General features: G+C 45.8%; 19 protein-coding genes across 19 annotated transcripts; 9 read left to right on the top strand and 10 right to left on the bottom strand.

Annotated features, from left to right (window-relative positions):
• Positions 1-26,568: 26,568 nt before the first annotated feature.
• LOC128714799 (tRNA-specific adenosine deaminase 1) lies at positions 26,569-29,076 on the bottom strand. Its single transcript, XM_053809678.1, has 2 exons — positions 28,079-29,076; positions 26,569-26,995 (listed from the first exon to the last, which is right to left on the bottom strand). The coding sequence occupies exons 1-2, from the start codon at positions 29,074-29,076 to the stop codon at positions 26,569-26,571; spliced, it is 1,425 nt and encodes a 474-aa protein (XP_053665653.1).
• Positions 29,077-29,301: 225 nt separating this feature from the next.
• LOC128713844 (glyoxal reductase-like) lies at positions 29,302-30,847 on the bottom strand. Its single transcript, XM_053808715.1, has 6 exons — positions 30,715-30,847; positions 30,352-30,432; positions 30,156-30,263; positions 29,977-30,090; positions 29,734-29,906; positions 29,302-29,652 (listed from the first exon to the last, which is right to left on the bottom strand). The coding sequence occupies exons 1-6, from the start codon at positions 30,845-30,847 to the stop codon at positions 29,302-29,304; spliced, it is 960 nt and encodes a 319-aa protein (XP_053664690.1).
• An 849-nt stretch (positions 30,848-31,696) lies between these two features.
• On the top strand, positions 31,697-32,722 carry LOC128713401 (zinc transporter ZIP9). Its single transcript, XM_053808260.1, has 2 exons — positions 31,697-31,792; positions 31,856-32,722. The coding sequence occupies exons 1-2, from the start codon at positions 31,697-31,699 to the stop codon at positions 32,720-32,722; spliced, it is 963 nt and encodes a 320-aa protein (XP_053664235.1).
• A 1,099-nt stretch (positions 32,723-33,821) lies between these two features.
• LOC128710939 (epidermal growth factor receptor substrate 15-like 1) lies at positions 33,822-45,669 on the top strand. Its single transcript, XM_053805803.1, has 12 exons — positions 33,822-33,839; positions 34,416-34,460; positions 35,029-35,265; positions 35,349-36,224; positions 36,291-36,443; positions 36,509-36,598; positions 37,945-38,007; positions 39,361-40,005; positions 40,078-40,266; positions 40,505-40,603; positions 44,413-44,755; positions 44,828-45,669. The coding sequence occupies exons 1-12, from the start codon at positions 33,822-33,824 to the stop codon at positions 45,667-45,669; spliced, it is 3,600 nt and encodes a 1,199-aa protein (XP_053661778.1).
• A 1,295-nt stretch (positions 45,670-46,964) lies between these two features.
• On the bottom strand, positions 46,965-51,538 carry LOC128716251 (uncharacterized). Its single transcript, XM_053811171.1, has 5 exons — positions 51,191-51,538; positions 50,803-51,125; positions 47,619-47,790; positions 47,347-47,550; positions 46,965-47,273 (listed from the first exon to the last, which is right to left on the bottom strand). The coding sequence occupies exons 1-5, from the start codon at positions 51,536-51,538 to the stop codon at positions 46,965-46,967; spliced, it is 1,356 nt and encodes a 451-aa protein (XP_053667146.1).
• On the top strand, positions 48,659-49,415 carry LOC128716200 (glutathione S-transferase 1-like). Its single transcript, XM_053811120.1, has 2 exons — positions 48,659-48,756; positions 48,845-49,415. Exons 1-2 carry the CDS (start codon positions 48,659-48,661, stop codon positions 49,413-49,415), a joined length of 669 nt encoding a protein of 222 aa, XP_053667095.1.
• Positions 51,539-52,135: 597 nt separating the features above from the next.
• LOC128716201 (glutathione S-transferase 1-like) lies at positions 52,136-52,954 on the bottom strand. Its single transcript, XM_053811121.1, has 3 exons — positions 52,811-52,954; positions 52,529-52,729; positions 52,136-52,456 (listed from the first exon to the last, which is right to left on the bottom strand). Exons 1-3 carry the CDS (start codon positions 52,952-52,954, stop codon positions 52,136-52,138), a joined length of 666 nt encoding a protein of 221 aa, XP_053667096.1.
• A 327-nt stretch (positions 52,955-53,281) lies between these two features.
• On the bottom strand, positions 53,282-54,089 carry LOC128716202 (glutathione S-transferase 1-like). Its single transcript, XM_053811122.1, has 3 exons — positions 53,946-54,089; positions 53,684-53,884; positions 53,282-53,602 (listed from the first exon to the last, which is right to left on the bottom strand). The coding sequence occupies exons 1-3, from the start codon at positions 54,087-54,089 to the stop codon at positions 53,282-53,284; spliced, it is 666 nt and encodes a 221-aa protein (XP_053667097.1).
• An 800-nt stretch (positions 54,090-54,889) lies between these two features.
• Positions 54,890-55,691, top strand: LOC128716199 (glutathione S-transferase 1-like). The gene is made up of 3 exons (XM_053811119.1): positions 54,890-55,033; positions 55,100-55,300; positions 55,365-55,691. Exons 1-3 carry the CDS (start codon positions 54,890-54,892, stop codon positions 55,689-55,691), a joined length of 672 nt encoding a protein of 223 aa, XP_053667094.1.
• Positions 55,692-55,820: 129 nt separating this feature from the next.
• On the bottom strand, positions 55,821-56,562 carry LOC128715583 (glutathione S-transferase 1-like). The gene is made up of 2 exons (XM_053810489.1): positions 56,419-56,562; positions 55,821-56,348 (listed from the first exon to the last, which is right to left on the bottom strand). The coding sequence occupies exons 1-2, from the start codon at positions 56,560-56,562 to the stop codon at positions 55,821-55,823; spliced, it is 672 nt and encodes a 223-aa protein (XP_053666464.1).
• Positions 56,563-61,011: 4,449 nt separating this feature from the next.
• Positions 61,012-63,502, top strand: LOC128714715 (uncharacterized). The gene is made up of 2 exons (XM_053809595.1): positions 61,012-62,490; positions 62,984-63,502. The coding sequence occupies exons 1-2, from the start codon at positions 61,012-61,014 to the stop codon at positions 63,500-63,502; spliced, it is 1,998 nt and encodes a 665-aa protein (XP_053665570.1).
• A 327-nt stretch (positions 63,503-63,829) lies between these two features.
• Positions 63,830-64,696, bottom strand: LOC128711545 (probable palmitoyltransferase ZDHHC24). Its single transcript, XM_053806426.1, has one exon. The coding sequence runs from the start codon at positions 64,694-64,696 to the stop codon at positions 63,830-63,832; it is 867 nt and encodes a 288-aa protein (XP_053662401.1).
• A 745-nt stretch (positions 64,697-65,441) lies between these two features.
• On the top strand, positions 65,442-67,441 carry LOC128716248 (ATP-dependent RNA helicase WM6-like). The gene is made up of 6 exons (XM_053811169.1): positions 65,442-65,640; positions 65,735-66,139; positions 66,241-66,359; positions 66,749-66,880; positions 66,944-67,346; positions 67,428-67,441. Exons 1-6 carry the CDS (start codon positions 65,442-65,444, stop codon positions 67,439-67,441), a joined length of 1,272 nt encoding a protein of 423 aa, XP_053667144.1.
• Positions 67,442-69,449: 2,008 nt separating this feature from the next.
• LOC128715354 (collagen alpha-1(IV) chain) lies at positions 69,450-76,913 on the bottom strand. The gene is made up of 6 exons (XM_053810237.1): positions 76,786-76,913; positions 75,025-75,073; positions 74,028-74,951; positions 73,433-73,929; positions 69,798-73,371; positions 69,450-69,704 (listed from the first exon to the last, which is right to left on the bottom strand). The coding sequence occupies exons 1-6, from the start codon at positions 76,803-76,805 to the stop codon at positions 69,450-69,452; spliced, it is 5,319 nt and encodes a 1,772-aa protein (XP_053666212.1). The 5' UTR covers positions 76,806-76,913.
• Positions 76,914-78,761: 1,848 nt separating this feature from the next.
• LOC128710955 (collagen alpha-1(IV) chain) lies at positions 78,762-105,439 on the top strand. The gene is made up of 7 exons (XM_053805818.1): positions 78,762-78,914; positions 99,774-99,956; positions 100,030-101,485; positions 101,562-101,913; positions 101,988-104,871; positions 104,939-105,162; positions 105,238-105,439. The coding sequence occupies exons 1-7, from the start codon at positions 78,762-78,764 to the stop codon at positions 105,437-105,439; spliced, it is 5,454 nt and encodes a 1,817-aa protein (XP_053661793.1).
• A 7,687-nt stretch (positions 105,440-113,126) lies between these two features.
• Positions 113,127-114,435, top strand: LOC128714748 (stress-activated protein kinase JNK-like). Its single transcript, XM_053809629.1, has 3 exons — positions 113,127-113,287; positions 113,366-113,495; positions 113,563-114,435. The coding sequence occupies exons 1-3, from the start codon at positions 113,127-113,129 to the stop codon at positions 114,433-114,435; spliced, it is 1,164 nt and encodes a 387-aa protein (XP_053665604.1).
• Positions 114,436-115,143: 708 nt separating this feature from the next.
• LOC128715859 (cyclin-dependent kinase 1) lies at positions 115,144-116,109 on the bottom strand. The gene is made up of 2 exons (XM_053810776.1): positions 115,961-116,109; positions 115,144-115,891 (listed from the first exon to the last, which is right to left on the bottom strand). Exons 1-2 carry the CDS (start codon positions 116,107-116,109, stop codon positions 115,144-115,146), a joined length of 897 nt encoding a protein of 298 aa, XP_053666751.1.
• Positions 116,110-116,655: 546 nt separating this feature from the next.
• LOC128714920 (uncharacterized) lies at positions 116,656-117,318 on the top strand. Its single transcript, XM_053809802.1, has one exon. It carries the CDS (start codon positions 116,656-116,658, stop codon positions 117,316-117,318), a length of 663 nt encoding a protein of 220 aa, XP_053665777.1.
• A 4,024-nt stretch (positions 117,319-121,342) lies between these two features.
• LOC128716166 (guanine nucleotide-binding protein subunit alpha homolog) lies at positions 121,343-135,532 on the bottom strand. Its single transcript, XM_053811087.1, has 6 exons — positions 135,331-135,532; positions 128,887-129,025; positions 128,595-128,803; positions 121,983-122,114; positions 121,772-121,911; positions 121,343-121,700 (listed from the first exon to the last, which is right to left on the bottom strand). Exons 1-6 carry the CDS (start codon positions 135,514-135,516, stop codon positions 121,343-121,345), a joined length of 1,164 nt encoding a protein of 387 aa, XP_053667062.1. The 5' UTR covers positions 135,517-135,532.
• Positions 135,533-140,199: the final 4,667 nt, after the last annotated feature.

The following is a 140,199-nucleotide window of genomic DNA, read 5'->3' as shown; positions in this document are numbered from 1 at the left end:
TTAATGCGAAAAGTTACCGATCGGTAGTTTCTTGTCATATGCTAATTTACTAATATTGTCATTTTTTTGTTTGCAAGATATCATAGATGCGACATTGAAATAGATGCGAAAACTGAACTCTAGTCAACTGGCAATATCTCCTTCATTTTGCCATTTCCTCCTGTCAACTTTTAATTTGTGTGTCTCTGTCTATTGTAGTCTTTGTTTGTTTATTTATGTCTCTTTTTGTTTGTTTTGTTACTGTTTAATAATAAATAGGTTTTGTTTCAACAATTACAGCGACCCATCACCGCACCAGATTCTTTTGGCTTCACTAGCTACACATAATACATACCAACACCTTCTAACTATGACATCCCCATAGTAATATCGTCCAAAATGACAAATGAACAACTGAACCCCTCTATAAGCAAAGTGAGGAAATTTAGTTTAACTTGTAAAACATTCTCCACTTTTGTACCGAGACCAAAATATTTTATGAGTTAAAATCGTTTCCTTATTCCTTTTAGGATTCGTTAGTACAGCACTTGACTACCAAATACGCATATATACGCTCCCAGCTATAGAGAACGAGAGAGTTTATACCGGGCTGCAATGTAGCTAACCAAAAGGTATGACAAAAAATAGTAGCTGTCAGTTGCAAAATGCCGTTAACTACCACATGAAGATGAAACTCCCCAGAACTCCATTTTTCGCAGCACGCTGGACTAAAATCTGTTGAACGGCTAGTTATTCTACGCATTCGAGCCATGACGTGCGTGGATATGACGTATCATTTCATGCTGTAGCCTGAAGATATGCTCAAATTTATAATTAGTTTCATTTCACAGAACGATTTCACGGGTAGGGGCATGATGTCTGCTTCATATAGATTTTCATGCCACTATCTCCAGCGTACGGTGTGATTTGAAAGACATTCACTCAACTGGATTACGTAAACTGCAAATAATTGTCTCATTTTCAATCCTAAACTCTAATAATACCGTTAAGATGAAGCGGCCGTGTAAAGAGCATCATTACACCATCCATTCGAAAATTCAGAATAGTTTACAATAAAACCACTGCATTACCCCAATCCAGCGTCTCAACGCAACTTCATTCGAAGAAAATTCCTGGCCAGATTTTGTAAGAATAAAATGAAGATAGTAATTAAATTTTTACACCCTACGTTTGAGCTACTCCTGAAATTGCTTTTCAGCGTCTCTCCTTGGGTAAGGTCAAAACCAGTTGCACCAAGTGCCAAAAATCTGGTTTTGCATCTTACATCGCACGTCGCATTCGCATCCCGTAGCTATGCATTGCTAAATAGCATCGTAAACTGCATTCTCAACCTCAAACCAAACGTGACCGATAGCTCGTTTGCCGCCTGATTACGGTTCGTACCCCGTGAACGTACAAAGCTAATGAAACGTTCCAACATTACACAGCGACGTTCAACGACTTACTGGTACGACCATTAGCCCTGGCATCATGTGCACACTGTCACACAGGCATCGCTGTGTATCACCGAATGACACAGTGTTGCCGTTGCCAGCAAATAAGTCATCGCTGCAAGACGTCAAAAGCGCTTTAAAGTGGCTTAAGACAGAACGAACGAGCTTGATATTGCTGCAAGGTCATAATTGTGATGAAACTGGCGTGTTTTTCCAGTGCAGTTGACAATAAACAGCGGCACTCAGACACCAGCGTGCCACACCACATAGGGTAAAAGTTTACGATAGAAATCTGGTGCTGGGTTTAGCATCAGATTTCTACAGCCATTACAACCATCCAAGTAGCTTAACGTGTCTGACGTGTTGTGACGTTTGAGAGGTTATGTCATCCGCCACACTAAAAACGACTCTTCAATACAGAAGACGACCATGAAAACGCGTCAGATGCAGATGATAAATACACACACATACACACTACCCGTCAAGCTGTGCGTGTGGTGGAAACTGTTGTCACCTTTCAGTCTGAGTGTTTCTGCTAGTCCGCTTCCATTTGCATGCTGGTTGCGAAATATCGTTAACCCATTGATTGCCATAATGGTTTAAAACGTTTCAACCATTTATCATGCGCTGCCGGCGCTGCATCGATGGTTTGAATGGTTAATGAACCGTCCAAGAGCTCAAAAGCCACCGAGTTCAATAAATTTCTCCGTTGTCTGATTAAGTTCCAATAAAACAACAACCTCATTACCATCGGAACAAATGACTCTTTCGACCCGTGCAATGAATCAGGTAGAATAATGGTAAACGAACCAACTGGACGCCGATGGAAAATGCTTCTGTAAAATTCACCTCAAACGAAAAAAGGGACCCCCCTCCAATAGGAGGAAATTAAATTGTCCACAATAACCCCATGGCAACAACAGGTACGAAATAAAAATAAAACAACAACAAAAAAGAACACCGAGTGACATTCACATCCTTCCTCGCCAGTTGTGGCCAGGCGCTTGCCGTTGCCGGAAATTAATTCAACCCAGTGGGCCCGCCCCGAAACGTACCGGTAGCCATACCAACGGTACGGAATCAAACCGAACCAACCACTGAACCGTAATTAAAACATAACCAGTTCAAGCAACTCAGGAAACCGGACTCCGGAACACGGAGGTCCCCATGGGTTGCCCTGTTACTGTTTGTGCAGGCAACAATCTGGACCGGCATTGCAGGCTGCAACGTAAAACCGGTAATCTTCACGGAACGCTCGGCAGTACATTTGGTCGAGTGCTTTTGTTTTTATTTCCGGCAGCAGGTAATTCGAAAGGATGGCCCAGCTTCGTAGGCCCTGCTGCGCTTCCGTTAGGCACTTGGAGACTAAACAGAAATGTAATTTGGCATTGCCACACTCCGTCGTTTGTGTGTGGGAATAAAGAAGAGACTGATCAAACGAAAACGAAATAAGAAGAACAGAACACAAACAAAAGCTTTCACGCTGGTCCGAACGGAAGTTCTTAGCAAGTTGGATGAGTTTATAAAATTTTGCCTTTCCGTTTCTGTTGACGATGACCATGCACAATGCTGATGATTAGCTCTGGCAGTTAGTATACCTCGACCATCGTACGGTTGGCTACGAGATGATGATAATAATGTCTTCTTTATTTACTACTTTTCTTACTTACTTTCTTTTACTTTTTTACTATTTTTACTTTCTTACTTTTCTTGCCAGTACGAAAATTCGGATACTGACGCGATTCAACAGCATCAAGATAGCATCAACAACAGAACAAATGAACTTAAAATACATTTATTTTTCCTGTAATTCTTACACTTTGATATATGTTTTTTCAATCGACTGCCAAGAATAAGTTACCACAACGAACCTTGCATAGAATTAAGGAAAATACTATCAAATTTGTTGTAGATTTGTTACCTACCCCATAAGTCGAATCGATTCTCTTCTTATTTATTAATAATTGATTCCATAAACTATCGCTACGACAACCTTAGCATTTATTTCCAAAATGGAGACGCCTAGTAGTTTACTAATATACCGACACAAGTGGCTACTTTGATGTTCATGATTTAATTCCCTATAAACACATGGAGGCGCCTTGTAGTTATGTAAAATTGCAAACATTTCAAACCGCTTATTTAAACACAAGAAATATGTTCATCAGCTATAATTCTTAATATTCTAAACCATTCAATTGTATCCTGCAACAAATGTTACAATGTTTCAATGCAGTCTATCCCCAGTCAGCACTGTCTGCACATATGACAAATCACTTATGAAATCATAATCTGAATGGCTTCATACAATTGCCTCCGGATATTGGTTTAATGGCTGGAAATTGAAAAGCTACAAACACAGCCCTGTTGCTATCCATTGCCATGAACCATTTGCTCGCGGCAGCACACACCGGACTTGTGTAAGTGCTGTGAATCGTGCGGTTTGTAATGGGCTATAATCATAAGCCCTTCGTTCTACCTCAAAGCCAAACACGAAATGAAATTTTCCTTCGAATGGAGCCACTAGAAAAAAGGATCGCAAAGGCAGATCCAGTTTGTCTTTTTTTTGTTATGGCACAACATTCATTGCGCGGTTTTTACGTTCCTTTTTTTTTGCCTTTTCAGACAATCTCTTTTCTAACTGTATTTCGAATCGGACTGATCCTGTGTACAAAGTGAACAACGAAACGAGAAATGTGCGATGAAAATCGAAAAGCAACGATAATCGCTCGTTATTAGTTTCGCTTTTCATTGCAGCAAAGCATCCGAGCCGTAACGAGTGCAGCGTGGCAGCAGCTTGGTTGACCAGATTTTCAAAGCTGGGGAAACCGCCCATAGAACAAGACCTTGGAAAGCGAAACCGAAACTGCAACATTGGACAAATGCAGCAGAAAATCCCACCGATTCGTCCATTGGTTTCCCGTCGAGTTAGCGAACTAACGCCGAAAGTGCAAAAGTGCATCCCGATGGGAAGGTCGACAAAAAATACGGAACCACATAGATACATATACCTACACGTACACCGTTAGCACACGAAAAAATCCCTAGTGACCACAGTAGCATTCGATGAACTTCATCCCCAGAGATCCAGAGTTTTTCAGAGCATCAACGACGGGATGGTTAGGATCCTGGGATCACACCTTAGCACCTCACTCGTACATGTCCGTTGCACAATTGGAGCCGTACGGTAAGCTTGCCTGTTATTTCAATCGATAGCAGTAGCCGTTTAATTGATTCGTTATGCTGCTAAAGCTTTGCACGCTTTCCAGCGAATGTCTCAATAGCACATGAACAAAGTTGCGAAGGTAATTCCTTTTAAAGGTGAGATTGAATTACATGTAATGATTTTGCATCACATTTCCTGGCTCGAAACCGAAATACAATTCATCCACCGTGATTAATTTTTGTGTTATAATACTGTGAACTATTCTTAAGTAATTATTTTCCACATAAACTGTCAGCACTCTAACAGCATTTCATACAAATCGAACGTCAGCTAGTACAACACTGATCGTAAATTAATTACGCACTGTAAATCTTACCCATTTAATAGAACATCACTAGGAAAAGCCTTCAATTAATCACATCGATTTGCTTTAGATCTCGCATCTGCAATCCTTCACAAAGTGCTCATATTCAAATGAACCGAATTGCGGGAACAAATGTGCCCAAGTTGCATGGAGCTCGTTGACATTTGCGATTGATTGAAGATTGATGAATAATAGAACGGTGTAACATAAATTACTCCCACAAGCCATGGACGATTCATTGAGTCTCGCTCAACAAAGGATTATCGCAAAGCTTCTTATCATTCAGTTGAAGCTGTATTGATGGTTCACTTAGTGATGATTGAACAATCAATCTAAGCATCAAACCATCAGCCGTGTATGAAACAGTAGGGCACAAATGGCATAGTTTTAGAATGCAAATTGCATAACTATAGACGTCTGAAATAAACCTTAGAAATACTTTCAAATAGTTACTTAAATAAATTCACGCAAACAGAATCAGTTTTGCGATTGTGTAACACATTTTTTTAAAAAACAAGACCATTCACAGTATCAATCAATTGAAAAACAAACATTCGCAATCCTTTCTCACCAACCGGCAAGCCACACGGTGGAAACTTGAACATTTTCTTTACCTTTCTTATACCTACCACAAGCAGAAATCAATTTTCGACGATCACTTCAAATCATTAGAACAACGAATGAACTTCTCGTGGTTGGAATTTGTTCCAGTCTGCCTGCTGATGCCTTTCTTTGCTGAGCCAACCCAAAAAATCTATTGACCAGACATTCAAGGTCACATACATGTAGAAAAGTTCATCCATGGCACCAACTAGCCAATAGAAAATAATGTAAAAATCGTGACCGTCTGGTTCCGAACCTCACCTAACTGCCATTCGTAAACAGCAGACTGTACAACGTGACTATTTTATCAATGAACACCCACCGCTTCTGTTGGCACTTCCATTTGGCACAGGAATCTCAAGCATCCAGTGGTTTGTTTGCAAGCTCAACACTTACATCGCTCAGTGTTTGAACTTCAATCGGACTAAATGTATGTTGTTTGAAGTTTTCGAACCTGGATTGTTTGAAACGACGAACACAGTTTGAAGCGATATTTTAAAACCATCGCCATGTGTGTAAGATTTGAACATTGGATTATAATAAACCATTTGTCCAACACACGTTGGGGTAAATATAAACATCAAAGCCGCTTGGATCACGTTCGTTCAGGTCTATCATTCAAGTTATCCCATCACGGAGGATTCAATTGAATTAGCTACAAAGAACCGACCCGATCCTAATCCTCCCAAATTCAAATCGATTTCCACCCATCTCGAATGGTTCTCGCGTTTCATCGCCCTTTGCTCTGCTCCGTTCCATCGTTTCGAAACGTTCACCACTTTATGGATGAATTAATTAGTATAATAATATTTCACTGGACTTATTTCACTGGCCGGGACCAGGTTTCACAAATGGAAGCGTTTCGTAACGCAAGCAAGCGTCTCCATCGCGCCAGTCTTTCCAAAATGGCAATCGGGGGGAAGGATAACAGCCGTTACTAAAGAGCTTGCTGGGTGGTTAATATCAAAACCAGTGAGGAGATAAAATTTATTATGCATCTTGAGTATCTTCAGCATTCCGGACCCGGGGGCGCAACAGGTGGCACATATTCACCCCTATTACGATTAATGTCAGTTCGAATGAAGCAATGTATTCATCCGCTTTCCGTTTGAAGATTTTTCCAGATTCGTATTGCTGAGTTATTTTAAGAGATTGAATTCCATACCAATCACCGAACAGCAATATAATTTAAAAATAAATAAAAAAAAGTTTAACATAAATTAATACAAGAAATTGGTTAATAACAAATGTATGTGAAGTTAAAAAAACACACACACACGATTGATCATTAAAATGTTAGCCAAAATCATCTCGCACTTAATTTATCTATAATAAGCGATTATAATCCTTCGCTCTAGCTAATAAGCCTAACAAGAATCCATATTTGAGCAGTCTATCAAAACGTTATGCTTTTCCGAACCAACACCCACGAAAGGTTGCATAATGCATGCATTGCATCGAAACCCATTTTGGATTAATAATTTAGCGCTCGTACACACGGAAAAACCTGCGGCATTCTTTTCCTAACAAATCCGCACGCACCACAGAAGCCAAATGCGTAATCAAATTTCCAACCTACCCGTACCCGTTGGTCTCTCCATCCATGCCAGCGCATCTATCAGATCATTATTATCAATTCGTTTCATGCCCGTAAGGTATCAGCAATCGGCACAGGGTACACCCGGTGCAAAGGACGGAACGCTTCAAAATCAGCATTCAAACAACATATAAACGGACGCGAGAGCGTGTGTGAGTGTGTGTAAATGTTTAGCATGCGTTGGGATGCATATCGCATCGTTGCATCAATGTTACCTTTTCCTCCTTCCATTCCCATCCCACCCATGCCGGAATGCAAAACGATGGCACTGCTCACAAACTGAATGACCCGCATCATCAACACCAGCGCCGAAGGCTATCTTTACCACCACCACCACCACCGGTAGCACGTTTATTTGATTAGCAATCAAAAGTGCGGTGAAATTTGTTGATTAAAATTCCCACCACGCTTCGTAACCCGTGGCAACATCGGTTGACGGTGGTTGGACGATCCGCCCCACTGTGTGCGCACGTAATGATAGCAATCCGGTCCGGTGCGACCCGGCGATGGTGGAACTGATGGCACGCAGCTCAAAAAGACCACCAATTAGATTTCCTCACCCGGACGCTTTTGGAAAATTATTTTACATAATATTGTGTTGCTAAGGTTACGGTTACGAGAGCGCACCGGTAATAATATTCTCCCTATGTCACCAGTATTAACCGCATCTCGTGCAAAATCATCCCAACTGAGCAGCCATACGCAAAACAACAAAAACCGGCCGCTCCTGTCAATATATGATGGTCAATTTCATTGAGTGTCGCATCCGGGCACAAAGGCTTTATTAATAAGGCCTGCACACATTTGCCGTCATGTTTCAACACGCTTACCAATGAACTGGTCGCCAACGATCGGTTCGATTATGTGGACGGCATCCCGTGCCCTAAAGAGCCATTCTCAAAATAAACCTCACCATGTTTCGAATCCCTTACACTGCAGAGCTGCCAACCGTAGCATAACACCGTCAACGGGGGGAAAAAAACCCTACCCGGTGGATTAACTTCAACAAGCACAACAATAACCGCGCTAGTACCGCATCACAAAGGTGCATAAAATTAACAAACCGGCTGGTGTACCCGTGTGCTGCATCCCGCCGAGTGTTCTAAACGCGCATGTGACCGTCGCTAGACGATGGTGAAAATTCAGAAAATTCACAAATTGAATACAGCGAATCACCTCCATAAGCCGTTTACGATGCGATTAGTATTAATTTAATATTTTAGCGTCAAATCGGCCAGCTTTCGACTTGTTGGTTGCATTGCTGGTGCGTCCGTGTGGCGTTTCTATGTGTGACCTGAGTAACATATATGTTTGTGATCGGTTGTTAGCATAGCATGTAACATAGTTACCATGCAACCACGTTTTCTAAAGGCATGTTGTACACTTGAAGCATAAAAATGAAGACAACTATCTACAATTATAAAATCACCAAACCAAACTCTCCACAGTTTTTCCTCCATCTCCAGATGTCTTTATGCTGCTCACCAATTTAGTACAAAACAATTTCAACTTCATTTAATGTGTTTCATTTAGCTAAGAGTGGCATCGTTTAACCTGGGGTAATTGTATATTAGGGTGTTTATAAAGCAAACCTGGAGTGCAGGTTTAGGTTTCTTAAAAACTCGATTAGAAAACTTATACCAACAGGAATAAATTCCGCTCCTTAGATAAGTTGGTACCCATTTAGATAGCTCTACTAATTTAACTTCATCGTTTCATATAAATAACGAACCACAATGTATATGCTCTCGTATCGCTAACAACACGAACACTCCGTGTTGCTAACTCGCACGGCAAAAGTTTTGGTCCCGTTTTTCATCTTGCATCAGATCTGATCGTACACTGTCGTTACGACAACGCTCGAAAACCTCCGCCGGACGTCCCCCCAGCTGCCTGTTCCCCGTTTTAATAGGAAACAAAAAGCTTTCTCCTCTAATTCGTTCCCTTTTGCCGGCATCACGCATCACTGCTGCATTTTCATGGCGCTACAATGCGTACGGTGCAGTTGCACAGTAGTACCTATTGTCAATATGGGTTGACAATTTGGGGGGGGGGGGGAGGAACTCCGGTGGTTACTGTTCAGTTTGAAGAACCAGGTCAGTCCTTGCCCGGTCACTCCTGTGCCGTGTTCCAGCTACACCGTCGCTTACACACCACGAACGCAACACAACACTTTGATCTCCGACCGCAAATTGTATACTGCTACAAGCGGAGATAGCTTCGGGAAAACTTAGTCCAAGCAACCATAGCCTCCATCCTCCACCCATCCTATTCTTCTTCACTTTCCGAAAGCTTTCTACTAGTGCTGCCGGAGGAAAAAAGGGTTTGGTCCCCCCAAAAACCTTGGACAGTTTCGGAAGCATGGTCCGAAGGCTTCCCAGCCAACCCAAGGTAGGCGATGCAGACACAATTTATATTCCTTTCACATTTTCATATAAAATTATCACAGAATCAAATTACCATACCAAAGGCATCGAAGAAAACGAGGCGACCAAAACTTTCTGGCCAAATCTCGCCTCACTCGCCCCTTCCCAGGCCCAGCACAAGCCCCCAATTTCAGCCATTCCAAAGCATACCTACCCCGGGATGGACTTTTGCTCCATCTTTAGTGCACACAAAAAAAAAACATGAAGTTAGTTTTTTTTTTCCTATCTTCAGCTTGAATGTGTGATAGTAGTTCGTATGGAGTAGTCAGTGTGTGTGTGGGGCGGATGCTCGCAAAGTTCGGCCGACTCGAGCCAACACCGAAAAGTGGAATGGAAGCAACGAAGAGCTACCGCAAACTTTTACTACCAGAGTGTGGTCACAGTTCTCTAACTGAGTTCTCGGTCGCTTGTAGGCTTCTTCTATACGTGCAACCACTAGTCCACTAGTGTTCGCTCCCTAGGTAAACTACGCGTACGGGCAAGAAAATGTTAATTTCTTTTCATCAACATCCCCGCTGCGGCCATTGCTAGGGGGAATAATTTTGCCTTCCTTCCCGCACTCTGCCGGTTGCGATCTGAACACTAAAAAAAAGTTTCCACCCCGACCAAGCGAACCGGCTGAGACAGATATTATTGTTCTAATAATTTAGTATGCTTTTCTTCCACAACCAACAAAAAAAAACCCGTACCCCTACCACCCCTCCGTTTTTTGCTCCTTTCGAACCCGAAAAGAACAATTATACCGGAATTCCGGTGCCAGATAGTGACCGTACCGGGGACGCTAATGGAACCGGAAGTGCTTGATATGATAATTGTTTCGCCTTTTGTCTGTGAACGGGCGTAGTTTTGATAGAGTCTTTCCTGCCGACCAAAACTGTGTAAGTGACACGAAAGCTTAAGACCTTAAGTCGGGTACAAACCGCACCCGGGTACGGGTTGAAGTTTTCTGCTCTGCTTCCCCGCAAACCACGCTAATGTGCGGACTGTCGCGAACCATAATATTGTACAAATGAGTCAAAGCCCTTGTCGCCATGCTGTTTCTGCTGCTGCTGGTACTGGGTGGCGTTTCGTGCCCATTAAAAATGAATCTCATTTGCAATCTGCCGCACAATGCATCCTTCAAGGAAGGTAGGGTGTGTTCTACTAGCTGCGCCCTTTTGGTTGTGCTCGGTTCGGTCGTATTAACATCAGCAGGTGATACAATATACGGTGTGCAGATAAAGCGTGCAAGTACGCTGAATGTGGTTTGTGTACAAGATACTCACAACAAATATCTGTCACGGATGGTGATTCCTTTCGGAGAGAAAGAGAGAGGGAAAGGAAAAAAAAACCATGAAAAACACCCGCCAAAAGTTCTGTTCCACTCTTCGGAGTAGACGAGAAATGTGGCCCCAATGAGGAAGGCAGTGTCGTTTTGCTGATTGCATTCGAAACGTGCCTGCATGTGCGTCGGTTTCCGTTCTACAATGTACAACAATGGCACACCTTGAAATACCTTGCATTGGCAACGAGATACCGGGCACGGAAGCATCTGACAGCTGCAGAGATATGTTAGAATCAAGAATACACCGGATGGTGGTGGAATTTACCTAGAATCGCACCATACCTGATATGCAACAATGCTGATAAAACATCGGAAGCTATCACCCATATCAATGAGATACAAAATAGAGAAGAAAGAAAATAAACAGAAAAACACACACACACACACACATCAAAACAATCAACTCACATCTCGGCTTCCCCGTTGCTTTTGAAGGAACAGGTTGCAAATATTACAAATTTTTACCCGTTTTACCACGATCGGTGCATTCATCGTTACCGTTCAGCTGGAACGTGTGACCCAGATGTCGTTTTGCAACGAAATGCACGCACTGCTGGCAACAGCGGGAAAGGAACTACGGGACAGACGGTGGGAACCCGGAGCGAACAATTTACATTAGCAAACAATGCACGTATCCGATATTGTCTTTTTTCCAGCATGGTGCTTGATTTCATCGTATGATAATGGTAGTATTGACCGCTTTCTATCTTGTTTATGGACGAAGCCATCATTGCAATGTATGCAATTCATAATGCTGCACATACACGGGAGACACTGGAGACATTTTTAGTAGCAACAAATATTCAATCCGTTACAGTGTCAATACCGGTGTTCCAAGTACCCATGCATCAAAGCATGATTGAGTGTCATTTGTAGCAGTGGGTTTTTACTTTCCTGACTAGTTGAATTGCTATTAGACTAGCTTTTGTCTGCATTTTTGCCAAACATGAACGAGGAACAAATGGCAAATGTTTACCCTTGTGAAACTGACAGCGCCTGAAAGTATGTACCCATTCGTCACATCTTTATCTGCAGTCAACGAAGTGTTAAGCGAATGCTTTCGGTTTTTTAGTCCAAGTCAACAGGCGTACATTTAACCGCTCAAAAGCCTTCGCTCGATGACAACTTCAAACAATGTATTGCATAACTTAAGATGTTCTCCCTCAGCACACAACTCACCAGCAATTTCGGAAGGATTGTAATTATTATAAACGCTCAACCAGAGGAGTTAGACTTACAGCTGTACAATAACACGATAAGCCGGTCGGGGTGCATGATCCACCGAACAGATTCATGATGATTTCGTTGTTTATTATCCGTAAGCCCGTTACAATATGTCCCCGGGCGGCAAGTGTGCTCGGAAGGATCGGAACAGCAAGTGAAGCAGGATATATTTACCGTATAAAATAGCGTACATTATCGCTTGCCTGCTTCTCGCTCTTCACACTGAAACCATTTCAGCGCTTTACGCTTGGTCCGGTTTCGATAAACGGTAGATTACGCGATGAATTCATAAACCCCCACGTTTCCTTTACCTTTCCTGCTAGGGTTTTGGGATTCCGGCGCGTATCGGCGAATGGGCCATCGGCGTAAGCCATCTCCACAAGGCACCAGGCTACTAGGCCAACCGTGACGCTTAATGTAATGGTAGCGCGTAATGTGCATAATGTCGCTGCGCTTAATCCACCTTTTTCAAAAGCAATTACTTCCGCCAGCTTTTTGATAGTTTCGCTGCCATGATTGCTTCACCCGGGGTAGTGAAGTGAAAATTTCGCGTGCACAATCTACCGACGTCATCACGGCGACGCGTGAATGAAGCGCAACAATGCGCCGAGAAAACCGTTTGGCAAAACAACAGCGATTGCCTACTATCTGGAGCCAGCGGTGTTGTCGTTCGGGCGAACGGTGTACCACGGGTAAGCTTCTTGACGATGAGCTGAGCTTCTACAATGGCCCATCAGGTATAAACAATTACCAGCTGGTATAGTTATTTAGAAATGTGACGATGGTTGCAGTTATGAATTCTAAGTGAGTACCACCTTAAGTGAGTATGACAGTTACAAAAGCTGTTATACCTATTCACACTTCTATTGAACACTTATTGAAAGAAAAAAAAAATAATAAAAGCAAGCTTTCTAATTTTGCTAATTGTTTACTTTTTAGGCATTATGAGAAACTCTTATTTGAATTTATGTTATTGCAGGACTTGTTGTGCGCCTAAGGGTATGCAAGCCACTATACATAGTCACTATTTTATCGTCACGTTATCTTCTTTTGTAACTCTTACTCGACGTAAACGGAAAGCTTTCTATAAGTAATTCAAAATTAGCTTCAAGTATGCTAAGAACTAGTTAGCGAATCTCGTTTTCATAGAAAGGATAAATTAAACCTATTGTTCACAAAGTCAAATGTCTCACAGAGCGATCTGCATTTATTTTTCCAGCACCACTCTGCTGATTATACTACGTCGACATGCTTCAACCACATAACTGAGTTTAAAATTGTACGTCAACGACAAACTCGGTTCCCACTTGACAAGATCCTTACGTGCAGCAGGTTTGATGGTGCTGGTGGTATGATTCGTATTCTAGATTGTTCTGCAGCTGGAGGATGCGAACACGTACCATTTTTAATGATGCTCGTGAGAATTGAATAAGTGCAATTGCGACATTTCGCTAGACGGAAACCCCGTTATTGGCTGCACAGAGAAATGCAACGAGGCAACGAAGCTTTGAATATTTTCCAATTCCCCATCAGCAAACGTTAGTCAAGAAAGCTGTTTTATGTTGTTCGAACCAAACTCGAAATGCAACACGGATTGTGGTAGTTATTGCGATCACTTACATATTATGACACAAGCAAACGTCAAATATTTGATGTATTGTCCATCCACATCCAATGAAAGATTTAAGTTTGTAACGCTCTTTTGCATTCGTCTTTCACTTGAATAAATAACTTCAATAGAAACGTGCATAAAAACAGATCATCTATTTTCCGACCAATGAGGTATATAAGATCCCTAAAAAAAACACACAATCCACCTTTCCTAGGTGGCGTGCACACCTGTCATTCATCGCAAGCCGGCCTTATACTTATTGCCCTGTAACAGTAAAATCCTCGTTCGGTTTGAGCAATAAATACCAAATCCGAATATTATCGATGCGAATGACAGCTTCGCTAAGCTCGATTATCGGCCAGCTTTAGTGTAACGCGTGTTCGCACTTATCCAATGATGGGCGAGGATATTTTGTAGTGCTGTTTCGCTAAGCGTACGAACGCCAAAACGAACAGCACGAAAATAACCAATCCCATTACGTCCCGATCGGATGGAAAGGTTTTCTATTCGAATTAGGTCGCATATTAATCAAACCCAACTCAAACTTACCTTCCATTTTGTTTTTAGATTTGGGAAGTGAAAGTTTTACGGATGCTTTGCGCATTTTGAAAAGCCAAGTGTAACATAGATAAGAGATAAAGAGTATTGAATGAATTAATTACATACCGTCGTTACATATAAAATGATTAGTGGAATCGATCTGCAATTTGATCATTGCTTTTAAAATAAATGTATAGCTGTTCAATATGATGTCTTTGATGAGTGCGCCTGAATATATGCAATACTCTATTATGGTTCGTGATTCTATAATGCATCAGGAATTATCAACCGACTTAGAATACCTTAGCATACCTAACCTTAGAAAATAAAAAAAACATTGTAAAAAGATTAAATATCGTTTCGCAAATTGCACAACAGAACATTACCACAGTAATATAAATCTTATGATTTTAAATAATACATATCATATACTATGATGATGGAAGGAACATAGTTCCACAAAAACACCAACATGATTTCACTATAATAGTGCTGCTAAAGCACAATTTGCGTACGAATCCATTAGCATATAGTGTAAAGCTTTCTAGATAATTGTTTCACATGAGAAGCAGAATACATACCACGCATTTACGGGCGCACAGAAGTTTGTCTGCACGAGCTGGGTTGTTTTTATCATCGCGTTGATAATAAAATATCCACCAACGCTTACGTTACGTGGACTTGATAGATTGAAAATGATTTTTTTCCATACATGCACCGGTCTTTCTAATGGACGAAGTTGGAGATGGGTTTTTTTATAAAAAAAAAACTAGTAAAACACTGGTAACGTAACCCAGCAAAATAGAAATTTTATTGTTACAAACGAGTATAATAGTTACGATGGTGGTGAAAGTATAAAGCCTGTCCGATCGGCCGGAAACGGTTGCCAGCTTGAAACGGAACTATTCATTTCTCACTCTCGCGCTACAATAGATGATCGAAAGGGAAAGAGAGAGAGAGCGCGCGATGACCCTCACACCCGTTCAGGTTCACTCCCAGCGGCCCCGGGCGCCATGACACGCGAAACTATTAGATGAAAATCTAAACGGCAAACAATCGAGGCAAGATATTGAAGCTAACCGATTATAATGAAAGCACGGCCGTATAATAACCGACGGCATTGTGATGCCACCTCGTGGCATGGCGAGGGATGCGTTTTTTGTTGTTGTTGTTTCATTAAAGCAAAAGCAAAACGAACAAAACAATAAAAGCAAACAACCCTGCAACGGGCGGATCCGTCCTAACAACTCCACTTCATAGCAATTTTAAAACAAAAAATATGAAGAATTCAAAGCTAAAAAAGCGCCACCACGAAAAACGCACTCCGTAAAAGCGATAGAATATCGTGGAAAAACAATTCCAATTTCCCATCCGCTTGCTGATTGTGAAGTGAATTTCCCGCCCCTGGCTTACACCGACACCAGGGCCGATCAGTTGCCCGGTTCTTTCGTGTTGGTCCGGGCCCGAAAAGCACACGAAGCGTATTTGTGCAGCAAACAAAAGCAGGAAGCCACATTGAAACTATTTGAAAACAGATAAAAGAAAATGAAAATAAACTCCTGCCAGAGCAGTTGTTTTAAGTGCGATACTTTTGTTTTTTTTTTTGTTTCAGCTCGGTTCAGTTGGTAAAGAATGCCTGTTAGATTTTATTTTGTTGTTTTGTTTTGTGTACGGGATGTAGTCAATAGTTTATGGATGAATTTATTTTTAATCGCTTTTATCCGATAATTTTCTGCTCGTGCGTGTATCCCAAATTGTCGGCACGGGGGTTTTTTAATGGGTTGGAAAATTGGTTTAGAATTTACTTCCATCGTCATGCCATTTTTTAAGCTTCATTTTACGTGATAGCTAAAACGCAGGCGACAGAATACCGAATAAAAATACGATTTTTTATACAAACAAGATGCTAATTGAGGTCGAAATTCCATCAAGCAAGGACGATTATTTCCCCAACTCGATCCAATGGTGGTTTGAATGAAGGTGAGAAAACGTTAGCAAGAACACTAACAAAGCCTTTTCCACGAAGTGTCGTCTTTGTATAATATTTAAAACAATGAAAACGAAACACCCTTTCCTTAGCGACACTCGCGTGACAATATAAAACAATAAAACACACGAAACAAAAGCGGAAATCGACACTCAATCGTGCACAAATTGTCAGAATGGAAGCATTTTTCCTTCCATCCGGGCATAACTAAAACCAACAACATTCTTATGCGAAACAATAGCCAAATTTTTTATTGGGAGAGCGCATTCTAGGCTCCCCGCTAAGCTGGGGTAAGCGAGAACAAAAAAAAACAAACGAGAATGACACAGATTGAGAAATTATCCAACAATTAAATCCGGCGAAGAACGCATCATATAAGAAGGGGCAAAACAATCGAAGACAATGCACTATGAAATCGCACACATAAACACATCGGAACGAGAAACGAATCGAAAGCAAAGCGACTAATCCGTGAAATGGATGGATCATTCTCCGGTTTCTGCATTCACAGCATGCCGTGCTATCTTATCTGTTTCGTTTCAGCTCTTTTTGCTTCTGGTTTTAGTGCTGCCTCCCTTTTATCGTGTCGCTATATGACGGATGTCTGCAAAATATGGCGAAAAGTAAGAAAAACACTAGCAAAAAGCAAAAATTCAGTTCATCTTTTCATACTTGCTGGTTTTTTTTTTTTTCATCAGTATCGATGCGAAAACAAAAAATCATCCTGCTTCCGAGCTTTTGTTTCTCTTCTCACTACTGCTGTGCTCTGGCGTTGCTTGTCTTCTGCGCCCTTAACGAAATGGGTGAGTTTTTCGTACAGGCCGCTGTTGGTGCGGTTTAATGTTCCGTATGAATGTTCCACTTTTCTAACTATAGCAACTTCACTTGACCGTGCCACCGTATTCGGTCGAAGAATGTGGATTATGCTGTGCTGTGCTTTGCTCGTGGAGCATCCATTCGTTGTTAGGTTTCCACCCTTTTGTTTCGTGTGTATTATTAGAAGGAAGAACCTTTTTCTTTTACGCTACTGTTGACGTATTTTATGTATTTTATAATTAGCTATATTGTGTTAGTTTGGAAACAGTAGTCCATTGTTTTTTTAAAGGAAAAACTTTGTGAGCGTGCGTCATTTTATTGTAAAACGTCATTAAATCTTTTACGAGAATGGGTTATAACCAAAGTAATTAAAAACTTGCAAGCCTGCAAGTACGCAATTGTTCTATTTAAGTGTAAGTAGCAAATAATGTTACGATTTTACGATTGTTGGATAGAATTGGACGTGAACATAAAAGCTTTTTTGATGATTACGCGTAATGAAAAAATGTAGATTGCATACCTTGCGCGCGTGTGTACCTACGACCAAAACCAACCAGGCGCCAAGCAAAGTGCAATAACTTTAAATATTAGAAAAAAAATGCACCATAAAACGGAATGGTACTATTGAAATAAACTTCTAAAGCACACCAAGAGCTCCCCAAGAAAGACAAGTAATGAAGACAGCAAAGGAGAAGGAAAAAGGCACGAGAGGGTACCACCCTTTAGATGACAACCCAATAACTCCCTTCTATTGTCAATATTGGCACTAAGTATGAACGCACACAAGCACAGCATAAACTCTCAAATGGTCTCTTCTCCCTTGCTTTCATCGCTTAATAAAAAAAACGCACACAAATCCACCTACAATACGCACAACTTACGTCGCAGCACTTGGGCGTACAATGCGCGTTGGCAATAAAAGCGCAAAACAAATCAATGCTATTCAAAGCGGAAAAACTATCGTCACAGTTCGCTGATGAAAATGGGTTTCACTAGCAAAACCCCGTGGCTTTGTACCGTTTCGCATGAGTAGGAATCTTCGTCTCACACGGGCTCTGCCTTGGTGTGTATGGTCCTTTCTCCCTTTTTTCTGTGCCAGCTAGCTAATCTAGCCTGAGCAGGGAGGAGAATGGTACTTCAGGAACGGGACGCAACAAAATCGATCGGATCCTGATGCTATAGTTTTGTACCGCTCGGTAGGGAAACGGGACAATCTAGACAGTCAATTTTATTAGTTTCTACATGCCATTCCGCTTGCTTTTAGTCACCCGTGCACCATTAACCATTTTCCAGTGCCACCCTGTTCTCGTCTTTTGCCAGCACTGTGCTACCGCAACCGCACCGTAAAGAGAGAGGAAAACTATAAAATTTAGTTGGCTGTTTGTTGACTACGCAATCGGTTAAGGTTCGCGGTGACACACACTCACATGGACACAGGCACGTAAGTCGTGTGTCATTGTGTTCGATGTGCTGGTTATTGATCGTTTCGAATTTTTTCAACGACCAAACGACAAGCAAACATCACTCCCATTAGTGTGTGAACCGGGCGGAACCGGGTAATGTAGAATGAAGCATTAAAACATGTTCCATGATTCTAAAGCTTGCTTTTGATTTTTTTTTATCCGCCATGTTCGATTGCACTTTTCATTGCCTCGGTCACAGCTCATAGAAGAAGCAATAAAAGCTTCTAGCTAATCAAGGGAGCCTATGACAAATAACTATGAATGAATAGAAGCCCCATTGTATACGTGATATGATTAATACAATGTTTTTATTCCTCCAATGTGACATGTAAGCCTAAAGGTATGCAATTCCTCACATCGATTACTTAGATGGGTGTGTTTTTAGTTCTGTTAAAACGCCAGAAAGTATGCAATCTCTTAGTTTCCCCTGGTCGGCAGCATTTTTAAAGACAGGTTTATCATGTTTTGTATGAGAACACAGCTTCTATTCGTTATGGGAAGAAACACACTTACCTTAAGGATTATCATGCAACGTAAGTAAGATATTCTACTCATAGAAGCTAAAACAACATCTTCCTTAGACCTGCTCAGTAAATGAAGGTTCATATTTCAGCAACTGACAACTTGAATATGTACAAACTTAAATTCAATTCACAAATTCGCCGAGGAAAATATTGAAATGGGACATCAACATAGGTCAGATAGGCCACAGGGCCTCCATCGATTGCCCTTTATGTTTGCTACCCCCGTCTTGCTGTATACTAAAACGCTCCGTCTTTGAAAGTATTTGTTTTCGAAAAAAAAAACATATTCTAGTGGTAGATGATGATGACACACTCCGACCCAACCGTTCGACGTTCGACCTTGTACGGTCAACATTTTATTTATTTAATTCTGTTTATGTTGCTTCTTTTTAGGACGATGCGTCCTTTTTCATGGTACATGGGGTATGTTATGCATATGCCCTGCTCGTACGGTCGCTTGTCGCCAAAAGGATACGGTATTTGGAGGCATACCGTGTGTTGTTGACTTGATCCCAAACGCGATCCTTGTTGGTACGGATTCTAGAAGCAAACCCCGTGATCAAGGAGTGAGATGAAGCGTGTTCGAGGATTCAAACAGTACAACAATGTTATTCCAATGAACTTGGCAGACACTCGTACCCTGTTTACCCTGGAGTAAAATGTGGTAAAGGAATATTTTCATTGCTTATATTAATTGAATTTCGGTATTAATATTTTATCGCATTTATTACATTATTCTTAAACTATACATTGTTATTCATGCTGTTTTACAAATTAACACACTTAGTTTGGGCCTTCATTTAATAGCCCAATGGTTTGAACTTTTCCATCCCCCGAAAACCCATTCCTTGCGACCGCAAGAAGAATTCAATCAAATTAAAAATGGCGATGAATAAAAAATAATAATTTCAACTCCGAAAATGCCAAACGCCGGACTGTGCTCTGGGCTGTCCGTTTCCGATCACATGGAACTAATTCGATTTGAATTTATTTTTCTTCCATTCCGGCTTTCGGACATAGCGCCACATTTCTACCAACCGGATAGCTCGAAGTCAGATGGCCACCAACGGTTCCATCGCAACGGTGAATGAATACGAAATCGTACACCACCTCAAACAGGCACGGCGATAAAACAAGCTGAAACACCGACCGGCATGACGTGAACAGGGAACGAACGATCAAACACACAATCTGCAGCTGCTGATGTTGCTGTTGTTGTGATTCCGTTTCCGGCAAAGAATGCTTTCCGTTTTCGCAACGTGGAAAAGTCGAGGAAACCTTCCAAAAATCTATATCAATAAATACATTTCAATGTCATTATAATCGTATTAGATATAATCCCTTCCTTCTTTTTCCGCTCACACATGCACTCTCACTCTACCATTCACAACGCTCTAGAAGGGCTGACCTTTTCATATGTTTCGCATACGGAAACCCGATTGTGTGAAGGGCTAAAAATAAAAGCTCTTATAAATACGGAAAGACAATCGTCCACGTTTGAAGCGCCTTTAGTTCACTGATATGCTTTCCTTTCCAGGTGCTTTTATGCACTGGACCGTCCGTTCATCGTTCAACTGTTATTCGTCAGCTTTGGCTGAACCTCTTGTGTGTTATATTTAGTTATATGTGATCCATTTTCCTTACGTCCTTTTTACAGAAGACTTTTTAAGTGATCGTTAGGTATGAAAATGTTAATTTTTATACCTTCTCGGACATGAGGGATATGATTTGTCTTATCCCAACGTTCAATTCTTCATTAAAACATAGTTTTGAAGAGTATAGTTCTTTTTCATTCTTATCAGTGCTTTACAAATATTTCTGAATAGTACTTGTTACAGAAAGGGATACAAAAAATCATATTGGAGACATCATATTTCACAATAAACAAATTACACTAGCACATTTCAATGCGCACACGTGGAATCCCTCGTCTGAGAAATGTGCTGATTCAATTTTATTCTAGTAATGTGATTGATCAAATTCATGGTCAAGGCAAAGACAATAAACAATACCCAAGGTTGATCGATTGCTGGGCTTTATCGGATGTCTGTAACGGCACACGTCAACATCTCGTCAGGCCAAACTGGATGCACTGGGATTCGAACAAATAGAGATTAAATTAAGTCAGTCTAGTTGAGCCAAACATGCACGATCCGACAAAAAACAGACCTTCTCAAGCCACAGGCTAGCCTACAAACGCGTTATCATCATCGGAACCAGTCTGACCGAGTATGTGTCCTCTCAAGTAATGGTGTCCATGGTGGTTTGGTGTCCTCGATTATTCCCTTCACGAATCAACTCCCGGAAAAAGAAAAGCATACCCGACCCAAACAAAAGCACACACATAATCGAACATGAACACCACATCCGGTTGCTTTTCATCATCCTCGAACGCTTTGCATGAACTAGCAACATTTGTACCAACCACGCAGCTCCTCCACCTTTCTGTTCTAACTTCCGCACCCGCTAAGTCATCGATAAATGATTTAATCTTAATCTCATACTTCAGAGTGTGCCCAACCGACAGTGAGGCGATGAAGATTTATCGCATTATGGTGAGTATTAAGTGACTGGAGGCAAAACAAAAACATCACCCACCCCACAATCACTGTACTGGGCAACTGGTGTAAGTGGCAACCATTACAATGATCGTGCGAAAAGACACACAAAAAATCACAACCGCCATCATGAGCTTAGGGCGAAATTTCTTTCACAAAGGATAGTGACTGGTGGCTGCGTGTGTAATTAACAGCGCACATTATGATTTTGTACTTGACACCAGTTTACGTATGGATCACGCAAATTCGTTTAATGGGCTGACGAAGAAAACAGAAAAATACGAAATGAAATAACAAAGCAGCACGTTAAAAGTGACATATGTTTATCGCATCTATGTGATACGTTGCGGTAAAGCTAAAAAGCAAAATCTATTTGACAAAAAAATACATAAGCTGTAAATTAGATGTATTTACAGCATTTACAACCATCAGGCCATTGAGATACAGTTCCAGATTAAGTTAACCCATTGCAGAAACCATCTCGTGCAAATAAAACACCAGGCGTCTCCATAAGCCTCAAGTAAGCAAAACACTAGGCGTCTCCATTAGCCATTTGGGCGAAACACCACCAGGCGTCTCCACTAGTTAAAATAAATTGTTTATCGTAGAACGACCACACCGTACATGTGAATAACAAAATATTTTTACTTGCTTCTACCTATTATTTTAGAGCTTTCAATAGGACATTCAATACTTGTTTCGATATGTCATCACAATAATACATACAAATAATTGAGTAAAATGGTCTTTATATTTCTAGAGAGAGTTTTCCGCTGGAATCCCACACAGGGAAACCAAACTTGTAAGACAGAATTAAATACTAATGCCGTAACAAAAGACTCGGATCTTCTGCAAAGGACGTCGAAAGACAAAAGGGAAAAACAGAATGCCCATCTTGAGGGTAAAGCTTGGAACGGCAAGCACACCAGGCAGGAAGGAAGCAGTAAATGTAACGACATCATATGTCGTTAAGTGTACCTTTTTCCGCTACTGCCAACCGAAACAATGTTGGATGTACTTTAGTCTACAAAATAATCTTCCTCTCCTCGTATGTGCACAGTATGCAGCAAAGATGATTTTGTATTCTGTTGGAGTTGCTCCCATGTCTTGATATCGTCATCCTTCTGTTGCGCTTTTTGCTATTATAAGTAAATAATTGCAGAGTTATTTTGGTGCAATTCCATTCTACAGCCCTGGTGAGCTTTACTCCAACCAAGAAACCATGCAGTAATAAATAATTCATCGAAATCAAACAGATCGGAAACACTTGGTTGCGTGCAGCATCCGAGATCCAAGCGTACTGCACACATTTTCCGTACGGACAGCTGGTTCCCACCCGGAATGGATTATCGGTCGAGATTTTGCACTCGATGAGCGTAATTTCATGATAATTTTATGGTAATGTTAAACGAATAAAGCCTTTCACCGTGCAGGCAACCGATTCCGACAGCCTTCTGCCGAATGGTTGGAGGTTTCAACACTGTATTCAGTTCCATGATCACACCTCCCGCCAGTATCCGACTACTGAACCAAAAACTCCTGCAAACTGTTCCCACGTGCCGGGAGGATTCGTACAGCGTGCCGCACTCAACGCTTGCCGTGGAGGATTTTTGATCAAAGGAAGTGGGCTGAAGTGATGCTTATAACGCTGCCATCACCTGCACCAGCACCACCGCCAATAGGCAACTTCGTACCAATACCGTAATACCAACACAGCCAACCCATTTTTGATTATTTCCTTAACCACGCAGGACCTTGCTGCCGGTGTTCGTGTGTTCCTAGAAGGATACACAATAACGAGCGAACGAGCTTCAACGACACGGGAAACGAGTTAAGAAAACTCGGAAACAACCCGACCCAACACCCGCCGGCCGGTCCGGCCTAGGCGGCGGAAAGTGCTTAGCCTAGCCAACCGGATCGTACGTTCCTTTCTGCCCGAGCACGTAATGTGTTGTAATGCGAAAAAAAGGGAGCAATTGCATTTTCCGGTCAAATAAACAACTGCCGGAAACGATGCCGCATCGATGAATGTAAAGCAGCCAGTTGGCCACGTTGGCAATGGGTGGGGCTCGCCATTTACCCGCTTTCGTAATCCTTACAAGTCTTAGCAGCTCGAGAAAAGCAACTGTGGCAAAATGAATAAGCTCGGGCAATAACAGTTGCACGAGATGGCCAGCGAAACGCAACACGCTTCGACACACAGTCGCACGAAACCCGCAGATTGCATTACTACGGATCAAATCCCTCCGCTCAACACGGCATCGGCATCGGAGAAGGGTGCTGCACAACAATCGATTGTTGTTCGATGGAACGCACTAACGAGACTAACAATTTTGCGGGTTTTGCCGACTTCCGTTTGACTTCCTTTAAATTGGTAGCTGTTTTTCTTTTTTTTTTCTTGCACCCCTGGAAGTCCTGGAATGGGTGATTTCTATTCTTAAGCGCGCGGAATCCGATTCGGTAACGATTGCACTATTACGCGCTCAAGTTGCAGACGCGAACATTTACCACCAAGATGCTTCACAAACCGATGGCCCGTTCCCGATCCGGTTACCGATTACAAAGCGAAACTATCGGATTGAGCTTCTTTTTTTTTTGTTGCCGCACAAAACAGACGTACGTTCGAATGGGGAGTGGTTTAAGCGACGAAGAAAATTGCACCATTCCGGGTGTATCCCGGACGATCGTAACGATACGAATGCTGACATTGAGCGTGGATAGCAGTGAGCTACGGCGAACGCGATCCGATCCGGTAGCGGCAGTTGGTGCTTTTATTTCGATGAGCTAAGCGCAATCGAAACTACAATCTAGCGGTCTTGATTGCTAATGTAACACATAAACAGTGGTCTCGTTACGCTTTAGGGTTTAACAATGGTTGAAAAACCAATGGAGAAACAGTTACAGGGATACATTGTAAATCATGCTGCCAAAAGAGCCAAAAACGAAATTCCTCATCTGCTTCATTTTTTGAGATTGATTTTATAACTGCCCATTCAAAGAGTTTACATTAACTCCACAGCGATGAAAATTGGAGAGATTTATGTATTGCCCAATAGTAAGATCTTTTTTCGATACATCATGAACATTTTAATACTTTCCGTAGTTTATAACGCGGTTACTGTATTTAGAATGGCTTATAAGATCTTTTTTACAGAATTCACCTTTCACCTGGGGACATCTTCATCGCGTGTACTTGTATCTCTCGTTCTTATCATTTAGCAAGCTTTGCTTCTTTTAAAGCTTTATTTACGCTCGCAATTCTCTCCAAAAAAACAACTCCCCAACCCGATGACATACTGCGACACCTTCTGCTACGACGGTAAGCGACGGTATGTTTCTTCAGCGAGCGAAAGGTCATGCACATAAAGCAACGGTTATCTGCCCAATTGCAAGCTGTTTACCACTGCAGTAGTGAGCGGATTCACGTACAGAACATGAAATGTGTACACACAAAGCTGAGGCAAAAATGGTCCCGTATGACCTCACACGCCTGGACGCAATTCAAACAACGGTCACAACGCCACAATTTGCCGCGGTGACAGGACGAATGGAAATAAAAACGTAAGCCACAATGTTCCAACCGACTGCACCAGAATGGATTCCATTTTGTATAAAAAAAAAAACGAACTGCCAGTAGACAAAGAACTGTGTCACACTAGGTGGCTGCGAATCAACAGAATGTTAATTCAACTCTGCAAAGAATCGGGATCTGTATGTTTATAAATTAAAAATTAATATCACCAGATTTGAATTGAAATTTAAAAAAAATCATACATACAATTGAAAAACAATTCCAAGTGCCCTTGCAGCAATGAAAAGAAAAGACCAGAAAAACTAAAGTCTTTTATATTATACCACCCTATCACATTTCTTTCAACCCATTTTCATTCTCAGCAAGAGAAGCCAATTAAACACCGAGAGCGTAGAACGTAAAAGGACACCGAGCTCAGCCGAGGTTTTAGTGCCTGTGTTTGAATGTGAGTGTGTGTGTGTGTGTTTTTTCTTCTCATATTATCCGTACGACATTGTCTAACCCATTTGTCTACACTCGCACGAAACACGAGCCAAACAATGAGCGCTACGCAAAAAAAACGATTGCCAGTGAGGAATCATTATTCTCGCCAGGAAAAGTCCCGAACACCGACCGGGTGCTTCTGGATACAGACAGTTCATGCTGGGGATTGTGTAGATTGTGATTGTGTATGGTGCACGGTTCAGTCAATTTACCGGTTGTCTGCTTCTTGTGCTGTGCCAACAAATCGGTGGCCTGGGAACAGCGGGATATACGAGGGATGCTGGTAGCCGGTAAAACTCTGTGCAGGTATTTCTGGGTGTTGATGCAGTAATTTAAAAAACTTTGTTGTTTTACTTTCTATAATACGCAATTTTGCTCACACTCCTCACTGCGAATTTGTGATTTTTTAATTATATTGAAGGCTATACACTGGGTCATCATTGTTGTCCACCGGTGTGAGTGTTTTATTTATGTAACATTTGAAAAACGTGTTTGATTTCATCCGTGTGTTGGTTTACTATAGATGGTATTATAAAGAATTTTAAACATCGATAATTTAAATGGAAAATAGACTGGAAATGTGGATAAGAAGTTATTTATTATGAGCTGCGCACAATCGATGACTATCCCACTTCACTAACAGTGCGTTCAAGTATTCCCTGAGAGAAATTTAATTACATTCCAAAGGGTAAAAAATAAAGGAAATTAATTGGCTCATGCTAACGTTCTTTTATGGTCTGAACATTGCAGGACCAATGTCGCCAATGTGACACAACATTTTCAACCAAGAAGTAAAACAAGACAAATATTATATGTTAATATTCTGCTTCATGCGGAAGTAACGAAATTTTGTCACCTTCAAAGGCTCCTTAATTTAATCAACAAATAACTGCCGTGTGAAATCGCTACGCGTTACCTACACCCTTACGTCAGCATCGATGAAAAACTGCCCAAAACTGTCTGGTTTTACCGTCCACTGCCCAAACATACTGTCCCGAACACAGTCCCAATGTGTCGCATATTCCACCGATGCTGCTTTCGCGTCCCTGTAAGAAAGTTTAGCAATATTCGGCATCCCTTCAAAAGCCGGCCAGCCACTACCTTTCCGTTGAACGATTGCACCGGGATGCGTTACGCTGGGCTGCTCGTTCCGTTCGGCTCTGCTAGCGGGAACTAAATTATGCAAAGCGTCGCGACCATTGCTGGCAGCAACGGTACGGCAGTACGTCCGTGCGAAACGGTTAAATAATTCGATTTTAGAAATCTGCAAACGAGCTGCCGGTGTGGCAAGTTTGCGCTTCGTCACGCCATGCCGACGGCCTGCCACTTCCACCTCGAGAAATCTGCAATGCGAACAGGAAAGGTGAAACGTAAGTAAGAGTAATGATTCCGAATCAAGTTACATAATTGCATAAAGTGAATCATACTATTAAATGAAACGAAATACAATGTTATAACAAAGTTGAAAAATAAAGCATGCAGTATACGCACATAAAACTAATAACAAACGAAAAACGAAACCAACACAGAAAAAACATTCAGAAATAAGTTTTAAAATAATTAATGGGAAAACTTTACGTTAAAAACGTAACAGCAATCTGTGAGGATTCTATGAGGACTTTGAAAAGTCGACTCACTGCAGATTCATATGAATGATTCTTTTCGAAAGATTATTTATACATAACAATAAAACGTAGCATTCAAGCGCTGAAGATCGATATCAATCGTGCCCTCCATGTAGATGCGGGCTATGTGACCATTTCCCAGACCGGTGCAAATTGCACTTGACACACCTTACCTTTACTTCTTTGCCCGTACATACAACCTTCCAAACCTCTTTATCCCTGCCAGCATGGTACAGAACGTTATCGCAATCGTGCAAGAAATAATTATTTATGTGTCGTTCCTTCTCGCTAACTAATCCCCGGTTGCACGAACCAAGGAGAGGGTAATTGGCACGCCACAATCGAGACGCGCTTCGTGCAAAGAGGGTTTTACAAAACATTGAGCAAAAGAAAGCCGATTCGTGCTTCGCCTCCGGAGGAGAGTGGTCTGAGTGTGAAAAGTGTTCGGTGTGATCCTTATTGAAATGGAACAGAGGATGAAATGGAACATGCAATGCAGTGTAATCTGGCAACGCGGGAAAGCAAAATGCCTAGCGGAAACCAAATGGTGACTCGTAATTATGGTGAAAATGTGTAATTAAATTACTGCCTTAGTGCATTGGCGTGCGTCGTTGCCTATCGTTAACGATTCTATACGTGACTGCAAGAAATGCTTCGCTTTTAAGCTGATAAATCTAGCCCCGACAGTACTGGTTAAAACCCCTTCCCGAACCCGCGAGCGAACACGCCATACATCTTATTTGTTTATAGATGGAAATAAATAAAATAAAGAAACAAGGATAAGTCCTCTCTAACACTTACCTATTGGCGACATCGCACCATACGATTCCACACGGTGACGGTTGGTATTTTCCACCATCCGTGGAAAGCTGTCGGTTTTTCCGAAACCGAAACATCCGTCCATTGTTTGCCACAGTAATCAACGGTCTGTGCAGACAAAACGGTGGCTTCAGCAAACTTTCCGTTTTCTCAGCCCATCGATCGAAACGGCCCCAAATTGCACGTTCCATTGCCGCTACCGAGTGATGCGTTCCGTCGCATAACACCACACTGCCCAGATAAATTGGCTGTTCCAGCAGCAACATTAACAAGCTGCCCTGCACACCGAGCACGTTCCAACGGGCCAACTTATCGCTACAGGAAACAGAAAGCGTACGCGCACCCCGGCCCGGTTTCGTACGTACCGGTCCGATCGTTTGCGCCATTAGGTCACCGTGTTCTCCCACCTGCAGGAGCTTACCGCCCGTCATCCCCACCGGACGGTTGTCTTTTGCAACCTGAGAAGATGTGCAACATTCAATCGTTCCATCCGGTTCCGTTCGTTCCATCCGTGCCCTTTTCGGTTCTGGCGACATTTCTTCATGTTCGTCGACGAAGATACTCGCATCACCGCACGGACTGTGGGTGGTAAAGAAATGAAACGAATAACCATTCTTCAAGGTAAACTTCCCGCTTTCCGGACTTTTCCGCTCGAATATGCTTTTTGTTTCGTCTTCCAGGGAATTTTCTATTTGTTCGTACAAGTAACGCAAAAATGCGCGCCGTGCTAACACTTCCGCATGGCTGTCGTTCACCCGATCACCCCGCGAGCTCAGCTCATCACCTGCCAAACATTTCGTACCGGTACCTAACGCGACCACACGAATTTCGTCCGTATCTGTTGACGCTTTTGAGCGTACCAGCACAATCGCCGAAAGAATAGTCCATTCGAACGTTTCGTTGGGTTTGCCAGTTTTCGGAAGGCTTTCAAACTTTGCCAAACATTCATTAGCGATACGGTTGGCTAAATTGTTTTCCATTGTTTTTTTGTGTTTATCGTGCTTTTAGGAAACACTTGGGTCGTTTGAGTGGTGTGATTATTCCTTATTTCCTAACCAACATTACATACATAACAACCACCAAAATTTGAGTTCAATTACCTAACGCTACCGCCATGTGAATCAGAATCAACAGTATAAAAAGCAACTTTTCTTCCTTACTACTAAAGGCACCTGTAAACCACACCACATTCCGCCTCTTAATTTCTACACGACCGTTTCCGGATTCCAGGCAAACTTATGACCAACACTGTCCCGCAACTCGTTCAACTGCTTCATCTCTTTAACCGGTATTTCAAAATCCAGTGCCACATTCTCCTCGATACGTTCCCGTGAGCGAGCTTTCGGGAGAATCCCAATATCCTGCTGAATTGCCCAACGCAATAAAACTTGGGCGCTTGTCTTCTGCAGACCACTAGCCACAGATTTTACGGTCACGTCGTTTCTCAGTTCGCTGGTATTGGACGATCCGAGAGAAGAGTATGCCTGCAGGAAGATCCCCTGTTTGCGGCAAAATTCGAGTAATTCCGGTTGATAGTAATACGGGTGCCACTCAACCTGTTGGTGATGGTGAAGGAAAGGAAACAGTTATTAGTCAGTGCCATTTCACTTCCATTTCAACCTCTTCCCCCCTTGTACCTGATTAACCGCTGGGACGATCCCATTGCAATCCGCCATCATCTCCTTCAAATGTTTCACGGTATAGTTTGATACACCGATCGATCGGAGACATCCTTCACGCTGCATCTTGCACAGTGCATTCCAGGTTGCCTTCCGGTACTTTACGTTATCCGGATGGGTTACTTGCATGCCTAACCAAAACCAGAATAGAGCTTAGTGCAATCGGACATTGGTTAGAAAACACAGTTCGCTCAATCTTACCGCTAACACCGGGCCAGTGGATAAGATACAGGTCCAGATAATCGGTTTGCAAGTTGACTAGCGACTTTCGCACCATTTGTTCCACAAATCCTTCATCCTTTCCCGCTTGCGAAACTGACGTAGGAAAAATAGTCCATCGTTATAAGGGAACGAACCAATACATCTTCTCCTTCACTTACTCAACTTTGAAGTGATAAAGATGTCTTCACGCTTCAAATTGTACTTCGGTAGCAACGTTTTCAGCGCACTGCCAATGTATTCTTCGTTGCGATAAACGATCGCAGTATCTGTACCCGTGTGTAAGACAAAACAAACAAAACAAGGTGCTGCGTTTATGTAAATTCTCCGAGCACACACAACCATTTCCATACGAACCAATGTGTCGGTAGCCGGAGCCCAGAGCATAATCCAGCACTTGGTAAATTAGCTCCTGACCGTGGATTTGGAAGGTGCCAACTAAAATGGAAAGCAACATCATGCGTCTCGTATTAAGAAATCGTAACAATTTCGAAACGTTTTAAGACTCAAAAAAAAAGTTGGTGAGACCGAAGTATTCGAAACAACTTTCGATACGGTAGGGGAAAGAGGTGAACCCGGAATTCAAATTTGATCTAATGAATAAGTAATGACTCTGGTAGACCAATCACTCCAAAGGGGCAATCATACCTTAACATACGAAGGTATTGACCACCAGACCAGTTGGAGATGGTTTGAAACTCTAGCAAATTGAATACTTACAACCAATCAGTGGAATGCTGTAACCGGTACTCAATTTGAACGTTTTATCCATCGTCACGAAAGAATGTTGCAAGCACCGAGAAACTATTCTAAACCGATTAAAAATTACACCAAAAACGTGCCGCTTCCTCATGCAAGAACCACTGCCGGTCAACCAACCGAGACTCGCTCAAGAACCAAAACAACAACACCACGCAATGAGTGTTCGCTCAAAGCCAAATACAATGACATTTTCATGATTATTTAGTTACAAATAAAACATTATTTTAAACATTTGTTTTTAACAAAATGGAAAATGATACATTAAACGAATATTATGTACAAACGTAATAGAAATAGCTATTTCTAACACTTCTCAATATTCCCCCGGTATTTGTAAAGAAAACTCTACCAAGCGACCTTTATTCAAGCAATGTACGAATGACAGACTCCAAGTAAACAAACCAGGCGATTTCCATTTTCCAACCGGCAGTTGCGTGCTTTCTTTCGAAACATGAACCAATTAATTCAATCAAAACAAAACAATCCTCTTTTTACAAAACATAGCTCGGAAAGCCAAACCTAGAATACTACGAATTGCTCACCGAAACAAATGGAAAACCCAAGTTGTCAAGCTCCCCTTCGAGATTCGGAATCAAACGGGCGATGTGTCAAAATTGGCGAACGTACATAGAAGAAGAAGAGAGGAAAGAAGAGACGGAAAATATTCCCAAACAAGCAAAACATTCCCATCGAAAGCAAGTGGCCGCCACCAGCATAGGACACGTTGCTAAACTGTGCATATAAACAAAACCCCCCAGAAGCAGTCACTTCCGCTCGCCGCCCGTTATTTCGGGTTGTTGGGCCCTTGTGTAATCATGTTTGGTCAGCAGTAATAGAAACCGTGTCATCAATTTTTTGATGGTTTGCCGTCTTGGTGAAGCATCGATTTTTGCTACTACACAACTTTCTGTAAAACGAGAAAGCATAAAACATCGTCAGAATGGATGAAACAGCGATGCTGTTCGCGTTGGTTATCGTGATGTTGGTCGGTTCCTACCTGGCCGGAAACATTCCGCTCATAATGTCGCTATCGGAGGTAATAAGTTACGCGTGTATGTTGCTAAGAAAAAGGTTTGTGATTATTGTGCTTTATTTGTAGGAAAAGCTAAAGAATGTGTCCATATTCGGTGCTGGTTTGCTTGTCGGTACGGCCCTAACTGTGATCATACCCGAGGGAATTCGGTCTCTGTATGACGAAAGATCGTTAGAACAGGCTGCTAAAGGTCCCGGAACATCATCCGGTCTGCCGGTGGACGAGCACAAGCACGAACACAGCAACGATGAACATTCGGCCACGATAGGATTGTCCCTGGTGCTCGGGTTTGTGTTCATGATGCTCGTGGACCAAGTGTCCTCTCGGCGAACGGAAGGATCAAGCGAGCGCAATCTTACCGCCACGATCGGACTGGTCGTACATGCAGCCGCAGATGGTGTGGCTCTCGGAGCGGCCGCCACCACAAGCCACTCGGATGTGGAGATCATCGTGTTCCTCGCCATTATGTTACACAAAGCACCGGCAGCGTTCGGTCTGGTGAGCTTTCTGCTTCACGAAGGTGTCGAGCGAGACCGAATTCGGAAGCACCTGCTCATCTTTGCCCTGGCCGCACCGGCACTCACTCTGCTGACTTACTTTGGCATCGGTAGTGAACAGAAGGAAACCCTCGAATCGCTCAATGCGACCGGTATTGCAATGCTGTTTTCGGCTGGTACCTTCCTGTATGTGGCCACCGTGCACGTCCTACCGGAGCTAACACATCGTGGTGACCATGGACACGGGCACAGCCATGCGCATCATCACGGAAACTACAGTCTGCTTGAACAGGCACCGCCCAGCTCATCGGCCGCCGTCAGTGGGAAACCGCCCCCATCGTCGGGTGGTCCGAGTGGACTGAAAAACTACGAGCTGGGTTTACTTATACTTGGTGCTTTGGCACCACTATTCCTAACGCTAGGTCACCATCACTAGTGCCGCATGCCGGTGGACAGCGCTCAAACGTTTAAAACATTTGCCAAATTCGCCAAACCGTGACGCACGTGGGCGTTCGGAACGTGTCGCACACAGCAGCACCGTGTTTGGTTGTGGAATTTGTTCATGTTTTGTTTCTTCTATTGTGATTCATGTTTTATTACAACTTTCAGTTTGTAATGTACCTCCTTCCAACAGTTCATGTGTTAGAAAAGTATGGAATTAGTTGTAAAGACAGTAGCAATAACTACGAGATTGGTTTGTGTAAGTTGCGAAAGTTTGGCGCGTTTAGCTTTCATTTGAAAAGTCTCGTTGAACGCATTTATTTTCCATTTTGTTTCGAAACGGGTTCGTTCGCACACGCTCCACAAATTGTAGTACTCGACGATCAAAACATTGACAACCAATAAAACATTTGAATAAACTATTGGGTTTTCCTGGACATGGTTTTACAGTATTAACCATATTTTAAGCTCCTATGCTGTTGTTGATACATTTTTGGTTATAAGACTCAAATAAAGGGGGAAATACCTATTGTCGTAGGGTATCGGCCGTATGCGCGAAATGGAAAAGCAATCAGCAGTGTAGCAGTACCTTTATTATTGTAACAACACCGAATCGGACCGTTGTCGTGAACCACAGTGCACAGTTTCAAAACGTCACCTTGACGCCCGTTTTTGACAGCATGCTCGGTCTCATTTGCGCAAGCAGAAGAAAACGAGAGCAACTACGAGAAAAGCTCGCTCGCAAGCTGTCAAAGTTAAGCTGAGCGAGCGAAGGCAAAGAGAAGGAAAAAAGTGCGTACAGTTGTAGCAGGAAACACTTTCCGTGTTCGTCCTAAAATTCATTGCTAGACGATTGTTGTGCAGAAGCGAAGAAAACACACAATCTCTATCGCCAGGCGAGATAACTGCAGCAGTATTATTATCTCGTCGTGCAGCTGGCCGTTTTGCATACTGGATGCACACACATTTCGGCAAGGCAGATACACGGTACAGGCGAGACGCGAACAGCCAGAAAACGTACCACACCAAGCCCACCGAGGACCGATCGATTTTGATTGCGCACTTTTTCACGTCCAACAGCAAAATCCATCACAATGACCGACATTGCGAAGGTAATTTTTACGTTTTACAAGGATGGAATCTAAACTTCCAAGAAAATACTTCACAAGTTTCGTAATGTGTACGGTGTAAAAAAAGAGTTGCTGAATTTGGTATGGAATTGATCCTGAGGATACACCCTACTGGGAATAGAGTTATTGTGCAAAGCGATTCTTGGAACATTACAAGCGAAAAAGAAGTGCCAGTGCTAGTACTTATGAATGTGCCTCCGACTGTAGTAGGGAATTTGTTACGCGTTCAAATCCATTATACTTACAACGCCCTTTTATGTGCTTATCAGCGTGAAAGAAATGCGTTGGAGTGCAACTCGAACCTTCAGAACGCCTGAAACTATCGAAACACTTGGCAAAACATTGCCTGCAGTGAAGAGTCCTATAATCCTTCCAAAATTACACATCTCGAATCGGATCGAATGTAGACGAGGGAATGTACACTTGCAAACCAGAAGAAGAATAATTTGTGATGAAAAAACAACGATAAGGCAATTGTTACTTCGATTGCCACTACTCTGCGATATCGTAGTAATGCGTTCTCTTTTCCCATCTTTACCCACTCTTCGTCATCTACAGATCGCAGGAGACCACATTCTGATATACGAGGGTTACTATAAACAGGTGAGTTGAAGGGAAAACGATATCAAGGCTGTTTCTTACTGAGCTTCCTCCGTGTGGCCATTCCACACATTCCGGCCGCAAAAGTAGTACCATATCAGAATGAATCCGTGTGTACCGTGAGCGGAAGTAGCACGATATTGTTTACTGACACACCACATAAGTCTATCAAGGATTTTACATCCATACGAGCGATCTATCCAAGATGGCATGTTGTTGAAGTAACCATTTGACCTACCTTTTTCCCCCAAAACAAAGCGAGCACGAACACGGCTGTCGAAGTGGAGAAAATCGATAAATGGATCAGTGCGTGCAAAATATTGTCTGTAGCAGTGTTGGGTTCTTATCGTTTAAAACCCAATCAGAGATGTTATGAAATGTTTTACAGTTTTTTCTTGTTACGAAAATTAAAACTTTTCTTACGTCGAAAAAAGTGACAGCTTTTGAATAAGTTTTGCATTAAAAAAACGTTCTCTGTGTTGCATAACATAAACAGCTAATATTTTAATATTTACACTCTTAATTTTGTTGTAACCTACAATGACTAATGTTCTCTATTTCATCTCTGTAGCTCGATCCAAAAGAAACGAACGAAATCGCCGCGCTTGCTGCTGCAAAATTCCTCAAGAAATCCGGCCTCAGTGATGTCGTCCTCAGTCGAATCTGGGATTTGTCAGACCCGACTGGTAAAGGCTTCCTGACGAAGGAAGGATTTTTCGTCTCACTCAAGCTGATCGGACTGGCACAGGAAGGTTCAGACATAAGCCTCAAAAATGTTTACCATGTCCTGTCGAAACCTCCAAAGGTGGTAAGTACTGCACACCGCGTATTGTCCACACTGGTTACACGTTGTGATGCTTTAATGTTTTTCTTTCTTCTCTTTGGTAATAGGGCGATTTACCAAAACCCCCAGCACAGGTAAAATTGCTACCAGCCGAAAGCACAGATTGGTCAATGAAACCGGAAAAGCGTGTACAGTACGAGCAGTTGTTCGATTCGCTCGGTCCCATGAACGGGTTGCTCCCGGGTGCGAAGGTACGCGTAACGCTGATGAACTCAAAGCTACCGCTCGACACACTCGGCCGTATCTGGGATCTGGCCGATCAGGATCGTGACGGAAGCCTCGACAAACATGAATTCTGTGTGGCCATGCATCTGGTGTACGAAGCGCTGGACAAGCGTGCCATCCCGGCCATACTGCCACCACAGCTGCAGCGTAACTATGGTTCCCAAATGGCACAAAACGGTGCCGGTGGATTCGATGCGTTTGGCAGTGGTGCCGCAGACGGAGGCGGTTTTGTGGCAAACTTCCCGACCGACATTGCGCCCCCACCAGTCGTACCACCGCTACCGGCTGCCCTCACACGACCACCGCCAATGACGGCAGGCGCTCCAATCATTCCGCCCGTGCCGATGGTACCGCTCGTGTCGGGCTCTGCCCCGATTGAGGTGACCAGCTGGGTTGTGTCACCGCTCGAGCGTTGCAAGTACGAAGAGATCTTCAACAAGAGCGACACCGATCGGGACGGCCTCGTGTCCGGTAACGAAATAAAGGATGTCTTTCTGCAGTCCGGTGTGGCGCAGAATTTGCTCGCACACATATGGGCACTCTGTGACACGAACCAGTCGGGCAAGCTTAAGCTGGAAGAGTTCTGTCTAGCCATGTGGTTCGTTGATCGAGCCAAAAAGGGTATCGATCCGCCGCAGGCATTAGCACCGAATATGGTGCCGCCCAGTTTGCGGAAGAGTTCACTGATTCAAGCACAGGTAAAACCGTTAATTGCTCTTGTTTTGACCTCTTTAGTGTACTTACTAAAATATCCCCTTTAGCAGGAACCACCACAACCAACCTACAGCAATCCAGAGCTGGAAATGATATCCAAAGAAATAGATGAGCTTGCAAAGGAGCGCCGCTTGCTGGAGCAAGAAGTGGCCCAAAAGGAGGCTGACGTGCGAATTAAGAGCGGTGAACTGCGCAGCCTGCAAGTGAGTAAAGCGCTTTGCTCCACGCGTTTTACAGCGCTAACGTACTGGTGGTTCTTTCCCTACAGAGCGAACTGGACACGCTAACAGCAACGTTGAAGCAGCTGGAAAACCAAAAAGGTGAAGCACAGAAGCGTTTGGATGATCTAAAAAATCAGGTAAGTAACGAAAAACCGGACGACGCGATTCGATCGTTTTACACCCTCCTAACCTACCGGTGGTGGACCCACCGAACTCCTAACACAGCGGGTCCTCCAGCCTTTCCGGTCTGTGGTGTATTTAGCTTCTTTTTTTAATACTAAAATTAACATGCAATCCGCCGAGTGTCTTTTGGATTTTGCGTGCCCTAACATGCTTTTATATACAGTAAAGCTAACATTCCACAGCTCACAGTATTTCAAGTGATGTTGCTATTTCGTGAGATACGTTTTATCTCTTTTTGTCGATGATAGCGACTTCTGAATGCGCATATCTTCGGTGCTTTTACCCACACACTATGAAGCTATGCGAATGAATCTTATCAGACGGTGTATGCAGATCACCGATCAGCATTCTGTGGCAATGCACACGAACAAACTGCGATGGTCTTTTGTTGCAATAACTCTGTTGGTAGAAACTTTTAAATTGCCCTCGGTAAACGATGTTCTGGTTGTGGATTTCTATATAATTGAATAACTAAATCGTCTGAAATTTGATTTTACTAATTATCATTTAATTATCAATTAATGATCATTTTCATGCATTTAAAAAAATATATTAATTTATATATATTCTTTTAGAAATTTACTTATGTTATTAGTCTATTATTGCGAATACACATTCACAAACACTCAAACTCATTCATTTCTTCATGATGTGATATATCATTCATTTTGTCAAGTTATTTTATTTTCCCTTTTTACACCTCTCGCCTCAGATTCTTAATGGTATTTATTTATTTATTATTGGTGTGTTGTCCTTAGCAATACGACCTGTAATTCAGTTTTGCGTTTTCAGTTAGTTCATATTTCATGTTGGTTTCGGGGAAGCGATCAATTTTTATTAGAACCATGAAATCTTAAGTTGTATTTCAACTGTTTAAAAATCTTTTGCGTTATTTTCTCAGATTTTAAACATGCAATTAAACATTGCACAAACTACAAAAATATTATTGCTGTTATTTGTTCTACTGCGTATGTTTCGTAATTTTCATGATATTATAGTGAATGTTATTTCATCTTTCAACGATTCTCATTGTGCTAATAACTCAGTTTGACCAAAATGATACCGCTTACTGACGTGTAAAAACCTGAAAAGCTAACTACTACTATTGTATTAATTAGTATATTTGATTTTTAATTATCTATACCTTTATGCGCTTCACTTTTCTGCTCGTATTTTCTTTTGCAATTGTTGGGTTTTTTATAACTACTTCTCGTATGGTTTGATTTGTGCTTGTGCCGACATATCCTGAATAAAACAAAATACAAACATTACGAATGGTGTGCCATATTGTCACTACCAGCAAGTAGATGTAGATCAAGCCTTGCTAGGGGTAGCGTGCAGCATTGACGATGCTCGTCAGCAGGTTCGTTTATTTTATGATTTTCTTAATCGTTTCATTTTGTTTGGTTTGTGTTCCTTAGTGGTTTAGTTCACTCCCCTTCATTTCATGCATGATTTTCCTTTTTTGTGTTTTTGTTTGAATTACTTTTTCGGTCTGCTGTTTTTGTAATTACACATTAAAAAAAAAAACCTTCATTCATATCCTATTCCTTTCTTCCCATTCCATTGTGAACGTGCCTGGGTCGTGGTTACATCATGTTCATACTCTTGATTTGTGTCATTGTGTTAGATCCGTTTCTCGAGTTCGGTCAAAGTGATTCAACATCTTTGCAGTTAATACTATTGTTTCTTACATTATGTTCATGTTGTGCAATCTAATTTTATATTGTTTTGCTTTCTTATTGTTTATGATTGGCATATTATTTCCTATATGTTTTTTTTTTGTAAACACCTAGAGATTTTTCATGTATCAATAAATGTGAACATCGCCAAATAATCCTGTTAACGTTTGATGATCCTTGATATCGATGCTTTTTCGGAATGATATAATGAGTATGAAAGTGTTTTGATGGTTTATTAAGATTTACGAAAGATTTTCGAACTGTCCATTGTGATATGATGCTCTTTTCTTTTAAAAGCTTCGGAACCGAGAAAGTATATGTTTTACGAACTTCCACGTATTTTTAATACAGAAACCAACCATTAAAATTGTAACATTCTTTGCATCTTGACCGGACAGTTGTGAAACGGAACCCTTATTCTTACCCAATGTCCTTATCCAATATCTTTATCCCAGATATTATGTCATCAACGTCCTATCCTAAAAATATGTATTAGGTGCGAAACAAAGTTCAAAGTTAATGTTGATTATTGAAAAAGTAAAGAATGTTTGGTTTATTTAGATGTATACTCGCTACGCTACCAAAAAGTTTACTGAGCATTTGATGGCTTTAAATGAAGTAACTTATGAACAATAATAGTCGTATATATGTTAAGAAGATAGTTGTCAATAACTGGGTAGAATGCCTTTATATTAGTTATCAAGACAATAGCGTCTTCTGGATCATATATCTACATGTACATGCACATGTAAGCTATGTTGAAGCCAATTACCACATCATGTTTATTACAGTACAAAATTATTTAATTTATGGATAATCTGAATTGAAAATATTGATTTTCACGGCTATTTTTTTGTTGTCATTTGAAATAATATATTCAACTTTGTTGCGCACCTAATAAATGGAAAATATGTTTCATGTTCCTCGTGCCATACTCAATAATTTCTGCACTAATACACTTCTTTTTCGACTCTTTTGTGTTTCTATTCCGTGGCACACAATACAAATATGACAACATCAAACACGAAATACAGGTGAACAAAATTCGTGAACAGTGCCAGAAGCAGGAAGCAACGCTCAAGGAGCAAGAAGGTGAGCTGGACTCGCGTCGTTCCGAGCTGCAGAAGCTGAAGGATGAAGAGCAATCGCTCGAGAAGGAGTACAACGCCAGCACCAAAGAGGTCGACCGGTTGACATCACAGCTGCAGGACACGCAGCTAGAGATCAGTCAGGTGAAGGCCATGGTTACTCAAATACAAGAGTACCAGCGTCAAATGACGGACGCACTGTCAATGTTCCGTTCGGCGATCGAATCGAATGACCCGATCCTGGTGTCGGACTATTCGCTCAAGATTGAGCCGGAGTTCCGCGAGGCGAAACAGGCCCTGGAAGAGAAGGAGGTTGAGAACGCCAACAAGCGCGATCCGTTCGGCGATAACAGACCGAATGGATTTAGTGCGGGCGAAACGGAAACGGGCTTCGGGGATGATTTTAAGTCGAACGGTTTCACCACCCAGTTCGATGTCGGTTCGAATGGAGGATTTCACGGAACGGGCGGTGGTTTCGGAGACGATGGGTTCGGTGCGTTCGGTGCGAAGACGAATGCCAACAGCGGTGCGGATCCGTTTGCATCCGCGGCTGCCGATCCGTTCGGTGAACGGAAAGGTAGTGCAGCAGAGGTGAGTAATGGAAGGAATAAACATAATGGTTTTTCGATTGCTAACATACTCTGTGTGGTATTTTTGTTTTAGCCCGCCAAAGATGAGTTTGGATGCGATCCGTTTGCCATACTGCATGCTCCGACCACTGCCGGTCAAGGTTTGACACCTAGTCCTAGCAAATCCGTTGCACCACCGCGTCCAGAATCACCAAGCCCAGCCCTGCCACCGAAGAAGGCGAAACAGCCACCACCACGCCCAGCACCACCACGACCAATGCAGGTAAGTGTTTCATTCTCCGGCTCGTCCCGTCGTTTTCACAGTAGCGTCGTTCTCGGCTGCGTAGAGTATAGATGGGAAGCAGAATGTAACTAACTCTCGTAGCGCACTTTATAATAGTTCTTACCTGTACTTTTTTCTTCTTACTCTTTACTTCTAACATCTCGTAATCTTCTATCTGTTCAATACTTGAACCAAATCGCCAAACTCTTCCTGTCTCTCTGCACTTCACAAACGGTAGGGCCCTACGCCTACCAAACCTGCACCACCGGCGTCGGATGCATTCGGTGATAGTAGCGGTGGTGGCAGTTTTGCCAACTTTGCCGATTTCGACAATAAGGTAGTTATCAACAATCAGATTATCCATCGTTTTGGCACGAACCCTAGGTGGACATGACGATGCATACTGAATCAGAATTCGACCTTCTGTTTCCCATCAATTTGTGTTGTTACATGCTACTATCGTTTCATTGTTTCTTTTTGTCCGTTGCTCGTTTGTTGTTTTCGTGGTTTTCTTTACTTTCAATTTATCAAATTTTATGGCGCTTTCACGTTGCACGATGCTACCTTACTGTCTTGACGGTTTCTATTTTCATATACCTTCTATTTCAGAAAGTGTTTGTGTATAGTAATATCCAATGATGTATTTTATAACAGTATTTTGTTCTATTCACACATCCTTCTATGCTAAAACCTAAGTACTAATGGTAACTTTGTAATCACTGCAGGACAATCACTTTTACTACAATATCATGCTTATTTTGTACAACCTAAGCGAATGTAGTGATATAAATCCTAACAAAACTAATAAATACGCTACAGCATTGATTTTGGTTATTGTGTTTTTATGCTTTAATATTAATTTTAAGTAGTTCATAGATTTGGTAGGTGTTTAGTTGTATATTAATTTTTATTTACTGCTGTTACTTAAATATTTACATATTTATGTTTTCTTACTGCACTATTTTTATGTATTTTAGTCATCCTACAGAATTCACTTAGATATGATGCTATGCGTATAAGGCGAATTATCCTGTTGTAAACTTGCTTGTGAAATATTCACACTCCGACACACGCTGGCTGTGTGCACCATTATGATATCTAACATTCTCTTTCTTCTTCTTTTGCACTTCTATCGTTTCATCGCGCATTTCAGTGAATATCATCCGATAATAATACTAGTGACTAACAATTAACCAATAACTGATGCGGAAGGCAAACAAAAAAACCCGTAGTGTACCATCCGTGTATTGTCTAAAATACTTGAATCCGTTGCACGAACACGCTCCATCCAATGCACGATCATCTCAGAGCAAGCAGTAAAAGAAAAAGGCCACATTGAAGTTAGTCTATTTATGCGATGTTGAACCAGTGCTACCTAAACTTTCACTGTTGCAAACGGCAGAACAGTGCTCAAACGTGTGGGGTAACATAATCCCAATTGAAGGAACGAAATCCCAAAGATGTTCTATATTTTGTGTTTAATTAATCTGTTGTACGAATCCCTCATAAAATCGTATCGGCATAATGCGTACGATGTACATAGAGATAGAGAGTTTTAATGTTGCGCATCGAATCAAATCACACCGTATCATCGGTCCGTGACGGGCAAGTTATGCAGGAGTTTAAACTAAAAAACGGATTACTTCATTCAAGTATTAATTTCCTTCCCGGGTGGAGGATGTTCACATAGTGCTAGTACTGTATTATATGAACTTAATCGTAAAAAACCATCAAAATTATGTACCGTACGATGAGGCCGGTGCGTGTGTATTCTATTCCTATTATTTTGCTGTTTATTGTTAAACTTTAATCAAAAAACGTCATTGATCGTTGTCAAATCACTGATGGAACAAAAAAAAATGACCACTATTGCAACTAGCGACGATCGTAGATGAAAGTAATCGAATAATTATGCAAAGATATACACAAGCATTATATTTACCACGGATTGTGGAATTCAATGTAACGTTAAAGAAACTCTCTTGTCATATACTTGCTGTAGCATACATAAAAGACTTCTCTTTTCCCAGGGCGCTTTCAGTGTGAGGCTTTTCGTTTATTGTAAATTGTTTTATATTCAACATTAAATGATTGCCTTAGCAGCGCTATTCTAATTCTACACGCAGATAACAAATACCTACCATCGAAACGCCTAGTAATTTATCGTATTTGTTCACGTCACATGTATGACTAATGTACTGTAGAAGGTTAGTTTAATTGCAACGGATTTGGTATTTGTTTACCACAGTACCAAACAGCTGCATGTGTGGTAAGAGATTAGTACATTATGTGGCCCTTAACGTTAGAGAATTGATTACACACCAGGTGTTACCAAGATGCGAATTGGAACAAATGATGTATGTTACACGATATTATATTCCAACTACGCAGGACTGCTGTTCTTTTTTCGCTTTTAGTTCAAATTGTTATCCGTAAATTGAATAGTAGCAATTGTTTCATACAAACGTGCCATCACACAGTGAAGGCAGCATGTTCATATGAGGTTTTGAATCTTCCATCTAAATGCATTCATTTAAAATCACATCTAAAAGGGCGTATTTAAGTTGTTCAATGCTATGCACGTGTAAAACGTTGAACTTTAAACCGTAAAAGCAGTCATGCAACCAACTGCAACTAAATTAGAAATATTTACTCCAAAATAAAACACCCTTATATAGTATCGTTCGTGACAAAGCATTTATATGGACACGTTCAGTGAAGTTAAAGATTTTGTCTGACGAGAAACGGTCGAATATATTGTTAATGGGCTATAATAAACTCCATACCATGGTGAAACTCATCCAAATAACAATAACTAGGCAAAATGGGTAAAATGCATACAATGAAACGTTTAGTTTAATTCGTTTTGGAGCGATGAAATTGTTAAATTGCTGAATATGTCTATTATATAACATTAAAATTATTTATTTTTATCGTGTCCCACCATATGCAGATCATCGGAACGATAGGAATTATACTTTAGTTATGATAACTTCACTAGAAAACGATGAATTTTGTTGTTGCATTACACACTCTACTTAGTGCGCACATAACGAAAACGATCATGTCGAAGTTGGGCAAGAGCTATTGTCTGTAAAATCATATCACAAGCTGACAGTCCTGGCCCCAACGTTCACTTTGTTCTGGTTTGCAACAATCGCTTTAGTAAACCGTAAATAGTGTATCATGTTTATGCAGCAGTATTGTAGCTATTTCACGTCAAATGCGTCGTTATGCATCGAATGAACAAATCATATTTTCCATATAGTTTATCAGATAAGCGTTCAACACTTGACTAATAATTACCTAGGAGTGGACGAACCAAAATACAGATAATAACGTTATGCACACACCCGTACTAACTCGCATCTATTTCTCGTATGTTATCGTTTGAAACCATTCTATTTTTAGTGGTAATGCGTGATTTTGGATGACGTTTGGACTAATCCAACGAATGCCGAAAAATGGGATGTTCCATTCAGCGTGTATAATCCACTAACCCGCAACATATCCGAACTTCTCCCTAACGTCTAAACATGTAATAAAATACTCGACGAAACGTATTACAAACTACGAACAAAGCTGATAAAATGTGCGCAATCAAAAGCTTCTAATACAGCTGATAATCAATTACGTTAACCTTATATACTGCACATTCGATAGCTAGCAGACCTGTTGCGGGCAAAAGCGTGTGGTTTATCCGGCTACTATTATACTCTACTTAAAACTTACCCTCTACACTTAATGAACACCTTTACAGTCACTGTACTCTGATTAACTATCCTTTCCTTTATTTCTATTTTAATTAGTCCGCAATTAGTTCGTGCCAAAACTTCTTTACCTACTGTTCATTCACATTTGATTCGTCTTATTTCTTAATCATCTAATGTTGTTTGGTTTTATGTACTTTATTATTTCTACTTCGCCGTATTCCATTAATTATATGTATTTTTATGTTTACCTAGAATATTTATTCATTTGCTCATTTGTTTCTCTTTTGTTTATTTTTTTCCTACAATTTGTTAAACACACTTCATCATCGTGCGTGTGCTGTACCATGTCAATGACACTGTAAAATGTATGCAACAATCAATTCACTACATACACTATCTGTCGTTTTGCGGTGACATATGGTGGCATAAGCAGAATCTCAAACCAGTAACCTCCCAAGCACTAGCGTCCTCCTCCTTTGCTTCGAGTGGAAACGCATACGGAAGCAACCGCTCGCTTACGGGTGCCTTCGTCTCAACATCCTCCTCCACCGTATCCAGTGTACCAATGACCACGATCACGATCGAAGCGCCCACTCCTCCATCAGCAGCAGCCCCGGTTTCGGTTGTTACACCCGTTCCTGCCCTTTCATCAGCACCGACGCCGACACCGGTCGTTGATTTTGCGGACGATCCGTTCAAGGACTATCGGTACGAGGATCCGTTTAACATCGAAGACCCATTCGCCGATGGCGAGAACGATGCACCATCTTCCGAGGGTTTGTATTTTGCGTGAATTTACCATTGGGACAGACGTGATGTTATATTTTAATTTGTATCTATTTTTTTAGATCCTTTCTCAACGACAGGCAGCAATGTAACAAACAACAACATTCTATCGAACAAATTTGATACCACGTTCAGCAAATCGTCCACCGGCTCGCTGGAAACATTGGATGAACTGTTTAAGGGTGTACGGGTTTCAGGCGACGGTGCAAACGATACGACTCTGAACAATAACAGCGCCAACCGGATGAATAACAATAGCAGTGCTCTATCAGCAAGGAGTGCCGTTGGGTCGATTGGAAAATCGAAACCATTTGCTCTAGATCCGTTCGATGCATTTAATGATAATTTTTCCAAAAACACCAATCAAGTTGAGGACAGTTTATTTAGCGCGTTCGGCAATGCTAGTAAGGATGCTACCGATAACAATCTGTTGGATGCGTTTCGCGTTACAACAACCTCTCCCGCAGTGCATTCCACCAGTCCCGCAACATCATCATCCATGATGAAGTCGTTCGAGGATGAGTTTTCCAAAATGGACGCTAGTAATGTGTTGAACAATAATCTCGCAACCGCATCCTTCACAAGTGGCAACGAATTTGTCGCAAAGTTTGATGATGCATTTAGTGCATTCAGCGCAACGGCAACGCAATCGACGGCTAATGCCAGCAGCACAGGTACTGCAAACGGTAACCGATACGGTGTTGGTTTTGGTGCCACACTGCCGCCACCGGCAAAGAGTTCAAAATCCGTTGCAAATGGACCGCTGACCGGTAGTTTAAAGCGACCCGATGGCAGTGCCGATCCACCAAAATTGGTCGAAAGGTTTAATGCTGACTACTCGAAGGGTGAAACGTTTGATGCAGATATGGAAGCGGTGCTACAACGATCACTGGTCGAAAAATGAACTTTTGCATGAGGGGTGATCGTCTGCTGGTGACTGAGGACACAATGATGATGTGATGGGTGTCCGTCTTTGTATTACCAAAACAGTTTTAACGCATTGACGCTACCGCGATTCCAATTATGTTCAGTTTCCGTACTGCAACATGTATAAACATATATGCTAGACTTCTATGTACAATCATACATCACGATCTAACGTTCGGTCCAAAATGTATTAAGAACAACGATCAATGTTACTCTCAAACGAATACCGCATATGCACGATAAGCGATGATTAGCGAAACGCAACAAACAAAACAATTCCAATCGACATCATGTAACAATTTGAAACAAAATTAGCTTTAATTACTTTCTGTGTATCTTTATGTTGTTTCTTTCTTGAAATTGTTACACTAGCTCGGTACCGGCGACTTCATAGAAGAGGTGCGAGTAAGTTATAAATGTTAAAGTAGACGCTATATATTAACGAGAGTGTTGAAGAAATTTTCATAATTGTATTGAATGCTTCAGCAAAAAGCGTGCGTAACCGAGCAAAACAATTTGAACAGTGTAAATATTGTGGATCCCATTAAGCAACGAAGTTGGATTATGTGCAGGAATAGAGTAGGAGTAGTGGGAAATGAAGATTTCATGACTCTTTACATGATCGTGGACGAGGGTACGATCATCATATACAGGAAAGAATTATGCGTACAAAGTAACGTGAAACATGTCTGTGGAATGTAAAATTCGTGTTCTTTGTGTTATTTTTTGTTCACCTTTCGATTATAATTATTAAATGAACAGAATGTAGCGAAATTACCTATCTCACGAAAATACCAAGATATTGAAAATGCAAATAATTTGGAGTTGAAAGATGTAAAGTTAGCTAAACACCCGTAGCACGTTAGATCTACTCGATTGCTAGATTGACGGTAAAGAAACAAGTTTAAATGAATGCAGTTTAATAGATGTGTTGAATGATTGTCACACTTTGTCGGGTTATTGTTGAGATGAATATATTACTCAAGAGGAAAACCATGTACTATTAAGAAGAACCAGTAGCAGCCGACATACGTTACGCATGCTCCAGCGAATGATACTCTGTAAACTTAGTTTCCCAAAGCTGTGGCCCGCTCTGTTGATTCCCAGGAAAGCGGGATTCAAACAAAACATGTCAGCTAGATTTAAGGGAATCTATATCTCAGCACATCAGAACACTCGAGGCATGCACAATAAAGGGAACAGGAAAACATGCAAACGTATGATACCATAGCTCTCGAACGCATTAACTCTACTAATCGAGAAACTCCCTTTTTAGATCTTAATTTTTGTGCTCAATTTTTCACGCAACTTTTCCAACCCAACACGATTCTGGTCATTGTAGTAGGGCAGCGTTTGCATCTCCTTGAACCACTCATGCACGCGCGGCCATCGATCAGCTTCGATAGGTACCAAGAGGTTCAGTGTACTAAGTGTGGCTACTATGGCGAAATCCGCCACCGAAAGATGGTTGAGTGCGACATAGCGAGATTGGTGAAGGAAATGTTCCAACGCATCTATCGTCTCCTTGATTGGTTTGAGATGGTTCGTTGGATCGGTAATAGCGCCACTAAAAATTTTCCGCTGCAATAAGCGTTCAATAATACGTGTTTAAATTGTTTACAAATATGTGTCGGAGTACGCCTTCAACACTTACCATAACCTCTGCGTCACGTTGAAATAGGTGACCATTGTTGAAGCACAACATGTTGTAGACTTTCGCTCGCGTTAAAGTATCCGGTATGGCTAATGTATCCCCGGGTGTTGCGAATGTATCGCAAAGATACATCAATATGGCATGACTGTCGATGAGCGTCAAGTCACCGTGACGCAGCACTGGAATCGTATGCAGCGGATTTACCTGTGAAGAAACAAAGTTGGATTTAGATCTTAACTGTTACGCGAAAAAATAACACAAACGGGGGATACCTTTAAGAAGTCAGCACTGAGATGGCCACCATTGAAGAGATTGATGTACTTGAACTTGATTCGGTCCTTCACACCCAGTGCAGCGATCGTCAGTAGAACGCCTCGTACCGGTGGGCTAACTTCATCGTAATACAGTACCATGCTTGGTGTAGCCATCTTGCGGAATGTGCAACTTCAATACTGATTGGTTTAATGGAGTTGAGATTCGAACAGAGTGAACTGAAAAGAACAAGTGAAACGATTTTTTTGTGGTTAAGGGCAGATCTGGATTGAAACCTGAGCCACATGCATTATCGCACGACTCATTGCTTCCCAATGAAACGTAAGCAATCCGCAAACAAGTAACACCAGTAAAACGGCCTTTTAAGAATTGAGGGTGTTAACAATATCGACGGTTGCTCAGTAAGTAGAACTGGCATTATAAAATTGTAAAAAATGTTACAACTCTTTAATGATTTCCACAGCATAAATGTAATATTCGTGTTATAGCGAAAGGTCGCAAGGAAGCAACGTCATCTACCATGAGGTGTCGAAAGTATCCTGATTTGTCTAATCCAAGGTATGTAAGAAATTTGATCGAACCTTTAAATTATTATATCTATCATTTTCCTAACTTCACTAACCCTATCTTTCATGGTGGCTTTCATGAGGACATTTGAACGCGCTTGGCGCCACTGTTTTATCAAAGATATTTAATATATGTTAACTTATCTAGTACTGATTGTTATTGAAATATCCAATTTAAAAAATTATTTCGACAAATATTAAGTCACTTTATGTCTTCATATCAACGAAGGATGATTGTCAGTAGTAGATGTGACTCTTATCGAGTTGCACCACCAGGGAGCATAATCTTTCGATTAAGATTACATCAATCGACCCTAGACAAAGTGTTTTCCAACAATACGTATCTACGCGAAGGCAATAAAAAAAACTTCTCTATATTAAAAAAATTAAAGCGCGATGCGCAACTCAAAGTCCAAAATGGGTCTACACTACGCGGCCATGCGACGTTTCGTAGACCGTCAGTTCCGTACGAGATGTCTAACAAACAGGTTCTATACACGCACACCATCAGTCCGGCCGGCCGTGCAGCCGAGCTCACCATCAAGGTATTGAACCTTGACGTTGAGATTAGGTACGTTACTTGCTATTTCGTAACATGGCGTGAGTAAACGACCGATTTAGACCAGATTTTACACCTAAAACCGCCGTTTTCGTTTTAGAGAAATGAACGTCTTCAAAGGGCAACATATGAACGATGAGTTCAAGAAACTGAATCCGGTACAAACGATCCCAACGCTGGATGATAATGGGTTTTCGCTGTTTGATAGTCACGCGATCTTGATTTATCTGGCGCGCCGGTATGGCGCTGGTTCGAACCTGTACACGGACGAGTATGAGCAGCAGGCCCGTATCAACGCTGCCCTCTTCTTCGAAAGCTCGATACTCTTCGCCCGGTTGCGTTTCTGTACGGATAATCTGGTCGTGCTGGGAAAGAGTGAAATACCGGAGGAAAACTTGCAGCGAGCGATGGAGGGTTTGCGGCGGTTTGAGAGTCTGCTTCAGGCGGATTACGTTGCCGGTGATCATTTGACGATCGCCGATTTGAGCTGCGTCACCAGTGTGACCACGTTGCATCTAATGCTAAAGCCAGCACCGACTGATTTTCCAAAAACCTTTGCTTGGATCGAGCGATTGGCCAAGTTGCCGTACTACGAGGAGGTGATGGGTCGTGGACTGAAAGCTGCGGGTGAGCTGATGCAGATGCTTGGTGCAAAAAACAGTGCGAAGTAAGGTCGTTGTGATGGGATCGTGTCAGTTGCTCCCGGTTTCACGTTTTACCTACCGTTGAGGAGGGAATCAAACACAGAACTAAACCCAACCGACTTCATTCTGCAGTGTAGCTCGGATTAATTAAACTACTCTCGTCAGCATGTTAATGTATTTGTGGCAACCAGCGATAAGCATACACACCGCGGTTCAGTATAAGGTTGTACATATTGTGTCCCGGTTGGGCTATTTTGTTTATCTGAGTTTACAGTATCATGCAATTAATCTGACTTGATATCCACATTATGCTAACAATAAACATCGTGTTCGCAGTTACGCGCGTGTGTTGGTGACATTGAAAACGGAACCAGGCGTGGAACCAACAAGATCGTAAACAAACCCCTTGTCTGCTTGTTTGTATGCATGTGTGTGTGTTACGCTTACGCACTGTGAGAAACTATTCCGAATTTCAAGACCATAAATTGATCGTGCATTGGATGCGGCACCTTCTTTAGTTAGCTTTGATCGCATTTTTAAGTCTCAAAGATTCACAGATTTCGGCAAACTCGACAGCCCCTTCCTGGTTAAGCTGCTCATACTGCGGCAAAGTATTGGTGAGATAGTCGGCTTCCACTACCGAAGATTGTACAAACAAAAACATGCTTGTCACTTTGAGGACGCTTTATTCAACATAAAGAGAGAGACAAACTCACTAAGATTATCACTACGTGAGTTTAAATCAGAATAATGTTCCTCCAATTTCGCGAAATGCAGCCGAGCTACTGATTTTCAGTACCTTCCCGGTTCGTAGTCTTGTAATGTGGAAATTTCTCAAGAGCTTCGAATAAGCGTCGTAGTAACATTAGTAATACAGCTTAGATCAGCCAGTGTCATCCGATTGTCCATAATAACATCATCGGCATCATCAACATCATAGTCACCAGATAGATTCCAGTGGGACGGAACCGTGTGTTGGAAGTTTGGATTTCGGAAGTCCTCCTTCAGGTGATTCAACGCCCACCAACAGATCGAATGGTACACGAAGCGAGAGTCTTTGTCGTGGTTTCCTACGGCACGGCCCAGTGGCCTGACTTTCCGTATAGAGCATAATAAGTGGCATTCTCAAATGCGCGCGTGTCGAGCTGAAAGTGGTCTGATGAATTCTAATCACATTTCCTTCCTGGCACTGATCGTCCGTGACGTGATTTAAAAATTAAACCATTTTCGCTATTTTCAACGTATTGGTGAGATAATAAGCTTCCCATTTCACAGACAAACATTACGATAACAATAGATTGTACGCGCAAAAATGTGCAAGTCATTTTTAAAAGGCTTTATTCAATTAATTAAGCTGTGCTTAAGAAGATTTCCGAGATTTCACCGCGCTGACCCCCAACTGACTCCATGTTACTGAGCTTTCGCACGGTTTTCCTCCAACTTTGCGCGATACTGCTGAGCTAGTTCCTCGGCACCTTCCTGGTTGGTAACCTCGTAGTATGGCAACTTTGCAAGACGCGCTACCCAAGCGGTCAGTTTCGGGTATTTGGCTTCATCGATCGGAAAGATGGCATGCATCGAAGAAATGCTAGCAATACAGCTTAGATCGGCCAGTGTCATCCGATTGCCCACAATATAATCATCGATGAGAGTGTCGTTCAGCAGCTGGTACGCACGGTACAGGTTGTCAATCTTCTCCTGAGGTATCTCAGTAGCTCCGTAGTACAGTACAGGTTCCTACGAATATAGAATAGAGTGTGAAACAAGGAGTATAATGCGGCATAAGATGAGAACGTTTTTACCAAACAGAATCTCGCTCTGGCGAACAGTACGCCCGAGTCGAAGTGCAACGCTGCATTGACCTTGGAGCGAGTCACCACGTCCGTCGGATACAGACTATCATCTTTGCCGTACTTTGTCACCAGATAGACGATGATCGCGTGGCTATCCCATACGGTCGTACCGTTGTCGTCGATCAGCGGAATCGTGTGCTGGGGGTTCAGCTTCACAAAGTCCTCCTTCAGATGGTCACCCGCCTGCAGATTAATCGGGACGATCTCCAACTCCAGCCCGAGTGCCTTTGCTGTCAGCTCCACCGATCGTCCCGGTGGGCTTAACTTAGCCGTGTACAGTTTAATGGTCGAGGGCATCGTTTCACCAGGCACGCAGTATTACTGTCCGTTCCGTACCAATGCCGGCAATGGAATGAACATTCGATTCACGAATTCTATACCATTGCATACATGCGATTCTGCGCCGTGTAGCGGCGATGGGGTGGCAACACACACACACACGAGTGCGAGCTCAGTTTGGTAAACATTTGCAAAACCGCTTGATTAGATAATAAACGTTCGTTATGGGGTGGGCGAAACAAATTGAAGGATCGAAAAAAAAAGCCGGCAGGCGAATGATGATTTTACTGGCTGTTTTTTTTTTTTACTTTTCTTTGCGTTTGATAATTACTGTAGTCTTTTTCTTTTTTCGATTGCGAATGATATTTTTATGTTCGTTTTTATTTGTGAATGTCTATTTTAACGATTTTATTATCTTCTCGCGTCTGTTTCTTTTTCCTATTATTGTGTCACTTTTAATTTCCTTTTTAGCCTCTGGCTTTTTGTTTCGTTGGGTAATTATCAGTACATGATAAGATACATTTCTTTTCATATTACTTCCGAATCATGACATAGCATTTTTTTATTAAAAGAAAATAATCTCTTGATTTTTGACAAATTAATCAAACATCTTTCTTAAGCTCTAGCATTTTCCTCCCTTTTGGCAAGTACAAACTTGCCCAGCTCCGTTCCACCGCCACCATTCGCTTCCTCGTAGTATGGCAGCTGCTTCAAACGATCGATCCACCCATAAATCCGTGGATGTTCCGATTGTTCCAGCGGAACAACACCCATAATGCTGGCAACCGTTGAAACGCAGCTAAAGTCGGCAATCGTCATTTTCGGCCCAGCAACAAAATCATCCACCAGTGTGTCCTCCAGCAAGCGGTACGATTTCCGCACGTACTCGACGCGATCCTCGGGTATATCTGATTGCCCGTAGAAAAGAATACGTTCCTGCGTGTGACGAAAGGAAGGCATTAACACACATGCTCTAGTGAGGTTGCTAAGGGCGAAAAAAGTACTTACAAAAATGAAGCGCATTCGTGCGAACAGTACACCAGATTCAAAGTGAAGGGCTGCATTCACGCGAGCCTGCTGCACCGGATCCTTTGGGTACAGGGTGTCATCCTTGCCGTACTTCGTCACCAGATAGATCATGATCGCATGGCTCTCGGTAATGATCGTACCATCGTCATCCAGCACCGGGATCGTATGTTGGGGGTTTAGCTAAAACGATTGCATGTAATAATGTGCCAACCTGCACAAACGCTGCTCGAGCTGCAGTAGCAGAGACCTTGAGAGACTAACCTTCAAGAACTCCGACTTCAAATGATCACCGGCGAGAAGGTTGATGGTCTTCTGCTCCAGTTCCAATCCCAACGCTTTGGCTGTCAGTTCCACGGCCCGGCACGGTGGGCTTAAGTGCAGCGTGTACAGAACTAGCTTGGGCATTATGGGACAGACACAGGACCGTTGCGAAGAAGCGACACACCCGAACTGATGGGTTTAAGTTTAGAGCATCGAATGTTGAAGCAATCATTTTCGGACGCGCATGACTGTGTTTGTGGTATCAAGCGAGATAAAGCGTACTTTGCGAGTGTGCGTCTGTATTTATTTATTGTGATCTTTTTGGCGGTGAGCGGTAAGCGATGGTGTTGGAATAAAAACGAACATCAAAATCCGGTTTTCTTGGGGAGGCAAACAGCATTAAGTTATTGGCCAAAACGAAAACAAACATCTATTTTTCCACTGACTAGTTCGCTCGTCGCTTATCACACTTCAGGCTTTGGCGTTCTCTGCCAACTGGTTCACTATGAATTGTCCCAACTCGGTCGCGCCGGTACCATTTGCTTCCTCGTAGTACGGAAGTTGCTTCATACGTTCCATCCAGGCAGTTGTGCGCGGGAATTCCGTGCTGTCTAATGGAATGAAACCCACCGTAGAGGCAACCGTCGAAATGCAGCTAAAATCCGCAATAGTCATTTGGGACCCAGCTACAAAGTCATCGCGCAAAGAATCTTCCAGAAGTCGGTACGCCTTCCTCACGTACTCGATACGATCGTCGGGAATTTCTGATTTCCGTGCGAAAATGACGAGTTCCTGGTCGAAAGAGGAATAATATTCTCGATTGAAAACACCTTTTTTTGGAACTTGACATCTGAGACGACCTGTGACACGTACCGTAATGAAGCGAAGCCGAGCAAATAACACTCCCGACTCGAAATGGAGTGCCTCATGGACCCGAGCTTGCTGAACAATGTCGGACGGATAGAGCGCATCAGCCTTGCCAAACTTTTGCACCAGATAAATCATGATGGCATGACTTTCGCTGATGATTGTCCCATTATCATCCAGCACCGGAATCGTGTGCTTTGGGTTGAGCTGTTAAGCGAGACGAATATGGCTTAATATCGTTAACGTCCACGTTGCTCAGTAGAGGTACCTTCAAGAATTCCGGCTTCAAGTTGTCCCCAGCCAGCAGGTTCACCATCTTGCGTTCCAGCTCCAGGCCCAACGCTTTTGCGGTTAGTTCCACTGCCCGGCACGGTGGACTAAGATGGACGGTGTATAGTACAGGTTTAGGCATCGTTCTTTCCTGGTTTATTTCCGACTTGACCAACTCGTATGCTCCAATGTCAACAACCAACTGAAAGACCATTTGTCCCAACAGGGAATTATTCAAAACGCACACCTGCACAAAAAATGATTAACGTTTAAAATCATCGCAAGTACACATAAGGTCTTTCCTGGTATGCTAAGCAAGTATACCATGATAAGGAAAATCGCTATCTGGCCACTCGCGCGGTCCATCAAGCTATGTCATCATGCCCTCCACTGCCTCGCTCTTGCCTAGTGAACCGTATGTACACAAATCATTGTAAATAACGAGCATCACGTTTAGCTGTTGGTACTTCTGTGTTTGCGATACGACTTTTTTTTCTTCCGGGCTAAATTTCCAACCTTTAGCTGGAGTTGCATCATTTGCTTATAATGTTCCTAATCGGCACTTAATGACAAAGATAAATCAGGACAACTTATGTCAGGGTCTATTTTTACAACCCATTAACAATGATACTTAACAATAATGAGGTTTCAGTGATCAACAAAACATACCAGCTTTAGGATAAGTTGATACACTTAGTATCTTTAATACTTAAAGCAGATGAACTGTGCAAGCAAATCATGTTTCTGCAAAAGATAGGATTTCCCTATACCTTATCGTTCCCAAAGCAACAACCCTATCAGCTTATCTTGCACCGTTCGTGAAAAGATAATATCCAGCTAGCGAGGATCGTTGGCAGCACTACGATATGCCACGATATGGGCAACCTTATAGTTAGTTAGTGTTGAATCTCATCCTCTTTCACACACATCGTACGGGGAACGATGGACAAGCTGGTGTTGTACACGAACAAAAAGAGTCCACCATGTCGTGCAGTGAAACTGACCGCCCGTGCCCTTGGCATCGAGTTGATCGAGAAGGAGATGACACTCATGCGAGGTGACAAGCTGATGGAGGAGTTTCTGAAGGTATTGTTCTCGGCAGATCCTCAGCGGATGGGTGATGTCCAAGCTTACACTCTGCAAGTTGTCTAGGTCAACCCGCAGCAAACGATACCGGTGCTGGACGATGGAGGAATCGTTATCACCGCCAGTCACGCCATCATGATTTATCTCGTATGTAAGTACGGTAGTGATGATAGTCTCTACCCGAACGATCTGGTACGGAGGGCACGGGTCCACACGGCACTACACCTGGAAGCGGGAGTCATCTTTTCTCGGCTAAGTTTTTTGTTTGTCCGTAATTACTCTCCAGCAAATCCTGGCAAATGGATTGTAAAATGTTCGTGTACTTCCGCAGGAACCGGTCATTTATTCGGGCAAATCGTACTTCCACTCCGACCGTGTTGAGCACATCCGGAAGGCGTACCGCTTGTTGGAGGACTCGCTCGTCAATGAGTTCATGGTTGGCGATAGTTTAACGATAGCCGACTTTAGCTGCATCTCTAGCGTCGCTTCTCTGGTCGGTGTGGTACCCCTGGACGAGACCAAATTCCCAAAGATCGTAGCCTGGATAAAGCGCATGCAGGAACTACCATATTACGCGGAAGCGAACGGCAATGGAGCGCTCGAGCTGGCGGAGTTTGTGCTCGGGAAGAAGGAAGCAAACGCCTCACAGTTTTTGTGACACGTGATGGAATCTCCAATTGAATAAAAGCGTTTTACCATTTCAAATGCGATTGGGAAGCTTTATTTTTCTCACTCAGTACTTTGCCTTTTAAATGCACCTTTTGAGGACTGAATTGCGCCACAAGCCTTAGACTTTGCCGAGTTTCTGATTGTACAGCTGCAGTGCTTCATTAGCACGATCGGTGTTAATCTCCTTGTAGTTCGGCATAGTTTGCTCGAGACGCTTCAGGTAGGCCACAACGGTCGGATATTTGGTGGCATCGGCCGGGAACAGTGCGTTGAGCGTGCTGAGCGAAGTACTGACGGAAATGTCCGCCAGTGTGATAGCACTACCGACCAGATAATCCGTACCGGCAGTTTTAAGTGTTGCTTCCAGCAGCTCATACGCCTTCAGCACTGAGTCGATCTTCTCCTGCGCTACCTCCGTCTGCCCCCAGTAAAATACCGGCTCCAGAATCCACCGCAAACGAGCGAAGAGGACGCCCGATTCGAAGTGCAACAGCGCATTGATGTTGGCCTGTTTGACCAAATCCTTCGTCGGATAGAGGCTATCATCTTTCGCGTACTTCGACACAAGATAGATAATGATGGCGTGACTGTCGTACAGTGGGACACCGTTATCATTGACGGTGGGTACCGTGTGCATCGGATTCATCTGAAACAAACGCGGTACATTGAGACAGGTGTGGGTGTGATACACGTCCCCAGATTCAAGACGATCCTACCTTGAGGAATTCGGGCGTCAGCTGTTCCTTCTTGGTCAGATCGATGTACTGCACATCCAGATCTATCCCGATCATTTTTGCCGTCAGTTCTACGGCTCTGCCGGCCGGTGTACGGCGCGTACTGTACAAAACGATCGGTGCCATGACGCAAAATTGCTTCTCCTTCCAATACGAATGTTAGGCAAAGACTGTCCACAACAATGGGGGGAAAGTATTTTAAGCTACGTCCCGCTAAGTAAACGTGTGCGTTTGATCATCGAACCGAACGCGTACACTGACTGCGTGTGTGTTGGAAACCGGTTCGTGGTCGTGTTGATGTAGCCAACCTTTAAATAGCCGATTATCCACAGCGTTGGTTTTTAAAATATTGTACAATTTTTTATTTAAAAGTTTAAATATTTAGACATATTTTTTTGCACAGCATTTTGCGAACAGCATTAATCATAATATTCTATAAAAAAAATAAAATTATATTAATTACAAACAAATTTATGCTAAGTAGTTACTAAAGTAGTACTAAGTAGTTGAGAATAATAACCGCTCTTTAGATATTATCGTAATCAAACTGTTATTTCGAGTATTTTAACACATTTATGGACAATGTTCGAAAGAAAACACGAAATTTTTCCCAAACCAATCGTAACGTACGAGAATCGTATGGTTCCAGTCATGTCATGAGATTGATATTGGACAACCTAGCTGAAAAATATCTGAGACTAAACTTTTACAGGAGCTCTCTAAACCGTTCCAGAACGCAAGTCAGAATGAGTGTAAGGCATAGCACAATTTAAGATAAGCTATTAAGTAGATTAACCTACTAGCATAGATGGAACATAAAGTGATGGAGCTACTTCGAATTGAATCGAATGATCACCGAAAAATTCTCCTTCCGTTTCCTAACACTTTTTGCCTAAATGGTTCAATCCAAAACTTCCCACACGATCGCAGCGAATGATGTACACCCGGGCAAAAAATCCGTTTCCAGCGCCACAATCGGAAATCAAAGCATCCAACCGGAACATGTCCACCACCCAATCTTCCGTATCTTCCGTACCGTGTCGAAATAACCTTGGCGAAAAGGCACCCCGTACATCGAATCGTCCATGGTCCAAGCAGGCTGTCGAATAAATCATTTCAACTCCCTTTAGCATATGGCGGTAGCAAACTTCCTCCGTGTGGGCACTGGCAAGCGAGTTCCGCACACAAATCCGCATCGCACCGAAAACGCCCCAAACCACCGGTTCGGGAAATATGCATTCGGTGCCGGTCGGTGACACACTTTTCATCAACAATGGCGATTTACGATTAATTTCATTCGCTTTCATTTTCCACCGCGGATGGGGTGGCAAGTTGCAGGGTCCGGGCCGTCCTCTCTGTACCGTGAGAAGTCGACCAGTGGGCGGAGGTGTAGATCATGCCGTTGCTGCCGGCGGAAGGTCTCCGCAGAAGAGTCAACGCCGTTCCGCTTCATGTGACGTCGTGCGGCGGTCACATACAACCGGAAGCGTCTGCTGACAGTGTTTGCGCGTAGGCGACGTGTACGGGGACTGGAATGTGTGGGCCTTTTTTTGTGTTATGGTCACCACCAGCCCCGTGTCACGGTAGTCGATCGGAATTGGCGGTGGTCATAGCAGGTTCGGTTCGTTTTGATCATTACCATGGAACGCGAGGGCTTTGGCGCGTTGAATGACGTCTTTGTTTCGTGCTGGACTAAATTTAGTTATTGTGAGCAGAACAAAGCGAATGTATCGTCATGCAGAGGAAAACTGCTATGGTGAGTTTCCCACCGTTACATGAGGCGTTTTCCATTGCTTTACGATAGGATTAGTACCACAAAATTACAACTATATTAAAATGGGGTTTGTCTCATCAATGATCTTTTTCTCATTATTTTTTGCCGTAATTAAACGAAAGCAACGATTGAAATCTAACCCAACAAAATGAAAATGTAATGTAATCTCCGTCACTCGATCTTCACCGCTCCAGTCTGGACATTCTGCTATTGCCTACCGTTCGGGTCATTGCTGATTGTCTCCCTCCGTGAAAAAAAAAAAATGCAAAATCTTAAAGTGCACGTGCCTTCAAGACCTTCATTCCATGCCATGCTTACCATGTTCTGGTTTTGCGTTTTACTGTCTCACTTTTCCTTCTCTCTGGGTTCGATCGTATGCCAAGCCTCTACGCTCCTTCGCAAGAGATCTTCGCTTTGGAGGAGCATCACCATCGAGCACAGGGTATAATGGTCGCAAAACCAGTTTTGGTACATTGCGCCAGTCGAGCCAAGCCTCTCGCTAAACCGGGCTGCTATGTTTGTTATGCGGGGAGGCTATAGGCAAGACCCCTCCACACCCGTGGTTTGGATCGGAATCGGACACACAAATGGCAACGTATGTCCTTCTGATTTTTTGACGAAGAGTTGAACGATAAAGCAACGTAAAATTCTACTTCCAACGTTCTTGTAAAACTCTGCGCTTACCCAATCCATTCTTCGCTAGTGTTCCTGCACACAAAAACTGAACAGCAAACAAACGTTTATCGCAATTTCCGATCATAATTCACACCGTCGTTTCATCATCGGCCTCACGCCGAGCCGTCCGAAAGCTCAACCGTTCCAAACACGCTTGCTTTCGTAAACATGATTCATATTCGTTCGCACCATACGCAGCATAAGCATAAATGGGGAGGGGAAACGAGCAAAACAATCCCAACCATTGTGACCACCACCGGACCACCCGATGATCCACCGATCCCCTTTCCATCCTTACGTAACTGCATGCGCGTGTGTATGTGCATTTGATAGAGCTGGTAAGTGAGACGATCAGATAGATTTTATGCTTCGGCTACTAAGATCCCAACCGTGAAATAGTAGTAGTAGGTGCCACCCAACAACCCCAAGCGCCATTGGGCCGGGCGACAAACTAATCGGGTTGCCCCCTTTGTGTTTAACTGTATATTTTATGGCGTTTTGTCTCCAACGCCCCCGAACACCCGCAAAGCTAGCGGGATTTAAAATGAAAACAAAGCACAGATTTCCGCCAACCCCTCCCCCCGCCGGAGGGAACGTTGGGGGGATGGGGGCGGGGGGCGAAATCTCGAACACAAACACACATGTGTATGGCATTTTTATGCTAACCCGCTCCCGAGTAGCGTCCGCGCACAGTTTTATGGCCTCGCGGTTAGGTGGCGAACGAACCGCTGGATGACCATCCAAACCCGGTCGGGTAAAGGTGTGGGAGGGTTTTGTAGCGAAACCGAAAAGGGAATAGTAAAACAGTGCCGTGCAAAAAAAAACCAAACAAACAATCACCCAATAAACCAACAAGTGTTTAAGAGGCGATCTTGCAATTTATGTGGGGAGATTGCAATTGGGACACTTTGCTATTTGAATGCGTCTTTTTTATTGATTGCCACCATGGAGTGTCTAATCCAATTATGCTACATCCAGAACAAGGGCGTACATTTCTACCTTAAGGTACCTCAAGCTGAAACTCCGCACAACATTCTCATCCCACCTGGCTGCACCTGTATCCTTAACGGATTTCCTTTTTAAACAGTCCTTCTTCAGCCCTAGATTGGTTCGCTTCTATTTCGTCCGCAACTGTATCTGGAGGACGGAACAGTCAACAGCAAGAAAAGGGAAAACCGTCCCAACACTGACAACCAAATCTGTCCCACTTCGGCGACCAGTTCACCGGTGATGTTTGTTCTCGCTCGCACGTGGGACACTCCTATGCACAGCGATTTTTGATTCGGAATCAGGTTCGAAAGGTTGCCTTGGCCCCTTGTGCTGTTGTGTTGGATGGAGTGTGGCCGCCAGGCTAGTGCGGGAGAGACGCCAGAAGGAAAGACACACTCACAACAGCAACAAAAAGCACAACGGAAAGTTCAAACTAACGTGCGCGCGCGCGCTCGGTTCGCGAGTCTCCCCGGTCGCGTACACGCATTCTCTCGCGTGACTTCACCGACGGCGGATGCTGTTTCGGTTGTCGACGGGTTGGTGGTTTCTCGTGGCATACAAATCGGGCATACGCTAAACGAGAGACGGATAGTGCTGGTTGAAATCGATCGTTTTTCTTTTTTTCTGGTGTTAATTGGACGGTCTGGAAGTGATCTCGTGTTACTTGTGGTGAAAGATGAAGCGAGTTCTGATCGCGCAGCGGCGGTGGGAAGTTTGAAGAAAGTGGAACCTTCTTTCGTGTGAAGAATTGACCGACACAAGTGAACGTATGCGTAAGGGAGTGAGTGTGATATCGCCACCAGTCGTTAATACGGTTTGAAAGTTACCTTGCGAAATACCTGTTTGGTCGGTAAGCTGGAAGGATTCGAAGTGAAAGAAAACCCCCTGAGGCGTATTACACACACACACGCACACATTTCGGTGTTTCGTTGCGTTTGGTAAAAATAAACAACCTTCAAGAGGACGTTGTAGAGGGCAGGGCGTTCGGTAAAGGATCTGGTAAAGGCTGTTCGTGTCTTTTCGCGATGCCAGTCACTGGGAGGAAACCCGAGTGAAGCGGACAAGAGTGACGATCGCGAGAATTCCGTGTCTGTGTCTGTGCGCACGTTTGTCCGGTTGGGAAAGGCGAGTGAGCGATGGACCCACTGTCCAACCGTAACCGAAAGAACATACTATCCCTGGGCACACAACGGACATCCACAACGGCGACAGCAACGTCAGCAACCGGTATGGCAACGCATCTGCACAATCATCGGCAGCATCAGCAGCAGCAACCGTTCCATCGGCACTCTACACTCCCTGGACAACAGGCCCCCGGACAGCCACTTGCCCCTGTCCTGCCAACGGCGAGTTCCAGTCCGCTGGTGCACTCCACATCAGCTCCACCAGGTGCGCAAGATAATCGTCCGTACCTGCAGCCACAGCAGCACCACAGCCATCACCACCAACATCAGCAACAGCAGCAGAATGGCGACGGATTGCCGAAAGCGTTCGTTGCCGCCATGCGCACACTGTTCGACATCATGGACGATCGGAAAACAGGTTTCGTGCGCTTGGCAGACATCGAGGAGCGCTGGCAGGACGACGGTTCCAAAGGTCTACCGCGCGGTGTCATCGACAGTCTGCGCAAGGTAACACCCCCGAATGGACATCTCTCGTTCGAGCGCTTCTGCAGTGGTTTGAAAATATGCCTCTTGCGCAACCAAACGCCGGGACCGCTTGGTGCGTCATCCATCACGCATGGTGTTACGTCGCATTCGACATCTTCCTCCCCGCTTGCACGTGATGATTCCGGTCTAAAACCATCCATGGCTAAACTATCCCTCTCAAGACCTCCTTCCGCGCCACTGCTCGATCTCGACACGGGTGTCGGGGGGAACAGTAAGCTACCTTCGTTGGCACCTGCCTCGGCGTGGAGTACCACTGCTGCTGGTCCGACGAATACGGCCACCGTGCGACCAAACAATGCAATGCCAGCACAGAAAACGCTCAGCATGCCACAGCTCCTAAACCCCGACGGTGATCTCGATCTGGAGCCACCCCCAATAATACTGCCTGGCGCTTTTGGTCCTCCGAAGCCGCCCCGCGTATCCTTAAACCTAGATCGAAATGCGCAACATCATCCGCATCTTTCGCAGCAGCATCATCACCCGATTGGTGCTAGTTCCAGCATTGATAAGGCCGAAATACGGAACGCTCTCCAGAACTGGCAGATGTCGCTGCTGATGGGTGAAGCCGCGGGAGATAAGGGCGATGCTGGCAAAGGCACTCTCAGACCACTAGCCCGTGGATCTGCCGATGGACAGACGGATCTCTCAACATCGTCACCTTCGTTGCAATCCATCAATCAGCTGGACGGAGCACGGCTTAGCTCCGGTGGTCTCTATCAGAAAAAATCCCCGGGTGCAGCTGGACGACGCCGCGAGCCTAGACGGCACACGCTCCAAAATGGCGTCGACTATAACATGCTGAAGCGGCTGAAACAGATCGAGCAGGAAAAGGACATCCTGCTGCAGGGATTGACGGCGGTCGAGAAGGCACGCGAATGGTACCACAAACAGCTGGCCGCGGTGCAGGAAAAGATGCGATACCTTGGACGTCCCGGATCACACATGGTGAGTGTGCGTGGAACACATCCCGCGGATGCACGTAAATCGATCTGCGTGTGACGTTCGCCCCGGAGCGTCTTAGCTTTCCGGGAGCTTTCGCCTATGCAAACACCGTCACCACTTTCCATGGGTTTCGTTGCTCGTAAAGGAAATCGGTCCAGTTTTTTTTTTTTTGTTTTGGTTTGTTTGCTTGCACCCAGATCTTAATTGATTTTGTCTTTACCTCTCGAGAGGAAAGTTAATAACGCGGCGCGACTATTTACCGTAACTGCTCTAAAGAGCCACTACTCTAAATATGGCAATTGTGTGTTTAGAGCGGGCCCCCAAGGCGGAACGCAATAATAGATGCCTTCCGGTGGTTTGTTAATTTGCTCATTGCGTTGCTAAAGATACTAATCCGTTACGAACGCGTTTAACGTGCATGTGTTTGGGTGGCGCCATGTCGCACTCTTTTCGCTGTGCAACGTTACCAAAATTAACTGTTTTCCTTCATTTGCAGGAAACGTGGACCGAAACGCAGCAAGAGCGGTTAGATCTACAGCGGGCTCGTGTCCTCGAGGTGAATCGCCATCTTATGATGCTGGCCGAAAGCTGGGAACGGGGTGGTTTCCCCATGCACATGAACCTTGCTCTACGCCCCCTTCCCGGTACCATGCTGGCTGTGGGACCGTCTCACTATCAGCAGCGTGCCCTTCATCAACAACGTCCATCTCAGCCACAACCGCCTACCGCAGCTATTCCACCAGCCGTTCCTCCACCACCGTCAGCAACTTCAGCTGGCGGCTATCCGACGGTACCTTCCCAACCACATCATCTACAGCAGCAGCAACAGTCGCCCGAAATAGTTAACCATCTGAAGCAGCAGAACCATCAGCTTTGCGAGGAGATAACTCAAAAGAACGAGAAGCTGTCACTGCTCGAGCGGGAAAAGGCGGCACTGATACGGGAACTGTTGCAGCTCCAGCGCACGAACCGTGCCAGCAGTATGATATCGAACACGGAGGAGTTGGTGTTCTGATGTTTCTTAATGCTCCCTCCCCCCGTTGGTGCCATTTCGAGTGGAACGAAACATTTTGCAAGATTTCCTTTTACCAAACGCTAGTCAGACGAAGCTGTAGAAGAGACATAGTGGCCCTCTAGTGGATTCGCAGAACCCGTGAAGGTTATTGGGGAAGATATTAGGCAAAAGTTGCAAGAAGCTTCTTTCATTAGCACTTCACAAATTACCACACCTCTCGCGTGGAGTTGTTTTTTTTTATAAAATAAACAAACTATTATTTTAGCGAAACGGTTCACTTAAGTTCTACGTAAAATGGCCGCATACGATTTGTCGCTAGGGATACCTTCACTTACTTTTGATCGTTTGCTTTTGGAGCGACTCCCAGTTGACTCCGTTGTGTGGTAGCTCACTCTTCACGAATGGCGATAGCCACGCAATGTACCACCGTTGTCCAAGCACCATTCGTACGTTCTCCGTCCGACCCATATCGTACTCGGGTGCCTTTCGCTCGTGCACAACCGCACCGCTGAGAATAAGTCTTCCGTGGTAGATTAGCAGCACGCCGGTGAACATTACACCTACCATATTGATGAGATATATCACCAGATAATACTGTTTTGTCGATGTGTCGATGAGCAGCATGGCGAGCGGGAACACGATCTTTACAAACGATGTCCAGTTACGGAACTCTTCGCCCCGTATAAACCAGATGAAGTAGTTGTTCAGCACACTCGCGTACAGCGTAGATATGAACAGGTACGCCACGAACAGGATGAAGTATCGGTGATTTTTGTGCCCTATGCAGCATCCGGTAAAGACGCAGTGATGATCGCGCTTCAGAATACACGTCCGACAGCTGACACAATGCCAGGAACGGGGTGGTGCGATAAACTCACACGTTGCACAAAGATGCCACGATTTCGACCCCAAACCAGACGTGGCGGCGTTGGATACGTTCGCGGGTAGTTGGATTATCTCCGTGGAGCAACTGGTGTCACACAGGACGGTTGCAAGCATGTGTGCCGTCACGTTGAACAGTAAGAGCACGGCAGGTACGAAATGAACCCAATTGTACAGCGAATCCGTGCCGTGAATGCCCGGTATAACTACGTACACCTCGAACCAGAACGTTATCGGTATGATGCCGGCCATGAAGGTGGTCGCCACGGCATCCTGTAGTGTGCGGGGTAAGAAGTGTTTTCGTATTTTCATAATGGCTGAAAGTGTGAAGAATGCGTTAAAATGGTTTACAAATGAGATATCCGTCCTCATTTTGCACAACTCTAGGTTTATTACCGGAGGAATCGAAAGAATTCACTGCGCGTTCAGATGATTCACATGTAAACAGAAGGCTGTGAAATGTTTGTTATGCTGTCAGTTCAGCCGCCGCCACTGCCACAATGGTTTTATATGACAGAGTTCAATACTCGAGTTTTCCGAAGTTGGCCGAACATTTGTTGACAGATTTATAAATGCATCTCACTCTCTCCGATGCTCCGACTCGTTCTACTGGTTTTCAGTGCGTGTGAACAACCGTGAAGCGTACGCCTTGCTCTTTTAGGTAAGAAGTCACTTGTTAATTCACTTAATTGTTGTTATTTGATATCTTCATACGAAAGATTATTGATGGAAGTACGCTTTTCACGTGCTGTTTGGTGGTTCGTGATCGGTGTTGTGCTTCTAAAATAGATCCAAATACCACCTGATGAGGATATCGATTCATTAGACGTTTCAAAATGGCGGAAACTCAAGCTACAGCCGGTATCGGCGGCAATTTATTGTTTCCCCCTTTTTTTTTTCTTTAGTTAGCAAATTGTGGCATATTTTAGTAATGTGCACTTTAAGCTTGATGGCAACTTCCCTGTATTATGTGTAACGTGACCGACGCTCACAGCTTCTTTTCGATTGTAGGTAATTTTGCGCGAATTCCCTTCAAACACCCGCAGTTCTAGCAGAAATGGCCGATAATGAGGATCTTTTAGATTACGAGGAGGAGGATCAGACCGAGCAGGTAGTGACCGAGGCCACCGAGCAGCCAAAAAAGGATGTGAAGGGTACCTACGTATCGATTCACAGCTCCGGATTTCGTGATTTTCTGCTAAAGCCTGAAATTCTACGTGCTATTGTTGACTGTGGTTTTGAGCATCCTTCCGAAGGTGAGTTTTTTTCTTTTATCGGAATAAATGAACGGTTTCTACCTTTGGTTACCATAACAACACAAAGCATATTAACGAATTTTCATTTTTCCAGTACAACACGAATGTATTCCGCAGGCTGTACTCGGCATGGACATTTTGTGTCAGGCCAAATCGGGTATGGGAAAGACGGCTGTGTTTGTGCTCGCCACTCTGCAGCAGTTGGAACCGACCGAAAGCGTTCCGTACGTGTTGGTTATGTGCCACACACGCGAGCTTGCCTTCCAGATCAGTAAAGAGTACGAACGATTTTGTAAGTACATGCCCACCATCAAGGTGGCCGTGTTTTTCGGCGGGCTACCAATCCAGAAGGATGAGGAAGTGTTAAAAACGACTACACCGCACATCATCGTCGGAACACCGGGCCGAGTGTTGGCGTTGATCCGCAACAAGAAGCTGAACCTGAAAAATCTCAAGCATTTCATACTCGACGAATGTGACAAAATGCTCGAACAGCTAGGTAAGTCTCAATACCATATTAGTGGCTACGTTAACTGCAACAACCGGAGACTATCTATCAAAATTTAAACGTTTTCTTTGGTGTTCCCTACTTGCTTACAGATATGCGCCGTGATGTTCAGGAAATATTCCGCAATACACCCCATGGAAAGCAAGTGATGATGTTTTCCGCTACTCTGAGCAAAGAAATTCGCCCCGTGTGCAAAAAGTTCATGCAAGATGTAAATATTTCGATTACTACCTTACCTATCACTGCTATTACTACTACTGCTACTACTGCAGCTAACGCAATTTGACAGAAGTAACCAAGAAAGAACTGGTAGCGCTATCATATTTTGTTCAAATAACATAACTCTTTCTTACCCAATAATATATTCGTTCCCAAAACCTACTTGTTGAACAAACGGGAATTTCCACATGACTTCTGGCATTAGTTTTTAATTTTCAGAGACACAAAAGTCTTCCCAAGTGACTTTAGCAGTAGTGTTGAACGACAGTCTAAATTAACCTTATTTCGATTACAACAATTGTTTCATGAAATGTGTTCTTATTTTCCTCTTTCCTTTATTCAATCTGTTATGTGACGTGATTGTGAATCTATCCTCTGCAGCCCATGGAAGTGTACGTCGACGATGAAACGAAACTTACCCTGCACGGTCTGCAGCAACATTACGTGAAGTTGAAGGAAACGGAAAAGAACAAAAAATTGTTCGAATTACTCGATGTGCTGGAGTTTAACCAGGTATGATTGTATCTTTATTCGTGAAACCCGTGGAACACATATTTATCGTCTGTTCCCTGCTAGGTGGTAATATTCGTGAAATCCGTCCAGCGTTGCATGGCTCTGGCACAGTTGCTGACCGAGCAAAACTTCCCGGCCATTGGGATTCACCGCGGAATGGTGCAGGAAGAACGCTTGTCACGGTATCAACAGTTCAAGGATTTCCAGAAACGTATCCTTGTCGCAACGAATCTCTTCGGCCGTGGGATGGATATAGAGCGTGTGAACATCGTTTTTAACTACGATATGCCGGAAGATTCGGATACCTATCTGCATCGAGTGGCTCGGGCCGGTCGTTTCGGTACCAAGGGTTTGGCTATTACGTTCATCTCGGACGAGGCGGATGCTAAGATTTTGAACGACGTTCAGGATCGGTTTGATGTGAACATCAACGAGCTGCCGGACGAAATTGATCTCTCCTCCTACAGTAAGTTACGATATGGCCATAAAACATGGCCACTGGGTAGAAAATATACTGATCAATTTCTTTTTCCATGTTTTCCTGCAGTCGAAGGACGATAAAAGGGCATGACATGTATTCTATGCTTCGTTGCGTTATCCCTACCAACAAAAGTGCAACGTAATCCTGGATGATTGCACAAGATTTAAGTATTTAACTTGAGTATTTTTTTGTATTTAACTTGAATCAGGAAATTTTAAACGAAATCACGACTAGTGTAGACAACTACAAACTGACACAATTTACACTTACGATGAACCGTAATTGATTTTGTATTCCCTTTCACTTGCCTGTACGGTCACTCGTATTGTGGAAACCGGACAATTCGTTATTCTGTCTATATTTTAATTATGCGTCTAGTATTTCAATAGCCAAAAGCCGAAATGACCAATTAGTCATTGCATCAAATAGAGGAGATGATAAAAAAATAAAGTTTGAACGTGAATGTAATTTAAAAAGAAGCACATCAGTCTAGAAAAATAATACAAGAATGTGACTTATGAATTGTAAGGGTCTACCAAAACGCTTCGATTTTAATGGATTCAATTTTACTATAAAAGATTTTGGTTTTTACCCAAACAGAAAGACGGGTTTTTTTCAAAGCAGCGATCGTTCACAATATTCTTCCTTCTGCACAGCAGATGGAATCTACAAGTATTGTCCTCTTTGAATCGGTGAGGGAGTACAACAGTACTCAGTGTTCAAACCGCGAACGGGGACACGCTTGAAACTTACCGCAAATAAGTTTGCTTTGCCGTGCTCCAAACCGAAATTCAATAACACATTCATTTTCTATTGGTAAAACGTTTATTCCATCTTTCATTATCGTTTCTGTTATGTTACATTAATTGCGCGATTAAAATTAAAACAAAAACTATTCGAACGGTAGGAGGAGAGTTCAGTTTGCGATCCTTCTGCAAGCTCAGAAAGCTCGGTTGCGTTGAATTGGGGTTTGACATCGTTTGTTTTTCTCTTCATTTGCGCATCGTTACAATTAATTGAAAGGACACAAACACCCTCTAAGTCATGGACAATTTCGGTTAGTACGCGGAGCAAACTATTACAATTACCTGCCGGATGCTTCAATGGTAAACGGTTTTCTAATTACATGGCACTATAGAACTTATTTATTTGAACGCACTCTCACTCACTCTACCCTCGGCTTGGGGGAGGAAAAGTTGCTTCCGAAAAATCTTTTAACCACAGAAGGTTTGGCAGTTTTGGTGTTACTTTCTTTATCGCACGCTTTAACCGCTTCGGCATATTAGCTATCCTCTACTGAATCACATGATTGGAACATTGAAAAGTTTAATTTTGTTTAACTACAAGAACACATTTAAAAGAAGTGCTGGAAACATTTTAGGAAAAAAAATTACCATAGACATATAGACACATAGGTCATTCTCCAACAGCTGCGACTGAACACGTTAAGAAACATGATGCCGTTTGAATTGGCAGAAAAATGAAGGCACGAAGAGTTGGCGTGTGCCGTGCAGTTAATTTTCTATCGCTTCAAAATGGTACGACGTTTTGTCGATGTTTGGTCATCACTTGCCTGCAATGATCCTACCTGATTACTTAGATATTTGGTGTCACGTCAAAGTGGTTTACTAAATGCACAACGGATGGTTGAACTGTGTTTTTGGTAGTGATTGAACGCGCTCTTACGACATTATTTGTTTCGGTTCTTTTTTCCCCCGTTGTAAATAATTTATAAGCTAGTGTGTCTGACTGTTACACATTTTCGGTCTGGGCAAAGCACTGGACGATAGTGGTAGCACTGGTGCGTGCGTCTGGTGGTCTCTGTGTGTAGGGTGGACCCCAGCCAGTCGAAGGTATGTATATTAGGTGAAGTTTTTGAGAGCGTCAAAGGGAATTAATATGCGGTTAAGAAATAATAGGCACTGAACCCTCATACTCATGGAACACCCGGAACCTATGTGGTGTCCAGATCCAGAAAAAAACAAGGAAATTTGGATAAAAACTGAGGGAGATAGAGAGAGAGAGAGAGAGAAGGAGACACAGAGAGTGGAGGTAAAAAAGGCGACCGAATAAAAGCTATGGTGATGCTCAATGGCGGATGCACACTTGGCACCGAGATACTCGGCTGAGCAGGTTGCCAGCCTTGAGCGTTTGCTGCTCCGGTCGCTGGAACTGCTGGTGGTCCTCGAGCGACACCAGCCAGAAGGAGGTTTGGGTTTCGTAATAATGGCAGTGACCCTTGCCTCCGTTACACTCAATGAAGGGTGTGGCACGGAAGTCCTCCAGACACGATCCCGGACCGGACAGTGACTGACCTCCACCGCCATGTCCGACGGCGGTGTGCTGCGGAAGAGAACGAGCAAATAGGTAAAGAACGAGTTAGAACACTCAAGGCGGTTTAGATCGCGGCCTTTTGCTTGCGTCGGGGGTACTTACCATAAGGAAACTGTAACCGATCCACAGACCATCCCATCCATTCGGACATTCGGGAATATGAAGCGTCTGGCTGTGCACGGCTATAACGTTGGTGGGCGCTTCGCATACCGTGCAGCGCGAGATGTACGGTCGCATCTCATTCTCCGTGACTGGCATCATCGGAATCGGTGCCGACGTCGACAGCCAGAACGTTCGATCGTTGCGCGAGGCATAGTTGCAGACGTTGTTCTGTCCACAGGCCAGTATGGGCAGTGTGGAGAACTTCCGCACGCAGGAACCGGCCGAGCCGAGGTCCTGGTTGTGCGGGTAGTCGTTACCATCAACGTACAGTAGCGAGTAGCCGTCCCACAGTTTCAGATGGCCCGGTTCGCACACGGGCACTTCATCCGATTGGCTGTGCCGTACCAGCAGGATGCCGGTGTAGTACGGTGCCGATTCACAGTCCCGACCCGGCTCTCCCTTTGGACCCGGTAGACCCGGCGTACCATCGCGTCCGACCCGTCCTTCCGGACCGACGTCACCCCGGAGACCCTGCAAACCGCGTGCACCCTCGAATCCACGAAGTCCCATCTCACCAGGCGCACCGGGAGCACCGGGAATGCCGGACGGTCCCGCCAACCCTGGCAAACCCTTGTCACCCTTCGGTCCATTAAAACCAGGCGGTCCGGGTGGTCCCTTGCGCTGCGGTGGTAGCTGAGGTGTTTCACCTTTCTGACCCTTCTCGCCCGGCGCACCGTTCAAACCAGCCATGCCTGATAAGCCACGATCACCTTTCTCGCCCACCATACCGGGCAGACCGGCGACACCTTCCAGTCCGGGCATGCCGCGGTCACCCTTCAAACCCTGTGGCCCATTCAAACCGTTCAATCCGTCGCGGCCCCGCTCACCCTTCTCACCCTTCGGACCGATGAAACCTGGAGGTCCATGGTCACCCTTTTCGCCCTGAGGTCCTGGTAAACCGCGCTGTCCTTGCGGTCCCGGCAGTCCATCCTGGCCAGGGCGTCCCATCAAACCGGAATCACCCCGGTCACCTTTCTCGCCCTGCCGGCCAAGCGGCCCTGGAGGTCCGGGAGGGCCCATCGGTCCAGGCAATCCCGCCAATCCCTTATCACCCTTTTCGCCCGTCAGTCCCGGTGGTCCATCGCGGCCCAGCTTGCCCGGTCGACCTGGTAGACCCTTCTCGCCCTTCACAACGGGACAGGTGTCACCTTTCTCTCCCATCGGTCCCATATCGCCTTTCATGCCCTGCAATCCGTTTAAACCAGCCGGACCCGGCAATCCAGGCAGTCCCTGATTGCCCATCTCTCCTTTAGGTCCCATCTCCCCCGGAAGTCCCGGTGCTCCCGCCTTACCAGGCCGGCCAATAGCACCCGGGAAGCCAGGTTCACCCTTGTCACCCTTAATGGCAGCAACAGTAGCGGGAAGACCCGGCGAACCAGGTATACCGCGATCACCCTTCCGACCCATAAGACCAACCTGACCCGTAAGTCCCAGATCACCCTTCTCTCCCTGTTCTCCGCGTTCACCGATACGCCCTGGTTCACCCTTGAAGCCCTTCTCACCGTCGTAACCGCGCGGTCCAACCGGGCCGTCAGCGCCCGGCAGTCCGTCCATGCATGGTGCTCCGGGAACACCGGGCAGTCCGGTGGTACCCTTGTCACCCTTTACGCCAGGGAATCCTGGCACTCCCATATCGCCCTTCACACCATTCAAGCCCGGCAGTCCGTTTATGCCCGTCAGGCCGACGTCACCCTTCTCGCCCTGTGGTCCCGGTCGTCCATAGCCGGGCACACCGGCATCTCCCTTCAGTCCGGCCGGACCTTCCAAGCCAGGCAGTCCATCATTACCGCGAAGTCCCGGTACACCCGGTTCTCCCTTTTGGCCCTTCTCCGATGCTGCACCCGCTTCACCCGGTGGTCCTTCCGGTCCGGTGTATCCTTTGTCACCTTTCTCGCCGGAAATTCCCGGTAAGCAGGCCGGTCCCGGCAATCCGGACAGGCCCTTATCTCCCTTCGGCCCCACCATACCGGGCTGTCCCGTTTGTCCCGTCAAACCCTTCATACCGATCTCACCTCTATCGCCCTTTTCGCCCTGTTCACCCTTCGCACCTTGCGGTCCACGAACACCTTGAATGCCCGGGGCACCCATCATGCCTTTCCGACCTTGGAATCCCTTCAGACCGTCGTTGCCTGCCTGTCCCATGTCGCCCTTCTGTCCGGGCAGTCCAATCACACCCGGCGCACCAATGTCACCCTTCAAACCGGGCAAACCCTTCACACCGTCCACACCGGGACGTCCGGGTGCTCCGGGATGTCCGGCCGGTCCTATCGGACCTGCTTCACCCTTCGGTCCGACCTCACCCGGATACCCGGGAGGACCAGGTGTACCCGAATCTCCCTTGTCGCCTGGAAAACCAACCGAACCGGGCAATCCTGGATCGCCACGATCACCCATACCTCCCCGATCTCCCTTCGGTCCTCGCAAACCTGGATTACCTTTCGGGCCGGGTGGACCCACCATGGACAGACCCGGATCACCCTTGACACCCTTCGAGCCTGGAAGTCCCGGTGCACCGGGCATTCCGTCCCGTCCGGGAGCTCCCGGTGGTCCAAGCGGTCCCGAATTTCCCTTCTCGCCCCGGTGTCCCGTCAAACCGCGCGGTCCTACCGGTCCCGGTGCGCCCGGCGGTCCAGCCATACCCTGCGCTCCCGTACGTCCCTGCTCACCCATATCACCCTTGTCACCCCGGATACCCTGGACACCGGGAGCACCTTTCTCACCCTGCGACCCTGGCGGACCCCGAATCGCTTCCATTATGTTCGGCGGTGCGCTAGCACATTTGCCCGGTTCGCCCTTCAGCCCGGCGTAGCCCTTGTCACCCTTGTCGCCCGCGTAACCATCATTACCCTTTAGACCGGCTTCACCCTTGATCGTCTGTCCGTGTCTACCTGGCAGCCCGTCCTTACCGGGTGCGCCCGGGGCTCCATCGATACCCGACTCTCCCGGTCGTCCCTTGTCGCCCTTCATGCCACGCAGACCCACTTTTCCTTCCGGTCCGACCGGTCCCGGGAAACCTTTCTCGCCCTTGATGCCCATCAGACCCTTCTCGCCTAGTTCGCCCTTGTCGCCCTTGATGGGTTTAAGCTGATCCATGGGAATTTCCGCATCGCGTCCTGGCTCTCCAGATGGGCCCGGTGGCCCCAGCAGTCCCGGATCACCCTTGGGTCCGGGTTCACCGCGAAGTCCCGGCGTACCGTCCTCACCCGGCGTGCCCGGATAGCCTCGTTCGCCCGGTACACCGCTCGCTCCCGGTCGTCCTGGTTCACCGGCGTAACCGCGTTCGCCCTTGTCGCCCTTCAGTCCCGGTCGGCAATCCGTACAGCGGCCACCAATTTCACCCTTCAAGCCCCGTTCACCCTTCGCACCGCTGAGACCCGGACGACCCGGTTCGCCCTTTTCGCCATCACGTCCCGGCATTCCCGGTGCTCCCGGCCTGCCTTCCTTTGCGTCACCGGGCGTTCCCATCACACCCTTGAAGCCACGCTCTCCTTTTTGTCCTTTCAAGCCAGGGAAGCTGCGTGGGAGGAGAAAAATATTAAATACACCGAGAGCTATACAATGGACATTCTACTTACCCAGCCATACCGGCATTACCCTTTTGTCCGGGCATTCCATAGCCGGGCTGACCCGATTCACCGCGTAGACCCTCGGGTCCGGGTTGTCCCGGGTAGCCGCGTGGTCCCTGCGGGCCTGGCATACCGACGGAACCGGATTCTCCCTTGTCACCTTTGTCACCGGGCATACCTTCCGGGCCCGGCCGTCCAGGTACACCCTGACCGCCCTTCGGTCCCATCTGTCCACGTTCGCCCTTTTCGCCATCGAATCCATCCATACCTTTCGGTCCTTGTGGTCCTTCGTAGCCCCGCGGTCCTTTCGGACCCGGTGCCCCCGGGCGTCCTTCGCCACCACCGGGAGCCCCCGGTGGTCCGGAGATACCAGGTTGTCCAGGAATCCCGTCCCGTCCAGGTTCACCCTTCGGTCCACTTTGGCCCTTCAGTCCGTGCAGGCCTTCGGACCCACGATCACCTTTCTGTCCGGGCAGACCGACCGGTCCAAAATTACCGTCACGCCCCTAGATGTATGCAATGCAACAACAAAAGCACATGGATAAATAGCTTCCAAATGCGCGACCACCAGATGGCGCTGATCGCCTTTCGCTTCGTTACTTACTCTCGGGCCCGGTTGTCCAGGCAAACCTTTCTCGCCCTTGTGTCCACGTTCGCCCAGCTGTCCCCGGTCGCCAGCCTGTCCCTTTTCACCCGGCCGTCCCAGTTCGCCCGAATCGCCTCGATCACCCTTCTCGCCCTTCGGTCCCGTCGTCGTCGTCGTACCGGTTGCGCCGTACACTTCCTCACCCTTTGCACCTTTCTGGCCCTTCTCGCCCTTAATGCACACGCCCTTGTCGCCCCGTTCGCCCCTGACACCGGGTATGCCGGGCACACCCTTTTCACCGGGCCTTCCGGGGTGTCCTTTCGGTCCGTCAATACCGGATGGTCCGCGCTGTCCCTCCTGTCCGTCGTTACCAGGCTCACCCTTCTGGCCCTTGTTGTAGTTTTCCGGATGCCGTGCTGGTTCTCCCTTTTCACCCTTCGTGCCGGGGGCACCGGGGAAACCGCGCGGTCCCGGATTTCCCGGCAAACCTTCGAAGCCTGGCAAACCGTCCGTTCCGTTGCATCCGTCCCGGCCGGGTATGCCGGGGGCGCCCGACAAACCGGGAACACCGTTCGTGCCGGGAATGCCTGGATAGCCGGGCAAGCCATCGCGACCCCGATCACCTTTCGGTCCCTGCAGACCAAACGGACCCGGCTCACCTTTGGTACCCTTGTCACCCGGTAAGCCTTCCGAGCCGGGGAAACCACGGACACCCTTCACGCCTTTCAAGCCCATCGGACCGGGCAGGCCACGGTTACCTTTCTCGGCTAAACATTTCGGTAAACAGCAACCACTCGCAGTGCAGTTCTTGGACGGTGGTCCTAGTGGCCCGCTGGCAGTGTCGATGATGCTGTAGCTCGGATCGATCTGTGGTTGTATCTGTCTTGGATGCTCCTGTCGCTTATGTACCGAAACATCGTCTAGTTTGCCCGCCCACATTTGCTGCGGAGTTTGCGGAAGAAAAAGGATATATTCAACCTCTTAAGCAAACGCTTGCCGGCTGTGTCGTACTTACCGCATTCGCTTGTTGTCCATACCAGACTAGCAACGAGGTAGTGATTAACCTGTAACGCAGAGTTGAGAAGAAGAAAAAAAAACAATCTCTGTAGTACTGTAGTACTAAGCCCATTCAAATGCTCCACAACTCTCTCCTAGCCAACGCAACCACCAACCAATTCTCATTCATAAGCATGGCGCATGTGCGCCATTATCAGAGTCTCCGAGCACGGACTAAAGCCGCGACACACGCAACTTGTTCGCTCGGTTTTGTGCTGCTGAACCACAGCGAAACGCGTTCGGCTTATCGGTTCGCCAGGGCCCTTCCTGATAGCCTTTCGTGGCGTGCTCCGTACACTTCGCTGCCATCGTCGGGCGATGAGCAGTGACGCAACGCACGGGATGTGACGGATGCGGCGGTACTCGTTTCTGTTTTCTGGGTCGTAAAGCGTTGGCTACCCGATCGTCAGGAAGTGGATTCTAGATATGCTGCTGCTATTCCGACCCGTACCGCTGGCGCTCGAATCGGATGTCCGATCGTGTGTGCAGAATTGGATAAAAGTGATAAAAGGTTCAATGGCCTTTCGGTGTGGGAAATGCTAGTGGGAAAATTTGTTGGAACAATAGTGCAAAACAAGTATCCGTTAGCAGGTGACAAATTCATCATTTTGCAACGAGGCCAAAATTATGCACACGTAAATATTGCTAAGGACTAATAATGTTGATGAGTGCCACCTCTTATCAGCCGGATAATGGTTCGAGAGTCTCCTTAGGATTTTTAAAAAAATATATAATAAAGCTGCTAGTTAATTATGTTGTTGGGGCAAATTTTATCTAAACACGTGTCCAGTAAGTAAATAATCTTTTTAAAGCAAGCCATGTAATCAAGCTTAAAGCTTTTATCAAAATTATGAATTAGCCTGATGATCACTCTGGAATAATTTTATCCTCACTTGTTACTTAAACTCTTTGTTCATCTTGCTTTTATTGTAAGCTCAAGTTTTACTGTTTGTCAAGTTTGTGCTGTTTTACATAATTTTTTGGTTTTTCTCATTGTAACTCCTTCTTATATTTCAAATTAAAATTCAATGGCTTTGGCACAATTTAACATCTGATTTTTTTTAAAAGCTAATATAATCGCTGAGAATCAATGTAAAAAGTTCCTTGTTTTGGAATTAGCCAGAAGAATGCTGCTCGTATAAAAGACTTTATTTAAACATAGTTTTAAACTATATTTCTCGTTATTCGTTTTGGGCATGGCTTTTTACTGAATTTATTTTGAAATTAGACACCACATTTTTGAACATTAAAACTAAAACTTTTTGTTGTACGACACGTTCGAATGCCATTGGGCAAAGCATTTTATAACAATGTGTGATGTGTGTGTGTGTTTTTTTTTTAAACAAATCACTCGGTGACCATTCGGCCAACAACTTGTGGTCAAAACCATGTTGAGCGTGAATTTTGCCACAACAAGCAGATTAATAAAGATATCTTTCAGCACAGCATGCTTCTGGGCCTTCATGCTCCAACCTCCCCCCCGCCCCCACATGTGTGCCCCATTTCAGTTCCATCATCAGCATTTGCCGAGGCTCTATAGCGATGTGTTCGCACAAATGGAATACAAGCACGGTGCTGAGCATTTGACCCACTCAGCGTAATCCGACCGGGCGGCGGGTCGGGAAAAACAATGACACCCAACGGAACCTACGAGAGATCGCGCGGTAACAGTCAGCGAGCCGTCTGTTACCGTCCAGAACGGGGTACCATCGTGGCTTACCATTTTATTCGGGTCCCCATTGTGATGGTGGCCCTGACCGCACAGCCCCACGCACAGGGCCGATGTCGAACGATTCGACTAGCAGCGAATATTAGCCAGCTTGGCTGTCGATGACACGCCGGATCGACTGATCAGCTCCGGCGTATGATCCACGGGTACTCGCGGGTGCTCACTCCGCAAGAAACCACCGGTACGTCTTCAGCTGAACACAACTTCCACCTCTCCACTAGCGTAGTGTAGCGAACTAAACTTTACTTTCCTGCTGTTAGCACTTAACGTAGCAAAAATGGCACGTTTTTGTTTTTCCTCTTCTTGAAACCTTTACACACCACACTTCACTCTCACTGGATGTGCACAGTCGACGCCACTGGTCGATATCACAAAATCTCGTAGTATATTTGGCACAAAGTCGTCAGATTTTTCCGCAAATCTCTACCGTATTTTCCTGGTGGGAAAATTCATGTGAAATTGGCACTGGAATCCTTCACTGGAGTGAAAACAATTAAGCAATAAAATGAGTGATATATTTTTTGGGAATATTTTTAAAAATTACAAAAATTATAAAGATTGAGACCAAACACTAAGGACAACGTTGGGGAGTTTAATTAAATTCCTAAAACCATCAAAAACCACTGGAACTACTTTCTAATGTCAATACCAGAAAGCTTAACTATTAAAATAAGAAAGAAGAGCTTATAAGACGAACTATTCTTGGACTTGAGTGTCTATAAATTCTGGAGTTAAATCTACACTACATCCACATCCATCACGTCACTTCACAAATGGTCATTAGAATGGCTCAACAAAAACGATTCGAACACATCACCAGAACACTACGGTCAATTCACTCCGAGAGAACATCCATCCAGCCACAGTGGCACATCGTATTCTTCTCATCTCAGAGCTCACAACCGAAGATCACTCCTGGTTTCTGGGGCGTACTGCATCGGCGACGGTAAACGGAAAAACTGGACCCGAACTCCGTTGAACCAACCCGACCTTTCACCGTGCACAACTCCAAACTCGCTCGAAACCCTTAAATCCCGTCGAGGATCGTCGACGGCGATGAGAAGATGTTGGTAACAAACACACACCCACACACACGCACGCGCGCCCTCGCACACACGATCAGCTAAGTTGGGGAAAAGTGGGCAGTTGGAAAAATTGTCCAAAGTGTGCCTACGGGTCGGGACCACCACCAGGGCGCAGCAGTTTGACGGAACCACAGCAACCGATCCAGCGCGTCCGATCGTTCACAGTGTACTGACTTCAAGACGATCTTGGCGATTTTCTCGAGCTCTTGCCCACGTCCGGCGGTACGGTCGGATGCTCGTGCGGGACCAACCGGCGTTCGGGCTACGCTCGGGTCGCGATCGGATCGCGCTTGTGCGTGCGCGGCCGGCAGCGGGACGCGTGCGGCCCAGAATCCGGACGTGGTTTGACCGGCAAGATGGCAAGAAAATGTTACCGACCGGATCGGGCCCGTTAGTAGTGATTCGAACGTTCACAATATTCGATCGGAGCGCGCGCGCGTTTGTTGCTTGCGTGTGATTCCGTCAGGCACGTCCGTTCGTGTTGTTTCCATCGTGCCGCGCAACGCTCGCGGGGGTTTGGTTTTTCACTCATCGTGGGTGGGTGGTTGCATTTTCCCCGACCGGTTTTAGCCTTCGGGCTCGGAGCAGGGCAGGCTCTGAGCTCACCACACGACAGACAGTTCGAAACGGAACTCGTAATATTGTCCCCGCTTTTGTTAAAACAAAAGGAAACCCCGAGCCACAGTCCGACGTGTTGTTGTTGATCCTTCGTGCGTGTGTTGGAAGGATTCTTTCCCAGCAACCTCTGGTCTGGTGGACGATTCCGTTCGTGTGCGTATGTGCGTACCCGGAGCTGCCGGTGCCGATTAGTATAGAAGTAAGTCGAACCGAACACCGTGATCGCGAGTGGACAGTGTGTGCGGATAGCCGAAACGGAGAGCCATGTTGCGGGCCGCGGACCCCACGCTCCCGGGGGGTCTGGAATCTAAGGACACCGTCCACCGGAGGCGCCGACGTTGCGTACGCTCGGTGACGTTTTGCGTGACACTTTTCCTGGCGTGTTTGCTCCAGCTTGCACAACCATCAACGGCCGTGGTATGTGGACATTTTTATTTTTCCTTAAAAAATAGCTATATATAAGATGCATGGATAATTGAATTATTCGGATAAAACTAATTTCCAGTGTACATAGTACACATGGTACTGAGGATGATGGTGTTTATAAAGACTTTTAGCTAACTGATAATGGACGTGATTCCTGTGGTCGTTTTGAAATTTCGTTAATATTTCGGACGAAGTGCAGAGAATTTTCATGGCTTCTACACATAAGTTCATTATTCAGATAGTCAATTCTACTTATATTAAAGGTATGTTGGAGATGTCAACGTCTCGAAGACTATACTTTTTATGAGTTTTATTGCAAATTCCTTATGTTGTATGTACATGCACATTTTTCCAATACTTGTCCATTACTAAGTCATTCAGTCTGAAGTATTTAAGAAACCTTAAAAGTCTACAAGGACCTTTTTAGTAATCTGGAGGCATTTGAAGATTTTAACTCCAATGTCGGACGTGTGTTAACTCATGTGGTACCGGGTCTGCTATCTAGCCATCCAGAATTCCAACAAGAATTAGCGTAGAACTTTGTCAATAGACTGGATACGCGTTGCTGTATCATCGTTAGTTGTCAGCTCGGAGTGGGATAATATAGGTGACATCATGTCACTACGTATTAAAATTATAATTTTTTGAAGACATATCCAAATTTTTTTAAGAATTGGGATAGTAACCTCAAGAAACTTTATTCCATTTTATACTTCCAGAAACATTTTGTCTAGAAATTACTATTATTATGCTACATTAGTATGCTGCTGTTTTGCAGATAAGGAAGCTTCCCACTAAGTCCCAAGTCCCTGCGTATTATTATCCACATTTTTGCCAACAGTCAGGCACTTGCTTTTCCGCACGCCTTGCTGCCTCATCACTTCTTGCCAACGAAATCCGATCCTTCCCCTCCATTAGCACAAAAGTGTCCCCTCCACTGTCCCTCCATTGCTTTATACCCACAAACACAGTTTTTGCCATCCTCGCTCGGCGACTCGTGCTCGTGATGTCCGATTCAGCGGTTCGCAGCCGGCACAACTCCGGCCTTATCAAACTGGGAAACGGTTGGCGAGCCGTTCGCCAATGGGTCGACTTTCCGGCTGGGCCTGCGAACGACAACGCACTTACACTGCCCAACGGACGACACCGACAGGCGCACAATTCTCGGTAATCGAGCGCGGCTCTCGTAATGAGGTTAAAGTTGAAGTGTTATTTTTAACGCTTTCCGTCTCGTTTGCTCCGCACGGTTCCCGCGTGTGTTGGAAGCTGTGGAGCACTGTGGGGGGACACCGGGGCTAGACCAATGGGCGAGGTGTAGAGAGCTGCCAGGACTGAGACTGTGATAAGAAAGCGAATAGCGGGCCCTCCGGCAGCATACGCCACATCTGTGTGGTGTGGACTGTGCATCAAATCTCGCGGATGTTGTCTCGCTTCCGTCCGGAAGTCGGATATGTCGAAGCCTTGTTACAATGTATGTGAAACGAGGTTGCGCAACGCGAAGGTTCTCATGCGGGTCTTGCCGAGTTTAACAGCATTGAACCAGCAATGGGATGAAGCAATTGTGGGCTAGCTGAAAGTTGGCTGAAAATAGCCGGTGACATCAATTGTTCTCTTCTTTCATTTGCTGAACGAGTGCTTTGCCTTGGCCAAGGATCAAACGTTTCGTTTCCATCGTCGCGTATGCTGAACATGTTTGTCCGAATCTGACGCCACCCGTCAGCGTCCAACTGCACATCGTTGCACATTTTCCCACTGCCACCACCGGTTTCTGCCGATGGTGCAGTTTTTGTCCCGTTCTGTTTCCAGGCAAGGTGTTAACATTTCGCTTCTTCGAAATTCTGGAATGAACAAACCCTGCATCTGCATCGCCGACCTCTAATGTTCAGACTGAGGACTTTAAAGTTTGATGTCATTACAACGATCCAAAGGTGTGTTTTGTTCTGTTGGACATGGGTTGGATCTGGAGCGGTGCTGGAGCGATTTGAAAACAAGGTCCAAAGAATGCGTTCACCACGACGCGTCTTGGCATCTTGGAATTTGATAAGTGGAAATTAAAGCCAAGCGAAATGTGTTGCTGGCTCCAATACAAAGTACTGCGGACAGCCGAGACGTTGGTGTTGATTATGGAACAAACAGTTCGTACAGGAAGTGGGGGTTATGTGGCGGAACGCGTTGGGTGATTTAATCACACGTCTCTCGCAGTCTCACTCGGTGGCGGTTTTGCCGCGCTCGCTATCAGCGTGCCCCGACTGTTGCGGTAATTATTTTTAATTCTTTTGCTCATGATGCTCGGGAGGATGTCTGTTGGAGGTAGTGTGGTTCTGCTATTTCCAGATTTTGGCATTGAACGGCTAGGGCTTTGAGGGTGAGGGTTTTTTGTTTGTGTCCGGAAACAACAAGGAGGTTATCGCCAGCTTAAGCCGCCCAGAGAGTCCCGGATCATGGCTCGGATTGGTTTTATGCGTACGTAATTACCTAACCTGATAAGTGCGAGCTGATGGAGCAAGCGAACGAAAGATCCTACCGCCACGGATGAAGTCATAGACATGCTGGAGTGCTCGACAATTCGTGCCAGAGGTTCGTCAAAGGAATCCAAAGGGTCTCTTATAATTCAGCTTACTTCCGCATAGTTACACACCCGGCCCAATTGAGCTCCAGATTGGACACAATTGAATTGGTGGCACAACACGATAATGAAGACATTGTTTCAACTTTATCTTCCTCCTCCGCCAGTACATACATCTGCGTCTGTAAATGTACGAACAAGTACGTGGCACGTGGCAGCAGTGAACCCCAGTTAACCGCATCGTAACATCTAATGTCCCTAATATCAACCCAGACAATCTGTACTACAATTTCTCGATTGCGCGTGTACTAAATTTGTGACGCCTTGTCTTGTCTTGTCTCTTGCCGTGTCCCGTGTGTCTCGGGAACGAAGAGGACCAATTAATTAAGGTTCCGTCCCGCACTGGTTGCAGAAATTACATTAATCCATTGCACCGACCGAACACACAGGCCAACAGGAAGGTTCTGTTTAGCTCATTAACAAAGTAGCACAATCAGCGTTGATTTCTGTCGGCCGGCACCGTGATTGCAACCGAGTGCATCATGCAATTTGCCAACATTTTGCAGACAGCTTGGAAAACCCCGCAACCCCGCATGTTTATTTGTTTTGTTGTGAACGCTGCTCGGGGAGGGTGGTTTATTGATTTTGTTTCACACGGGTCTGGCAGCGATGCTGCGTGATCTGAATTCATTCATACTTGCAGTTCGTTCTCATTGATTGTCGTTATTTTGAATGCAACGAGTGCTATCGATTCTATCAATGGTCAATTTATAAGTTGCGATGCGATAAGGAAAAACCTCAAAGCCAGTCATTGCACCGCGAAGGTACGCTGACATCATCCCCTTTCTGTGTGGGAGAAAAACACATTGGTCAGCACACGGATCGAATATACATATCCTCCCGCGGTAGTTGCCATTGTGCAGCTGGGAGGGCAAATATTTACTCACACGTCATACAACCGAAGTGGTCTATTATTGCACTTTGCTGCTATTGGGAAATGGTGCACCACAAGATCGCCTGCAGCCAGAAATAACATTTGAAGTACATGCGGGAACCATATGTTGCGATCGTGTTTCTAATTTTCGCTCCACAAACCAACACGGACACATTGATGCCCCGAATGTGCGATCTTTAAACCCCGCCTAACGAAAGGTTATCGACGCAACGGGCCGCCACATAACACATCACCAAAAGGATGAATGATGTGTCGGAGTCGTGTGTACTGTTCCATGCCATCGTTGAAATCGTTCTGCGATGAAATCCTCCCCAAGCGTACCCACATTCAAACTTAATCGACCTCGCCACTGGTCGGTCTGGCGAATGTTATTCTAGCCGCTTATCAGCACAGGACAAGGAGCCGAACGATGCGATCTGGTGCGATGCTGGTTAAGTTTGCGTTCCTGTTGGCCTGAATGTCGGAATTGGTTCCACCAACATCACAGGACGCTGCGAGCCATTGTCGTAACGCGGTTCTATGTGTCGCTTTATGTTTTCGGTGCTGAAAAACTGATTAACACACGTAGCTGTCTAACCTTTGGCGGTGAACTTTTTATACGCTGCTGGTGATAAGGTGTTATGGCGTCATCAAGTGGAATTGAGTGTTGTACGTAATTAGGCCGCTAGAGTTGAGAATTGCTCTGTACATGGTCTAGCAGATATGTAGAAATCTTCCCACAACATCGACTTTCACAAAACCACCTTTGGCTAAATGCGATTGTTAGATATAGTTTAAACAATTTCAGATGGCATTACGTCATCTATCCTTAGTCAATTCAAATTAGACGTCAAATCAGCCAGACCACACATTGTAACGCGTCTAGTCGACCAAGACACGTCTACAAACTTCAAATGAAGTCGTCCAATACTTAAAGCGAATTAAGTTATCTGCCAGGAACTAATTAAATGCATTAAATATTATACTTTGCTGCACAATGCAACATTCATTCTCCCCAATCGGGCGCAATTATGCTGTCTATATCTCGTCTAGAATCGTCATCACACGCAGCTAACAGCCCAACCGAATGGATCAATTTGTGTCACCTACTCGAAACGCTCCCCGAAGTTCAACAAAATTGCGCCCCGCACACATACACGCGCGGTGCCGATACGATACAAATCTAACCCATTACACCCACGAACTCATTTGCTTACGCTAATAATGAAAACCCTCCGACGGGCGATGCATCTCGATGTGCATAACCGTGTGCATAAAACCCCACCCCCCCACGGGGGGTGAGGGGGGCATGCGATTGCAGTGCACACTCAACACGACACGACACGACAATGAGCGAAAAACAAATGCCCGGAGCGTATCACAGCGCGAAGCCGGCACGTTTCGGCTCCATTACTGCTCCAGTTTATTTTCGAACCATGACGTTATGTTTCCTTCCGAAATGTTTGCTCCCGTCGCAGCGGGTGCACTTCAAAATGCTGCCGGATACATCTGCTCCCGCTCGGTTGATGGGAAGTGTGTGCTGTGGAGTTGCATCGAAAGATTTGCGATGCAGCTCAGTGTGCACTGGTGGCAAATATAACCGCTTCCTGTCCTATGCGCCATGACGGACGGTATGGTAGTTATTTTTGCGTTGTCTTCAGTTGATTGCTTGCAGCTGCACTCCAGCTAGCTGTTGCCGGCCCAAACATTGTCGATATCATCATGCAAAGTCGCAGCAAATGTTCACGATCACCCGTGGAACTGGCATTGGTGCATGTTTTCTAGTGGAATGGGTTATACAGATGTACTGCTAGCTGGTCGCTTGTCCGTTGACACACACTTTAACCGTTTGTTTGCTGATAAGATGCATCAATCCGTGCTGGTGATGTTCCGAGACCCTTAATTTGTAGCAGCGTAAATACACTTGATCACGCACAATCACAAGCGGAAATCTGTTTTCCCCGTGCAGCCAGTCTCGAAATGGAACACTCCGAAAACAGTAAGGTGTCAGGTTTCCGTTCGTAAATCCATTACAGGAAACACTTCTAACAGCGCGGACCCAATGATTTGACTGCCAGCCCTTACAGAAATGTGTAACAATAATAAGTCATTACCCTCTCCCAGCAACCATCGGTAGCCCTCTCGCAAGCGACCGATCACAGATGATCTTATGACCCGCGAACGGAATGGATATGCGTGCGTTTGTGCCATTAATATGAAATAAATTAGATGTTAAGAATCGAATGTAAACATTTCTACAGCCACGGTGCCAGCACACAGCAGGTCGACGACTGGCTTCCGAACAACCGGCAACAGATCTTGCGTGGATCACGCGTTGAACGCGGGGTAGCGTCAGCTAAGCATGGTAACTCCAAAAAATGGTTCCACGCAGCTGATGGAAGTTGAAGATCTCGATGGGGAATATGATATGTCTCGAGCGTGCGCTGCTTCCGTATATGTACGGATTGGTTACCGAAAAAGCCCTTCAAAAGTCGCCCACGTTTTTTTGCGGCATGCCGGACCGAAAGACAGAACTGAAGTAGAATAACTAATAATTTAGACATCAGTAGTGAAGGATCCAACGTCCTTCTAGTGATGGAGATATTGAGGTTCCAAGTTCCTCCAACGTATCCAAAGAACAAAGTTACTTCTATAACCCTTGGAACACTGTGGAATTCTGAAGAGATTCAAAATAATTGTCGAACAATGGAGATGTCACATCAGTTACAGGCTATAGTTTGTAACAAGTCTATCAAGCGCAAGGAGATACAACAGATTCCTAGTGTATCTTGCAGTATCTCCACCTTGGGACCCAACGAATCTATCACGAGAGGGCGTGTGTTAGTGTGAAAGAAACTGTGAAGCGATAGTTGTTGAGCAATCCGTCAAAACGTTCTAAACGCTTACCACTTCCATCTATCTTATCCTATCCGACACTTTGCATCGGTGAGAGGTTAACACGATTTAATAGGTCAATAAGGCAATCGAGACGTGCAGCTCCTGTCGGCATATCCATTGCAGTTAGTCTACAGCAGTAGCTGCTAGACACTTTAGCGCATTCCCTTTGATCGTGGAGTACACTTCAAAACACGCATTCTCCAGATTGCGCGAACGACGATGCGAAGATCGTGCCGAAAACAAACACCGGAGCCGGATCTTCCCGACATGTAAAGTCGCTCCACTTTTTTATGCCACCGCTGGCAGGTCGATATTTATAGTTTCGCTTCTTGCTTGAATGCCGAGTTCCTTACGTTCTTGTCTCGATTCTTAATACTTGGCCACTGTTCCGTTGCCCTGCTCCTATCGACGTCCTGCCAGATGATTGATCAGGTTTGTTCCAACGATCCAACGATCGCTTGACGTTTGACGGATAGAAATTAGGAAAATGCAGACAGCAATGGCATTCCGGGTGATAATTCAACTATACCGTCCCGTTGGAAACTGCACACTGCTCTGCTGTCCGGGAACTCCGAGCTCCCGAATGGCACGCGACTTTCGGTGGTAGTTCGTCCCTGTGTAGTGTGGTCCGCATGTTCCGGAGCATACCGAAGAGTGATATTTATTGCACAAGGCACACTGCCAGCTGCATTGACGATCTCTTAGACGAAGACCCTATCAATGTTCACGCATTTGTTCTTCGGGGTGCGCGTGTACGTGTCGCGAGCGGGGCAAGTTTTCCGACACAGGTTTGTAGAATTCTTGTTGTGAGTAAACAGCAAACCGCCCCAGATGGGGGAAAAAATTTCCAATCGCACCGTAACGCTCATACGCAGATGTTTGTGTTGTGCGGTGGATTGTAAACAGAGCGTTTACTTGCGGCACCACAAATCTGCCATGGTGCGATAGAAGCATGTAAGAAGACATTCCCTGGATCTCTCCAATCCTGCCACCAGTCGGCGAAGGGCAGATCCCACATGAATGAGTTGTGGCTCACGTGTGTCGTCTATAGTCTCGTGCGAAAAACCGTACCAAAAATGGAACTGGTCCAATTTTATGCATACACGGAGTTTGTCCATTTATGGCACCATTGCAGTAAAGCCGATCGTTCGTTGCGCTACGCCCCGATGTGGAACAATTTGCGGTGGAAGATAGTGCAAGCAGTAAGCGTCATTTGTGGCCCAAGTTCTTATGATTTGCATATTGGACGTGTACACAAAATATATGAGGCGTGGAAAAGCAGGATACAGTCACCTGTCTGATCGGGGTCTGTCTGTCATGTTGGTACTACTTTGAAGAAATGTAGCATCTAAACGGACATCTCCTGACAGTCGAACGCTCAGTGTGTGGAGTATTCCCTCCTGGGGGGATATCTTGTCTATTCCATGTCGAATAAATATCCCCGTGAGCAAACAGCACGTTGCAAAGGTACCTATGCAACCTGGATCAATACCAGTTCCAGTCTGTCTCCACAACAAACGGTAGCTCCCTCAGGCGGTAGAGAGACTCGCTTCCACTCCACACACAATCGGGTGATGTGCATCCCGAGTGCGTACATTTAGGTGCAATAAAATATTTTAAATTTCCCTTCGCGTCCGCAGAGGGCAGTTCAAAAATAGCATCCACAACTCCGGCACGGATGCCGCGCACGGCTCCCTTGTGTAGGCCGGACCATCCGCGATCACGGCTCCAGGCGGGCGTTGTTTTTCCGTCGCGCTGTTGTGTTTCGGTCTGCACAGTGTATCGAACGGCTGGCGGGAAAACCTGGTGCACTGTGTGCAAGAGTTTCACTCTCTTCTTCACCGACGCGCACACATGCTGGCTTGTTCCGAGGCCCGATGTTCCATTCATGACTCACAGCGCAGGAAATGCAGACCGGGAATGTACGTACGGTTGGCACCAAACCCGGAGGATGACATCTTAAGAACATCCCCAAATCGGTTCGTTCAAGGTTTGTTTTTTTTTTTTTTGCAAGTTCATCCAGCGACCGGTCGGAAGGATGGAAAGCAAATCGTAAATAAACACAGACATTCGACGCCATTTCGGCGGGAGACTTCGTCTCCTTCGTCAACAACGATTGCACAATCAACACGCGAGAGCGGTTGATTGATTTTATGCGGGAGGTTCTTTTTTTTGCAGTCAGTGTTTTGTTTCCCAAATGAAGATCTTGTCTGTCTGTATTATCATTTATGTGTGGGGAGTCGGTCTGCCGTTCTGCCGTGTGAGTTGTGAGAAGTTTGTTCTGCAGCCTGTCACTGGTGCTATATACCAAGTTTATTTCCGCACTGACTTCAGTTTAGCGTAGCAAAAACCATAGCTCAATGTTGCCAGATGTTTCGGCAGATGTTGTGGGGGAAAATGCAAAGGGGAGTAATCTGAGAGCTATGTCGTAAATATCTTGGAATTCTGCTTAAGTGATCTCCAGAAATATGACGGCAAAATAAATCCACAAATATCAATTTGTAAACAGTTTATAATAGAATAATGTTGATAAAATTCCCAAAACGTGCCACAACTCTTACTCACAATTCATCTCAAGGATCTCCCATACTCTGATCTGATCCGATCACGCAAAGTCGCAATGGGTTAGTCGATCCGATCTTTCGCTTAAACCTCAATAAATCCATTGCTTGACCCAGCTTCAAGTGCCATACCTTGCCCACTGTCAACCCGTTTTTGGGCGTATGCAAAATAGAAAGTGCACCCATCGTCTGGCATGCGATCGAACTCCTTTCCAGCATTGGGATGTACCCAAACTCTCCCCGGTCGTAGCGAAGTCAACCCACGAACTTACGCGCCATCTACGAATGCATTCAACAGGGGACTTCTACAACGATGCATCTTCCCACCCGGCACCGTGCGCCCCAAAACACGGCGTTCCACCACCACCACCACCACCGGGTGGAGAGTTTTGTTTATGGTAAAGGAATTTATTTTCAGACTTTTTCCTAGTTCTGCTTTCTAGCTTTCTATTTTTACCCCCACGAGGCAAATGCCGTGTTCTAGAGCGAACGGGAGGGCTTTCCCGTTTTATAATTGCTGCCTTTTTCTGTTCAAATCGACCAGTTGTGTTACCGTGTCGAGAAATTTCCCGTGGTCCAACGATTGATCACTGCTTCCCTCGCGTTCTGAACGGAACTGGTGGGATGTTCCGGTTAATCTGTCGTAGATGCACTTCAAACGCTGATGTTCTGTGAAGTCATTGTGTGCATGGTGATTGTGGGTTTTTATGTCCGGCACAATTAAAAGGGCGTTTATTAGTGAGCACGACTTACTTTCTTCCTCTGTGCGATCTGCCCAAATGTTTCTCATTCAGTGTTCATCCATTTTCCGTTGGCCATTTTTCATTCCATTCCGTTAACAGCAGACAAAGCATGATGTGTAAATCATTTCTACATCTTACAATCTCAGAAACTCATTCCACTCGCACTTTTATGCTGTTTACTTTTGCCATGTCCCGAAACCCCCGGAATGGTTGCCGGCATCTTTCGCAACAAGTTGCCACATGGTTTTCTTGTCGCTCGCTTGCATCTGCCACTTTCTTGGAAATATTCACCAACCGAAAAAAACAGCGACAGAACACACTAATTGGGGCGGTTCAGTTTGGAGCTCCGTTCCGTGCATCCACGGACGCGAAGACCTTGCTGCGAGTTCTAGCGTGAAATGATCGCGCTGGGACCTAGTTTTTGCTTTCGTTCACGATCACGCACCGGTTTCACCCTTATGATCCTCCACCGAAAAAGGTCGCTCCCGTCACCGTTGATGGAGTCCGAGGTTCAAGGGAGTTGCATACGTTCTTGCTTGCTTGCCATTATGCAAGCCGGCGGTATGTGCGTGTGCGTGGCTAAAGCGCCAACCGCCACCATTACCGTTCGGGACGTCTTGCAAGCGTTTGGGTGGGGCGTGCGTGCGGTTGTGGAAGGTTTGAAAATTGCATCCGACGCGAATGAGTTTTGGCCCATAAATCACAACCATGCACGTTGAGACGTTGACGCGCTGCTGCACTTTGTTGCATCCGCATGGCGTTTTAGCACACGAAACTTTTCTGGGTCTATGTCAACCTCCTGACATCATCCAGCGGGTGGTGAGCTAATTGTCCCCGCGAATGTGTTGTCCGGGCCGGTACGATATGGTGGAATCGGGTTGTTGCCGCGATATCACTGATGATCATCACCGGTAACGCCGGTGCCCGCGGGTTATTTGGTTGGTGTCAATTTATAGTCATACCGGACTCCTACATGAGCCGGAGCCACTCGAACACGCTGACCTAACACGTTGCTCGGGCAAGAAAGTTTTGGTTCGCACACTGGATGGCGTTTCTTCCAGTTCGATGGTGGTGCTGGTTGTTTGTTCGCGTCCCCCATTATGGTGGGACACTTTATATTTGCAGCAAATCTACTCATGCTCCCTCCTCCGACTCCCAGCTCCCTCCTTCTGCAGTGCAGATGTTGTGACTGTGATTGCGTGACGGTTAAAGCTAACCTTACATTTGGTCACGGTTCGACCGGTTAGTGGCGATTGTTGAGGCGTTGGCGTTTGGCGATTTTTCGATCACAAAATCCGATTTACGATCGTCCGGTATGCGTCGGTTGAACGACGCTGCTCAGCGACCGCAAGTGTTTTTTATTTCTTTTTGGGCGTCTTCTTTCCAGTGTCTGCCTGAAAGCGAAATTCTCTGTCCACCAGCGATCATCACCATACACGGAGATGGTGTAATAAAGAGAAATAATCTACGAACCGATGACTATCAGGACAAATTGGAAATGTTGTATGCGTTACTATTAATGCTGGACGACTTGAAGTGTTACTTACGCTAATTAAATGTTTAAATTAGGTGATCTGCAGAGGTATTTATCCTTCGCTTGTATCACTAAGCTGCAGCTACAAACAACCGTGTGTTGTGACGTATTTTAGTCTAATATTCGTCTACACATCAACATATAACTGGCGCTACCAAGCTGATCTAGGCTGGACAAAGAGAATTTGTTTAATCATAGCTCCAGAAATTCGGAGAAGTAACTGAACGCCCCAAAGCTCCCTGTCCTTTGGTGTCTTTCTACTGACGATTCCAATCACCATTTTACTGTCTTTCAACTCCCTCGTAAATAAACATTGTGGAGATGAAGTCCACCGACTATACAAAAAAAAACCACGCCGCAAAACATTAGCCCATTCGTATAAACATCGATCGCGTTCGGTAGCCATAAGAGCGAGAATTCGAGCAGAAAATCCATACCAACGTACGGTGCCCCGGTCTCTTTAGAATTTGATCAGCGCTCCCGTTTGTTGCATAAATCCCCACACATCACACACCAACTGGTTAATGGGTGTTTCCAGGACCACCCATGAAGCGCACGGAGGAGATCCCCAAGGGCCATATCGGACGCTGTTCCGTTTCAGTTGACGCGTGCCCTGCCGATCGTCGTTCCCGTTCGGTTCGGTAGCGCTGCGTTGGAATCCTGCTGATCTTGAGACGACGTGTCCATGATTGGTAGGTCGCCAACTAGTGCCGCCATACGAACGACCATCCGAAAGATGCAGGGCGAATTGAAACAGACCCTTTTAAACTCTCTTTCGCAGTTCCCTTTCTTTGGCCGCAACATTCGGTTTGGAAAGCGTTTGCACACATGTTGTGGCCTTTTGGAATGGCGGAAGGTATTTCGCGAAGAATGTTGATGCAATCTACAGATGACACCATCTCGGCGGATGTGTGCAGCGCGGAGCTATTCAATCATTCGCACGATGACATAATTACTAGATGAGATCAGCCCTAGAGCCATCAGCACACGGCAAAAAAAGAAAACAGAAAGCAAGAACAAAAACGGGGCCATTTTGGGCACGGCGACAAGCGGACTGGCCGGTTGATTCGGTTGACAACTAGGTTTGATGGAGAACGGGGACATATGTACGTACGTTTAATTGTTTAATTTGCGCGTGTAATTGCGCCCGGTGTACATCAAAGTGTGTTGCATTGTTGTAGGCATGGAGAGAAATCTGCCCATTGGCCTTATCATCATCATTGGCCGACCGCTGTAACACACAGATATTTGGTGGAATGCGAATGAGAGGAATATATTAGTCGTCGTTCGAAACATATCCCAACTGTGACATACATCCCAGCTATGAACTTTGCTGTATTTTTTTTTACATATTAGAAGCATACTTTATGTAATTAACTGAATAACCAGACCTACTCTATTGAATCTCACCGAACTATCTTGTTGAGTTTAGTTAATCCTCCTTTGAGAGCCATGATCTTGACGGTCGTCAACTTCGAAACGATCTTCAACGACTAGTCTACTGTAGATCACGTAGTGTACTACTAGTATCCTCTTCTTCTGTATCAGCACAATCTCAGGAGGTCTGGGCCTTCTTTGACTTTATTGGTGGACAGTGGATTGGTCCAGATGGGATTTTGGACTAGTCCTGTCGTGTGAAAAGGCCCGCCTCTGCTACCAGTACACCTGTAGTAGGGCCGCCCCAACTACTAGTATATATTCAATAATTCAAACCAAAGGTACCTCCACAATAATAGCTCTTCCTAATGATGTCCGCCTCTGGTGCTGGTCTGTTAACATCAATGATCCATGAAGTTACTGCGTTCACACTGGAATCGCTATAGGACAGCTTAAACCTAAATTTCCCCTACTGCACCGACACCAGCTAATGGCGCTTTTGGGGTCGGTGCTGATTTATTGCATGTCCATAAATTATCGCTACCGCTACCGAAGTGCCTGGTTTCAATCTGCCCATCAAGACAGCGACCAGCTTACCAGATCCCAAAGTCTTCACCGAACAGAAGATCAGATTGTAAACGATCCAAGTAGGCAAGATGGCCGGTTGATGCGGCAGAGCGAGATGTGGCGGTAATAAAAACATCCCACATCCACCATATTAGGGACGTTCAATTTGCAAATCAATTTGCTCGCAGTCGATCGTGTCCCGGGTTTTGTGTATCAAGTTGATAGAGTTGGGGTTTTTATTTTCCGGTGCCCAAAGTATGTATTTAATTATGGAATTGCTTACCACTGCTTTGCGTGGAGTAGAACTCTTCAATTTATAGCCGATGTGCGATAGCCTACTTACACGAGCGTTAGCGGAGAGCGTTAACAAACATCTTCCACTCGGTGTGTACCAAGTGTAGGGTAACCTTCAACTCTGCCCAATGCTCTGCATATCCTGCCGACTAGAAATAAGTGCCACCCACGCGTATTTGTCCGGTAGCGATGCTGTCACTAGGGCACAGGATTTGTTATCGGAAGTGTTACACATTCAAACCCCGAAAAGCCACCACTAAAACAGTCTCTAAGCCTACTGAGTGATAACGACATGTTAATACACAGCCCCGATCGTATAAGCCATGTGTTCGCCGTTCACGTTTGGTTTCGTTGTTTGTTTTTTTTTTTTAGAGCGGAAGTCTTGTTGGTTTTGTTGAGCCCCCATTGGGGGCACCGAGAGCTTTCCGTCTTCCTTATGCTTCGTTGTTTTGCGCAATGCGCCAGGAAGTGGCGATACGCATTTCTCTCGCTGGGGACATCCAGCTGGCGACAATCGGGAACAGTGAGTGTTCCGCCTCATGCTGTACTCGCGCTGTGGTTTGTGATAAGTGTAAAATGTTGCAAAAAAAAAGAATACCATTGTATGTACAAACCCCCATCGAGACATGTAAGCGTGGAGTCCTCCTACGCCACCGACATGCTGGAAACGGTCAGCAACAGCAACGGAAAAAAGCGTACCATGAACGCTAGCCAAAAAAAAAAACAGTCAAATAAATAAAGACTTTATTTAAACTCACCACTCAGAGATGGTTGGCGATCTAATATCGTCTGCATATCGTCATCGCGGTTAGTGACGAGTTGTAATAGCTTCCACCCCCATCAAAAGTCCCCCCCACAACGGACGGTACGGTTGGATCAGATGTCAAAAAAAAACACACACCCCAACCAGCAACAACCGAAGCCATTCATAAGTGTGTGGTTTGTGGGTTGAGGGGGAGGTAGGGGGGGAGGTTGGTTAATGAGGCGAGTTTCATTCATCTGTTGCTGGTCGCAAAAATCATGGGAAATGGGTTGCCCAGCCTATCTGGGGTTGTTGGGATTGCAAGCACAGAACCATTATCACATCTTGCGAACGGATGTGTCTGGAGTAATGTTAGTAAAAGTGTGGCTTTTTTTTGTATTCTTCCCCACTTTGCTTCGCCCGAACCACATGAACCGTGGATCATGTTGACTGATATTTGATGAAGGATGCGTACCTTCTTCGATTTTTTTTTTTGCACCGCCATCTCTTTTGAAGTGTGTGCGTTGGGTGCTGCTTGTGTTTATCTTTTAATCGGCGGCCGAAGCTAATGGGTTCTTTTTTAGCCGGAGTAATTATTTATGTAAGACATTCCAGTGCAAATTTGATTGATCGGTAAGATGTAATGCTGCTGTCGGGATTCCGCACAGCGTGGCAGAGCCTAAGCCATGTAAGAAGGTTAATTATTTTTGCAGACAAATCGACTGCTTGCTTATGAAGTTTTTATTCTGAGGTCGACCAATAAATAAAATGGATTCATGTCAGATGCTTGTGTGTTGATGGAGTGAAAGTTAACATCGGCTGTATTTGATCACTATTCGCAAAGCTTTAGCTAGACAAAGGATACTTCAACGGCTACGTTTATTGAAGTAAATCCATTTTCATTCCTGGCGAAATCTGATTTTGAAACTTCTTATATTCTTCACTGCAAATATTTTACAAACTATTGATTATTTTTATATCATTTGTTTTCGTTCAAAATTGATGTATTTTTGTTCAAAATTGATGTACAACGAATCAAAATTGATGTATTTTTGTGAGTAATTTTCACTTGATATTCTGTTGAGTTCTAGACGTGATTTGAACCTAGACCGGATGTGTTCTCAAGTGCCCTGTCTTACGTGATGTGCTATTTGACCGAATATACCTAATGCACGACAACAGGCACTTTTATTTCCGAGCTTTTAAATTATTTATGAAGAACATCGACTTTGGTATGAAACATACACGACTATGGCAATATTTGATAATTTATTTAAAGGAATTAGAGACATTATATTACATCCTTTTTATGTTTTGAACATGCAGTAATTTATACTTGAATTAATAAAAAAGTAAATCACAATTTAACAATTTAATTGTGGTCTATCATTTTGTGAATTACCATCCCACACTCTACCGTCAATTTGATTTTCTCACTAACTGAACCATTAGCAAGAAAACATCGATCGAGACCTGGAAAACGTCCAGCCGCAACGCACTGTGTAAGTTCTCGCTAGGGACCCTATTCTATCAGCAAAAAAAAAAACAATGTTAATGAACCTGCAGCGGTGCAACAGGAAACCTGCAAACGTGTGACATTCTTCGGCGTGTTTTACTTGCCCGTTGTACGTTGACGAACGTTCACACACTCAGCCCGGTCAAAGTCGCGCCCCGAAGCCATTGTTATTTAATACGGCCACGGAACCTGTTGTGTAAGTGCGTTTGTTACCGATTGCGCGTCCCTGGATCGTAAAATGATGAAATACAGTAGCGACCGGAAAGCAGGATAATTAAATGATCATGTCTATAAGGTGGATAATCCATCAAACTACACCACATGAACGGTGCTTGACGGGTTGACGGACCAAACTGTACGTGATCTTCCTTTCGGGTTTGCTGTCAGCACATTAGCACCACGGTCGGACATGTGTTTTTCACATCTAGCCATGTCCTACCATGTGCGATAGAAATCGACGATCCTCGTCCCCTGGTCCCGCATTGGTGAGATGCAAAAAAAAACACACACAACCAACAACACACGGCCAAATGAAAGAATAACAGTACACGAAAAGGGAGAAGCTGTACAAAAAGTAAACTCTCCTACATCGTAACCCGATTTCGTCCCGATTTGCAGACGGGAGGATGGAAAATGCCGATGATGCAAGATTTGCGTGATGATCCGTCGCAATGGTCGCCGCACTGTTCCGCGGTCCATACGAGTGTTTTGTGTGTCTGTGTTCATAAATGCATACAGCTCCTCGCGGTGCTGAAGGCGTGTAAAACACATAATGCTGGGCGGTGCAAGATCGGGACAGGAGAGTTGCCCATCTTCATTACAATGTGCATACCAAGTGTAGCTTCCCGGTTGTCGGTCCAGCAGCTGGCCACGCCGTGCAGTGTAGAGACGGTTCCGTGCAATAATTATCAATTTAGAGAATATTTGTTTTTATTGCCCTGCGTTTTGCGTTTTTCACACTCACACACCCGATCGTCAGGATGGACGATTTATGTGCCCTTCAGATCGTTTATGCAATAACTTTAATGTGCCCGAGTACATGATGCAGTCCGAAGACGATACTTTGCGTTGGTAAGGATGGAGATCAGTAAAGATCAGTGAGAAAGAAGTGAATTGAAGCTATTTAAAAAGAAAAACCTCTTGGCATGAAGAGAAAGTACTGCTAAAGTAGTCTCAACTGTCTCAAGAACTGGAGCGAGTTTCAAAGGCCGCAAAGATGATAAATCGCACTACCTATGATGCATCATGATCGTCACAGTAGGAACACATAATCAGATCACATTCTTGTTTATTCTACACCCGCTTATTCTACCACCCCCCTCCCACTGTTGGCCACTATTTGTTTACACACTGACCAAACACCGCCAACATCTTCAAAGACCTTCAAAGATTTTTCCAATCGGAAGCGAACGACATCGCGTACGGCGGTGGATAAATATCTCCCGCAATCGATCGTTGTTCTGCCGAATGTTTTTCGTCTTTGGTTAGATAAACAGTGCGCCATCCTGCAACTACTCACACTGCACAGTCCGACCCTGGTGGGTACGTACCCGCACCCGAGTCTCTCATCTGCCAGCGCAGTGTCCCGGCCGGAAGTGTGACTTTGAGAAATTCGACTGCCACATCCATCGCCCATGTTTCAAATCGGTAGCGAATTTTTGGCTTCAAATGGTTGAACGAAAACAAACCCCAAAGTTAGCCAACTGATCGAGCGGCGTCGACGGGGCAAACACATTTCCTTGCCTTTCCTAGGCAAAGTGTAATATGACCGGCTTGTCGTGCGGATCCGGTACGGTAAAACGATACGCGTTAAAGATCCCGAATGTGTGTGTGTGGTGTTTCCGAACCCATCAGCACAACTGTCACAGTGGCGGAACGAAACATATGTTTCAACGCATGCATCGGAAGTGTCATAGGCCGGGCCGTGCGTTAATAGATGGCTTTCTAATAGCCGGCTCCCGGGCGATGTGTTGAACTGCGTCGACACCGGAATCGATGGCAATTAGGTTGAACGCGAATAGCTTTTGCAGATGATTTAGTGCCTGCGGGTTAGTAGACGGTTAGCCTGGGGGCGGTTAATTACGGTGTATGCGAGTTCACCCCCGGCTTGGATGTCTTACACGTGGCGATTTGTTTGAATGTATCCCAACAAGTGTCGGTGTTTCCCTGTCATTGAGCATTATTAGATGGGAAATTAATTTGTCCAAACTAGAGATGACGGATTGAGAATTTTTTGCTCTAATTGGAGATGAGAGTAAGTGCTCGGGAGCAGTGATTAGGTCATTAGTGAATGATGACTATTGTGTACTTTAATTACTGGCAATCTCGTCTTCCAGAACTCCATAATGCCTGCTAGAATTTGTGCATATCTTGAGGAAACAAAAGAAAACAAAAAGAATTATGGGACTATTGACCGCATATTTGATGCTCCGTACTGAATGATTATATCTGTGAGTCCAGCAATGGCCTTTGTTGATGAGGACAAAACCACATTCCATGACTTTGTTGACTAATATAATAGAGTTCTTTTTCTTGCTTCTGATGATCAGTAGCTTAATCTTGTGACACTCTCCAAGATGTTTAACAACGTTGTAGAATTCGGCGTATGGCTCAGTAACAGTGTATCATCATCATATTAACAGCGATGCAACGTACAAAAGCTGAATTTAACAGAGTTTTGGTAAAGTTTTTCCTTCTCTTCTGATTATTGTAATTATAAAATGCACCATAATGGCTTAATGAACACTCAGCGGCAAAAGCAGACACTCAGCTAAAAATGAAGAAATAAAAATCCTCGCAACATCAGCCAAAGTGAAAGGAAATGTATTGCAATTGATAGACCGCGCCATTAATGCCAACCATCCTTTCGAACAAATTCCCAAAAGCACGATCTTGTGTGTTTGTGTGTGGTTTGCAGGGATAAAACTATATTATTACCAGAAGGAACAGTACGAAGGCGACCCGAATTGTCGATCGTTTAATATGAGTTCTGGAGATGTTTCGCGTCTTGTTATGAATGTCTAAATTATGACACCTTGCCTTGTGGTGGTGTTGGTACGATAACTGCTTTACATTTTCAGAAAAGAAATGAATCATTTGAAATGTAAAACAAATATGTTAGCACACCATGTCGACAGGATCGATAAAAGCTAAAGTAAAACCATTTTTATTTCTGCACTGCATGCCCAAAAAAACAAAAAAAGTGTGCTACGCACTCCCCCGGTTAGGTGCTTTTTATCCATTAGGGCGCAGTTAATGATCATCATTCCATGCCGCCGTCCGCCGCGGTCATTAAGCGGGCGATCGAGCAAGGATCGAGCGCCGCAGGTCGTAATCTGTGGCTGGAGCTGCATGAAAGGACCAGCGGCTTGCTACACCATCCGCCCGAGAAGCGAGGAAGATCGCCACAGAAACACTTTAAAAACTTCTCTACCCTTAAATTGATTAATTTTTACTGACCACCCCCTCCAACATGGCCCATGCACTCCGCTTCCCGTTCGCCAACGAAAGGGGCCTACAAAAACATTTCGCCAACTTACCACCAGTCTCGGCAATAATGGCGTTCGAATGCATAAAACGGGACGGGAAGAGAAATTTCGCCCAATGCATTTTACGCTAACTGGTTTTGTGTTAAAGGTCCTCCGAAAAAAAAGCACACACACACACACACACACACCCCCCCAATCATTCCGGTAGGTTCCGTAAATTCTTGACTGGCGTGCTTACCGACGATCCCAGAACTGGTTTTGGAGTGGCCGATTTGTTTTTTGTTTTTTAGACACCCGAAGAATTGGATGGACGAATTGCTGCTTCCACGTGGATGTTGGGGATGTAATGCGCAAATACCTGGAAGAATTAGCTCCGAAAGGGACACCGAGAAGTTACGATCGGTTGGGAGGGAGTGTTCCTTCGGCGTGACTGGATGCTCTCGTTACGGGAGGTTCAGCATTGGAGCGTTCCCTGAGGTCTTTCAACGCCACCGTAGACAAATTTTGCATCACGAAGCGTTGGCACGAGTTCTTTAGTGGGGGTTTGACGTTCGTTCGCTTGGATCGCTAGATTATACCGCCAGGCAAGCAATGTGTGGCAGGTTGTTATTATGCAAATTTCGATAGTCGTCTATCTTGTGATGAAGCCGACATGAACACAAATGCCTATGATATGCACCTTCAGGACAAGATCGCATTCCCGAGGGGATCAGTGGTAAGCGGCGATATGACATTCCCGACCATTGTAACCCAGGGCGTTGGGCCGATAATAGCCCTAATCTGTACGATTTGTATTGCATAGAAGGTTTATCGTAAAATGTCCATAAAATGCGTTGCGACAGTGGATAGAAACGGAACGCATCCGCGGTGGTATTGGCCGGAACCTTCCTCCATCAACATGATCTACTAATCCTTGAACAAATAGAGCACAGATGATCGAAAAGTGAACAGTCGCGGGATGCCACTGGGTGCTAGAAATTAAATACAATGTTGGGCAATAAACTACGGTCCCGGGATGTGTGTAATGCCTTCCCACACTGGCATATTTACTTACTCCCCCCATTCCATGCCCCCCTTCTCGTCCCCCGCCCCTTTTAAGGAATTGCAGATGCTGCAAGAACACCAGCGCCCCTGCACCGTCGTGTTTCGGTTGTTTGGCCATCTCGTATCCCTTCCGGCCGTTTCACTCGGCGCACACATTTTATCACCACACGCCACCATGGCCGCCCGCTTGCACAACCCGGCGAACATTACAGGCGTGGAATCCCGTTTGTAAAACAACGTTTTTCTTTCCTCTGGCCCGCAAAGTGCGAGTGCAACGCGCGCAGTACACAACACGGAGTCGCTGGCCCGCGATTCCCCGGCGCACTGGAAGCGAATAGTTTGTTTGTCTATTTTTACGACTCTCTTGCCGATTGCTTCACGGCAGCAGAACTACAACTGCACCGCACTGCCCACAGGAACCGAAACCGAGTCGCCGGAGCACGGTTCCGGGACGGTTCTTCTTCGAAATTTAGGTCAACCATAAAGATGGCCATGTTGATGCGTGATGGTGCGATTATGATGTGGTTATGGCGATCGAAACGATGCACAGGCTAATGGTACGTGTTTCGGGTGTATCTGTTGACAGGTCTGCAACCAGACAGTATGTGACTGCAAAGGGCTGAAGGGTGCTCCGGGACAGATTGGACCACACGGCGTACCAGGCCAGAGCGGCGATCCAGGCGATATCGGGTTCGATGGCCCACCCGGACTGCGCGGTGATCGGGGAAATCGGGGCGAAGTTGGTACGAGCGGTCCGAAAGGTTACCGGGTAAGTACGAGCCCTGGACACGGGACAGAATTTGCGTCACGCTGCTCAGTGCTAATGTGTGCTTTTCCCGCAGGGTGATACAGGAGAGCGAGGACCGCTGGGTGTGCCCGGATACGCAGGACTGCCCGGTGAGCCCGGTTTCCGTGGCCCGTACGGGATCGATGGTTGCAACGGAACAGACGGTGCGATGGGACCTCCCGGCTTCCCCGGTATTCCAGGCGAACGTGGTCCACAGGGTCCGCCCGGTATGATCGGTTACCGGGGTGATTCTGGTGAGGGTGGCATAAACTCCAAGGGCACCAAGGGTGACATAGGAGTGGCCGGTTTTCGCGGCGTCGAAGGACAGCAGGGCTACCCGGGTAATCGAGGTTCCGATGGAGTCGATGGCATGACCGGTGCACCGGGCGACGATGGATTGCCGGGGCTGACAGGCGAACGGGGTGAGCAGAGCGAAGATTTCTGTCCCGGAGAACCGGGCGAACCGGGCGAGCCTTACTATTACTGGGGCGGCAAGAACGAAACGGTCAGCATCGGCATGAAGGGTCCGAAGGGTGACCGTGGATACGACGGAATGCCGGGCATGCATGGGATGAAGGGCGATTCGGGCATGCAGGGCGAACGAGGACAGAAGGGTTTCAAGGGCGAGGAAGGCAAGATCGGTGACCGCGGCAAGCAGGGTAAGGAGGGCCCACCGGGTGCCTCGGGCGAAAAGGGAGAGAAAGGTGCACCCGGATATGCGGGGCTGGATGGAAGCTCGGGCGACAAGGGACCGTCGGGAGACGACGGCCGACCGGGATTGCCGGGAGTGCAGGGACCGCCGGGAGCTAAAGGTGAATACCGACCCGAGCTGGCGCCGATCGTAATAGGACCGCAAGGACCACAGGGAGACATAGGACCGCCCGGTCGACCGGGCAACGTCGGTATTCCCGGAAACAAGGGTCTCCGTGGACCGATGGGTCCACCCGGTCCGCCCGGTGATTCTGGTCTGAATGGGCGTGCCGGTCCGAAAGGCATCTCACCGCCCGGACAGCGCGGTGACGATGGTGAGGGAGGACCGCCGGGACCGATAGGTAGCCGCGGTACTCCGGGACAGGCGGGACCGAAGGGTCAGCTCGGTTTTCCCGGCCGAAGCCTGCTCGGGCCCAAAGGTGAACCAGGCACGAACGGATTGAACGGAGACTTTGGCGAGAAAGGTGATCAGGGCGATGATGGCGTATCCGGCGACAAGGGTTTGCCCGGCATTGGGGTGAACATCACCGGACCACCGGGACCGGCCGGTTTACCCGGTCGAGATGGACCGCCAGGCGATTTGGGCTTCAATGGTTACACTGGCCAGAAAGGTGACAAAGGATTCCGTGGAGAAGACTGCGGCACTTGCCCGCCGGGACCGAAAGGTGTTAAGGGCGAAGATGGCGATATTGGACGCTCCGGACTGGACGGATACGATGGTAATCGTGGGCTGCCCGGACCGCGAGGCTACCAGGGCACACCGGGAAAGCAAGGGCTGAAGGGTTTGTCGGGCCGAAAAGGTGAGTCGATCTGCCACCGTCCGAAACGTTCCATTTAGCGCCTGAACGAACACTCTGGCGTCGGTTTATTCCACAGGCGAGCGGGGTGACTTTGGAGAACGTGGTGTTCCGGGTGAGCCGGGACGACCGGGAGTTCTTCGGCGTGCGAAAGACTTTATCGACCTGACGCCAGAATTGGGCGATCGAGGAGATAGAGGACAACGCGGTGATCAGGGCATGCCTGGGGATTTGGGTGCCTTTGGCGCTGTCGGATACCCTGGACGACCCGGTGAACCGGGAGAGTACGGTGACGACGGTGAATCTGGACGACCAGGAAACGATGGGCAACCGGGAATTGACGGTCGGAACGGAGCGCCGGGTCGGGATGCTTTTGTCAACGAGTACAACATCTGGTCCATTCGCGGAACGCCCGGTGTACCGGGTGACAAGTAGGTGGTCTTGGGTCGCACATGAAGGTTAACTGAAACCTCATTCCATTTCCTTTTTTTTTTTTCCCCCGCAGAGGTGTCAAAGGAGAGCTTGGTGACCAGGGTGATCGCGGTGAGCCGGGCGCAATGTCAGAGCTGATCTACAACATCGAGGGTCCCAAGGGCGTGAAGGGAGAAATGGGAGACTACGGACCTGATGGCGAAAAGGGTTACAAGGGTGAGATGGGTCTGCATGGACTGCGCGGATTGGATGGACCACCCGGTTTGCCTGGTCTCAGCATTCAGGGACCAGAGGGGTACAAGGGTTACTACGGCGTGATCGGTGACCATGGACCGGTCGGTACTCCCGGTGAGGATGGACGCCCCGGACCGGATGGCATTCCCGGACTGCAGGGATTGCGTGGACAGCGCGGTGACCCGGGACGACCGATACTGATGGGAGAGAAGGGCGTGGAAGGCGAGGGCGGCTTCTACGGCGAGATCGGAGACAAGGGCTTCAGGGGACCGGAGGGTGTGCGCGGCACGATGGGTGAATCGGGCACGAAGGGCGAGCGAGGCGAACCGGGACCGTTGGGTAAGCCGGGTCTGCGGGGAAACAAGGGCCAGATGGGAGACATCATCTACGGTGACCGTGGAATGCCGGGATTGCCCGGACGCAACGGTCTGCAGGCCCCGTTCGGCGACAAAGGCGAACGTGGCGAGCCGGGCATGGAAGGGTTCCCCGGACCGAAGGGCGAGCGAGGCGAAATCGGACGCGACGGATTGCCCGGACTGCCCGGAGACGATGGACTGCCGGGCGAGCGAGGTCTGCAGGGACGCATGGGCGACATGGGTGAGGAAGGTTACCAGGGAGAACGTGGCTTTACGGGCGACCTGGGCCATCCCGGTCTGAGCGGAGCCCGTGGACTGGCGGGAGTGCGGGGACCCAAAGGCCTATCGGGTGATCCCGGAGATATGGGATTCCCCGGACGGAATGGAGCGCCCGGACGGAAGGGAGAGCGGGGCGATTTCGGTGACATGGGACCACGTGGCCGGAAGGGCGGTGCGTCGTTCAGCGGTATGAAGGGAGAGATGGGAGAGCCGGGCATGATGGGCCCGCCCGGATACAACGCGCGACCCGGAATGATGGGACAAAAGGGCGAGGAAGGAGACGCCGGCCAGGTCATCGATGGATATCAGGGAGTGAAGGGACAGAAGGGTGCCCCCGGTTTCCCGGGCATCCCAGGCCGTCCAGGAGCGAAGGGCGAGCGGGGCGACGTTGGAGTGTTCGGACCGAAGGGAATCTCCGGCGATAAGGGACGCGATGGATACGCTGGTATTGCCGGTCGTGCGGGACGTCCGGGTCCACGCGGACTGGTCGGTCCGCGAGGTGAGCAAGGCACTCGCGGAGAGGCGGGAGAATCGGGTGAAGATGGCCTAACTGGGTTCGTAGGTACGAAGGGTATGCGGGGTGATGTGGGTATGGTTGGACCTACGGGGCAACCCGGCGTTGATGGCGATCCAGGTTTACCCGGCATTCCTGGCAATGTTATGATGCGATCGGCGCAACAAGGTGACCAAGGTGACTCCGCCCCGGAGGGCCTAGAAGGCGATCAAGGACCTCCCGGACTAAAGGGACAACGAGGCTATCCGGGCCGGAAAGGGGAACAGGGACTGCCTGGATTCGTGGGCATGCGCGGCATCGAAGGATACGACGGACCGAAAGGACAGCGTGGAGATCCTGGTATGAAGGGACTGCCCGGCGACATCCAGACCCGAACCGAACGCGGCGACCAGGGCGAGGCTGGATACGATGGACTCACCGGACGACCGGGCATTACCGGCAACAAAGGAGCACCAGGCGACTACGGTGACAATGGACTGATGGGTCTACAGGGTCTTCCGGGCTTCGTGAACGGCGCGTTGAAGGGAATGAAGGGTCAGCTCGGTTTCGAAGGTGCCCCGGGCCAGGCTGGGCTGGCTGGGCTGCCCGGTTTGGATGGGTTGATGGGTCCACCCGGACCACGAGGATTGGCTGGAAGCATCGGTCCAATCATGCCCGGCTTCCGGGGTGACACTGGCGACGATGGTCTGCCGGGCCTGGAAGGCATGCCCGGTCCACCAGGATTCCCGGGCGACCGAGGATTGCAGGGATTGCCCGGTCTGAGTGGGCTCCCCGGACCCAAGGGTCAGCAGGGAGAGGAAGGCCCCGAAGGCTACCACGGTCTGGTGGGATTGGCCGGCATGAAGGGAGAGGTGGGTGATCTACCGCCGCTCTCGAACTGGCGACCAACGCAACCTGGCGATCGCGGAACTCCCGGTATGCGCGGTGAACCCGGCGATGAAGGCGACAATGGACCGCCGGGCTATCCGGGCATGCGCGGTCCGAAGGGTTTGCAGGGCTTGCAAGGCGAACAGGGCGCAACGGGCGAAGTCGGCGCCAAGGGTGAGCGAGGCATTCCCGGACCACCGGGACGCAGCGGTATCGAAGGACTGCCAGGCCTGCCCGGATTGCCGGGTGACTCGGCCGGGCCACCGCCACCGCCAAAGAACTTGGGTTTCATATTCGCACGCCACTCGCAGAAGGTGACCATCCCCGAGTGTCCCATCAACACGTACAAACTGTGGGATGGCTACTCGCTGGTGAATGTCATCGCTAGCAGTCGCTCCACCGGACAGGACCTTGGCACCGCCGGGTCGTGTCTGCGCCGGTTCAGCACAATGCCGTTCATGTTCTGTGATATTAACAACGTGTGTAACTACGCCTCGAACAACGACGACACGATATGGTTGGCCACACCCGAGCCGATGCCAATGTCGATGGCACCGATACCGGCGGATCAGGTCGAGCGCTACATTTCCCGCTGCAGCGTGTGTGAGTCCAACACGCGTGTGATGGCGCTGCACAGTCAATCGATGAGCATTCCGGACTGTCCCGAAGGTTGGGAGGAGTTGTGGCTTGGCTACAGTTATGCGATGGTAAGCAGGTGGCTAGATAAGCGTAAGATTGTTAAGCAATTTAATGCCTTCTCCTTCTCCTCGTCAGCACACATCGGACAACTCGGGAGGATTCGGACAGGACTTTGTGTCGCCCGGATCCTGCATGGAAGAGTTCCGACCACAGCCCGTCATCGAATGCCATGGACACGGTACGTGCAACTTCTACGACGGTATTTCCTCCTTCTGGTTGACGATCATCGACGACTCCATGCAGTTCAACACGCCCCAGCAGATGACACTAAAGGCACATCAAACCAGCAAAGTCAGTCGGTAAGTGCAGCGTCCGAACGGTGCGCATGTCTGACATCCGGCTAACCGCGACTCCCTTTGATCGCCCCCTTCCAGATGCATCGTTTGCCGTCGAAAGGCCGGCATCATGCGCGCTCTGCACGGAGGCAGTTCGATAACTGCATCGGCCCTGCGCAGACCGCAAACGGCCACAGTGTCACGCCCGCAATATCCGCTGCCTCCAGCTCAGGCAGCGGCGGGCCCGAGGAGACGAGTGTCACCGGGACGGCAGCGTAACCGCAACCGCAGCCAGGGCTAGGCTAGTGAGTGAAGCTAGCGAGCAGACGGGAAACGTTTAATCGCTTTTACGGATGTGCCATTACCGTTCTCTGAAATTTGCAACAGAGAATAGACTTTCACTAATAATTTTCCTCCATTTTCGAGTTCCATCCGACAGCGGGGTCCGGATGTAGTAGTAACTGTTGTGTTCTAACCAAACAAAACTGCCAAGAAGTACCAGCCAAGTAATATCTTACCAAACCGCCAAGCAAGCGCAAAGCCAGTGAACGTTACCAACGGAGGCCCTATGTGTCCTTAAATTGTTCCCACTTGTGTTCCTGGTCGGAGGAACTGAGTTCCCTCCGCTATTCTTTGTTTTCTGTTCCGCTAACGTTGTTTTTCGTTTCTTTCACCATTCTCGTGAGCTCGTATTCTGGAAGATGATACTGGCGCACCAGTGGTCACAATTAATCGTCAGCAGCATCAGCTTTAGTAAGTTAGAAAACAACAAAACCATTGAAACGAATATGTAAACGAATTATTCGATTAATAAAACTACAAAAACTGACCGGTGTGCAATGTTATTTTACGTTATAATCGAGATTGGAAACATTTCTAGGAGTAGATCAGAGCTATGGTAATGGTATTAGCTGGTAAAATGCATGAAAATGAAAGAAAAAATCAAACGATACAGAAGTAAAAGACTAACGGATTTGTTAGATTCAAATTCAAAATCAATCGCACCGTGTATACGCTCCTTTATGAAGCGGCCCAACTAACCTGACGTCTCGGGCTGTCAAAATGGCCCAACTAACGTGACGTCCATGGCCGTCTAAGTTTGAAAAAAATAAGCAAAACCATTTGGAGAAAAAGAGCGTCATACCACTTGAGATTATCCCTGGAAATACGCTATTCGAATAGGGATTTTTGGATGACAAATCTGTGGTATGGATTTTCTGTGGCCGCCAGCCGTCAATATTTAAAATGACAGTTTGTTAAAAATAACGAAAGAAAACAAAGTGTCTTTTCGTGCAGCATTAAAGGCGGATGTATGGCCAGGAAGTTATTCCAACTTCTTGCGTAAATGGTTATAACACATTTTAAACGGGGTTTCTATCGGTAATTCTAATTTTCCACGGTGTTACACACAGGTTTTCAAAGGATTTTCCGACATTTTTTTGCACAAGTTATCAGATCGCAGCTGTTGCAGTTTTCGCTGAAGGTTTAACTCGAGTATACAGCAGGGAACTCACATAGAAAGTTGTAGTGGAGTTTATTCAACGGATGGTGCTTTCTGACATTTTTTTATTGGCTTTTACCACAGTTTTTTTTTAAGAAATTTGTTTGACCATTTTTCGTCGGATTTAGGGCTGTGTTGCACGATTTTCCAAGAGGGTTTCTAGTATGTTTGGATTCGGTTTTCAGTGGGCTTTTTCAAAAGGGGTTTGGCTGGTTTCCATCTTTGATTTTTGAACAGTTAAGAGCGTTGATATTTAGCAACCTTCAGTTTTCTGCGAGCACTCTAGTAATTCTACACGAGTCCTGGAATATTGTCCAGAAATATTGATACCATGACTGGACAAATAACCAACCATTGATAATAAACCGTAGTGACTCAGTGGAAACTAAAGTTCCAAGAAGCTGCTCTATGATTTCACTCCATGATTCAAGTCCGTCCAAATAGCGTGCAAGAACGCCCTTGTAGACATCCGAGGGATCTGATATTTCTTCTTCAATATTGCGGAGGACATCCAAACCTTAACGCCACAAGGAAAAACATTCGCCTGTTGTTGTATATTGCATTCTTATCATTAGAAGCCGATCGGACTTTGATTGAATGAGCGTGATAAGAATCTGCTTTCCTTTTTCCCTATCTGTAGCAGCCGCATATAAAGTTCTTATCGATGCTGCAACAATGACCCCCGCATGGGCCCGAATGTAAAGCGGCCAGCCAAATGCCGGTATGATTCATCGTCTTCCAAGCAGCGCGACCGTCCGTCTATGTGTGTGTGTTTGTGGCGCGTCGTTCACCGTGACCATGGCAGTCAAACATATCTTCTTTGACGTCACCGACGTAAACAACGCGTGAAGTCGCGGTTCCGTTACCGGGGAGGCGAGACCGTTGCGTAACCGGCGAGAATGCTCGCTCTCTCGTGAGAATTTCCAACTGACCAGCTGATCGGTGTGTGAGGGTGAGTTCCTATGTGCAGCGTCGCAACTCAGGCCATTCGCCAAGCAATCCGCGTTAGAAATTCGATATCCATGTGAAATTTGATGGTGATCGCGATTGTTGATGGCACACCACATCGGGTCATTGGGAAAGGCGCCGACTGAGTCACTCACACATAGACACACGTTTGAAGCTTTCCAGACGAAGCAAAAATAAAAACCTGCTTTTAAGCGTGATGGCTTTTCACTCCCAATCACGCACCCTCGCCTCTTCGCATCCTCTTCGCCGGATGGCAGAAGCAGTGGCCCGCGATGACTCACGAGCCCGTTTTCATATCGGGCATCCGAAAATAACCACCAAGGAAATTAGCTTGCGGCGGTCCTTCCATGCGCATTCTTTAAGAAACGCTCGGAAATCCAACCATTTCGCCGTGCACAAGCTCTTGTGGGTGATAAACGCGAGCTCTGGTAGGAAATCGGGGTCTCGTGCGCGCATTACTGGCGCTTATCGCACGGCACCCGGGTTAAAGGGGCCCGGTCTGTTGGGGGGCGATGTTTGCAATTTATGATTCAATCGGTGGGCATAAGCCACGGAGCTGCCGATTCGCGTCGTGGCCACTGTTCCAATGGCTTAGTAGCTTCTGAACACTTTTCGAAGAGCGCTAATCATACGTTCACACCCTGTCCTATTGCTGAACGAAGAGCGAAGAAGAAGAGTATTTGGATGATTCATGGTCACGAACGAACAACAAACAGGGTGCTAGATGTCCCATGTGTAATAAGAGCAAGCCTCCATAAGACCCAAACGTGCACGTGACAGTATTCCCAACAGGCAGAGTGCCGTGCTATCTTCAGACGCAGGGACCTTAATTTGATGTGTTCCAATCCGGACAAGAATGCCGCTGGTGAGATAATGAGGATCCAGATCCACCGGATGGCGTCATCCGACCACACTCTAGGTCCGGACAACTTCTAAAGCACGTGCGCCGACAGGGCGACGGTGGTTTGTGTTTGTCTTGCGAGTGTATACAGCATTCCTTCCCTCCCCGGTTAAGGGCTGCTACTGTGCTGTAAATTTCTTGTCATTTGCCTTATTTATTTTGCAACACAAAAAAAAAGCCAAACATCCCCTACTTGCAGTGAGCTAGCATCACCCGAGATCACCCGGGTTTATCTGGACCGAGTTGGGATTTAGCAGCAGGGATTCCGAGAGCTTGAGCATTTCTGCTCCGCAATAACATAAGTACTCTTCTAGGTTAAGAGATCGAATCTATGTTTATAGTTTTCTAAATACTTTTAGAAAGTGGGAAGTCATTGAACAAATTAATAATACACTTTACACCGTTGTGCATCCGTCTTCGCTTCTGCCCTCACAGTCAGCATAAGTCTGGCGAGCCAGTTTAGATAAGCATGACCCATTACCCACTAGCCTGCCGGTCGTAAAATCAAAATGGTATCAAGGGACGCCACGCAATGACGTACTTCAAAACGTTGGTGGGTTGTTCCAAATAAAAATACGGACCCATACACTAACGTGACTCACAAAAGCACACTACTATTCGGCAACATTGTTATGAGATATGGTAATGGATTTATAATAAACGGTCCATTCACTTGCCAGTACCTTTGTTTGCTTTAAATGGTGTAGGACACGTTCGGAAGTTACTGGAAAGTACACTAATTTGTGAATTGAAACAGACTAACGAGTAGTAAAGACTGATCTATTCTTGTTGGGGCTACCAAACAGTACAAAGACATTGGAGAGACTCTTTACGGAGGACTTCAAGAGGAAAGACATTTACGAGACAGGAAATTACAAAGATACTCAGCGTCACTGAGAACCATTAGACAAGATAGACCAAGTCCGTCCTTGATGGGTTTAGAACAGATAAAGCAAAGACTTAGACTACGTTCAACGAGCATTTTTCTTCTTTATCGGTGCAACAACCTGAAGATTGCCATTCCTTTGACTTTGACTAAATTTACCCGTAGCTGGATAGACAGACCTGCCTACGGGTGGTTGGTCCGGATGAGATTTTGGACCGGTCCTGTCGTGTGAAGACCTCCGCCACTACCAATACACCACCGATTCGGCCCTCAAGGAGTATTACTTTATCAAATTTCTATTTTTAGGTCAGGTCTTCAGTCAGACTTTCCAGGATTTCCACTCCATCCTAGCCTTCATGTTCCCACCCGTATCCCCTGCTTGGTGGAGAGCTTGGAGTTAATGCGTGGAGCAGTAAACTAGACCACGCAATACGATCCCCATGCGGCACGGGCCCTTTAAACCTTGGTGTGTCCCTCATACTCCAGAGAAAAGAGAGAGAGAGAGAGAGAAAGCGACTGTGCGAAGAAAAGGACACCCCCCCTTCAACGACGTCATCAAACGAGCATTGATTGCACGCTTCGATTCGCTATCAATGTGCGGTTTTGCGCCGAAGAGCGAATCGCGGAGAGCGGCACCAATATCGGTCCGGCTGGCCGTAGGTGTGCGCGCACGATGAACCAACAAAAACACACCTTTTTGAACAGCGGGCGGCAGTGTCCGCTGTATTGGTGTTGTTCTGCACGGCGGTTTGCATCGCTCCACACGCCATGCCTGCCGCAGCAGCAGCCGTTGATGATTCATTGAACAAAAACTTGTCCCGCGCGCACGGAGAACCGCGATGGGGGAGGGGACGCATATGGGGGCCACGGTGGGTCGCTGTTTCGTTGAGCGATTCCAACACGAGTACGCGCGCGCACAACATCCAAACCCAGTCTTAAGCATCCCGGCGTTGTGATCGGTCGGGTTTTTTTGTTTTTGGGGAGATCTCATCATGCTGCCGTGCCGCTTGTTCCGTTCCGTGTCTGTACGATCACATCGCCCTACCTGAAGGGCGCGAGTTGCCCCACCACCACCAAAAGCCACGGACACAAAGGGCAAGAACGGTGCCGTGCCGTTGTTCTGGAAGCAGGGAAAAGAAAGTGTGTGCATGTGCTTCTTTGTGTCCTTCTTTGTGTGTGTTCTGCGGCGTGTGCATGTGAGTGTTTGAATAAGCACACACCGTTTGCGTATCGGTGATCGGTGTTGTGTCTGGGCGCGCGCGCGTAAAGTTCTTTGTTTATCCACCACAAACAGAAACGCGTGCCATCCCGACACGTATACCCTTCGAGCCCGGTTCACGGGGCGTGGGGGTGGTTGGGGGAGGTGCGCGAAGGTTGTTGTGATCGTCCATTCAAACCGCAAGTTGCAAGTGTGTGCTGTGGTGCCATCGTTCCCGTTGTGTTTCCCCAAAAACGTGCCAATATTCACGCTTTCCAAGGTGAGTTGATCCTTCCGCGGCCGAATATAATCTGACTCATCGTACCTGCCCGAACGGGAGGTTAAACCCTATTAGTCAGCTGTGCGTGTACGCACTCACGCACGCACGCACGCACGAGTTCGTCGTTCAGCGGGGTTTCCGAAGCGCCGATGAGTAAAGTTGGTTGGTGTTTTGCTCGCGGTACAGAAAGATCACGTCCGATCGACGGAAACGGCAAGCATTCCACGTTGCGCCACCGTTTTTGCGAAACTCCACCACAACGATGACGTCGCGATCGTCGTTTGCGTTCGCGGAAAGTGAGTGAGTAACCCCCCTTGGTGGGCCACGAAACGGGAAGGCAACAATAGGCCTCCCCCCCTCCCCCCTCCCCCCGCTCAGTATGACATCAGCGCACGTAATAGGGATTGATCTTGCACTGAAACCAAATCAACACGATCGTCTGCTCTCGCGAAACGATCAGCTGTAAAAGGGTTTTAAGAGATATTCCTTCCAAGCAGGGGTGAGCAACCTGTTTTTTTCCTTTGAGAAAAAGTAATGTGTTTATTACTGTGTCTTTACTGTTAACGTCCCAATATCAGTTGAGAGGATCCTCAACGAAATGAGGTCAAGACAGATGTCAATTGCTCAATGGAATCTAATGGTCTATCTAATGGACTTTTACTAAGTTTACTTTTACCAACAGTATTTAATTTCATAAACTATCATTGCTTATTGCATTGCTGGAGGGTAACTTGTGATTTTCTCCAAAACTATGGATGACTTAATAGAACTTAGTGACTCTTGATTGACTTTGTGAAATTAGATTGTACAACTGACTTTTTATAAGTGTCCAATCAAATCCACTGATGTAAATTACTACTTTGCATCAAAATAAGGAACCCATGTCCGACAAATGATTGAGAAACCATGAGCTTGAACTTATTCTCACGAAATATGAACATCAAATTAAGGAGAGGGAGCGATTGCTTCTTACACCAAGGTATAAAAGTTAAAGAAAACGATAAGAAGTTATATAGACGATGCACAATACGGTCTGTTTTTAACCAGTTTAGAGCAAAATAAATTATTTTGGAGTTTTGAAACTTCTCCTCTCACTGGTACTCCGTCTTACCCGTTTGACAACCACTGGCCCTAGTCGATCATCCCTCTTTGTTATGCTACTCTCCATTACACGATTTACATCCAGCAGCATGATCGAGTGGACGATCGTGATCGCTGGCGCTCAAACCCACCGCGCACTCAATCTCATCTCAAAGGACGGCTGAGTGATCATCGCACGTGGTAGAGCCGATGATGCTGCTGGCCACTCTCACTCTTGGCAAGCGGCGACCCAATGCCGAATTACACGCGATATAACGATGACGTGTTGCTTATCGCCATCGAATCAATCATCGCACACACGTATGAAGCTTTCAAACTCGGGCTGTCCAGCTCTGGAATGATTCATCCGGGAGCCGGGTCGTTTGGGGGAGGTCGTGGCGTCAACTATCAAAAGGGAAGAAAAGAAAGAGAGCGATACGAAGTTAGAAGTAAAAAAAAAAACAATGTGACAGCTCTATCTTACCTGCGTCCTATTATCAGCCACAACTCATCTCCACCGTGACACACCTACGAGCTGGACCCCGCAAGGTACGAGGGAGGATGTTGTAGCAGGGAGATTTGTACAAGGTGGTCCACTTCGTCATCATCTGTTTTAGGAAATGAATGAAGATCACGGCTCTTATCGGAAAGAAGCCGCCTTCACGGGGAGCTAATAATAATGCTGAGGTAGACCAGCTACGCCTGCTTCGCTCATCTCCTCTTTCCAGTGGAACGTAAATTCCACCGACAACAGTTGTTGAATGGGCGTTATTATGATGCACTGCGCCTCACAACGCTAATGTGTGTCACAACTCCGCGATGGTTGACGGCACACCTTGCTCGTTCAGGTGGTGGCACAATGTGGCTTTTTTGTTGCGAGACCTTCGGCTCAGTTCCGTTTGTCAAAAGTCGACGCATGAACCCGCCTGAGATGGGTGTGAGATAGCTTCAGCTAATTTAAAAGATTCCGACAATTGTAATGCAAGGTGTTAATAGTACATTTCAACAACTTCGAAGCTGCCTCTCCGTTTCTGTTAAATAAACACCCTAATTCAGTGTGGAACGCCTTCCAATGTTGGTCCAATCCCGTCGGCGAAACAGGACGTCCATAAATTGTGTGTTTTTGGCTTAGCTTAACGGTAATCCTTTTTTCCATTCTCTGTCCCCAACAGCATGCAATCTCAACAAAATGGAGATGAAGATCAGGAGCACAGGTCTGGCGCCAACGGTGAGGCTTTTCGAACGGGCACGAATGAATTCCGGTTCGATCTTCCGTCCCGCTTCCCTCACTCACACATGGCGCCAATCGGGATCGGTGTCCAGGGTGCCGTATGGTAAGTGGGAACTGCTTCTGGAGGTTTAAGAATTCAGCATGACTCATCGTTTATCCCCTCCCTTTCGGCACATTATAGCAGCGCAGTGGACTTGAAAACGGGTCGCCGATTAGCAATAAAGAAGCTCTCGCAACCATTCCAAGATGTCACATTCGCCAAACGATCCTACCGCGAGCTGAAGCTGATGCGATTAGTCGATCATCCAAATGTAAGTGGCTTCTATTCGTAAATCTTCCATCTCCTCTATAACGTTATTCGTCTCTTCCACATTCCAGATCATTAAGCTACTGTACGCATACACACCACAGCAGTCGTTGGAGACGTTCCGGGACGTGTACATCTTCACCGAGCTGATGGACAACAACCTGCGGAACGTGATCGGCACCAAGCTCGACCACGAGCGCATCTCCTTTCTCGTCTACCAGATGCTGTGCGGCATCAAGTACCTGCACGCGGCCGGCATTATCCACCGCGACCTGAAACCCTCAAACATTGTCGTGTGTAAGAACTGTAGCCTTAAAATACTGGACTTTGGGTTGGCGCGGAGCATCGAGGCCAGCTTCACGATGACACAGTACGTCGTTACGCGCCATTACCGGGCGCCCGAGATTATCCTCAACATGGAGTATGACACCAAGGTGGACATCTGGTCGATCGGTTGCATCATGGCGGAGCTGGTTACGGGTCACGTGTTGTTCCCCGGGACCGATCATGTCGACCAGTGGATGCGCATCGTACAGACGCTCGGCACACCGAGGCCGGAGTTTATTGCACGGACCACACCAGGAACGCAGCGATACATTAGCAATCAACCCACGGTTACGGGACGGTCGTTTGGAGACCTGTTCCCGGATGAGGTGTTCGATACGGTGGTATCGAACCATCCACAGCTTACGAATGATGCGGCACGGGACTTCCTGCGCCGTATGCTTGCGTTCGACCCGATGGAAAGGATCTCGGTTGATGAAGCTTTGGAACATCCGTACATTCGCGTGTGGTACTACGAGGAGGATGTTAATCGACCTCCACCAAAGCCGTACGACCATTCGATCGATGCACAGCACCTTACGGTGGCACAGTGGAAGCAGCTGCTATACGAGGAAATTCAAGACATTCAAAGGACGATGTCATTGGACGAGGCAGGATAACGGGAAAGCGCCAACACTTTCCGTGCACGGGACACCTAAAGGCCATTTGTTTCCTTTTTGAGGCTGTTATTTGTTAGCTAGCGACTAGATAATTAAGCTAGAGTCTACCGAATCTATTTAAGTAGCTTATACTACAGGCGAGCAGAATGCTCACGCTCCCTAGGCATTTAATTATTACATACCTGTTATTAGTCGACTAGGCGAATTATGTTCTCAGTTGATGATGATGGTAATGACGATGGAACGCTTTACTAAGAACACTGTTTTATTAAATAAATTTTAGAATATTTGTTCTTCAAACGCTGACCTCAATTAATTCCTAGACTTGGGCGTGCCACAACCCGCACTCTCGGTGCAGTGAGTCGAATGTCAGAAAGCGGAAAGAGAAGCACGAAAAGAAATAGCCGACACTAAGATACCAAGGCGGAGCCCTATTCTTCACGAGACGAATATTTACATCTATGCATCTGTACGGACAAAAAACGACGACGACGACGACGACGGGCAGAGTTTCTTTTTGGAGAGCAAGTCGGAGGGGGAAGAATTAGAATAGATAATACATTCTCTGGGGCGGATAAAATAATGTACAGTAGTAATTCCACCCAGCATCATATTGCTAAGCCGACAAAAACTAGCGGATATTCAACTCGATCATACAAAACCTTAAAGAGTGATAGAGAGAGACCGAACGGGATAGGCAGGCCGAGATTATTCGGTCGGTATGTTACACCGCTCGAACCCATCGAAGTACTTGTGCTCGAGGATTTTCTTTGCCGAAATGCGCAGTATCGGATCGTAGATAAGGCACTTTTGCAGCAGATCGATACCAGCCGAATCCAGGTTCGACACCTGACTAGCGAGATTGTTCTGCGTCCAGCACGGGAACGTTGACTTGTAGTCCGGCAGCGAGGTCACTCCGGGCCAAATTTCCTCCGTCGGTGTGCGCAGTATGCGGAACATCCGGAACAGCTGATCGATCTCCGAATCACCCTGGAACAGTGGCTTCCGGGTGGCCATCTCCGCGAAAATGCAACCGATCGACCAGATATCTACCGGGCAGGAGTAGCGCGGCGAACCGAGCAACACTTCCGGTGCCCGGTACCAGAGCGTCACGATCTCGTGTGTGTAGTTGCGCACCGGAATGCCGAACGAACGGCCCAGCCCAAAGTCGGCCACCTTTATCACGCCCTCCTTGTTGATGAGCAAGTTTTGCGGTTTCAGATCTCGGTGCAGAACGCGCCGTTTGTGACAGAACAGCATCGCAGCCGTTATCTGATACATGTAGCTCTTCACCAGATCCGAATCGATCATCTTCTCCGGCGGCAGGCTGTCCATGTACTTCTTCAGATCCATCGACAGAAACTCGAAGATCAGATACAGGCGGTTTTCTTCCATCAGCACATCCAACAGCGATACCACGTTCCGGTGTTTCAGCTCTTTCAGCAGGGAGATCTCTCTGGCGAGGGTAAGATAGATTGATCAGCACAAGGATATCCTAGCAACATTATGCTACACCTGTGCTCACCTGATCGCCGTCGATGGTATACCCTCGTCCTCTGTTTCCAGCCGGATCTTCTTCATGGCCACGATCTCACCGGTGACTTTATTGCGTCCCTTGTACACCACCCCGTACGTACCTTCGCCAATCTTTTCAATCTTCTGAAAGTGTTCCATCGTGTGCCGTGACTTTGTAATGCAGCACAAGAGCCGTGTCCTGTTGGCTTTACGCTAAATGTGCGTTTGTTTTACAATACCGGACAAATATTACAAAACTGGAACACCGCAATTAAATGCTGACCACGAACCAGAGCGTTGTAAACAAATTCGAGCGCGTAATAAATGGCGTTCGTTATGTTTGAAAAGCATTGAAGCAGACGTTACTACTCGACTGTCACGCGGTTTGACGTTTCGAAAGGATTGCTCGAACAACAAAATCCAGCACTTTTGCCTGGGACCTTGGCTAAACGCGTGGATGGCAAAGCGTTTTCGTATTATTTTCATGAATTTTTTCAAGGGCTGTGGCGCATTTATTATGATAATAGTTGACACATTTGCAAGAAACGTTTTTAAGCCTGCTAGTTGAGCCTGTAATTGCAATTATGGGTATGATTTTGGTTTGCTATTTTTAGCAAAAAAAAACTCCACGATATGACAGCTGCAGCTGCCGGCAGATGGTTTTGTAAACAAAAATAGGCTCACGCAGTCAGTGCAATAGCAGCGATGGAAACACCGTTGTACAAATTCGAACCACAAGACTACGATACGGTTTACGAACCTTCCGAGGATTCTTTCCTGTTACTAGACGCACTGGAAGATGAACTTGAAGCGATAAAAGCTCGTAAGCCGGTACTGTGCGTGGAAATTGGCCCCGGAAGTGGTGTGCTTATAGTCGCACTGGAAAAACATCTTCCTGCTGGAACAACCCATTTTGTCGGCTGCGATATCAACCCAAATGCATGTCGAATGACACAAAAAACGTGCCTATTAAACGGTTCAACGGTGGATGTGGTAAATATGGACCTACTTGCAGGAATGAGACCGGGTTGTGTAGATCTGCTCGTGTTCAATCCACCGTACGTTCCAACGCAACCGACGGTAGATTCGTTGGAAGAACACATCGAAGATTTTCATTTATCGGGCGAAGATCAGTCGCTGGTACACGCATGGGCTGGAGGAGTAGATGGTAGAATTGTAACAGATCGTGTATTAGCTGACCTGCATCGGATCCTTTCACCAGATGGAATGTTTTACTTACTTTTGCTGAAGGAGAACAAACCCGTAGAAGTGTTGAAGCAACTGGAGCGTACCAACTTCCGGGGGAGCATAATCAAAGAGCGACGGATCCGTGGGGAACATCTTTACGTGTTGCGAATAGAACGGTAAAAAGAAGATGACCCTATAATTGAATACCTTCTTCGCCATGTCCTGCTAACAATTTCGCCACCCAATCTCCAACACGTTGAGCTCTACTTGATCCCAACCTACGACCACGCTGAGCTCCTCTAAACCTCGTGCCGAACGGGTTGCTGGCGAGGGCATAGGGCAAGGGTCAGACGCCCTTACTTCGTTTCCCAGTTCCCTGGCACCTTCAGGATGACTACTCAACAAAATAGCTCAACTAGCTGCATTGCGTATCAACTAGCGTTGTAATTTTACGGTTCTTAGGAGTTTGTAGGGCAAAATTTCCCCAAACAAGCCAATCCAATCATTAAGATAATATAATATAGGGTTGAAAAAAATGTGATAAATGGACGAATAGCTTTAAGACACACATTGGTAAACTATTTTGCGAGCAAAAGTGGTCTTCATATGAAGTCGTATGTCGTCCATTCTTAGTGAGTTATTAAAATTTCATTATCAAAAACCATAAAAAACGAAGTAGACACAGAATAAATAAAATTAAAGATGGTACTAGATTTCAAATCTTTACCGAATCGTCTTTACATCGGGAGAGATAGAGGTGAAATAACGTCCATTAATCAGGGTAGAAAGTTTAATGCAAATAAAGACATCCTTACCAAAACAAACATTATTTTTAAATCATGAAATAAACGTTTAAAAACCATTTTCTTCGCGTATTAGCCTTCATTGATGCTTTTCTTTTTATTATATTTAATTCAATTCGTTTTGCCATCGAACAAATGTCGTATATATGACCGTATAACTTATGCGTGTGCGTGTACGTTTTAGTGATGCGTAATTTCGCCCGTTTCTTTAATTACCCACTCCAAAAAAACACTCACATCTTCATTTCCTTCCGATTTTTTTTTCTTGCTTGTTAATTGTATAATCCTTTCTAATGTTCTCGCACCTATGATACAAGAGATGCGCTGCTGACACAATGTTCGTTAAATAATGGAAAGAAAAATAAAAGAAAATCGCAAGTTTTTTTTTCGGCTTTTCCCATTTTCCCTATTTTTTTTCTTTTCTTTTCCATTGGCAGCGGCCATCAATATTCCAATATACAAATAAAATCTCCATAAAGTAACATCGAACAACAACTTATATGCATTTTTTTTTGTTACGCTTCAATATGCTTACACATTATACATACAAATACATACATATTCATACATACGTTGCCAAAAATAAAGAAAGGACACTAAGGGAAGTGGAGAGAGAGAGAGAGAGAGAGAGAGAGAGAGAGAGAGAGAGAGAGAGAGAGAGAGAGAAAGATGCTTAGGAGATGCGCGGGTGGGTAATGGTTAAGATAAACCATAGTTACTATAATAATATTCATAATTAAAAACAAAAACACCACATAAATACTACCTACACTAGACCGTCTTCTAAGCATTTGGAGTTGTTGTTGGGTTGGTGGGGGTTTCTCGAGCAGGATCAAATGCCTTTTTATGTAATATAGAACACGTGTGTTTCCGTACCCACGACTACGACGACGATCAGGACAAAACGGTCGCAAAAGCGATTTGTATCAAAACAACGGTAAAGCAGGCGCCACACTCATACACATTGTTATAATATCATCCTAAAAAAAATGGACCAGAGCTGATTTGCTCCCAAAAATTCGGTTCCCAATATGTGTTTAAGTTGTTCGCGTAGTGTATGTATCATTCAAAAAGTTCCGCGCCTAAGTCCTTCGGTATCGAATTGTGTAAAAGATCTTCAAACTTCCAAAATCGCCAAAAAGGGCACTCTACTTCACACCCTGCCAATAAAGCAGGGGGACCTGATGGTGTTATTGCGGTGTTTCCCTTTTGTAAAGTCCGTTCGTAAGTCTTTTGTTGCGTGTTTGCCCTTTTGCTGCATATTCTCCATCTTGTCTTTCGGTCAGCCGTATTTGATCCTATTCTAATCGTACTTGATCTACCGCTTATAGATTGGTTCGTTTGGTTTTCTGTTTTTGCTACGCTTACGATCAAGGAATGCTGTTTAATAATGCTGCTCGGTAGATAGTTTTGTGCATTGTGGATGTGTTCACTTGTTGTGATTATTATATTGTAAGAGATTGCTGGTGACGGTAGAAAAATTAACACAAATAAACTAACTGCTGGTGACTTATGCTTCAGTATCTCATATACCACCATCATTCCTTTCTTCCCTGTCACTAACACTCCCCCCCCCCCCCCTCCCCCTCAGCGTGTGATCGATCGTTTGTGTATTGCGATTAATATGCCCACTCCCTTATCTTGCCTACCTGGCACACACATTCCAGTCCGTTTCCATTGATTTGGTGATTAAATGCTTACGAACGAATGTGTGTCTTACTAAATCTGTGATGATGAACCAGCATAATGTGTTGGGAAGGGAGGGACGATTTAAAGTTTTCTATTTACAAGATGCTTACTGACGAAACACGCGAGCACGCGCTAGCGATCGTCGGTTGGCGCAATATTATCATTTACATTCGCTCTAGCTACAATCTAATGATTTGTCTTTCTTCAAAATGGTACCACGCGGGAAGTGAGCAAAGAGAGAAACGCTTGAACATATCTTGCGCACCGGGAGAATGTTGAGCTTTTAAGTTATATTGCGGGTAGAAGACTGTGTAGGTGTGTGCATTCGGGATAAAGAAATCAATGTCCGTGCCGATAAACACACGCGCTCTTATGGCACACTCGATGTTACAGCTGTTTTTTCTCCATACGATGTGAACAAAAGTATTCCAGATTACAGTAAAATAGCGACAAATTGTTCTAAACATACGCTAAAACGCAAAATTATTCGCTCGACCCCCTCCACTAGCACGGCCTTCAACGCGATATGGCAAATAATGTATGACTAATACGAGAGAGGAAGAGGTTTCAGTTGATTAGGCAATCGCAGGGTGCATTGTACTATTTCACTATGTTTTCCCGAATTCACACAACAATTCCTACACCGCCTGCACGCGTTGTTCCCACCCGGCACGCAAAGATTGCCCACCGCGCGAAAGTTCATCCCTCCCGGTGGTTTGGTTTGCAGTATTACGTTTCCTTACTCCGCTAACCACATTAATCTGTTGCTCGATTGATCATCGTCCTTTCCCTTTCATGTCGCCAGCCCAATGAGACCAGCGCTGCCCTAACCGCGTGTACACAGATGTCGTATTATGAACATGATTTTATGATTAAAATTAGTTTTTGGTTTTTGGTGTAAATTGTGCATCCGTTCTGTGTGTTGTTTTTGTATAACGTGATTTGTTTGTTTTGTTTTCTGCCGGTTTGTCTATTTGCCATTCCAATTGATCGGACTTTTGGTTGTTCGTTGAGTAGCTGTTTATTCCCCAAAAGCCTCTCGGTGTTGGTTTTTGTGAAAGAAATAAAATGGATATCAGTTCAAAGTGGAGATTCTTTGATGGGCATGAAACAATCCAACCCAAATTCATATACATTAGCAACTGGATGTTTTGAGAGAGCGGTTTAATGATTTTAGGGCGCAAATCCCACGCAAAATGAATTCACACGGGGAAAGCATTGTTTACAATGTTGCCTCAGGCAGTACAGCTGGTGTGTAAATGAGTAACGGTGGTAATTGAAATTCGAGTTCATTCTGTAATTAAGTTCATAATATTTCAAACCAATATTTCACCTTTACCTTTTGGGATCTCACGAGCGTATCTCTCGATACTGGAGATACGTTGGGGTACGATCGAGCGGATAGAAATAGAACCAAAGGTGGCATCAAGGTTTAACCCACCACAACAGAACAACGAGCTAAACGAACAAATCCAAAGCGCACTACACACCCACATACATGTGCCTACGCACAATATCATCTATGTACAATACCCTCTTAGCATAACAATAGAGCTGCTTCTTCTCCTGTTCAGTCAGACAGGATCACGGCCGTACGTACGTTTCTTGTATTGTTCTTATGGCAAACAGTGGTGAAACGAAAAAAAAACAGGGAAAGTAAAACGAAGAGAAAGGGAACTCCTCGTAGAGTACCCAAACCCAGGCGGACGCTACTACTGCAGCATCAGCGCGGACAGGTTGCGGTGCAGTATGGTGTCCTTCACCGAACTAAACACGACCTGGATGTTTTGCGTATCGACCGCATTGGTGAAGTGATGGTAGATGGGCGTTTTGGTGTTTTTCCGCACGTTCATAAACATCTGCAGGATGAAGTTCTGTACGTCGAGGATCGAGTGGGGGTTGCCGGTGAACTGTGGATAGTACCAGCGGATGTCCGTCTCCGGGTTTTTCACCTTCTGCTGCAGGAGGTCCGTCTTGTTGAGGAACAGTATGATCGAAATACCCTGGAACGTGGTATTGTTCACGATCGTATCGAAGATGTTGCGTGACTCTTCCAAACGATTCGTTTTCCTGCCAATGACAAACGAAGGTTCAGTGGTCGGAGTTGGGCGGCGACGTTGACGCGCCTGTTTACTACTCACCTATCCTCAGCTAACACCTGATCGAACTCGGAGGTCGATACGAGAAACAGAATCGACGTGACGGAGCAGTCGAAACATTTGGTCCATTTTTGGCGCTGTGTTCTCTGGCCTCCGACGTCAACGAACACAAATGGAATGTTCTAAAAGTGGAAGAGATTTTTAGGGTTGTTACCGTTTACAGCACCATCTTCTACAACGTTCTCCACCGTACCTGTATCCTTATCGTAAACTCAAATACACCTTTAGTTGCTTTGCGACAGTGCAAAATATCACGATGGGTGGGTTTGTAATCTAACCTCGATATTCGGTCTAATTCATCTAGGAAATAACTAACAGAATCACTCTAAAAAGGTAAGAAAAGAAATGTTATTAATGTAGACTTTATCAACAATATTTTAACACGGAGTAAAGAATGCACGAGTACAGACGAATGTTATCAACGCAATGTCCTGGAGCTTTGCGAATCGATCGGAATACAACTACTGCCATCGCGCTACGTACGGTTAAGTGTTTCAATAGCTTAACGCAAATATAATCGCCCAATTAAGGACGGGTCGTGAGGGCAAACGGCAGTGCCACGGTTCGTTCGATCGCTTTCCGTTTTCGCCGCCACCGACAGCGACCAATCCGTATAATGAACTCCGTTCACCGGCGTCACCGTACCGGCCGTCCACGTACAAGTCCGTCACACGATCCACACGGCGCTGGGCTAATCTTATGCAAACAATCTGCACTGCCTGCCAAGAACATTGCCCTACATTCAGCAGAGCAACATATCGCGCAAGAGGGCCATCTCTCACCCTACCCCAATTTGTCCCTTCCCAATGTGTTCCAATGCAAAAGACCAGTGTCTAGCTGTACGTGTGTGTACTTGTTTCTTGAACCAACTTCCAACTACATCCCCTCCTGCTGCGGGTCCCTTTTGCCCACCACAACAGAACCAAGGCGAGTACGTACCGTCACCCGTCCAAACAACTCTTCTGTCCCTTATCGATAGAAAGGCATCGGAAATATTATAATTTGAATAACACTCTCGCCTTCGATAGTGTCTCGTTTCGTGCCGGGGAGAAGGTTGCCCGTGGATTCGTGCCGTTGCGATTTCCACTAAACCGTGAGGGGTTCTTCTCTGTATGTGTGAGCGTGCGTGTGGTGGAACCGTTTGGTGCCCTTTATTAAACCGATAATCTGGATCACTTTTCGAGACACCTCCCGCACACATACTCGCATGGCAGTTCGAATTTGCATACCATAGAAGGGAAAGGATAATTGAAATAGCGAAAAACGCTTCCCTAGTTCATATCCAAATTCAAACGACTCCCCAAACGTTAATAAGCATGGATGTAAGCGAATAGATTTTGGAAGCTATAAGGAGTTTAGCATATTTAATTACGCTTTTCTATACTAATCGATATATTTACAGGCGTAAAACACCCAGAGAACTATTACGAAACTTACACTGAAGATACTTTGGCAAGGAAAATATGTGGGTAGTGCTTGGCAATGTCCATAACTTGACTTAACTTTAACTTGGCAGCACCAAACGTTCCGAACAACCGAATACATATTGAGCACAAGGCAACTGAGGAGCTCTTGTAGCAGCGTTAATCACCAGTATTGCAATTGTGAGCATTCGAAGAGATCACAGAAGATACATAGATCACACATATTTGGAACGATCAAGCATTCGGACACTTGGAACATTTGGGCGATTTTGACTACAACTCCTTAGTAGATTATCTGAGTTACTGAATGAGTCGTCCGATGTTATCTTAATAACATGATAAGTAGAACTCTGTTCAAAAGCATACACTTCAGAGGGTTCCGAACTCTAATTCTTGAACAACAGAGCTTTTTACTGTGGCTCGTCTACTATACTTCCTCACATACGAGGACAAAAATCTCTACCAACATTTCCTTCGAGAACGGATCTTCCAGCTTTTCGCAGCTTTGGGAAGAATCAATCCCTGAGAGGCGTGTGTGGGTATTGGAAATTTAGATTTTTTTAGATCATACTCAGCATACGATCACCTTGATATGATGAGTCTAAGGATGCGATTACCTTCGTTGCCTTCGTTTTAATTCAGGTCAAAGTTCCCGCTGTCTGTGCAATCCTACGGGATGATCTCTACATTAGGCCTGCCTGAGCGAAGCATCTGATATGTTAGAGAACCGTAAGTCATGTCTATGTCAGTTAGACAGACAGAGTTAGTCAGACCCTCGAGTTTGAACTATGACATTCTTCCAAGGCAGCTTGATCACCAAGATCTTCAAAATTTGCCATGATCGAGACTTTTCCATCATATCAATATTTACACGTATTAAATATATGTATTGGCTGCGAAAAAAATCCATTTGTCTAAACTTCAGTTTCTCATAATAATGAATGTCGAGACCGAAAGTTGCAGAAGTGATCTTATCAATAAACTACGATGATATGAAATGTTATGATCCAGATCGACCAATACAATCATTCATACCTTCGAATGGAATATAGCAACGAACGACATGGCGGGAATTTTAATTTCTACCTCCATACACAACTTTAATCAACAAGCTAAACCACCATTAGAGAACGCGCAGCAGCGCCGGTTTTCTTTTTTTTTCTAAATAATCCATCACAGAAAACTCATACCCTGCAGTTCCATTTAACGATTCCGTTCAAGATATGCCCACCTGTTTCTCCCTGCATGCATCATTTGCTAATGAAACTAGTTCCACTAAACAGTCAATTTATACGCCGTTTAGCTCTCATCAGTCAAGTCGCTGGGACGTATAGGCTTTAAGCCGGCGGTAATGCGCTTAGTCGCCTGCCCGCAGGACCAGAATCAATCCCGAAGGTGAGAAGAAGCGGTGTAAGCAACCATTACTGGCGGGTGTAATTGCCACCAACATCAATCTCCCGGATTCTTGTTCTCCCACACACACACACACACGTGCACACGCACGTCAGTCGGTCTCCAAAGATTAGTGTGCGGGTCTAACTGTTGCACCACATGTGACCACGCAATACGCCACACAGCTTGTAAGCTGCATTTTCTACCACCGTCCCGCGTCAGTAACGTTGCAGAATGGTTTGCCACCGTTAGCGTATTATTTTACCATTCCAATATGGTTCACCGCCACAGCCGGTGTTTGCAAAGCGTGGAGGCGAGAAAAACCCACCTCCAGTGCCAGCTGGGCCTCGCGGATCGGTACCATGCACCGTTTGCTTTCGCGTGGTGGTTTATTACCATCAACATACGGCGCTCGTCATACAACGCATTGGCGTTTTGTTCCTTTACAAGCTTCTTGCGCCTGTTGGACGTTCCCTTTCGCGCCTTTAGAGGCAAGTCCGACGACCACCAGCATCAACCGACGGTTCGAGATCGACAAGTTACATAAAATCTTAATCCTCGCGCAAACGGCTTCTCGTTTCGCGCGTTCATTCATACATTGCCGGGGACCTTGCGAAAGTATGTCTACCCCGTGTTGGTGTCCTTACCGTCCCCGGGCGACGTGCCAGCAATGTTGCCTGTGGTTGTCATAAATTTAATTAAAATTGAAATTAAATACACGCATTACAACGCGCGGACGGGAATAATCCGTTAATGGGAGCTTTCTGTTGCCTGGTTTGCGATCGATTGTACCTTACGGAAATGGGACGCGCGGTATCAATACCAGCGCCGGTTTTCCACTCACCCTCACCGGTCTGCGGTCCATTATGACGCGGGGCAAGAAAGACACCGGCCCGGCGTACGACAAGATGTCGACACTTCATGCTAAATAAATGTTCGCATTTATTTCCAAGAACCACCGGTTTTGTTATTTATTTTGCCTCGCTGCTGCCATATCATACCGAACGACAAGCGCACGATGCTGCGATTAATCCCAACCGATGCCGGGTTTATGTGTTTATCATTTTCCAAACGGACTAAAACCATCATTGAACAGTTGTCGCCAGCGCGAGCGTGAGAATGTCTCGTTGGTTTATTTTAAATTATGACACACACACAGAGAGGAAAAAAATACATACATCACCCACGATCATTTTTCTCAGGCTTTATTAAAGTAAGCAAACGATCGTGGTGGATTTTGAAATTAAAATTGAATCCTTTCAGCCCGATTATGATTGGCAAACGAACGCTATAAGCAGACCATTGTGGGCAGCGAAGATTACGCAGTGAAAAACTGGCCCCGCACCGCTAACGATCGACGTTGTGCGATCGATGGCGGAGGTATAGTTGCACCCATCCATACCGATAGTCAATAAGCAATGACACAGCATCCACTAGTGGGCTTATAATGTGTGCAAATGCGGTGTTTGTGATACATTGCACATTTGTAGCACCACTCGTTGCCTTTCCGACGCCCGGCTGCGGGCATGTTCGAGTTCGCCCAACTCGCCCCGTCTATGGTTTGTCGAAGGCTGATCGATCGATCGATCGAGAAAAACCAGATTGGCCGCAGATCACCTGACCTCGTCCCGGCGGCACATCGGTACGGGACGCGCAATGGTTAGTAGCGAATGTGTGCGCGCACCATTTTCATTTAATTAGTGCGCTTCAATTGAGATTATTTATTTATTTATCGTAGTTCGTACCATTGGCGTGCGCGCGCAACCGGGAGAAATTGCGGAGCTGCTGCACTTTTTTTTTATTGTTGCCTCCCTTTTGCATACCAAAACTGGAACACAAACAGGAACGATAACAACTTGTGGTGTAAATATTGTTGCTAATATCGAGCCCGATTTGATTTGTACGGACGAGTCCACCGGTGGTGAAAGATCATTTTAACCCGTCTAACCGATTCTCCCTCCCCCCGCCCATACCGCGCCATCGCGAGAAAGCACATCCAAAAGGAAATCTTTCGTCACATAAATCACCGGGTAAAAAGAGAGTTGGCCAGTTTTCGCAACTCTTCCCGCCCGCTTCACTTTCAGATAATCAACCTCAATCGGGAGCCAACTCTCGTCAGTCTATTTGGCCACGGGGAGCTGCTAGTCCAAGCAGCTGACAGGCGGAATTTTATTCCTGACCGCGGGAGAGCCAGGAAAAAATAACCGCTTTCTAGGTCAAGGCCCATCCGGCGAGTGTTTCTCCATCATCATCATGATCATCATCATCTTGCTTTATCGAAGCAGTGCGGATCGGTGCAAAAAAAAAGTCTTCCTATTCCCCGAAGAAGACATTGTTCGAGGAAGCAAGCAAGGCAAGCAGCTGCGTGTAGCAAACGAACAAAAAAAAAAGGAAACATAATCATGTGAGTTATGGGATTCACATGAGCGGAATGTTTTACGGTAGGGCTTGAAACAAGCAAAAGAAAGTCGATGCACCGCCACCATTCGACAGTGCGGGGAAGAGTTGCTTCTGCTGCTCGAACCACACCGAAATGCGTTCGACCGGTTCCTAAACACCGGGAACAACAACAACAACATGCCAAACGGTCAAGGAGGTAGGTTTTGGGCCAGCTGGTTCGAATCAGACAGCATAAGAAAAGCGCGCTCAATAAAGGCGCGTTTCGCGAATTGTTGGCTACTGACGATCGGCAGCTGGGTGCGTTTGTTTGGAGCTGGTCCAATAGAAATGATGCCACATATTTGCCCCGCCGGTCGGGAGATGGTGATTTAACGCAAATTAATAAGCTCGTCTTAAACTACCCATTCGGCGTGCATGGCAGGCAACAGGTTTTCGTGGGAAATAATCTTCTCCAACGTTCCATTCCTGGTATACAGCTCTATTGGCTATTGATAAACGAAGTGGCGGACGAGTTGAGTGACTACAGACTGCTCGCCACTGCCGAAGGTTTGATGTGTTGATACTAATCATGCATGCAGACGCACCGATGTGTTACGCTCAGATGATCTCTCTATCTCTGGTCATTCGATACTGTGATGTCTATGAAGTAGCTAATTCCAGCAGACTTAGTGTGTTGTGCAGTTAATTCCGCATCGCTTTAATTACTGGTGTCGATTCACGTCCTTCTCCAACGGAGACGGCTGAGGCGCGTATGCAAACCCATTCGCACGACCTTCGTTACGCGTTCCGTTAGAAATAGTGGGGCCATAAAATTGGACACCGCTCATAAAATGTCATTTTTACAACTGCTTAACCTTTGGCCGTTTTCGCGAAATTGCTTCGTCTTCACGAAACCGGGGTGGTAGCTACTCTAGGACACTGGGTCGAACTAAGAAAAACCGCGATTGAAACGGAGGGGTCCAGTGTAGAGACCATCCTCAATGTTTCCCCCATTTCATCTCGTAGAGTTAATAAAAACAAAAAACGGCCACACTGTTCTGCTCAACAAACTAACGCACTTGCGGACGAAATCATCTCTCCATCCTACAGTTTAACGTTTCTGTTTCTCTCAAGATCAAGATCGTCGTTGTATTCATCGTCATCGCTTTCGTACGTGACTCGGAGGACGCGCGCCATTCGTCCAACGATGATCCTCCCGTTTGGGTAGGTTTGCAAACAATGTGTTTTTCCCCCCATGTGTCACAACAGGCATTTGTTGCGTGCCGTCGTTTAGACCCTTGGCGAAGCATTTTAGCAACAACAGCACACGCGCTGCAAACATATGACGCTCGCTTTTTTCCTTTCACCGTAGATGTGGCGATCAGACGTGAATCATAAATATGTTGACAATCGTCACACCAAACAACATCACCGTACACTTTGTGTGTAAACACAATCGTTGCACACCGCGAACATTCAAACGCAGTAATTATCCGTTTAATCGATCAACTCGCAAAACCGTACGTGACTTTCATTCTCCTTTCGCAATGTTGCGGATTCTTTGTCTCCCCATCCTCACACGTATAAGGACTCGATCGACTGCGACTTACAATTTGGAACTCCCTTCGTCGATCGTACGCCTTCCGGATGGCGCCATCCGTCCACAGGATGTTAATGAGCGGAACGTACTGGTGGAACTGTTCTGCGTCCAGCAGGCAGCCGCTGTGAAACATGATCGCTTCGTTCGCGGCTAGCTGCGATGTCGGGTGCTCCCAGGGTATATCTAGCTTATCTCTAGCGTCACACAACACTTGCATGCCTGCGGGGAGGGAAATGAACGAAAGGACACGGATATTAACACCAAATCCTGCAACTACTCGCTTGTGCCGATGTGGCCCTTACCTTTGACTATGTTTTGGTAGATCACATGTTGGTATTCTCTAATTAGTTCGGGCTCAAAGTTGATCCCGTGGATGATTCGCATCTGCTTGAGAAACGTCGATTTACCGGATTCGCCTGCGCCCAGCAACAGCAACTTGACCTGCGAAGAAGCGGATAGGAGTTTTGGGGGAAATAAGATATCTTTAAAGCTAACAAAACATTCATAATTCCCTCGCGCAGCAAGTAGGAAACATAAATATTTTCCCATCGATACAGGTAAAGGACGGAATGGTGCAGGTTTGTTGTTGCTCATAAACTTCTATTGCGGTCCCCAACAAATGTCGTTCCGAAAAGGGGTTACAGACTGATGCTCTGAAGATCTTTCGCACATTATGACGTAAAAGCTTTATGACGGAAAGCGATAAGTTTCGTAAACGGATTATAACACGCCTCAGGTACAAGGTAAAGGGTGTAAATCAATCTGTCCTCCGGTGGAAATAGGTTTTAGGGCTCTCCTAACCCCTGACAGGTACGGTGGTTTCGATGCGTTTCAACATCTGTAGCCAACTGGTTACCTGCATTTCATTCATTTCTTGCATACATAAAATTTAAATCTGAATAATTCCCACACCTACATATCAGTTGAGGGCTCTCCACGATCTTGCAAATGAAACGGGCCGATTCGCAACGGTTTGACCAACTTATTTTACACCCCAACGAGAGGTGAATTGATTGGAGCGTTGAACGAATTAGCCACCGCAACCATCACACGTGCCATAATTCAATGCAACGTCCAGCGTCACTACGCGCAGAGGGTAATCAGATTTTTCAATTAGCTGCAATTCGACGCAGCACCAGCCGCAACAGATTGTTGCACCATAAATCTGACCATATCGCTGATTCCGTTAGTAAAGCGTTGGTCCTCTAATGAGCCTTGTTCCACGGACCAGCCACAGGGAGTCGCCACATTTAAATCGAACCTTTTATCACTTTTACACCCTTACTCGCAATCGTGCGGTTACAGTTAAAGGTGATCTATCTTGACTTGCGATCTTGTTAGGGATGGAATATTTGTTCCACCCGTGCCCCTAGCCCTGGCCGAGTGAAAGTGATGCTTCACGCCCGGGTGGAGGAGTTGAAGATCGTGGTAATGTGTGAGCTAAAAACAAAAATATGCTACAAGAATGCTTTTATGCTGGGCAACATAACGTCCGCGCGACGCGATGATGGCCTTCGTTAACCCACTTTTGGCTGCCGTGGCCGCGGGAGAGTACGGTTCGTCTTTAGCGGCTATATCACGAAGCCTTCCTAGACATGATCGTGAGCCAGTCCATTAGCACCTCTCCTCATTGATCATCCTGCTTGCCTGAATCGCCTTCTTCGAGGAGTTTTTTTACATTATATGCATTCTTTTCACTATAAAAAGGAATAGACACGAGCAAACATATAAGGAACCACAATCAAACATAATACCCCCATCGGAGAGAAATTGCTCCATCGTATCTGGATGGAGGGCTTATCATTTGAAATGTTTAAATCGACCTCAGTAAACAACGGATAGGATCAGCTAGACGCCACTGTGACTGCGGCCGCCCGTAGCGTTCTACTACTACGGTGCTTTCCAGTAAACAAACCTTTCCTAAGTGAGCAAACATAAACCCTCGTGGGGCATGATGTACTGTGTTGCGTTGCACTCCGATGCACTTCTCACTTGACGAGCAAAGAAACAGATGAGTAGCGCTGAGTCTTCTAGTAGAAAAAGGGAAAAAGCAAGCACGCCGCCATTCCGACATCGCGACGACGAGAAACGCGACCCCGAGAAGGGTGCGATGCTGCTGCCACCGGTAGCGACAGTTACAACGATGACAATCAAGCGGTAGCAAAAGGTGGAAACAAAACATAAATATTTTCGCTAAACGCCGTACACGACGCACGCTAGGCATTCTCGCTTCTTGCCTCTTGCTCGGTCCTTCCACCGAGGGCCCTGACTTTGCACACAGGCAGTGCGATACATTCCGCGGCAAAGGCAAAGATGCCGACTTGCGGGACAAACCGGGACGTACTTGTTCATCATCTCCGTCGACGGCAAATCGGCGAACTGCGAAGTCGCGCGCCTGGCGCTTCAAGATGCGCGCCTGACCGAGAACGCAGGGGATCTCTCTCGGTTGATCTGGGTTTGTTTGTGTGTATCCGCGATCACGAGATGTCGTCGTCGTCGTCGGATCGGTGCCAAAGGGTGCCTCCTTTCTGGGTCACCGCAGTCACAACAAGTAGCGCTTTCTGAGCGCAGCAGGGCGATATTGCCCCGCGAGACAACAATCGATGTCGGGGTGGGCCATGGCACGAACATGAGAGACGATCGTGGCACGCGCTCTCCATCGGTAATCTCATCCCCGCTCGCGATTGCGGATGAATCAATAGCAATAAATCAAAATTGGCCTCACGGCGTACAGTGTCGCACAACGGTGACCTTCAAGCGGTGGTGCTAATCGCTTTCTCTTCTCCCGGAACTGCAGACTTGAAGCAAAAACAATGATCGCGAGTGAGAGCAGATTGTAATCCAGCCGTAGTAGATACGATGTCGACGGGAAATTAAATTTCCTCTGCCACCGGTTCATATCGATACCAGACAAAGGGCAGTAAAAGAAATGCGACCATCAACCATTGAATGATAATCGATTCCTCTTTCTCTCTCTCTCTCTCTCTTTTCTGCTCTTCTTTGTTCGGGTAACTGTTTTATTTGTCAGTGAAGGGCATATCCTCGATGTGACAAATGTACGTCTAAAACTTGGGGAGTTTTTATGCCACGACGCTGCCCTCTTCTTGGCCCCAAATACTTTCCCTTTCCAGTTGCGAGAGGAAGTGTCGTCCATCTGCAACGCACTTCGAATTACCATCGTGCGCAGCAGAGCACCCGTGCACCCACAATTGCGCACGCCAATGTGTAATTCATTTGTCCAATTAACATTGTTTACAAGTTTGCCGATAGTAGTGAACCACACCAACCGCGGACAAGTGCGTTCTCTTTCACCACACGCTGCGTTCTGCGCAATCTGGGAAGGTGGAGGAGAGAGACGGGCCAGCGGTTCGACTCTGGATTCGATCTTCATCGTCACGAATTGATCGCTGCTCGAACGGTTGATACACGATGCCGAGGAAAGACACATCGCGAGTGCTGACACCTTTCGTTGCCGTTAGGTCAATGTCAAACAGTTCGTCTACGTCTATTCGTTCCAGTTTTTTTTTGTTTTTCGGAAATGTTTGTTTTATTTAAATACTATCGAGGAATCATTAAGGAGTGTTTTTTTTTCTGGGGTTCGGAGGGGATTTTGTGTTTCAAAGCTGTTTCTAGTCTGCCAGGCAGCAAAGATCACCGTTGACCTTTGTTTTTTTTACGGGTTGTTGATAAGGAAATATGTAATCGACCTCATTCGTGGCGAATTCGGTGCTCATCTTGAGGGGTTTTGTGTTGTTTCGATGATCGTTAAATGTCGACCAACTTCCGGAAAATGAAGAAACTCAAGATGAACGCATTCGTGCTATTGACTGATTAAAATGCGGTCTTAAAGGGCATGCTCTCGAGATTATACGAAGTGTAAACAAGTTCTGCTACTAATTTAACTCAAAACATACAATAGATAAGAACGTATTTTAGGGGCAGTACGTTGTGTTCGACGTTTAAAAAGGTCCCCCAAACGAAATCCATTTTTAGATCAGTACTTTAAAAAAGTTGCAATCAATACCCCAACGAGTGAATAATTTCTACATGACAGCAAAATAACATGGCTTAAAAAAACGCATGACGAACGTTGCGTACATCCAGAAGACATACGAAAACGGTACGGCACCATTTCTTTTCGTCCCGGAATACAACATTTTCTTTTCTCCCGCCCAAAAAACCGGATGCAGGATGTTCGTATGCAAACAACAGTTACTTTACACTTCATATTGATTATTTTACTTCATTTTCTTGAGACAATGTTTTCCCAACGCGTACGGGAAGGAAAAGCGACATCGGGTGGGAGACGATATTAATGTACGTTAATATACGTTTAGTGTGTTAATTTTGACGCACGCACGGTTACAGTAATAATCCACGGCCACATGGTGACTTGGACAAGTTCTTGGTAACGAAATGTATGTACGATCGAATCGTGTTGGATCCTGTCTCTGTCACGTCATGCAGCAGAGTTTCCGTTGAGCAACATACAAAAAATGGACAAACATTTCTCAACCGACCCTTTGGACAGGACGGTGTACCGGGGAGAGAGAAAGCAACCCCAGGTGGGAATGTAGCCAAAGAAAAAAAAAACGCAAACACACACACAACCGACACAAATCTCCCGGATAGAGTGACGTTCGTTGTGGTTTGGTGAGCGCGGCGAAAGTTTTGACCGCAACTAAACGGAAATGTTCGTCGAAAGGTAGAAAAACAAGGGCAAAAAAGGGAACGAAGTAGAGTGAGGGGGAAAAAGAAAGACAAAGGAAGAGATGTGGGGGAGGGGGCAAGGTCGTTTCGAGGCATGAAACCCGATCGCAAACGATCGAGATATGCGAGCCGAGCATAAAGATGTGCGGAATGTTTCTTCATTGTTTCATCGCGTTTAGATCTCTATTTCTTTGGAAGCGATGGAACATGTTCGGAAGTGATCTTAATTCCACCAAGAAATATTTGTAATCTTCAGCGAAGTAGCGATACAAATAAAAATTACTTTCAAGCACAACGCTTCTCTACAAATACGACGATCGTATCGTATCAAATGGTACTACTTAAGAAACACAAAACCAAACGCATTTCCCCGGGGGTTTAAAAATAGTAAGCTGACCACTGATGGGGGACAAATATTCATTCGGTATACGCAGATACACCCCCCACGACTGGGGCCTATATCGCGTGATCATCCTGACTTTTTTCGTAGCTTAGCATTTATGCTTGCTGCTACTGGGCATCAAATATAGCGCTAGAACACCGCAACGATCCTGTCCCGCATATGCTTTTCGGGGGAGCGCGATGGTTTGTTTATCAACACAACCGATTCTCGGTATGTGTGTCCACAGGAAGACCGAATCTTCCTTCCTTGCTGTCCTTTGGCTGCTGTTTCTGGCCTTTTCGTGTGCCTCTGCTGTGGGCCAGGTTTGCGTTTCCGAGGGTAGAAGTACAATTTAATCTCCCACTCCCATCACAGAGGTGCCACACCGGCCGGAGAGCATGAAATTATAAAAATAATCAAAATTAGAATGTTTGTACGGTAGAGAGTGAGCAAAAAAAAAGACAGAGGAATAAACATTTTCTTCCTTTTTCCTTTCCAATAACCGATCGTTTCAGAGTCTGGCGAAGCTGGGAATTTTCGATTTCTTCTTCCCCCTGCTGGGTCGTCGTTTTTTCGACTGTCGTTGTTTCCTTTTGTGTGTAGGTACTTCAGCATGCTCCCCCGAAAGGGACCAATGCGGGAAAGGGTGTGTGGTGAGTTTTAGTAAACGACCCTCAGCGAGATTGCTGTGTGTGAATATGCCCTCCAACGATTTGCCTTTTGGTTGTAATGAAAACATTCAACCCCACGACAACATTTAGGGGTTGAGGACGTTGGTGTTGCGCTTTTTTGCATACGCCTACTGTGTGTTGGGGTTGTGTTGAAGCCAACCCCGAGGGTGGTTGGAATTAGCAACGGTGTGTGATATGGTGAAGTTGAATCGTTTGCTGGTTACGGAGACCTCCCACATACACACACACACGCACTCAATCCGCTGCAAAAACGGTTGACATTTTTGTTTGACTCTGACGCTAGGAATCCATTTCAATGTGTTACAGCATGGATTATTCACAATTCACCATTCTCACAGTAACATGCAGCATTAGATCATTGGGCGAAGATGACTAGATTGAAACATGCCAGCAAAACATGCGGTTTATGTCGAACACGGATATTCGCCAACGGATGTCATATCCCACTGTGTGAATCACCTTCTTCAAAACAATCATCACACACTGGGCACGTTGCATGGATTTTTTGTTTGGCCAAAAAAACGCACACACACACACGGCACAACAATCAACAATCAGGCGCAGTTTTCATCACGGTTGCACAACAAAAACAACAATACGGCTCCAATCAGCTGATTTGGGTGGCGCACCAATCACAGTGGAACGATCATTTTCCATCCACTTTTCCGAATCGAACAACTTTTTTCACACAGCATGAAAACATTCCAACCTGAGAGCAGTAAATTAATCGCCCATCCTCCCCCAAACGGGTGGTTGAAGGTGGGTTTAGTATACCGGCGAGAAGAAATTACAGGGAGCAAACAAACAATACCGCACCGCACCATTCTACGCCCATCCCTTTTACCCCCTTTCATGCCCCTCACTCAAAACCCCTATAACCGCACACGCACAACACACCCGTTCCCGGTCCCACCCACACCAAACCACACCAAACACATCGCATCTTCCCTCGTCGGTCGTACCTGTCGCCGGAACGCATGTTTATCTTTCTCGAGAAATTTGTCGATTTCGCGCGATTTATACCGCTGCTCGAGCTCTTCCGGGCTGACACGGAGCCGTAGCAAATACCCGAACAGATCGCCGCAACACCGCGTGCATGATAATTTTGATAAAGTGCTTTCTCTCCGCCTGTTATTCGATGCCGCCATCTTTAAATCGCATCACGCACACACAGAAAACACGCACACTCGCTCATCCGAACAAAGCGCTGGCGGTGTGACGCACGCACTTTTCCCCCCGGCGCAACAACACAGCACTTTTCACATCGTTCCGGGCCACGAATCCACCTGCCCGGTGCCGGAAAATGTGCCACACAGTACCGGGCCTCCGTACGCACCCGGTTCGGTTGGGAAAATGCCGGAAAACACGTATTTTTCGCGAAAAAATGGCGGAACGTGAACACGACGCACCCTACTGCCGTGAGCGAACGATGCAAACTAGTGATGGGCGGCGGCTGCACGGGAACGACGGTTCCGACCGGTCGGTATGGGGGAAAAACATCGCACACTGGGCGGATTTGCTGTCCCTACAGAGGATTGCTTTTTAGTGGGTTAAGTTCTTATTACAGAAATTCATGTAATTCGTGGTTTTCTTACGAGTTTCTTGTACGAAAAAGCTTGAATAAAGTTAGAGATTGTTATTTTGACTGAAATAAATAAATTATATGGACTGCACATTTAATAAACCACTTTATTTTCAAAAAATAATATATGATAATTTTTATTGTACACAAAACAACAATAACTTCCAAAAATATAGTTTACAACTATAAAAAATATTTATAATAAAAAAGTGATAATCACAACATAAAAGAATTGAAACGTGTACAACAGTGTGCAGCCTGTCCGCACTGGAATCAAACAATTCCGCATGCGATGTTTTTCGTTCGAATGCGGATCTCTACGTTCTTTTCCGTCTTTTTTCTTCCATCCTGTCTCTTTTCTAAACAAATTATGTTTGAATAGCTGAAAACCTGTTAAAGTGGATTAACAAAGAATTTCAAATAGAAACTTATATTAATTTGAGTCAATAAACAAATTTTCGTTAACAAAATTATTGAATAATATGAGATTTGTGAATTTCCAGCACATGTACATTCATGTACAAAATTTTAGACGTTTGCAGTTTGTTCGAACGATTGCAAAAAAGCCGTACCTGTAGCCGGAACGGAAAACACCCAACAGCCCAACGAAGGGAGGAGAAATGTAAGCGCCTTTTATGCTTTTATGTTTATTGTCCCTCTAACCCAAAAGTACCGGATGCAACAACACGGGTTCGGCAGGTTTTTCCACAGTACTTGAATACTTTTTACCACCGAATTGCTTTCGTTCAATTGCAAATTTCGGTGAGTTGTTTTTTTGTCCCTACGCCGGCACCCCAAAAGCGTTCCACAGGTACTGGTGGGCCCAGTAAATGTACATAAAACCCCTTTTGCAAGGTACCGCCCGATGCATCGCTGCCGCAGCTAGAAGATTTGCATGTCCCTTTAAGCCGACCGAAGATTTGTTATTCTTCGGGACAGGTTTTAGGTCAGGCTTTACCGACGTTTCTTTCCACCGTTTATGCTCCCACCCGGCAATGAAGACAGGATTTATGAGAGGGATTTAGAAGATTTCGTTCGTTGGCTGTGTCTGTTGGCATATAGGCGTCTTGGACGATATCGGTCACTAGGTACCGGCACCACACGCAGTCCATTTTGTCCCAATTGTCACGTTTTGCCCTTAGGCGACGTGAAGAGTGTTCTGCTGCCTGTGACGATGAATGAATCAATTTGGCATGGTTTGTTGGAGCGCGGTGAAACGAATTGGGCAAATGCGCGTGTTGGTGCGACTTTGTGCATAATTGTCCAATAAAGCACACATCCGCTAATCAAACCTATCAAAGATGTTAGTCGCGAGACGGAGCCACATTTACGTACGATGTATTCGAAGCACCATGCCGCTTTTGGGAGGATGTGACGACCGTTGTAAATTAAAAACATTCAATGTTCTCCCTCGTGGTTAATGACGGCAAACGGCGACTCTGTACGGGTGCTCTATACGTAGTAATTGTGGATAAGTAGCAGGAAAAAAAGCTGGAATTCAGGAAATGAAACGCACTGCAAGATTGTCATCTAATCAAGTAATGAGCTAATGACTGCAGCTTTGAGAACAAAACCGACACGTGTCCATTGTGATGCTTTTTGTTTCTTATTGCCAATCTTCAGCACTTCCTGTGAACACGTTGTCCCGCCGATATGTTCCATGAAGAGGGTGGGAAACCCCAGAAAAGCGTCTGGTGGAGCGAAGGAACTTGGGCCAAGGACATCCATTTTCTGCATGTTTGCGTTACACACGTGGTGCGCGTATAACTGCTGGCGACCAATTTTACGCTCGAGTAAGCAAAAGAAAGCCCAAATGAGTTCATCTTTGCACTGTCCCCTTTTGCCAACCCCAGTACTTCCCGTTCCAATGCCCGTGGTCGTGGTATAACCTTGACAGAAAGTGTTGGCATTTGCAAAAGTAAAAGGGTTTTTTTTTTGGTGCGGTTGTGCTTTCTGCACCGCGCTGAAGGCGCCATGTTTGGAGGCTTTTGTTTTGCTTTCGGTGAGTCGGCCCTTGTTTGGCCAGTTTGGGTGGTTGTCTTTCATGAAATTCCTCGAATTGTTACACAGCGTGTTGCTAACCATAAATGCGTGGTCGAGTGGCGAAGAGCTATTTGATGGATAGAGTTCTTTCCCCTATTTCAGAATGGTTTCGATATAAGTTGTATTAAACTCCCAAGTGATAAGGGAGCTATGGAAAAGGGGACTGTTATCGGTCGTTGAACGAAATGTCAACATTATCCCCACATACGAAGGAACTTTTCCCACTTTAATGTAAAAATTATAGATGTTTTTAGCTACTTCCATCTGTTTCAAAGATTACGAACGGGGGAACGAAATATCTTCCAATGCCTCCATCAAGTGATTGATCTTTGCAGTACGATCTTCACCTTGATTGATGACGTCATCAACAAGCGTTGCTCGCATATGCAATCAAAGCTTAACAACTGCTATTTCATTCGAGTGATTAGAGCGATTTGACGATCCTTTTGTCAACAGCAGTGACGTGATCGATGATCGTGACTCGATCGCTAAGGGTGGAGTAAATTATGGCTTTCTCCATTTCTTATGCGATCTATTCCAGCTGTGAGGTGATTCATTCAAGAGAGAGTGCGAGAGAGAAAAGAGTAAATTCATACAAAACATTTATTGCAATCAACCTGCTCGCCTGTGCGTCAAGTGGCCAAAGAGTCAGAGGTTGATTATTGCATCCGCGTACAAAAGGAAAACCACTCACGCAAACACGTACCAACCACCCCTCCTCAACCACACACACACACATACACGCACGCACGCGTACAGTGCGGGGTAATTCCCGGCTGTTATTATGCTAATTGTACGGTGTCGCGCAAAGTGCCACAAGCCAACTCCGTCATCGCTGACTTATGTCATGCGACGCAATCTTTGACTCCCGCCCGGTGACGGATGCATAATTATTCACCAGCACACACACACACAGGGACAACCGATGCGGATTCAAATCCGGTGGTCACGTTGGCGCCAACGCCGGCCAGTGCCAGTGTAAGAGCGAAAGATGACATGTTGATTGCCGTTTCGTACCCGGGAATGCACTGTTGCGTCTCCATCGTGCGTTACGCAAAGAAGTGCAAACAAAAAAAAAACGCGAAGCCATTTGCACGCGATAAAGTTCCGGGAAGTTCTTCAGAAAGGCGGGAGAGAAGTTTTTTGTTTTACCTCCGAACAATTTCTTTCCACAGCGTCAATCTTGTTGCCTTTTGATTTTCAAGGCTAGGGATAAGTGAGGGTGGTATGCGATGGGATTTGTATGGTTGTGATCGAAAGTTTGCATAAACAATGATATGGCACTGTAAGGAGCATATGAATACTCGCATATCAATTACAGTTTAAAGTTCTTACGTTAACAAGTATCTTTCGCTGATAGAATTCCTGATCCTTTTCGGATGTTCTGCAAAAGTAATGAAGGTCACGCTTCGTATTTTTACCTTGTACTAACCTTTACAAAATCTATTAAGCTTCAGATAAATCGACAAGTGTTTAGCCCAAACCTTCGGGTGGATGCAGTTACATCATCAACCCATCTCAGTCCGGGCGTATTCGGTCATGCCTGACGAATAGAATGTACTACATGCCACAATTCGAAACTCTTCATTTAACTGTTTTGAACAACATTTCTAAAAGTACTTAAAATTACATCAGTTATACATTAAAACATTCTGCCAATAATTAAAATATAATCGGGAATAGACAATTACTTACCTACTTCATCAAATATTTTACCTTTACACATTTTTATCCTACCTTTGATAACCTTAAAGTTCCACTGCGATAGAACGCTGGGCGAGATCTACTCAATAAGTTACTCTCTGTCGTAGGTCAAGATCTTCAAGATCGGTAGTTGTTCGGATATTCTCCATGATTCAGACGAAGAAACGCACCCCTCGCCACAGTTCGTTTGATTCGATTTTTATTTTCGAAACTACACGAATCCACTGTTCAATAATAGATGTGTTTGTGTGTGTGTGTATAGTAGTATTAAGGTTATACAACCTTTATATTGCGATTGTATCGAATACAGTTTGCGACGCTTTCCTGCTTCCCCATCACACAAATCTTTGTCCGAATATTGTATATTGTTCCGAAAAGCGAAAACATCGCGCGCTTTCGATGCGCGCTTATGTTTCATTTTTGTTATTTAATTTATTTTTGATCGATTTACAGCGAATTTTTATTGTTCGTACTATATTTTCTAAGCTATCGAGTCGTTTGC

Source organism: Anopheles marshallii, chromosome 3 (genome assembly GCF_943734725.1).
Source record: "Anopheles marshallii chromosome 3, idAnoMarsDA_429_01, whole genome shotgun sequence".
Lineage (NCBI taxonomy): Eukaryota > Metazoa > Arthropoda > Insecta > Diptera > Culicidae > Anopheles > Anopheles marshallii.
Note: the sequence above shows the minus strand (reverse complement) of the source record. Positions and strands in the feature narration are given on the sequence as shown.

Coding starts and splice junctions, on each gene's coding strand:
- LOC128710955 (XM_053805818.1), top strand. CDS start 78,762: ATGTTGCGGGCCGCGGACCCCACGCTCCCGGGGGGTCTGGAATCTAAG. Junction 99,957..100,029: donor GCGGTCCGAAAGGTTACCGG/GTAAGTACGAGC, acceptor CTTTTCCCGCAG/GGTGATACAGGAGAGCGAGG. Junction 104,872..104,938: donor TTGGCTACAGTTATGCGATG/GTAAGCAGGTGG, acceptor TCTCCTCGTCAG/CACACATCGGACAACTCGGG.
- LOC128716248 (XM_053811169.1), top strand. CDS start 65,442: ATGGCCGATAATGAGGATCTTTTAGATTACGAGGAGGAGGATCAGACC. Junction 66,140..66,240: donor CAAAATGCTCGAACAGCTAG/GTAAGTCTCAAT, acceptor ACTTGCTTACAG/ATATGCGCCGTGATGTTCAG. Junction 66,881..66,943: donor ATGTGCTGGAGTTTAACCAG/GTATGATTGTAT, acceptor GTTCCCTGCTAG/GTGGTAATATTCGTGAAATC.
- LOC128716199 (XM_053811119.1), top strand. CDS start 54,890: ATGGACAAGCTGGTGTTGTACACGAACAAAAAGAGTCCACCATGTCGT. Junction 55,034..55,099: donor TGATGGAGGAGTTTCTGAAG/GTATTGTTCTCG, acceptor CAAGTTGTCTAG/GTCAACCCGCAGCAAACGAT. Junction 55,301..55,364: donor CTCGGCTAAGTTTTTTGTTT/GTCCGTAATTAC, acceptor GTACTTCCGCAG/GAACCGGTCATTTATTCGGG.
- LOC128713844 (XM_053808715.1), bottom strand. CDS start 30,847: ATGAGGAAGCGGCACGTTTTTGGTGTAATTTTTAATCGGTTTAGAATA. Junction 30,264..30,351: donor CTCCGGCTACCGACACATTG/GTTCGTATGGAA, acceptor ACACGGGTACAG/ATACTGCGATCGTTTATCGC. Junction 29,653..29,733: donor TCGTCCCAGCGGTTAATCAG/GTACAAGGGGGG, acceptor CATCACCAACAG/GTTGAGTGGCACCCGTATTA.
- LOC128715583 (XM_053810489.1), bottom strand. CDS start 56,562: ATGGCACCGATCGTTTTGTACAGTACGCGCCGTACACCGGCCGGCAGA. Junction 56,349..56,418: donor TGACGCCCGAATTCCTCAAG/GTAGGATCGTCT, acceptor CGTTTGTTTCAG/ATGAATCCGATGCACACGGT.
- LOC128714920 (XM_053809802.1), top strand. CDS start 116,656: ATGGAAACACCGTTGTACAAATTCGAACCACAAGACTACGATACGGTT.
- LOC128716202 (XM_053811122.1), bottom strand. CDS start 54,089: ATGCCTAAACCTGTACTATACACCGTCCATCTTAGTCCACCGTGCCGG. Junction 53,885..53,945: donor TGAAGCCGGAATTCTTGAAG/GTACCTCTACTG, acceptor CTCGCTTAACAG/CTCAACCCAAAGCACACGAT. Junction 53,603..53,683: donor CTCGGCTTCGCTTCATTACG/GTACGTGTCACA, acceptor TCTTTCGACCAG/GAACTCGTCATTTTCGCACG.
- LOC128711545 (XM_053806426.1), bottom strand. CDS start 64,696: ATGAAAATACGAAAACACTTCTTACCCCGCACACTACAGGATGCCGTG.
- LOC128715354 (XM_053810237.1), bottom strand. CDS start 76,805: ATGGGGACCCGAATAAAATG. Junction 74,952..75,024: donor ATGGACAACAAGCGAATGCG/GTAAGTACGACA, acceptor CAAACTCCGCAG/CAAATGTGGGCGGGCAAACT. Junction 69,705..69,797: donor TCGGTTACAGTTTCCTTATG/GTAAGTACCCCC, acceptor TCTCTTCCGCAG/CACACCGCCGTCGGACATGG.
- LOC128716201 (XM_053811121.1), bottom strand. CDS start 52,954: ATGCCCAAGCTAGTTCTGTACACGCTGCACTTAAGCCCACCGTGCCGG. Junction 52,730..52,810: donor TGAAGTCGGAGTTCTTGAAG/GTTAGTCTCTCA, acceptor CAATCGTTTTAG/CTAAACCCCCAACATACGAT. Junction 52,457..52,528: donor CACGAATGCGCTTCATTTTT/GTAAGTACTTTT, acceptor CGTCACACGCAG/GAACGTATTCTTTTCTACGG.
- LOC128714748 (XM_053809629.1), top strand. CDS start 113,127: ATGCAATCTCAACAAAATGGAGATGAAGATCAGGAGCACAGGTCTGGC. Junction 113,288..113,365: donor GGTGTCCAGGGTGCCGTATG/GTAAGTGGGAAC, acceptor GGCACATTATAG/CAGCGCAGTGGACTTGAAAA. Junction 113,496..113,562: donor GATTAGTCGATCATCCAAAT/GTAAGTGGCTTC, acceptor TCCACATTCCAG/ATCATTAAGCTACTGTACGC.
- LOC128716251 (XM_053811171.1), bottom strand. CDS start 51,538: ATGCCCTCGACCATTAAACTGTACACGGCTAAGTTAAGCCCACCGGGA. Junction 51,126..51,190: donor CCAGAGCGAGATTCTGTTTG/GTAAAAACGTTC, acceptor CTATATTCGTAG/GAACCTGTACTGTACTACGG. Junction 47,551..47,618: donor TCAGTGCTGACTTCTTAAAG/GTATCCCCCGTT, acceptor GTTTCTTCACAG/GTAAATCCGCTGCATACGAT.
- LOC128713401 (XM_053808260.1), top strand. CDS start 31,697: ATGGATGAAACAGCGATGCTGTTCGCGTTGGTTATCGTGATGTTGGTC. Junction 31,793..31,855: donor TCATAATGTCGCTATCGGAG/GTAATAAGTTAC, acceptor CTTTATTTGTAG/GAAAAGCTAAAGAATGTGTC.
- LOC128716166 (XM_053811087.1), bottom strand. CDS start 135,516: ATGGCGGCATCGAATAACAGGCGGAGAGAAAGCACTTTATCAAAATTA. Junction 128,804..128,886: donor CTACCAAAACATAGTCAAAG/GTAAGGGCCACA, acceptor CCCTCCCCGCAG/GCATGCAAGTGTTGTGTGAC. Junction 122,115..128,594: donor GACGAAGGGAGTTCCAAATT/GTAAGTCGCAGT, acceptor TTACCTTTTTAG/AGTGATTCTGTTAGTTATTT.
- LOC128714715 (XM_053809595.1), top strand. CDS start 61,012: ATGGACCCACTGTCCAACCGTAACCGAAAGAACATACTATCCCTGGGC. Junction 62,491..62,983: donor GACGTCCCGGATCACACATG/GTGAGTGTGCGT, acceptor CTTCATTTGCAG/GAAACGTGGACCGAAACGCA.
- LOC128716200 (XM_053811120.1), top strand. CDS start 48,659: ATGTCTAACAAACAGGTTCTATACACGCACACCATCAGTCCGGCCGGC. Junction 48,757..48,844: donor AACCTTGACGTTGAGATTAG/GTACGTTACTTG, acceptor TTTTCGTTTTAG/AGAAATGAACGTCTTCAAAG.
- LOC128714799 (XM_053809678.1), bottom strand. CDS start 29,076: ATGGAAAACAATTTAGCCAACCGTATCGCTAATGAATGTTTGGCAAAG. Junction 26,996..28,078: donor TGGTGCGATGTCGCCAATAG/GTAAGTGTTAGA, acceptor TTCGCATTGCAG/ATTTCTCGAGGTGGAAGTGG.
- LOC128710939 (XM_053805803.1), top strand. Junction 36,225..36,290: donor GTTCACTGATTCAAGCACAG/GTAAAACCGTTA, acceptor CCCCTTTAGCAG/GAACCACCACAACCAACCTA. Junction 40,604..44,412: donor TTGCCGATTTCGACAATAAG/GTAGTTATCAAC, acceptor TGGCATAAGCAG/AATCTCAAACCAGTAACCTC.
- LOC128715859 (XM_053810776.1), bottom strand. CDS start 116,109: ATGGAACACTTTCAGAAGATTGAAAAGATTGGCGAAGGTACGTACGGG. Junction 115,892..115,960: donor ATACCATCGACGGCGATCAG/GTGAGCACAGGT, acceptor TACCCTCGCCAG/AGAGATCTCCCTGCTGAAAG.